The sequence below is a fragment of the Melospiza melodia genome, chromosome 18 (genome assembly GCF_035770615.1).
Source record: "Melospiza melodia melodia isolate bMelMel2 chromosome 18, bMelMel2.pri, whole genome shotgun sequence".
Taxonomy (NCBI): Eukaryota; Metazoa; Chordata; class Aves; order Passeriformes; family Passerellidae; genus Melospiza; species Melospiza melodia.
Window position 1 is genome coordinate 9,618,728 of NC_086211.1, and position 143,922 is coordinate 9,762,649.

The 143,922-nt window shown below is 39.7% G+C and overlaps 2 protein-coding genes, 1 long non-coding RNA gene and 1 other non-coding gene across 6 annotated transcripts; 3 read left to right on the forward strand and 1 right to left on the reverse strand.

The window, feature by feature from the left end:
- The first annotated feature begins 25,105 nt into the window (after nucleotides 1-25,105).
- On the forward strand, nucleotides 25,106-40,861 carry ERCC4 (ERCC excision repair 4, endonuclease catalytic subunit). The gene is made up of 11 exons (XM_063171048.1): nucleotides 25,106-25,281; nucleotides 26,791-26,971; nucleotides 29,612-29,807; nucleotides 31,146-31,353; nucleotides 32,430-32,610; nucleotides 32,959-33,093; nucleotides 33,676-33,786; nucleotides 34,922-35,513; nucleotides 36,206-36,298; nucleotides 36,950-37,062; nucleotides 38,056-40,861. The coding sequence occupies exons 1-11, from the start codon at nucleotides 25,108-25,110 to the stop codon at nucleotides 38,787-38,789; spliced, it is 2,718 nt and encodes a 905-aa protein (XP_063027118.1). The 5' UTR covers nucleotides 25,106-25,107; the 3' UTR covers nucleotides 38,790-40,861.
- LOC134426259 (uncharacterized) lies at nucleotides 32,959-53,504 on the reverse strand. The gene is made up of 3 exons (XR_010029957.1): nucleotides 53,293-53,504; nucleotides 35,460-35,543; nucleotides 32,959-33,063 (listed from the first exon to the last, which is right to left on the reverse strand). It is a non-coding gene; the product is annotated as an uncharacterized LOC134426259 (long non-coding RNA).
- A 256-nt stretch (nucleotides 53,505-53,760) lies between these two features.
- MRTFB (myocardin related transcription factor B) lies at nucleotides 53,761-120,686 on the forward strand. Of its 3 annotated transcripts, XM_063171050.1 has the most exons (17): nucleotides 53,761-53,812; nucleotides 56,808-56,852; nucleotides 70,557-70,730; nucleotides 94,260-94,325; nucleotides 95,295-95,350; nucleotides 95,914-95,989; nucleotides 96,504-96,665; nucleotides 97,181-97,365; nucleotides 101,436-101,576; nucleotides 102,652-102,899; nucleotides 104,472-104,628; nucleotides 106,766-107,788; nucleotides 109,134-109,289; nucleotides 111,582-111,740; nucleotides 112,033-112,170; nucleotides 113,541-113,601; nucleotides 115,260-120,686. In XM_063171050.1, exons 3-17 carry the CDS (start codon nucleotides 70,577-70,579, stop codon nucleotides 115,796-115,798), a joined length of 3,321 nt encoding a protein of 1,106 aa, XP_063027120.1. In that variant the 5' UTR covers nucleotides 53,761-53,812; nucleotides 56,808-56,852; nucleotides 70,557-70,576; the 3' UTR covers nucleotides 115,799-120,686. The 3 variants fall into 3 exon arrangements, with proteins under 3 accessions (XP_063027120.1, XP_063027122.1, XP_063027121.1); XM_063171052.1 differs by lacking the exon at nucleotides 109,134-109,289; XM_063171051.1 differs by lacking the exons at nucleotides 53,761-53,812; nucleotides 56,808-56,852; nucleotides 70,557-70,730 and adding an exon at nucleotides 81,470-81,675.
- A 4,154-nt stretch (nucleotides 120,687-124,840) lies between these two features.
- On the forward strand, nucleotides 124,841-124,912 carry TRNAT-CGU (transfer RNA threonine (anticodon CGU)). The gene has a single exon. It is a non-coding gene; the product is annotated as a tRNA-Thr (tRNA).
- The last annotated feature ends 19,010 nt before the right edge of the window (nucleotides 124,913-143,922 follow it).

A 143,922-nucleotide genomic window follows, 5' to 3' on the forward strand; every position in this document is an offset into this window, starting at 1 on the left:
GAAAATGAAATAACAAAGTCTTTTTGTGTTTGTATCTTGCTTTTTTTCTATATTGTAGAAGAAATTACAGAGCTGATCATTAAAAATGTTACAATTAAGTTCCTGCAGTCACCAGATGTACAGCTGAAAAGTGGGATCAATCCTGAAATTACATCACAGGTAAAGAGAAAGAAAAACTGATGAACAAACCAAGGAAACCAATAGAAAAAAAACCTTGTCACCCTTCTGTTAGATTGGAGAGTGAGGAGGGAGGAAAAGATGCAGTACCATGTGTTTTGAATAATTGCTGTTATGCCCTTTTCTATGAAGATGTAACTGCAGGTTTAACACAGACTGTGATGTAACTCATTGCAAATAATCAATTTGCAATTTATCCTGATTCTGATTAAAAACAGAATAGCATAATAGGTGATTAAGATATAATAGCACACTGGCATATAATGTGCAGAATCAGAAGAACTGATCCTGACTGGGGCACTCACAGGTTTGACAGCAGACACTATGCAAGCAACCATGGGAAATGCTGCTCAGGGAGACGTGGAGGCTCTCACATGAACAAGGAGATGAATGGAGACATCAGGTGTCTCCATGGGATGGTTTGGGGTTTTCTTGGTTTGATACAGAGCAATTAAATAAGTAGCAATTTCTAGTACCCTCCATGAAGTGGTTACCACCCAGTTACTGAGTGGCTGCAAATGCAAATACAGGCAGAGAGCACTGGCCTCTCCCCTTTCATGTGGAAAGTGAATGAGACCTTCCCCAGTCCACCACCCCTCTCCTCTTATTTATTTCTTTATGTACAATGAATTTTGGGTTGTTGTTCTGGAGTTTTGGAGTTACTGTTCTAAATTCCAGACCCTTTTAAAATACATTTGGCCAAAAAGTGCAGATAAATTTTAATTTTTTGTTATCTTTCTATACGCAAAGACATATTGTCATTGATACTTTTCCTCATGTATTTATATCATCTATTTAATTAATATTTATGAACAATTCCTCTTTGATAGGTAGAAAGACAATTTTAACCAACTGAAAGGACAGAAAGATTTTAAAATAAGAACTATGATAAAGATACAAACAGAAATCAAAATTCTCAGTAATTTAGTTCTGTAAATATTTAGAATTTTGACTTGCAAAGTAGATCAACATTAAATAAAACCATTAAAATGTTTAAAGCTTTAAAAAAAAAATCTACATAGTCTTGTTGTCACTATTTACTACCCCATCCTCCCCTGTTGTGCAGACACTAAACCTCTTTGCAGTGTATATTTGGGGACCTGATACAAAAACCTGAGCCTTCAGAAGATGCACCACAGATCAGAGCAGGGTTACCTGTCCCACCTGTGAATCACCCACAACAGCAGAGGGCTGCACATCCAGAGCCCAAAGCATTCCCTGGGACACCACTGCTTCCTCCCACCTCTGACTGGAAACTTAGATTTAGAAATAAATCTAGCCACACCAATTGCTGAAAGCAAAGAGGAGCTCCAAGGGTGGGAACATCCCATGCAGGCCTGGAGAACTCCGAAAGAATTCCACATTGACTAGGGTGGGATAGAGGAGCAGGGCACAGCAGGCACCATCATCACAAGGGAATCTTTTTGGAACCTTTCTTTAAGTAACAGCTAAACTGTAGCACACCCAACTATTCAAGCATGAGGAAGTAAATTGCACACATTTTTCCAGCAGAAGGTTTCACCAGGAAGAATTTATTCTGACTAAATACAGATCTTACAAAGTTATTAAAGAAACTACAAGCAAAACAGGCTTACTTTGGATTTTATTTAGAGGAAGGTGAGGAGAAGACACCAAACCAGGAGTCACATTTTCTTTAGCAAATACTTCTTTGGTCATTTATCTTATTCTGAACCCACTGAAGAGGCATCAGAGGGAGCAAGGAGCAGAGGGAGGGCTGGGAGCTGCAGAACAGATGGAGCGATGAACTGCCCTGGGGGAACCCAGGCAAGGCTACCAAGAACAGCCAGCAGGGAGAATGGCTTTCAAGGGCATTGGACAGCAAACTGGGCTTTTTTGGCTTTTATCTGCTTCTCTAAGTTGGCATTTTATTGTAGATTCTTTCTGTAGCCTGTTGTCTCTCAAATCAAATCCTCACCTTACTGTTGCAAATCTGGAACAAGTGGTTATTTTTGAGCTACAAGAAAATGGAAAATCCCCCAGGTTTCTGTGCAAGGGTTAAGAGTTATATTTAATATTTTAATATTGAGCCCTAAAACTTAAACTGGAAGGAAGTTCCCATGTCGCAGTCAGTCAAGACCCAGACATGTCTGACCATCTGCTTATTTTCCTGGGCTTACTGTCATCCATCCATCAAACAAACACCATGATCTTTGGAGGCACTGTCTGCAGCTCCTGCTAATTTCAGTCTACACTTATGGAGCTTATGTGCTTTGGAGAGCAGATAGAAATGTGTCCTAAACAAAGACTCACAAATAGAATATTTCATACACATATTCTGGCAATTTTTAAAAATAATACTGAAAGTAGTATACAATGCAATAATTGTAAACAATTACCTAAAATGGACTCAAATGTACCTCAACATTTTCCAGACAGAAAAATATACAAAGATGTAAAAGCTTCCCAGATACAATCATTCAGCTCCTAGAATACTAATCAAAAGTTTGGCCAGATTTTAAAGCCATGAGAAACTTCTGCAGAAGGGTATTTCATAGAACTTCTTGTGTTGTGCAGTTTTTCAGCAGACAATGTGAGCAAAATTTTGAAGTCAGGCAAGAATCCATCAAAATAGATGCTGCACTGGGAATAAGAATGCTAGGATTCTATTTCTCAGGCTAAGCCAGACCTCAGATAAATCCTGTATCCCTTCTTTCATGCTCATTATCCTTTTTGCCTACTACAATTACAATCACCATATCTGTGCAATGACAACAGACCCTCAAACTGGCCAGAGTCTGTGTTTTCTGGTTTGACATTAATTGCAGCAGTAAACCAGGTATCAAGTGCTGATGCAAAGGCAAAAATCTGTAGCTGCCTGGCCATCAAAAAACAATCTGAGGGGGGCAATAGTTTTAACTTACTGTGCTGCAAGACTTTGTGAGATAACTATGTGCACATACACAATACGCAACACAGAATAATCTTACACACTTACAGGCTCCTTAAGTCACAAATTTCCAAGTTCTCCAATTCTCTTTTTGCTATGTCAGTTTTACTGTGTGAAAAGATGAAAATTATAGTCTTACATAGAGAAGATGCCTCCTGAAGAGATAAAATATGCTTTATAGAAAAAAATCAGACTCATATGAGATTTGTCTACTCTTCTGTAATTAGATGTCAAAGCAACAGCTGAAAGACCCATCTCAAGAGACATCTGAGATCAGGAAGATGAAATGGTGAGAACAGACAATGGTTCACTACAGGTTTTGTCAGTATTTTGTTCTTCTTTGATCACATGTTGAAACAAAGTAACCCAGAGATTTATCAAGAGGGGAAATACTGTGCAAATGAACTCCCGAGTTCACAGGTTATCACATATCTGAGAAACTATGTCACATGCAAAAATCATCACACAAGGAATAGTGAACCTTGCTTTAGAAAAAGTTCTTTCTTTAAAAAAAGTACAGTAGTAAAAAGGTAAACATACTTCAATCATACCAAGCTCTAGAACTGAGGTTTCTGTGCAACTAGAGTCACAAAAGGGTACTACAATAAAGGGCAAAGTTGAAGAAAGTTGTAAAGAGCAGGAGCTGATTACAGACTGTCTTCTTGAATATGCATCACTCCTACTATAAGCTGGCAAGTGAATTTTTCTCTCACAATATGGTGCACCACGTGCATGTTTTTCATGTAGTTTCCTGGAATAGCTCAGTGTACAGCAAGATATGGGGCATTGGCAAAGGAAGAGCAGAAAGAGGACACATTCATAGGAACCCCAAAGTATCTTCATTTCTGTTCAAAATTCTTCAATCTATATTCCTGGAACTGGTCCTGCTAATTAGAAAAGGTAACATAAAATCCTCTTCTTATTTTTTAAATAACCCTTCTTTACCACAGCACAAATTATTGCTCTTTAATACAGCAGACAGTGTAAGGATTTGGTCCTTTTAGATTATTTTATCAGGGAGACATGAATTTAAGGAGATGATATAACCTCCCCATTTCTTGGCCAGCTTACTACTGAATCCTAATTTCCTAATACATAAGAAATAAGAATATCTACTGTATAGCATTCAACCACACATAACATTGGTAGTACATATTAGCAAAAGCTACCCATTGTTGTTTTTTATTTTTTGTGAAATCGTGTTTACTTTTTAAGTTAAAATAAAAAACATTATCATGACTCAAAGAATAATTTAATCTGAGCAATTTAGACCTAAATATACAATATTTTATAAATAGTGTCATGGCTATCTACAATTCAGACATTATATCAACTAGAATTTTTGTTTCTCATGTGATCATCATTTCTGTAGAGGAAACTGCACAGAGAGTAAGTGGCTCCCTAGAGGATTTCCTCATTTCTAGACAGAGATACTATCTGTCTTTGAGAATAATATTAATTAATTCATCTGAAAGAAACTTTGATACTAAGTTCACACCAATGTCTGAGAAATTGATCTCTTACACACTGTACTAAACACAACAAGGAAATTCCAGTGTGTAAAACCAGTCAAACCTGTCTCAAGGCTACTTTCTGTTTCAAGCCTATATTCTTTTTACATATGTTTTATAACTCCTGGTTTAGATTGTGAAGGTGCTAAAGCATGGCAAAGTGGTTGCAAACCGGTAACGCCAACAAAAGCTGCCAGAGCCAAGTTGGGACTGACAGGTTGTGTGAGGAATTGTACCTTTAAAGCATTCCTGTAAGGAGTCAGAACTTGACATCAGATGAAGCAGGTGCTTCCAGTATTAGCTCAGATTGGTTTAACAGGATTTTTTGGGGAAGTTGTTTGGCTAAAACTGGAAAATTTCAAGTTCTTCCAAGTTCCTTGCTGAGGGAGAAGCAGAGCACAGACACTAAACAGGAAGGGGGAACAGAACTGACAGAGGTTTGACAGAACACAGTAGGAAAAAAAATACTTGGTGCTTTGAAGGAACACTAAGAAAGAAGAAGCAGGATGATCAGAAAAGTGATCAGAAGTGATGATTAGAAAAGGAGCTCCTCTGGAGCAGTCTGATCACTGTCCATGTGAGAACTGTACTTCCAACAGTTGCCTTATTTGTAGCCTTCCCTTCACTTATGTACATCATCACACTGCTGCAATTAATGTATCCCCATTCCAACACTCAAAATACATTGAAAGCACCCTAAATAAAAATTAATAGGAACATTATAAAAAAGTCTTTTCCTAAAATAAGCTGTCAAGCACAAATACAGAATATCAATTCTAGCTGAAGTTACAATGCATCTGGATAGTGGATCAGTTTGCAAGTAAAATTTCTCAGGTAAATTGCACAAGAAATTGAATTACTAATACATAAGCACCCACACAGACATGCCTTAGAATGCACACACTGAGGACAAACATAACCAGCAAAGAAAACAATTGCTGATGTTAAATCTTGTTTCATTTTTTGCCCCTAGCAGAATAACATGAAGGTGGTGACAGTCTACATGAGGGACATCTCTTAGCAAATGTAATAGAAACAACAGGCCCAAACAGATGGAAAAGGAAAAGGTAAACACCCTGCATCATGATTTTTCAAGAATGCTGTCATTTACTTACAGAGCCATTTTCCACACACGCCCATGATAATATTCCCTAAATAGATAATGATGCAACTCTACAGGTAAAGAACTTCGAGGCACTTAGGAGACAAAATGGTTTGAGCCATTTTATATAAATGAGTAGAAGAATGTTTTGTATTAGTTTCCTTCAGTAAAGTTCCAGCCTAAAACAACAGAAAATGGTTCCTACGTGTTAAAATTATAAAAGTGAGTATTTGACAGTAGCCATTTATTAAATCATAGGGAACACTTTTCCTGATATATTATTCTCCTATTTAATGAGCCAAACATTAGCACACTAACAACACAAGATTTGATTGGCTGAGGGTTGTTGCTAGGGGGTTCCTTTCATGGTTTGTGCATTACTTTTCTCAAACCTGTCACAAATATAAGCATTTTATGAATTTCCAAATTGTTTCCATACTAACACTACAAGAACACTGATGACAAAAGGAATTTTCAAACAAAACCACATTGAGGTTTATCCTGAAGTACAAACATTTATGTGCATCTCAGCAAATCCCTGTTTTGTTCTAAAAATTTTGAGTGCAGCTTCTACAATATTGTTTCATACAAAACTGTATTCTAATGCAGAAAGGTTGAAAACCCTGCTTGTTTACCTGTTCCATCAGGTTCTATTCTGATCATCTGCAGAGACCCCAGTTACAATTCACAGTAAAGAATGGGTAAGTTAGAAACAACAGATGACATACTCCTGTAAAGAGGGGAACCTAAAACCAGGCAAGATGTTTAGGAGATTGGCTTTCAAAACTGAAAAGTACCTGGATATGAAAGTAGAAAACTTACCATTCACTCAGCTGAAATAAAAGAGCTAAAAAAAACCAACTCTGCTAGAGGGACATTTGTGGACAAAGAAGCTGAAGCAAATTTAGGAGACCAGGTCTGGTGGTAACAGGCATTGAATACAGAAGCAATGTCTGAGTGAGCTCAAGGATTTGCATTATCAGCTGCTGGTTAAAGTTTTTCCACATCATACTTTGACTGATCAATACTTAAAAGACACATACACCCAAATCAATGTGAATGCTGTTCTTTCCCATTCCTTACCTCTGGAGACACTGCTGCTGTTGCCCCAGCACACCCCCTCTGCAGAGGCCAGTGCTCAGATCTCCCTTCACCTGTGCCCACCTGCAGCAGTACCCCTGCTCTGTAAGAGAAAGGTTGCTGAAGTTAGAACATGTCACAAAAGAGATTTACCTTTCTGTTGCTGATTTTCTCCTTTTCCACCCCCTAATTTTTCACCAGGGAAAAACATTAATAGTGACCATCATTAACAGTTTCTCCATATGGATGATGAAAATGTTCTTTCTAGCACAAATAACTAATAGATGGAAATAATATTTTTATCCTATAAAATCATAAACTTTGTCCATGTCCTTTTTGAATTTTCATTTCCAAGAATTCAAAGTCACAGCAAAATGTGAGTGACTGAATCAGAAAAAAATTGAAATAGTTATATGATGTAATAAGAAACACTGTCCATGCTTATTGGTAGCTGCAAATATTTTTACTATTAATATTTCTAAAGCAGAAACAAACAGAGCTTCTAGAGGTAGCATTAAAAAAAAAAGCTCCTAACTTCAGAAAGGAAGAAACAATCAGTTATTCAATTTTTTGAAATACTGGGAATATCAAGCCAGTCTAATAGCTGGTGGTTTTAATTCTTCATGTCAGAATTTAGAACCATGTAGGAAATAATTTCATGTTTATTGACTTAGAATAATTGAGATTTCTGTCTTCTGGAATCTGTGAAGCAGGCTCTATTCACCTGCTTTGTTCCTGATCTCCATTTCCAGGTGGAACAATTTAAATAGTGTATCTTTCACGGCCAGGTTCCTTCATGCTGTCAAGGAAGAAAGTTTCAGTTTTACTTTTTATTTTTCAGGTCTCCTTATGCTTATTTAATGAAGCATAAATATGGATGGCACCATTTTCCTTACAGCAGCTAAAAACATACAAAAATACATTCAGCTGCAAAAGCACCTCCTTTTTAGCCAGCCTTTAAATCGTTCCCTTGGTTTCCATTATTTTTACAGAGACCTTTACTTCCTTCACACATGTGAGCCACACCATCTTCAAAACAGCTGTCCACAAAAACTCATCACACTGATGACAGGAAAAGAAAAAAAAAAACATATGGGACACTCAGAACAAGAAAATTCTTGCACACAGAGACACATATTACTATTAACTTCATTTTCACTTCTTTATGGAGTAAAATGTCTGTGTCATTCTTTCCTCTTTAACTGTAATTAACCCTACACAGAGTCTCTCAGGACTATTTTAAAGTACTTATTACCTAAAATATTGATCATTAAAATATGCCTAGAAGTACCAGAATTTTGTGGATGTGCTATTTTCTGTTTCTGGATTGAAATCATCAGGTTTTGTCAGAAATATCTCGTCAAGCATTCCCTGTGCCAATGCCAGAGTTCAAAAACTGAGGGCACCCCTGAAAAGTCAGAAAAGATTTTATCAAAATACACAACTGAAATGTCTGCAGGAGACAGACTGTGCATGTCTTTTATTTTTCCTTCAGTTTCCTAGACCTTTATCTCATGTTTGGTAAACATGTTGTCTGAATAAAATATTTCTTATTCTCCTTTTTCCTCATATTCCCCCTCATGTTCTATACCTCATGGCTATCATTTGTCCATATGCAAGGAGATTTTTCAGCTGGATCTCTGGGGCTCAGTTTTGCATTTCTACAAAGAGAAGGAGATAAGATGAAGCCCCAATTAATTCGTCTTGAGTGAATAGGCAAACAGGTGCAGCTGAGCAGGGATCACCCCTCCAAAATACTCATATATTCTTTGGTGACATTTAATTATACTTTTCAAAATATCTCAGCTCTAAAAATCAGACATTTCATTTCAAAGAAAAGAGAACATAGCAGCATTCTCTTATACAGAGATGAGAAAGCACATCTATGAATCATAGCAGAAAGCCAGCTAACCCTGCAGCAGATTCTTCTGCCAAGCAAACCTAGAAAGGACAGAGTTTGAAGGATTTTTGCATTTCCTCAAACTAAAACATTCATGAGCCTGCAATATTAACACAACCCCACACTGACTCCCAGGAGCCCTGCTCCTCAGCTGGGACACTCCATCCCAAGTTGACACATTTCATTATGGCTTCGTTGTGTTTCCAGACCCTTTTGGGGTCACCAAAAGGGCTCAACTACAGAGCTGAACAAGTATCCTCTGTACACAAATGGATATTTTACAGCTGGGTTTTAAGGAAGGTGACAGATTTTGTACACCACGTGGATTCTAAAGAGTTCCTATAAAGTGTGAAAGAAGAGTGAATTCTAGAACCAGAGGAACAGCTGCAGGACAGAGCTGTCCCCCAAGTCTCAGCCAGCAGAAAAGGAACACAGAATTTAAAATAAAAAATAGGGAGGAGAGATCTTAAGATGCTATTTCATCCATTAGGCTGCAAATTCCACCATTTCTGTGGGAATATAAGAAATAATTAAACCAGAGGAAATATTCCTCCTACTGAAGGACAACAGAAAAATTACAGGCTCTAGAATACAGGTAACAATTAAAAATGTCACTTGTTCTTTCTCAATGCTTCCTTCTTCCTTTAGTATTTACCCCAGCCCAGGCATTTTCATTACAGCTAATGTTAAGAATAGTTACCCAACCTCAATACCCACTGGGCAGGAAGCTGTAAATCAAGTACACTGCTTCTCAAAAAAATTTTTAAAAAAGAAAGAAACCAAAGAATAAAACAAAATAGGAATAAAATAACCAGACTTCAGGCAAAAGTTCCGTGCAAGTCCTGGAAGAAGACTTAGAAAATCACTGACTTTTTTTTGTGCCACAACATTTCCTGCAATGCTACTTTTGGAGTGAAAGAGATTTCTCTCTGCACACAAAGGGTGTTCCACACCTATCCCTGGGGAGCCTACCAAGAGCACAGCAGGCACTGCTGGTTTTATTGCAGGTGGAACCTGACTGCAGAAAAAAAAAAAAAAAAGTTGCTCCACAACACATCAGACTTGCCTTAACTTAATTAGGAATGCCTTTAATCTTGTCTTGGATAGGGAGTTATTACAGATTAGTTACAGTCAGACTAGGAGCTCCTTGCCTCTGTTCATTTCTACAGAATTTCAGGAAATCTGCATGTGAAGGAATGGAGATGGGCCAGGGAGACTGAAATATAACTCCACTTAAGAACATATCATCAGATCTCAAAGGTATAGAACCCAAAATGAACTTTCATTCACAATTGAATGAGCAAACCTCTTCATTCTACTTAGATAAATATTTGCATTCCAATACATCATTTTTAAGCCCTTTGTGTACTTATATTATACAGCCTTATAACTGCTGAGATACCTGCAAAGCACCTTATAAAATACATGAATATTTTATTTAGTGGGTGATCATAGCTGATGTTTCCTACCCATGAACTTTGACATCTTCCTACAGAAAATGCAAGTTCCAGCTTGAAGTGAGCCCATGGATAACAATTTGTTTGGGTGCCACAGTGCAAGGCAGCACAGCAGGTCTATTTTGGTGTGTGTACTGCATGTATAAATACAAGGAGGAAATACAAGCATCTTTCCAGCCTCCTCACAAAACCACCTTTCACAATTTATTATCTCTTACTAAAGCCTACTGTTGGCTTGATTGAAGTGTGTAGGTTGCACTATACTTACCCGCAAATAAAGCACCTTCTCTTGGTTCTTAAGTTACTTCAGAAGCTCTCCCTGTTATTACATGCCTCCTTTTCAAATTATGAATTTCACACCCTTTGCTGCTTTTGTGTTTCATTTAAAGCCTTGTTTATTGGTAGCACAAAAGTAAAGCTTGACTAGTAATGCCTGCCTTTTTCTTTTCATGCTTTCCCTCAAGGGATGCAATTCAACTCACATTATTGATGTGAATTATTCATTTCTGAAAGTCTTTCAAGTAATTCTGAAACAAGCAGGTTCCAACTTCTACACTCAGAAAGAGGGAAGAATCAAATTAGAGAGTCTCCATCCTTTCATACATATGATTTAATCACAGAGCATGCATAATCATCTTTCCTAACAGATAATGTTCAAGTTAAAATCTATATTTAGATGGACTACTGTATTTTGCCAAAATCAGGTTTTCTGTGACAGGACCACAGGATTGCTTCTTCTGACTTCAAATGTAAGGTTGCTTTTACAAGCAAAAGACTGCTACATCTCAAAAGGCTTAGGACAAACATGTAAAAAATAAAGTGGGTAAACCAAATTACCTCTATGGCTTATTTTATTTAATATAAAAGTAAAATGTGTTCATTTGGTATACATGCTTTATTACTATTTAAACTATTTTATATTCTTTGAAAAAGAAATCACTCATTTTTCCTGCATTCAGAAATGTATAATTAAAGATTAAGTAAAGTAAAGTAAAATTAAAGATTAAGTAAAGTAAAGCAATTCTACTAAGTTGTATAATACCTAACTCTGTAAAAGAGTTTTTATCCACAGGCTGCAAACTCAGTAACTATATGATCCCTCATATTCATGTAATGTTCAGACAAGCAATATTTTCCTTTAGTCCTATTTTCAAAATTAGATAGGTCTGCAACAGAGAGCACATTAGATGATCAGATTATATGAAAGCATAGTTGTTGTCTGCTAATTCCTTCAGCTTTTCTCTTTTGGTAAAATGCTCACCACAGGTAAAAAAAAAAAAAAAAAGCTAGAAAACCAACCCTGCTGGAACAAGGGGTGGGTTTGGGGTTTTTTTCAAAATTGGCTGGAGTTAGGAAAACAAACTGAAAAACTGCTAGACAATCTAGGTTTTATCCTCAGGTACTCCAGGAGCAAACATGGTTTATACATCAGTTTATATATATATCCATATGCACACAAACTCAAAATGATGAGGACTCTCAACATTGCAGCTCCAACACCAAGTTGTGCACACTGACTTAGTCATGTGAATTTCTGTAAGTTCAGTTAAATGCAGGTTACTGAATTCCAACTGCTTATTTTAAAAATTACAAAAATTTGCTTTCCATGCTAGTTTTGCAAGGAAATAATTGACACAGATGCACTGCCAGCTTGTTGGTTCTTATCCTTTCCCTCATAACTTTTGAATGAATTGGCTAATTTTGATCAAATTTGACAAGAGGACTCAGTCTAAAAGACTTGAAGTTCCAACAAGTTTCCATGAGAACTGACAGTTGAGTAGGAGATAAAGACTGACATGAGTCTTCCCAGTGAGGAAAATATTGCTGTGTAAGCTCAGCAATTATCTATTATGCTTGAGATACCCACCAGTTGATGATTGTGTATGCATCAGCCACACAACCCTCTTGCATGGGATTTGGAAGCAATTACAGGTCTCCCATTTCTCTGCCAGCCACAGGCTGGAAAACAGGGGAGTGGTTGGCAGAACATTTTGTAGGTTTTAGCAATGAAAAGTGAATGAAGAAGGAGCTGTGATTTGATTGGACATAACTTCATTTGAAACCAAGCTTCAGCATATGCACTGTAATCATATAAATGTGTTAAATTCCAAAGTGTTTATAATCATGACCCACCATAACCCAAAACAGTAAAAGCCAGGATCAGGTTGGAAACAGTCACTGTGGCACTTGGGTGAGTGAACAAGGCTGCACACAAGCTGCTGCTTGCATTCTCAGGGCAAGTTAAAGGAGCCTTGGCTGCCAGCCCTTGCTCCAGGAGGCCACAGGCAATCCCAGCCTGCTTGGGCTGGATGCACAGGAGCCCTGCTGGGAATTGCCCAGTTGGCACTGGGGTTGCTGGTGCCACATCTGTGATAACACCTGAGTAACTGAATCTTTTTGAATGCTTGATACAATGTGAAAGAACTCTTGTACCTTTCCAGGCCTTTGTCTGATGTTCCTTGGCTCACATCTGAGAGATTCCCAGTGATGCTGGCTCCTCACCTCTGCCCAGTTCTGCTGATGGCAGCCCCTGGCTCTGAAGGTGATGCTGTGTTTCTTTCCTGTCTCCCCAGCCAGGCTCACCAAGGCCATGGAACAAGGAAAAACAAGCTCCCATTAGTCCTTACCCCTGCTCAGCTCTGCTGCTTACTCAGGCCAAGGATTGCATTACCTTTGTATGCAAAGGCATCACACCAGGACCTTATGTTCTGTTATTTTTCTACTACTATGAATCCTTGATCTTTTCCAGTCATTGCTTCCAAAGACAGTATTGCATTCTGCTGAACAAGTACTTCACTTACATCTGCTCAGACCTAATAAACACTCCAGAACTGGAGGTCCATCACTGTTACTCAAAATACTTGTTTGAATTATCATTTAGGCAGTCATATCCCTCCCTCATTCAGATGTTGCAGAGCATAAATGATAAGAAACCGTTCCAAAGAAATCTGCATTGCAGTCATAATCAAAGTGAGTAAATAAAGAAAAGCTGACAGGCCCTCACACAATAGGCAAATTGCTGTGATCTTCACAGAGAAAGGTAATGGGCTTCTTTTTCTTCTTTTCTTTTTAATACAGATTTCCTTCTAGTTTCAGAGGCCTTCATGTTAAATTAAATATTTTTAGCACCCACAAGACTATCTAGAATTAAATTGCAGCAGTTCCTTAGCATCTAAGAAAGCAAGCAATGATAGATCCCTGTGATTCTCCTGTCCTTGTACAGAATCAAAGAATCGTTTACTAATAGACTGAATGTTTCCAAAAGCAGAAATCACACAGCTCCATCTTGTGGAAGATGAGATTCCTTGTGAAATGTCAGCTCAGTTCATCTTCTGTCTTTGGTAATGATTTAACCTTAGATGTTTTAACATTTAAGTTTTACCTACCACAGACATTTCTTTTCATATGTGCTTTACACAACTTCACCAAGAGCAGGAACAATCTGCCCTGTGTTTTTATTTATATTCTCCTGTTTTATTTTATTTACCCATAGTATTCTCCCAAACAGGTCCATACTTCAGCAGCTCACATTTTACCAAGTGGTGCAGAATCAGCTAGCTAATTTTCTTTCTATCCTCTTTCTTTGTCCTGTAAGAGCTTGAACACTTTGCAAAAGTGTCCTCAGTGAACACACCATAGATAATATTAAACATACTTGATTTTCAGCCTGGGGTACTTCTTAGCAGGAAGCATTTCCAATACAGTTTGGATGACATAAAAATACAGAGCAGCAGAGTTTTCCTCATTCATGCAACACAGAACTTGGATCTGTAATGTTTCCATAATCTAATGCCATTAAGGTAAACCAAGTCAGAATTACTTTCAGGTCAGATGAACCAAGTAACTTTTCACAACACTACAAAAACGTCCTAATGAATTCTGGAGACAACTGTGGGATTGGTCCTTATTTCCTTGTTACAGAATCTTTGTCCTTTTGAGAGCTTTGGAATGGTTTGGACATCAAAACCAAGCCCCAAAAACATGCACTCAACATAAACCTCTGTGCCACACTACCAAGAAAAACAGAATGTTTATATTTTTGACCATATATTGTACTTTGGGATAGCATATTAAACCACAAGTACCAACACAGGGCTACAAACTGAAATCCACCAAGATAAAAGTTCCTTGGGCTTTAGTATGGAGCACTTCTTAAAACCTTACAATGTATTTGGATGTTCCCAGCAAACCTTGGTGTTTGAAGAAGGCATTTCTCATAAGTCCCAGTCAAATGTAAAACTTCTCTATGAGATTGTCCCAGCCCACATTCACTGAAGTTTTCAGAAAGAGCAGAAGTAATGTGACTCATGGGACTTCTCACAGATGACTCTGGAAACTTATTTCTCATTAATTTTCAACTGAAATGCGTGAGTGGTCAAAAATGACCACAAACCTTCCCTTAAGTCTTTTAAGTTAATTAAAAGTATAAAGGATCCTAAGTATTTTCATCTTTTAAATTAGTTTTTAATTAATTTTCAGTGTGAGAGCCAGAAGTCCTAAGAGAAAAGGAATTGCTCATAGAAACTTCTATCCAAATCTGAATGATGAATGTCAGCATGATAAGCAAAAGTAGCTGCTTATTAAAATAGTGGTTTGGACTATATTAATACATATAGGCAAAAGAAAAAACTAAGTAGAGAAAATTCTCCTAAAAATCATCCCAAATATGTATTTTTAACTAGCATTCTGGGGCCCAAGGGGGAAAAAAATAGAATAGCATCATGATTGTTTCCCTACAAAGGATATTCTTTATTGTCCTATTAGAGATGATTCACCACAACTTCACTCCCCTGAACTCATCTTCCACACTGAGAAAGGTTATGGCATTCCTTCCTCCTGGTAGGAGTCAAAATAGCAACTTTTGAGATATGACTGACAAGAAAAATACCTCATCTCTTCTGCTAGCCTTTTTTATGGTATGACATTTCTGGAACTGTATCAGCTTGATTTGATTTTATTAAGTCTTGAAGTGATCTTTGTTTCTCTTAGAAGTATCCATATTACTATGAAACACTAAAAACCAGAGCCCACACAAAGTATGAAGAAAAAAAGCCAAAGGGAAAGATCTTTCAGGGTTCATACACCACCCCACTAACAGCTGCCAATCCTGACAAGACACAGCTGCCTCTGACCCAGGGCGGATACAAGAGTTCAGCTTTGTCCCAGGTTTCAGAATCTGCCAAGAAGGTTGGCAATCAGTGCCAGTCATGACAGGTTTTTCTTTGATATGGACACCTATTCAAGAGATATTTGATTTATACTATCAAACTGCTTTGCAACCTTCAGTTACTGCCAAGATTAGCCATGTAGATATTGAAACCATATTCCTCCATCATAGAAAGACTACACTGTGCAGTTACAGCTGGAAGTGCTCTTAAGCTTTTCAAGAAGGTAACAAGAGACATCAGCTAGAAAGACCAAGTAATTTGTCCAATAAAGCTGCAATTATTTCCTTCCCCAAAAGCAGAGGATTAAAAATCCTGTTAATCAGGATAAATATTGAGAAAGTGTTAAAGCATCATTACAAGGCAAACCAAACAAGAGTTGCTGACTATTACAACTGCTACAATTAATACTTTATAGTGATACAGTGTTGCCTATGTTGCTTAGAAACCACATAATTACACACACTTAATCAGCCTTAACCTATGTATTTTCATTACCTTAATACATACCATTAAAATTCAAATGTTATCAAAATACAACATTAGAAATAATTTTGCATTTCCTATTTCATACTGAAAAAATGTATGATTAAATGCTATCTTTGAGGCAGGGCATTCTAGTTAAAAAAGGGACAAAGGACAGTACAAACACCTCAATCTGCTTGTTTCCCACTCATTTATCTATTCCTTTTCTGATCCGTGAGCATTTTGAATAAGGTATTGAAAGTGTAATCCCAATTTCCCTGGTAATCTAAATGGGAGATTTGACTGCAGGAGAAATCAAACATCAGCCTTAGAGCAGAATGAAATAAAAAGCAAAAAGCTGCTAAGACTTTGCAGGTAACCAGCTTTAAAGTAAAGGCCGTTGTTTCATTATGCATTAATAGGAATAAGATTCTTTGGATTCTAAAGTACTTTAATCAATGTTCAAGGGTTTTTAAGAACCTCATTATGTACCTCTTTTACAGGATTATGAATATTTGCAAATGGGTCATGTGGTAAAGCTTCAAAGGCTAAAAAGTTAGATCAAGAGATATTTTCTAAAACTCTTCAAAATATTTCAAAATCAGAAGAGATGCCCCAATATGTATTGCCACATTCAAAGGACCAACCTTCCCTTTGAATCAATTTTTCATATATATTACTGTTCCCTTTGAATCAATTTTTCATATATATTACATATATTACTGCTCCCTTGGAATCAATTTTTCATATGCATTATATATATTACTATTCTCCTTCCTCACTGCTTTCCTGTGATGATGATGAGGTCTACACCACCTCATCCAAAAGTAGTGTTTCATTCAAATAAAAGAAAAAGGTACAAAATTAAAGCTCTATATTCTAAACTAAGTTGATTAAATTAACTTAGCTTACTTGACAATAATGTGCAAAGATTAATAAACAGACCTGGATTATAGGTGACCACCTCTATTGCAGTTTTGTGCTTCTTCTGAGGAGTTTTCTGCTCACTAGAGGAACAAGAAAAATCAAAATGTAGTAATTAGGATAGGTCAGTAAAGACAGAATGGGGTTTGAGCAGTAACACTGCTTGAAAAAAGGGACCTCCAGCTCTCTGTCCATAAGTGACACTTCTGGAGGCTCTGCAGGAAGGCAAGAGCCAGAGCTAAGCACAGGGTCTGATGTTGTTATCATATTGCAGGGGTTCCACACTGCTGTCTCCTTATCACAACAGTTCCATACTTTCTTGTTTTATCTCATGGGCAGCTCCTCAGAGCACTGACTCTTTCTCCTTCCCAAAGCAGCCACTGACTCCAGTTCCCTTCTCACCCAGCCACCCCACTCTTTCATAGCACTCTGCTTCTCATTGCTTACAGCTGTGGCCTGGTAAAGTCAGGCCTGCTCCTGGTCTTTGATAATTGGCCCAGCTGCAACTCCTTAGGGGTGAGATTACTTTCTACACTAGCTTTAGTTTCTTATATTCTATCCCTCTACAGTCTGACAGCACAGGAGGGACACATTGTAACATATTGCACCCAAAAAAGCTTTCAAAAGGGGGTACAGTGAAATCCAGAAAAAAATTAGTTCAAACTTCCCTGAAGATATTTTTGAATTGTATCCATCTGTGAGGAGTGTGAGCCCCACAGCCCCTGGAGACAGACTGGCCTCTGTCCCTCACCCCACGGGCACCACCCCCTGAGAGGAGCCCTGCCAGGGGCTGTGCTCTGAAGTGAAATGGGTTTTGTACAGGATGGAGAGGACTCATGTCTGTGAAGATCCTCCAGAGGGGAGACAGTGGTTGATAACAGCACAAAGGAAGAACAAAAGGCAGATTTGGTACACCATGAGTGTGTCAAAGGAGGCATAGCAGAAGAAATAATACCCATAATGAGTTATTAATGGTACTGAAATTGTACCATTCATTTGTTAAAATGAATATGCTTGACTGTAGATTTTCTTGTCAGTCTATATATTTTGATTTGTGCACCACACAGCTCAGCAGTAAATTACTGCAATTAACTTTGATTCCTTAGGATTCACAGCACTAGCATTTCCACATCTCGTGACTGAGGCTGGAATTCAATTGTAAATTCTTGTCTAAAGAGCCCTTACAAAGTAAGTGGCTACTCTGAAAAGTGCTGACAAACTTCAGCAGAAATTCTATACAGATCTATTTCTCATAAGAAAAATATTTTCAAAAATATCCCAAGAAAATTTAGTTTATCCATCACAGTAAAGTTTGAAAAAGAGCTGAACAGCTTGAGTTAATTCCTTAGCAAACACCTTATGTATTCAGTCACCATTTTTGGATTCCAAAGACAGACATTTCAGTGAGAATCTTCGCTTACAGATAAGATGTTTTTCATGCTGTTCCTTTTAAATTTTAGTAGCACATCCACTGTGAAAGTAGCACCGTTCCATCTGTGCCCTTCTAGAGAGTCAGACACTTTGTCTCATAACAAATCTGCCTAGCTCACTGGTTTTTGGCTGTGTGAGTACAAAAGAACTTGACACAACACAAACTGCAAATAATCAGATGCAAGGTGTAACTCTCTGGATAAAGTTAGAGCCCTGCCTTGGTTAGGAGACACCACAAATCACAAGTCAATAGAGGGGGGCAAGGGAGGAGAGATGAAATATTAGAACTAAGGGGAACCAAGAGATTACACAGTAAAAAATCTGCCAGGAAATAGCAATAACCCATCCTCTGAATGAAACTTGACAAAGTGTAAGGAGAGTCAAGACAGATATTTATTTCTGATGAAGAACTCCAGTAGTTTAGTAGTTTCTCTAGTAGTTTCATGGCTATGTATGAGACATGCTTTCCTGGTTTTGTTCCCATAACTTCACTGGGCAATTCCCAGCACTGAATTAATTTAACTTCCAAAAGAAGGGTCTCTGATTTGTAAAAGTCACTGTGTGAAACAATTGCTGCTGTATTACTAGAGTATAACCCAGAAAATGATACAGAGATAATGGAGATAATGGAGAATTTTGTCCTGACTTGGAAATCCTGTCAAGGGATCATGATCAAAGGAGCAAAAGCCAGCACAGAACTGGACCAAATCTACTTGCCAGTACTTTCTTTTTATATCACAGCAGACTTCAGGGACCACAAAGAGCATCTGATCCCCTCTTGGTAGTGCACAAGCAAAGAGGATTTTACAAGCTATAACACTACTTGCTCCATTTGACTCCACTCTGAAGAGCCAGGAAAATTAAGCATGTGCACACATCTCAACCACTTACAGCTCAAACTCTGACCTAGCTGCACGAAACCCATGCCCTGTGAAGTGGCACTCTTACATATTCCATTAGACTACAGATGTGGGGAGATAATAGAGGTAGTTTTTTAATTGCCAAATTATTCACTGTGGTTTTGACAAATAGCTAAGATGGCTGGTCCCTTTCCCAAAAGCACTCAACAAATGCCCTTTGCAGCTCTCTTATAAAGCTACCTTGCACCATTCATCTGGTAAATAAAAATCCTTGGAAAAAATGGAAACAATGAGAAAGCAGTTCCAAGCATATTGAGACAGTTGTAATTGCTATGGAAACCATATCTAGTAATAGCCTTGCTTCAGAGCATCAGAGGCAAATCATGATAAACTGACAGCAAAGCAAAGTGGAACACTGCCTAAGAATTCAAAGATCAAGATTCAAGAGAAAATTAAACCAGTGCATAGGAAAAGCTTTCATGGCCTGCCATCCTCCAGGTTCCTTTGCAGCACATCTCTGTGGATGAGCACTTTGGGATTGATTTCTGCCCAGGCTTCCCAAACTGCAGCTGGAGCAGCACTAGGGGCTGGCAGCATTGTTACACTTGTTACAAAATACAGGGATACAGTTTCTGTAGCCTAGAAGGAATCCTAATGGCTAGAAAATTTAGGAAGCCTGAAAACATGGAACTCCATTCAAGGAATGGCAATTTTTTCAAGCTCCAAGGAGACTGATAATAGGGTCAAAGAGGGTAATGGGGTCATGGATTCAGAGACCATCAATGACAGCAATTTGCTTTAAAACCTAAATTAAGGTGGGTAAAATAAGAAGCTACTAATCTTAGACTTAAAAAATCAAATTATTTTAGAATATTGTTTATTATAAGAATATTATTATTATAAGAATATTATGTCTTGCTTTCATTTCTGTATATGAAATATTCTCAATTTATTTGGCTGTGTCTGTACTACACTAACCTGTTAATGGATAGGTCAGAATATTTCCAACACTTCATTTCTTTTCCTTGCAGCAGCTTACCTGCTGATACACCAGACGTTATCTCCCTACTCTTCCTCATCAACCCCAACAGCTCTTCCTCAGTTTCACCACACCAGTTCTCAAATCTGTGTTCTGAATAAAATCAGACAATGCCAGATGCAAATATCTACCACTCCAAATTCTGTCCAAAAGTCATCACTGCTGATGTGCCAGCCTTGATTCTCCCTAGGTGCATCATTCCCAGAAAGAGAACCAGCTCAAATATTGCTGCAGAAGAGCACTGCACCTCCACCACTAACACTCCTTTTGCTTTCTTCAGGGACATCCCCTCCCAGTACAACCTCAAAAAGTAAAATTCCACAAACACTTTCATTTATAAAGGCTTACAGTAATAAATCATTATTCTTGTTGTTCATAAGCAACAACTTCTGCTTTTTAAAAAGTTACTTTGTTTGAAAATGCCACACAGCTGCCCATAAATGGTATTTGTGTAATTAGGGTTTGGGTTTATGATCATCTGAATCTTGTCTTTCCCACCTTTTTTTTTTAATTAGGGTCTTCTAAGCCATAGAAAGCAACCAACTTCCCACAAAAAAAATCTATAAACACCCATTTTCTATGCTACAATCAGTTAGATGGGAGCGAACAACTCCATTTTGTCAGGAGAAGCACGGGATGCAAATTTGTGCTAACATTATTCTGATAATCAGAAGGCAAACAAGAACTATTTCTCCTCTAATGCCATTTGTTTCAGCACTAAACCACCAACAGTTTTTACATAAATGTGGACAGGCAGGATGTGACCCTTGCAGACCATCCTGTCGTGTGGTCACAGCCTTTCCATGAAAGCTGTTGTCAGTCACAAAGGTGGATTTATCCAACCACCAAATCACACCCTGGGCTTTCAGAAAAAAGAGTGACCAAAACTTACTGCAAGTTACACAATCAGCTACACACAAACACTTGTTCACAAGCCAAAACAATGTTTGGTTCTAAAAATTAGTTAAATAAAACCCCCTTTTGTTCATAAAACATAAAGCAATGTAGCACCAATATAGCAAGAACATTAATTTGGCTTCTCTAAAATCAACCATTGGGATATCACCAGAGTTATCAAACTAATGTATTAAAAGTGGCAGGAACATTGACACTTCTAATAACATTCATAACATTCTATAGTCATCAATATTTATTTTTTCATTTGGGATCAGAAAATACAAAATTTTCAACTAAAATTGAAAAAAGCAGATTTGCATTGCCACTACCACACAACAACTCTGCACTGGCCACAATGCTGCAAGTGTTCCCCATTGCACCATCAACTGCTCCTAAGGAGGTTATTTGTAAAATTACTTCTATTAAAGAGCACCTAAACACCACTGAGTGAATGTGCCCATGGCCCTCAGAAATGTGAGAGACTTGGACACATGGAATGTATTAAAACATTTCCTCTATCTGATGTTTCTGTATATTGCTACAATAAAGAAACCTCTTTGCATTTCATGACTTTTGCATCTAGAAATTATTAAGTAGGATAGTCTGCACAGTCACCACATCTATTATTCATATAAGATGCAGAAAGGGGGGGGGAAAGTCAAAATTGAGGTTGTTCAGGATACTGAAGTACAAACTATATGTATGTATCTTTGAAGTTTTAAACTTAACTTTGTATTGTGGAGAAAAAAAACAAAAACATCCTGTGGAAAACATTGACAGCTGCTTAAGTCTAATTCAGAGTTTACTTAAATGATACTGAAGACACTTGCTGTGACTTGTGTGGCAATTACACCTAAGGGAAAAAGGGGGGGTGGTAATTCCAGGGGGTCCTGGTCTGGCAGAGCCAGGGCAGGATGAGAACTCACCCTTCCCTCACCAATGCTCCCTGTCCATCAGAGCAGAGCCCAAATATCAGCACTTTTATTGCAGTTCATTCTTTACCCAGCAAAACCATGTCACATTTCATTTTTACAATAGCCTCATTGAAAAAGAATAATTAGGTTTTCTTTTATAGGGGTAATATTTTTTAGCTTATAAAGAATGTTCTCTATGTAGACTGATGGAGAAAAATCAATTTCAGCCAATTACAGATCACAGAAAGTGCCCCCCTCTAAACTGCCTGTTCTAAGAATATGAATAAATATGAAACACAGGTCCTAATCAATTTCCAGATTATAAACCACAATTTTTTCAATTTCCAATGTATATCTAAACAAAAGACAAATACTAATATTTCTAAATCCAAACAACAAAGCAAACCATAGACACAAAAAATCCACAGAATTGACAATCTCACCATGTTTTTTATATAAGTTATTTAAATGTTGTTTTTCTTCTCACAGGGAGTCCTCTTCAGCTCTTTACATGACCAGTAATAAAAGTTTATAATTATGGCACAAAAGATCTGTTACTGTCTTCAGACAAGATTGTTGTCATTACCCAAGTGAGCAGATTAATCACTTAGGCATGATTTTAGCATTTTCCTCTTTCACAGTAATGAGAAATCACTTGTAAACATTAAAATTTAAAAACAAATTAGTTGCCAAAAGTGTAACATAAAGACTAACATTAACATTGCTGCTCCAAATAACAAGGAGTGAGCCAAACACTGATCCCCTCTGCAGGGATTTGTTCTATTGCACTAGCAGGCAATTAACCTGGCTTGCATTTAGTGTTGATATGATAAAATAAATAGATCTGTTCATGCATTTTTAAAATACACAAGTAAATGTCTTCCTTGGGATGCTGATAATGGGCTGCACTGATCATCTCACATCATCTATCAGTTTGAAAGTAACTTATCATTTGTGTGCTTACTATTTTATATGGAATGAGACTCCGAAAGTTACATTAAAAACATGTTTAAAATGAAAAGCAAACCTTGATTGTTGGATATAGAAATGTGTTCATGCACTCCCCTGAATAACATTCTCCCAGCCTATTATTCCCAAATTTAAAATTAAATGAATAATTCTTAGACAAATTTTATTTATCTTGTTATTATTCAGGTTATTTCTTGTGTTTTTATGAATTTTTTTCAATATTAATCTAGTGTTTTGCAAATAAAAACTGCACAAAAATAAATTGCAAGATTTAGGCCTAAATTCTGGTCTCCAAAGGTAAGAAATGACAGCCCTCTGCTGGCTAACAAATATGTACCCACGAGAAGGACGTCTCACAACAGCTTTACATTGATACAACATTTGGCCCAAGTAAAAGTATATAAAAATATATTGAGTAAAAATAAAATTGTGATACAGGGATGCCTGAAATATTTATCTGGACCATTAGGAAACACTCTGTCTATCCTGTAGGAAACAGTAGAGCAAGGAAATGGCTGAATCCTGAATTATATGGACAATTCTGAATACTGAAATTCCTCAAAGAAGTAACTTTATTGGGCTTCAGTTTCCCATACAGTATTCAAAACCAGCAATACATGTTAATGTCATCATTGTGTTAATGTGCCTTTGTTTTGTTCAATTAAATGACCTGCAGTCCACAAAAATAAAAAGCTGTCAAAAAAAACCCCCAAACTGTTTTTCTGACATTTTTATGGTCTTAAATAAGTTTTAAATGCAAACATCAGGGAGCTTGTTGGCAGCCAGATAAAAATGAGAATCACAGCATGGTATTTGCCACAACAGTTAGCAGTGTGAGCCAACTTGCAAAGAAAAAATTGTTTAGAAATCAGCATCAAATTTCATAAACATGAAACATGCATGAGAAAAATCAAGACCTGTCCCTATATTTTATTAATCTTTGCCGGTTTTTAAAGACTTGTTCTCTACTTTGCCCTGAGGACCTGTACTGCATTCTAAAATACAAAGACATACATTGTAAAGAATCTGCATTTTTCCTACATTAATTTAAAATGCTCTTTAGCATAATTCTGACTGTGTGGAAAATTTACAAATAATGCTTTACAAAGTGTTCCTTCATTAACTGCGCTGACTGGAACCGGTGTGCAGTGAAGGAACACATTGGCAGCATGTGCTTTGTTTTCTCTCATTAGAAAAACACAGAAACCCAAAGGAACCCCCACTGCAGCTGCCCACAGGTGACAGCGTGAAACAAAGAACTGAAAGTGTTTATTTGAATATATTTGACCGTGGGCTCAACGCCTGCTAACGGCATTTTACCCAAAGCAGGGATTATTGACAGACATAACCGGAGTAAATCGGAGTGATGGGAGCATTTAGCGCAGGTTCCCGGGATGGAAGGAGCCCCCCAGCCCTGCACACAAAGCCGGCAGCTTCTCCTTCCCTTTCCAGGGCGAGATCGTGAGCCGAGGCCACCCCGGGGGCTCTGAGCAGCCTGGGCCACGGGGAGGTGTCCGTGCCACGGCAGGCGTGGAACTGGGAGATGTGAGGGTCCTTTCCACCCCAAACCCTTCTGTGATTCCACGATGCTCGGTGAATGGCAGGGGAAGTGTGAGGAGTGCCCCGCATTTCCAGCTGTTTCTGAAAGCAGCTCTGAGGAGCGCCTTCACCCTCTGCACACAAACTGCATCGTGCGCACTGACCGGGGCGGGCACCACGGAAACGGCGAGGGGCCGATGCCTTGTGAGAGGAGCGCTCAGGAGAGTTTGGGTTTGGTGCTTAAAAGAACCCAGTAAAGAATAATGGAATCACAGAATATTCTGAGTAGGAAGGACCCACAAGAACCATCGATCCTGGCCCTGCACAGGACACTCCAACAATCCCGCCCCGTGCCTGAGAGCGGTGTCCAAATGCTCCTGAAGCACTGTCAGCCTTGGGGCCGTGCCCACTGCCCTGAGGGCCCTGTTCAGTGCCCACCCTATGGATGAAAAACCTTTTCCTCGTATCTAACCCAAACACAAAATGATTGGACAGGACCGGCTACCTCGCATTTCCACTCGGCACACACTCTCCGCACGAGAAGCGGAGGCTCATCTGGCCGCAGTGGGAGCCCGTGTGTGGGGTCCCGTCCCCGCCGGCTGTGGGATCCGTGAGGGGACGGACATTTCCCTGAGGGACCCTCCTGCCCGCGCGCCTCAGGACCCCCGCGCGCCTCGGGACCCCGTCCGTCCTGGAGGACCGCGCGCGGGGCCGGCAGGAGGCGCTGTCAGTGAGCGCGCGCACGCGCATGCGCGGGAGCGGTGCCGCGATGGCGGCGCTGCTGGAGCACGAGAGCCAGATCTTCCTGGAGCTCTTCCACCGCGACGGGCTCGTCGTGTGCGCCCGCGGGCTCGGCATCGACCGCCTGCTGCTGCGCTTCCTGCGCCTCTACTGCGAGCCCGCCAGCCTGGTGCTCGTGCTCAACACCAGCCCCGCCGAGGAGGTGAGGGCAGCTGCCAGCGCCCGCCCCTTCCCCTCCCGGCGCGGCGGGCGCGGCCCGGGGACGGCCGGCGGCTCCCCGGGCTGGCGGGAGGGTGTGCGGGCTCCGGTGAGGGCAGCGCGGGCGCGGGCCGGGCGCTGTGCACCGACCCCGGCACAGAACCACGGAACGGGTCAGGCTGGTCGGGAGGACAGCTGGTCTGGTGCCGCTTCCCTGCTCAGGCAGGGTCGTTCCAGAGCGCACAGCACAGGATTGTGTCCAGATGGGTCTGGAATATCTGCAGCGAGGGAGACTCCCCAGCCTCTCTGGACAATCTGTCCCAGGGCTCGGGCACTCTCAGGGAAGAAGTTCTTCCTGGTGCTCAGGTGGAACTGCCCGGGCATCAGCTCCTGCCCGTTCCTGCTGTGCCATTGCTGGGCCAGGGAGCAGAGCCCGGTCCCTGCTCTGAGCCCTCCCCGCTCACACTGACAGGCACTGCTGAGGGCTCCTCTGAGCCATCTCCTCTGGAGGCTGAGCAGCGCCAGCTCCTTCAGCCTTTCCTCACAAGAGAGAGGCTCCGGTCCCCTCATTCTCTTTGTCACCCTCTGCTCCCGCAGCTCCCTGTCCCTTTTGTCCTGAGGTGCCCAGAACTGGACCCAGCACTCCACTGAGCAGAGGGGCAGGGTCACCTCCCTGACCTGCTGGCAATGCTCTTCCTGATGCACCCCAGGATCTTCCAGGACTTCTTGGCCACAAGGCACTGCTGGTTCAGGGACAGCTTGTTGTCCACCCCCAGGTCCTGGGGAAGCTGTCAAACCACGCACATTCAGGATTGCAGCAGCTGGATTTCTATTCCTGCAGCACAATGAAGTCCTAGTAACACTAATGACCTAAAACAAGTGCATAACATAAGTAACCAGTAAGGAGAAAGGGATGAAACATGCTTGTCAGACTTGATGGGTTTGTCCCTAATTGTACAAAAAAAGCTGCTCTTTTTCCTCTGGAACCAGGCATCAGGAAGGGGAGGTCTTCGGGAACCTTTTATAGCAACCATAGGTGGATAAAGATCGAAGCTGTAGTTTATAAGATTGAGCTTGGTGTATATGATCTGCCTGCTGTAGTCATGACTATAGGTGATGGCACTAAAAGATGATCTCTTCCCAATTCTCTGTTCTTAAGGCAGTATTAAAATTGCATTTTCTCTGAAAATGAGATATTGAAATATAAGAAAATGTAAGCTCCTTGAAGTGTCAGTTGCTCATTTTTATGTAAGTCTTGTCCAGTTACTATTGACTGTGTAGATTTTTTTTTAATCACCTAGATGAGTTTGAAACTGAAGAAAGTATGTCACAGAAGAAAAAAATCATAATTATTCTGACTTATTCTAGTATGTTATACTGTCATGTCTTGTCTTTGACAGCTCCTCAAAATTACCAGAGTATTTAAATTACCAGAGTGAAACAAAGGTGCTTTATGGATCCCTTTCTCTGGATACCACAATAATGTCTTGTGTTTTTATTGTGTTTGGTTTAGGAGTATTTTATTGATCAGCTGAGGTCAGATGGAGTTGTTCATCTCCCTCGCCGTGTTACCAATGAAATTGCAAATAATACTCGATATGAATTTTATACACAAGGAGGAGTCATCTTTGCAACCAGTCGGATCCTTGTGGTGGATTTCCTTACTGACAGAATCCCTGCCAATCTCATTACTGGTAAGAGCTTAATGAAATAAAGGTAAGAGTGTTCTGTTTGAAAATACACAAAGCTTAAAAAAAAAATTCTATATGAAGAATTCTGCTAACAGGTATTGAGGTCGAAGTTATTCCTTTTTTTTTTCCCCCACCAAGACTGAGGTGAAAGAAGCAAATATGTAGTTGTTTTGTTCCTTTTTTTTCCCTCTCAACTAATTTGATTTATTTAATCATACGCTTTAAAAAGGCTTTCAAAGAGGAATAATTGATTGCACTTAATGAAATAGTGTCCTGGGGTCCATTGGACACTGGCCTATCATTAAAACAGATTTTAGATGTCGTGCTTTATGAGCCATGCACACTACCTATATTTTTGCATTAACAAATTACTCCTGATGACTTCTCATAAAAAAATACCTTTGTGTTGACAGCCTTGGATGCTATGCAAATACCAGTATTTTGAAGTACTGCTGTTACTGTAATTGTAAAGATTTGGAGAATAACTTGCAACCTTGTTTTGTAGTTATATAGAAGCTATACATGGAAGATGTGAGAATTACCCTTCTCTTCTCATGTTCTGTTCCCCTTCTCCCCCAGCCACTCTTGTTTTTATGTTCCTGGAAACCCTGTTACAGCCTGGAGAGCTGGAAAAAGAGAGCCAGGGATTTAAGAATATTTTACTGTTTTCTAAGTGTTAACATCTTAATGATTAAACATAGCTGAATATTATATGCTTAGAAGAATGTGATTTTCTGCTTCAGAAGCTGTACCTCCTTCCTTTTAGTGAAGCTACAGCAAGTTCTACTGTAAAACATTTTGAACACTTTTATGCTGGAATCGAAGAACACCACATTTCTAAGTTCAAAAGAAGTGAATAGATTTTATGGGCAACCTGTGGTAATTTCTCTATTTCTCTTGACTCTGTCCTCTCTACCCTACCAAAGAAGAAGAAGAAAAAAAAAAGATGAAAAGAAGAAATACTGTAAAGTTTTAAAACTGGTGCTGTCCTTTAGTACCACAGAGCTGTGACAGGTTTTGCATTGCCACCAGAGGTCGGTGTGAGAGCAGCTGCAGTCGACTGGTGGCTTCATTCCCAGCCTCCCAACACCTGGCTCTGTGTGCCTTGTCTATGTGTGAGATGGTACAGCAAAATCTTGTAGAAGTGTTTCATGAGGAGATAACAGCAAAAGCCTTTCTAGGTGTTAAAAATGTTGTTTGTAAAATCAGTGTGAATTAACATCTGATGAACTCATAAATCCAGCTAAAGAAAATAAGAAATGATCACTGCAGTGAAGCAGAATTATTCCTGGTGGTTTTAGCTTAGTAGAAATGATGTACTTGACAGCACAGTGAAACTGATGCAAGTTGCTGTAGTAAAAAGTGGCAAGTTGTTTCTCCCAAGGCTTACAGAGCAGATGTGAACTCCCTGCATAAGCAGATGTATGTTGACTAAAAGCAGGAAGGTATTACAATAAACACAGTCTTACTGACCTGTTAGAAATTCTGTCTTTCCTGTCGTGTCCATCTGCAGTCACATCTTGAAAAATTTGGAAGATGTTCAGAGATGATCATTATTATGTACTGAAAAATTTGCTTTATAGGACAGATTTAACAAATTCTAGATAGAAAAATACCTTGTAGTGGATTATTTCAGGACTTAATTATGAATGGTGAGCAGTTGTATTTTCTGGATGCTTTTTCATTTAGCAAGCAAAGGCATATTAAAACCAATGCCTGTGTGCTGAGTTGAGGAGACTTGTTACAGAAATGAAATGCTCTGTAACTTTATTAGCTTATGTAGACACAAGGTAAAACCTGTGGTGTTTGATGTCCTTTGCTTCCACTTTAGAAAGGCATTTATGATTCCCCTGGAACAGATACCACATAGGCCTGAATTCAGTAGGGGGAGAGAGAAAATAATGCAATGTGCTGTTTAACATGATTAGCATGAGGAAAAACAAGCCTTGGTTTAGCAGGTCTTGGCTGAGTGAACTGTGAACTCCGGAAATGTTTGCCTCAAACACGTAATTAAATTAAACTCTTGTGCTTGATAAGTCTTTTATTCCTACTGCACCTATAGCCATGAAGAAAACTGGTGGTGTACTCATATATTTGATACTTACTGTCCTTGAGTGTGAATATGGGAAGGTAAAGCAAAATAAATGTTTTCAGAAGTTTTTTGATTATGTAAACACTTGAACTGTTGCCAACTAAAGTTACTTGACAAGTCTGTAATTCCAGAATTTCTCTAAACAAAAGAATTCAACTATCTTCAACAGCCTCGAAGACATGAAACTTGCTTTGTTGTAACAATGTGTTATGTCATGCATCTGCTTTTCCTGCTTTTAAAGGACTCAAGTTCAGGTTGTGCCTCAGGAGTAGAGAATTTTCCTAGCTAGTAAGTCCTGCCACTAATTCACAAGCTTTTTTTTTTTTCCTGTTAAAGATGCATTATTAACCCAGTTCTGTTATTTGGCAATTCCATGGTACTGAAACTGAGGAGTCACTTGTTTCAACCCCAGAAAATTTGTTCATTTTAGAAGACTTAAATTCCTGTATTTAAACAACAGTAGAAGAATAAGACAGTTGTGAGGAAAAATCTGTACAAACTTGGACCTTTCTATATTTTTTTTTAACTTGATTATTTTTTTCTCTTGCCAGGCGTTTTGGTGTACAAAGCACACAGAATCATTGAGTCCTGTCAGGAGGCATTCATCTTGCGACTTTATCGCCAGAAGAACAAGCAAGGCTTCATTAAAGCTTTTACAGATAATGCAGTTGCCTTTAACACTGGCTTTTGTCAAGTGGAAAGAGTGATGAAGAATCTTTTTGTTGGGAAGCTTTATCTGTGGCCAAGGTGAGGCACTTTTTACTTCACTGGACAGTTACTCTTAAAGGAAAGATGAAAGATGTTACAGTGGGTTTCTAAGAAAATGAGGTGTGTGCAGTGCTAATGTGTCTTGCCTCCTCTGTTCCCAAACAAAACCTTTTCAGTTTTTGACAGAAATAGTCCTAAAGATGCTGAATTTCTGAGAGAATTTTTGAAAATGGACTTCAATTGACTGTATTATAGGAATGAACCTTATGGCAGAGCTCTCCTGTTAGTCAGCAGAAATTGCAGCAAAAAGTGACATTCTTAACAGTTTAAGAAAAACTTCTCTTACTAAACAAGAGTACTTAAGCCAGGAAATGACAGGAAAAGAGTCTCTCAGTTCTGCTATTCATGGACATGTTTGTTTCCAGCTGTTATGAAACTCCATGCATCTCTTTCTGCATGTCAAATTATTTTAATTTTTTTACACACCTATGCTGTGTATAAAGAACATTTCTTGATGACTGTTAAAAAACGAATTGCCAAAATGTAGCATGCACGGAGTCTTCCAGGAAGATCCACAAATGGAATGAACACTGATGACCCAGTCAGTGCTTTTGCCCTGGGCAAGGGCTGTGCCCATTTGTTCTGTTAGTCCAGGCTGGAATGTGTTTCACTCCTTCTTAATGACTGGCTCCTCTGCATTGTAAATTCCTGAAGAGTCTTGCAGTATCCCAGGGAAGTAAAAGTGGACATACCTGGAGTAGGAAAGGTTGAGTAGAAACTCTCTAGATTTCCTTCCTTGACTTCCATGAAAAGACCTGGGGCTGCAGGCTGCAGTAAGGGAAATGTGGAGTTGCAGAGGTCAGCAGCCATGGGGCTCTCTGAGCCTCCTCCTGTCAGGAGCAGTCAGGTGGCATCTCTGGATCTGTGCAACTGGAGTGGCTCCAAGGACAGGCTTCCAACAAGGACCTGCGGGTTGGCATTGCCAGCTGGAACATCGTAAAATCTGCTGGTGCAGCTGTGTGATTTCACAGAATGTATGAACCCCTTCCAGTTTCTCCCTTATATGATTTTTTAGGTTTGTTTTAATATTTGTTATGTGTGATGATGATGCAGAATCCACTGCAGTAATTTTCCGTGGATCATTCACCAGCACTGTAGGCTCACATGACTAGAATGACTACAGTCATAATTGTGGCACAGATGGTTTTCCAAGGCTGTTCATAAGATTGCAGTCTTCACATCAGTAGAAACTGATTTTGGAATAACTTAGTTGTTTACATTTTAAATAATTGTAATTGTAGTTTGTACAAACTTTTGAGTAATTCTAAGTCAAATAAAACTACCCATGTAAATCTTAAGAAGCTGTTTTTCTCTTAGATTTCACATAGCAGTGCACTCGTTTTTAGAGAAGCATAAACCTGAAGTGGTGGAAATCCACGTGGCAATGACTCCTGCTATGCTTGCCATCCAGACTGCAATCCTGGACATTCTGAATGCATGTCTGAAGGAACTGAAACGTTACAACCCAGCTCTTGAAGTAGAAGATCTATCTTTAGAGAATGCTATTGCTAAACCTTTTGACAAGGTAACAATTTTGATTGTTCTGCAGTGTCTAAGTAATGGGCTATAGATCTCCAAAGTGCCTGCCATGCAGACAGAAATGTTATTTGCAAAATAAATAACCAGCAGCAGCTGAGTGTTCTCCCATGACATGTTTATTACTGGGACAAGGGGATGGAGTGGTGATGTGACAGTTGTCAGTAGGGTTTTTGATGTATTGGTGTTACTGTTCTTCCTTCATTTCCAAAGTCCCAAGAGTAAGAACATCCCAGTTCGTGGTTATAATAATAATTGTTGCTGCTGTTATTAAAAAGATAGCTGCAACTTCAGCTCAGAACACTTTGTAGATAAGTATCAGTAATTGCCATACACATACTCCCTTTTTCCTTCTGAATTTCTTGCTTGTGTTTTTTTTCTCTAGTAGGAGAAGCACTGTGTGTACTAGACAATATGTACTTGCATGCATCTGCTGTATCTTTAATCATTATGTATGTCAATAACTTTGGGTTCACTGTTATTTTTGACAGATCTGCAATGTGTGGCACACATATGCTTTTGTTAGGGTGAAATCAACTGTCATAGTGCAACACAGTTATTGGTTAACTGATTTAATCTGGATGGAAGGCCTTCTGAACTTTGGATATTTGAAGGTTCTTTCTTGGGCTCTATAAGTTGCACATCTTCATGGTACCTATCTTGATTTTAGAAACTAAATGACATTATAATGTTTTTTTCTGTACCTAAGTAAAGGACATTAGATACTAAATACAACAGGCCAGTACCAGTAAAATAAGGGTGTTTTTTTATAATTTTACCAGTATTTTGTTATTAGATGGAGAGGAAGAAGTTTACTGAAAGCATTAAATTATATATGCTAATTGCTGAAATGTGTTTCATAAAGACATCTATATTATGTTAACTTTGCTAAAATATAGTAACTTATATCAAAACAAATATCTCACCAGTACATATTTATTTTGGTATCTGTAATAACTTTGGGAAACCAGAGCCTGTAAAGTTAAAATGGATTCTCAGCTTGTTAGAAGCTATAATGCAATACTGTATGTTTGACACTCCAAACTTTCCAATTTTAATTTCCAGACAATCCGCCACTATTTAGATCCTCTCTGGCATCAGCTCGGAGCTAAGACAAAGTCTTTGGTGCAGGATCTGAAGATCCTACGTACTTTGCTACTGTATCTAACCCAGTATGATTGTGTCACTTTCCTTAATCTCCTGGAGTCACTGAAAGCAAGTGAAAAAGCTTTTGGTGAGAATTCAGGTAAACATGGAATAACCATACAAGTTAATGCATGAAATGGTGCAATGTTGATGTTTTTAATTATCATTCCCAAACATATGAAGGTACCTAATTAGGTTTTACACAACCAGCCATAAGGACGTAGGTTTTTATTGACAGATAATTCTTTCATCTTCCCACTTAACTGCTGTTACTTAACAGAGTGAGATTTGCATCACATTTTTGTCATTTATTAAGCTGGTGATTACACAGCAAGCAGGTAGGGCAGGTATTCCAGCTGAAGATCTGGGGCTTTTATTGCAGAGGGTTGGAAGACATAAACATTGCAGATGTCAAACTACTACTGCTTCCTTCTCATTTCCTCCCCAGGCTGGCTGTTCCTTGACTCCAGCACTTCAATGTTTGTGAATGCTCGAGCTCGAGTTTATCGCATTGCAGATGAGAAACTGAATCAGAAAGGCAAAGGCTCAGGCTCTGAAAAACGTGATGTAAAGAAGGAAAATGGTACTGATCATTCCTAATTTCTAATTTTAAGTTTAAGAGTGTCACACGATTCCAAGTGCTTTGCATATTATTACTTGTACTCTGGTTCCCTGCATGAACTTCCACAGCTCAGGATCTCAGTCTGTTAGCTGGGATAAATTGAGATATAATCTTAGTTCCAAAAGCATATGATCAACAGCGTAAAAGAGTCACGACGTAGGGATTCTCCTCAGCTTGCTCAGCTGATCACTGGAAGAGCTTTTGTGAAATTGTTCTTGCATTACATTGATGTTTAGCTTCATCTTTATTATCTTATGTGAAAGAGTAGGAGGCTGTGGTTGCTTTTATTAAAAAAATATATTCAGGAGTTTCAGAATTGAAGAATGAGTGAATACTTCAGTGTTTTGCTTCACAAAAGCATTTATCTCCATTTTTAAATTTAAGAGTGTTCTCCACCTGATTAGCATAACAAGTTGCATATGTAGGCTGTTGAATATCATATGTGCCAACAACCATCACACTAATGACATTTAACCACTGCTTTAAAGTCTGAAGGATATTTTGCCTGCAAGAGCTGCTATGTTCAATCTTACTTTCTTTCAGAACTGAAAAGGGAATTGGTTCTAGAAAGTAACCCAAAATGGGAAGCTTTGAGAGAAGTACTGAAAGAGATTGAAAATGAGAATAAGAACAGTGACAACCTTGGCGGTCCAGGTGAGAGAATACGAAACCCTGCAAGTTTTCCATGAATTCTACTGGTTTGTACTTCTACTTGACCTTGGAGAGAAGGAACTAACCCTTTTCTGTAGTTTTATCAAAGAGCTGGTTTAAATTTAGTAATTTGTGGCCTCAAGATGAGGAATTTCTGTACATTATGTACATAAACTATGTAAAATTAAACTTTTATTAGGTCTTGCTCTAAAAGAGAAATGCTGTTCCTACAATGCAATACTTTTTAGGAAAGAACGTGCATTATTCTGAAAAAACATTTTAGGTTACATTTCAGAAGTGTACTGATACCTTAGTTCCAAGCCAAATAAAACAGATATGGAGATTTATAATGATTAAGGTGCCATTCACTCATTTCTGAAGTTTGGGTTCAGAACAAAAATAGGGGTTCTGTCTTACACCCTTTCTGACTTGCACATTCTTCTTATGCACCTGAAAATTTGTTTTGCATGGTTTGCATATAAATGAGGTAGAAATTAGGAGGCAGGGAAGAGAGTCTAACTGCTTTGCTGCCTTTCCTAATTTAGGGCTTTTCATTCCCTTAAAATTCAGCAAGTTTTATTTTAGGAAATAGTAAGGGTAAAAAAGTGCTCTTTTCTCCCACCCACAGTGTTCTGACTCTGGGTAAGAACTGGCTCTCTCTCCTAGTGTTGTAGGAGTTTATCTGAGTCAGCTTGCAGAGAATTGTTATTCACCAATGTCAATAATACTGTGTGAAACATGTGTTTTGTAGATTCTCTAACACAGCTGACAAATTAGAATGGTCTAAATTAAGTTCTCTCTTATTCCGCATCTTAAAAATGAATAGTTGTTCGAGTATGTTTCAACATGCACTGTATCTGCCTCATTTTCAGTGGTCAGAAGGAAAACTTTATGAATTTAGGTATTGTCAGAAAAAGGAATGTTGAACTTCCGTTAATCTGCTCTAATTTTATTTGGTACAAAAAGCCATGCAATTTAGATTCTCTCAAAGTTCAGAGCAACTGTGGCAGCCGAATGTGAAGGCATTTGGCAGGCACAGGGCTTGGATCAGTGCAAACCATTGGCTCGGGAGGTGCTTTAGCTGGATAAGAAGCACAGCATTACAGGCTGTAAACATGGTATTGTTTCTTGACTGCAGGGCAAGTGCTCATTTGTGCCAGTGATGACCGAGCCTGTGCACAGCTCAGGGAGTATATTATTACTGGAGCAGAAGCTTTTCTAACAAGACTTTATAACAAAACCTTTGGAAAGGACGAGAAAGCTGGAGAAGTGTGGATTAATGACAGAAAAGCCACGAAGTCCAAAGGAAATGCCAAACCAGACACAGGGCCTCAAGCCAAAAAAGCCAAGCTGACAGCTCCTTCAAAACAAAATAAACAGAAGAAGCAGCAAGACCGGACTCTAATCCAAATGATAGGGAAAACTGAAGAGGAAAAGAGAGAGGAGGTCGAGGTGGAAGACAACAAAGAATTAAGTGGTAGCCAAGAAAGCAACATTGAAGAGACCATTCCTGAAGATTTTGATTTCAGCTTGCCCTCAGATTGTTACTATGGGATTTTCAAGGACCCACTGACAATTATCCACCCGCTGCAGGGCTGTGGGGATCCCTACGCGCTCACTCGGGTGCTGCACGAAGTAGAACCCAGATATGTTGTGCTGTATGATGCAGAACTCACTTTTGTTCGGCAGCTGGAAATCTACAAGGCAAGCAGGCCTGGGAAGCCTTTGAGGCAAGTTGGCTTGGCCAGGGTAATTCTAGTCTGAAAAGAAAAAATTGGAAGTGCACTGTCAGCAGTCAATGCAGAACATGCTGCTGTTCAGTTTCATTAGCTACCTTCCAGTTCCTGTTGAGCCCTTAAGTTTAAACAAAAGCAGAATGTCTGGTGTAACCAAAAGATATTTTTTACTTTCCAGCAGGTATTTAGTCCCTTAACAGCAAAAGCCTATCTGTTAAGAAAAAAGAAACAATTCCAAGATCTCTGCTTCAATGATTTTAGTGGCAGTAGATCATTTTCAGGTGGTGTAGTCTCATTTTAAACCATCTCTGAAGATACGATTTTTAAAGAAAAGGATTCATCTTGGGTTTAATTAATTTTCACATTTCCTGATGTTCATCATGCTGAAGACCAGTAATTCAGAAATTGTAACAGAGAAGCAAGTAAAGGAAACACAGTAAAGAAAATTAGTATTTGCAGTTATAGCAACTGACAGAAAGATCACCACATTATGTATATGTATTTAATACACCTGGAAATTTCAAAACTCAGTTTTATAAATAAATGTCACATATAGAAAACTTACTATGCGATTAACTAACTTGTCAGGCATTTACTGCTGCTAACCTTAAATTTACTGGTGGTGAATTTTTTTAACTTAATACCAAGTTTTGTGACCTCTTTTTTTTTCTCTTCTATACCTACAGAGTTTATTTCCTCATATATGGGGGCTCCACAGAAGAGCAGCGCTACCTCACAGCTCTGAGGAAGGAGAAGGAGGCCTTCGAAAAACTCATTCGGTAACACAGTTTAACTGCCCTTAGAATTAGGGTTTCATGTAATTCCCCAATACTAATTCAAGTAATTCAATATTAATTCATGTCATTCCCCAACATTTTAAATAGAGTGATGTTCTTAACTGTGTGAAGGCTTTAAATAAACTTTTGATTCAATTCTTTATCAGATGTAAAGACTACTTTCCTATTGAGAATCACCAAGAAGTCAAAACTTTCCTTTTCAAAGCACCTGGTATTTTGTTCATTATTTTAGCAGGATTTAATATTAATGTAAAGGCTAATCAGCATTGCTTGAATTTTTTCCTAATTGTCTATGAAGTTCATTTGTGTAATTGTGTTTTTGCAGCTAACATTTCTTGTAAGATAATTTCTAAAGCTCTTATAACCTAAGTTAATTGGGGAAACAAAACATTTCCTTAGACTGTATAAGACAGTATTTTTACTGACAGTGCCTTCTCACGGGTTACAGTGCTATTGCTAGTCATTAGTTCCTTTGTAAAAGGAAAAACCTAGAAAGACTCAGAAAATTGCATTTCTGATCAGGCTTGCATTTAGTATTAAACTATATATAATTTTACATCTGGATGAAGGGTATTTCAATATTCTTTACTCCTGCATTTGCAGTTTTTAGTGTGTTTGTTTGTGGTCCCTTAGAGAGAAGGCCAGCATGGTTGTTCCTGAAGAAAGAGAAGGAAGAGATGAAACAAACTTAGATCTCCTCAGAGACGCCAGACCTGCCTCTGTCTCTGCTGACACACGCAAAGCAGGTGAGCAGCTCCTAGGTCAGCCTTGCAGCCCAGAGCTTCCCAAAAATCCCTGAACTATTGCACCTTAAATCTCCCTCAAACTGTCTGGGACAGAGACACATTGTACATTGGCTTCATGCTAAAGAAACATTATTTCCTAGTGACAATGAACTGTGGTTTCCTTTGAAAGTACAGGTTAATGAAGTATTGTTGGATTTGAAGTTTGGATTGTTCCTAGTCAGATTCTTGGTTATGAGGCTGTCTAGTGCTACTTGTAGGAAGAGAAATTAAAACATAGAAACTGAAGTCTACAGATGGTCAAAGGCGGTGTTGTTCTTGAGCTAGTAAATGATGGGGATTTCTTTTCATCTTGACAAAACATGCTGCCTGGGTAAACAACTGCACATTATGGGTGTGATCACTTCCTTTGTAGTCCTTTTTCTTTTGTTGCAATTCCAACCATATTTTTGTTCTTTTCCTCTGACAGGTATGCTATGCCTCTGTTTTTCTTTACTGTTGTTTCTGTAATCCTGCTCTCCTTTGCCATGTGCTCTCTAATCTTTGCTATTACATCTTTTGTGGCCTTGGTGCTGCAGTCTCTTTATGTCCTGCAGATCTGTAGAGCACAACACATAGTTTCCACAATAAAGTGCTGTATTTCTGTGGGAAAGAGCTAGAAATAAAAGGGATCAGCTTCATTACCTTTTAAAGATTTCCCTGATCCATTTAAATAATTTTCATCTACAGCTTAATCTATTTCATTGTCACCTATACAAAGCTTTCAGCAAGCAGCATGGTAGTTCTATCAAGCTGCAGAGCATGCTCCATAAACTACAGTACATGTTTAAGCAAGTAAAACAGTTAAAAATCAAATGAAGTCTGTATTTATTGTACTGCTGAATTTGAGGTATAACTTAAGATGAGAAGTCCATCCATTGCAGAAGCCTTGGCAGCACACAGGAAAACCACCAGAGCAGGATGTACGGGGATAACTGTGTTTACTTTGCCCTTCAGGTGGACAGGAACAGAAGGGTGTCCAGCAAACCATAATCGTGGATATGCGGGAATTCCGTAGCGAGCTTCCATCCCTGATCCATCGCCGTGGCATCGACATCGAGCCCGTGACTTTGGAAGTTGGGGATTATATTCTAACCCCCGACATCTGCGTGGAGCGCAAGAGCATCAGCGATCTGATCGGCTCCCTGAACAACGGCAGGCTGTACGCGCAGTGCGTGGCCATGTGCCGCTACTACAAGCGGCCAGTGCTCCTCATTGAGTTTGATCCTAGCAAACCCTTCTCCTTGATCCCGCGAGGCTCTTTACAGCCAGAAATTTCCAGCAATGATGTTACTTCTAAACTGACCCTTCTCACACTGCACTTCCCAAAGTTACGAATCCTGTGGTGTCCCTCTCCCCACGCTACTGCTGAAGTCTTTGAAGAGTTGAAACAAAACCATCCCCAACCCGACGCAGAAACGGCGATGGCCGTCACCGCAGACTCCGAAATTCTCCCCGAGTCAGACAAGTACAACCCTGGGCCTCAGGACTTCCTGCTGAAAATGCCAGGGGTTAATGCAAAGAACTGCCGTGCCTTAATGACCCACGTTAAAAGCATTGCAGAGCTGGTGACGCTGTCCAAGGACGAGCTGGCCAAGATTTTGGGTAATGCTGCCAATGCCACACAACTCTTTGACTTTATTCACTTGACCTATGCAGAGGCACTAGCCAAAGGAAAAAGCAAAAAATGACTCATGAGATTGTTCAACACACAGCACAGATAAGCTTTTCTGGCACAGTACTTTGGCAAATACATGAAATATTTTAATAAATGCCCCCCTAAGATAACCAGCTGTTTCTTGCTCATGCTATTCCATCAGTTTTAATATGTGAGTTAATTATTACTAAAGGCAAGTTTCAAGAGGAAAAAATATTTTTAATAGAGAAATATGAATTATTTTTATTCTTTTTAAAGCACTTTAACCAATTCTATAATATCACTGAATTAACTAAATTTCTAACTGAAATTAGAAATTTCAATTAGAAAACTGAAATAAATTTCTAACTGAATTAACTAACTTTCACCAAGACCATAAGAATTAAGTGCTAAGACTAACTGATAAAGGTGTTTTCTTGTGAAAGCTATGATGTCTTGTTCAAGCTAAAAATGTGCTGTGTTTTGATTAGTCTGGGTGACCTGCTGCATGATACAACACTGCTTTTGCCATTTTTAATGTCTCATTCTCTGGCAACTGCCACTTTTTGATTGACAGTGATGAAGTTATTTGAAACACATTGTGGTCTTTGCTCAGGAGTTTATTTAGACTGTACTGGGACTGAATCCTGAATTTTAGAACATGACCATAAGCCTTTGTCACAGTAAAATCCATTTGTATGCTATGCTCTGCATTTTGCTTGCTCACCCTACTACCAATTACACTTTTTACCATTACAAAGCCGGTACAGCTCTGTCCTGCTGGATTTTACAAAGTGCTTTCAAAGTGCTTACCAAGTTAGACCAAAGTTAGACCTTTGGTCTAACTGAGTAGAAATTCTGTGGTGCCACAGAGCAACTAAATTTTGAGTGTGCCTTACACTTTTAAGAGGCTTTTTTTTTTACTCAGTTTTGATAGCTCTTTCACTTGGAAGTGAAAAATCTGGGTATACCATCAGCACTGTTCCTTTATACCAAAGAATATTTCCTCTTATATAATGCAGTCATTTTCTAAGCAAGGTTTTCCAAAAGTGTTGAAAGTTCTTCCAATATTGGCTTCTTTTGTGTCCTATTGCTCTTGTATTTTTATGCTCCAAATCAACTGTCTGTCAATAACCTCAGTAAAGCCATTGTCACCTAGAAGATAATACTTTTAGTGTTTTGTGTAGCATAAAAGAAGGAAATGTTTGTGAATATGTGCATTGTTAAATTATACATTCTACATTGAACTTTGATACAACTGTGTACAAACTGCCATTGCCAAAAGGGTTGGTCCAGTGTTATTCCATGCTAATGTATTTACATTTGTTATTTACAAAACCTTTATCTATGATTTGCACATGTATTTATATGATTCTAATGGGAACAACAGACCAATATTATCTCCTTTGTGAAAGAAGAAAATATTTTTTGTGTTCAGGTTTGGTAAAAACAGTACTGTGAACTTTCAGGTTAAATGTTTATTGTGCATTTTAAGTATGAATTATGAATTGTTAACTTTAATCTGTGGTTGAGCTATGACAAATTTCCAAGGGAACATTTTTCTGCAGATGCAAATTTTAGTATTAAATACACCCATAATAAGATTAAAATTTGTTCATTATCTTGTTTTGCATTTGGCTGTATTGATACCAAAACATTTATATTTTTAGTGTGTGGTTTACAATCCAGATCTTTGGGTTTCTATTGCCCTAGATTCTAATTTATTTAATATGAGAAGAAGTCTTTCCATTTTGACTTTTGTGTATTCAAACTAATGTTGTCAGATGTGCAGAGGTTTGAGAATGCTGTAAAGTGGTGCTAAGAGAACTGGAAATCAGAGTAAGATCCAAGTGCCCTGAGTGCATGGCCTTGGAGCCTGATTGAGAAAAGGGCAGCTGAGCAGCCTTGGAGAACAAACATTGCTTGTGCAGTGGGGTCAGGGTGCTCCATGAACTGTGGCTTTGGGGTTTTTCACAGATGCTGCCTCAGCTGTCAGTGAGGTTTGGAGTTTTTGCATTGATGTGTATGGGGTGAAAATGAAGGGATAGTAATGGGAGATAAAGTTGTAGCTTTGTGTTGTGTGCTAGATCAAAGTTACATCATGCAATTAAATAATTATTTGCTGAACATTTTAATGAAATTGCCTTTTGATTATAGGTGTGGAATTTTCCTTTTTCCTTCTCTATGCAGGATTTGCCCCTTTTCTCTAGAACAGCCACAAGTAGATGTTGTTGCATGTTATTATTGCTCCTGTGCTTTGGCATTTCACTGCATTGGGTGTGATGGCCAGTGAGAGCTGTGTCCTCCTGGGGCAGGAGGTACCGACTGTGCTCCAAGGGGGGAGAGGTCCTGTGTCCTGAAACCACTTACACCTGAAATTATAGAGCCCAAGGCTCTGCCTGAATGCAGTCACACACAGGGCTGGGTGAATGAGGCAAACCCTCTCTTCGACCAACAGTCATGGAATTTGTACATCTTGTCATTGCTGATGTTTTAAATTTGTGCTTTTTTATTAAAAAAGCAAACACAAACACCCCCTGCCTTCAGTCTGGGAGTGTCTCAGCTTCTTGCTTGTCCCCAAACCAAGACTCCATGTTCCCAGGTCCTTCAGTAGGTGAAGCCTCTCTGTGAGGCGTTCACATGCTATAGAGTTGCCAAGTTGCTCCTTTCTGCAACTTCTCCTGGGCTTGGATCACTGACAGTTCTTCTGGAATAACCACACAAACTTTTAGAAGCAAATGTAGCTTGTATTAGCAAATCTATTTAGCCCAGGACCCTTTTATGTGCTTCATAAGTCTTTAATATTTTGTTAACTGTTAGGTACTTTCTTGCACTGAAAATACACATACCAATAGTATCTGCACCTTCTTAATTCCCATGTCTTGATAAGATTTTGCAAGGAAATACTCAAATGTTATGAGTTTCAGGGCCATTTATTATTTTGAGTACAAAATGTTAGGAACTCATCTCCCAGACTTTTCAATACAAAGAGGCTGATTGTTTTATTTATTTGAGTTTTGATCTGTATTTTGAAAGCTTCTCCTCAATAAATTAAAGGGAAGAAATATCCTCTGTCAAAGTCTTGAAAACCATGAAGTAGCTTGGCTGGCCAAGACTTAGCTGAGAGATGGATTCTTACTGAAGTTAGTGAGGGTAACCAGGGCTGCTGCACTGCTATGGTGATTTCTTGTCTAAACAGAAGATGCTGCTGCAATATGTCAAAATGGGCCTGTGCATGTACTAAGTTTAGCATCATTTTTTTTAAAGCATGATAAAATTACCTTAATCCACAACTTCTGTAAAGCAGACTTCCTAGGAATATTTAATCAGGGCTAAATAGGTACCAGTTTCTCAGCTTGCATTTTACCCTAGTTCTGTCTGTGAGAGCTTCCCTCTATAAATTAAAGCATAGTTTTCATTTCTAGGGTCCTCAGTTCCTCATTGTTACTTCTTTTTTCTTTCACCTTAATCATCTCCCATCAAAGAGCAGGGGCCTGGAATTATTAAACAGCTGACATTGTTTCCAAGCTGGCATTTTCAGTCAGCTGTGCAATCTTGTTCTTGCACTCTCAGCTTCTTCCTCAGCTCTCAGAATGGCACTTAGACCATTCTTATTTTTATTGGTTTTTGTTTAAGAAAACACAGTGGCTATGTGACAAAATCTTTGGAACTGACTTGCCTTTTTTAATGTAACCTTTCTCATGTAAGTTCTGATCACAATCAATAGTCAGAGTAAAACCACATATAAGTCTTCCTGTTTATGAGATGCTAAGGTGCTATTGTCCACAGAAACATGCTAACCTTCAAATTTCAGCACATAAAAACCATCTCCCAAGTGATCCAAAGCCCACGAGTTTTCCCAGTGAAATTGGCACAAGAAGCCTAAACTTGACAAGGCTGCATTTCAGCCCCCTAAAAATAGGCAGCATAATTCTAATCTGAGCTCTTTGCACAGAGCCCTGCAGTTCCATGAGGATACACAGTGGGACATGTGCATTGTCCCTCCCCTGAACATCCTGGGGTGAAGGGGATGTCCCAGCTGTGTCCCTCCTCTGAACATCCTGGGGTGAAGGGAATGTCCCAGCTGTGTCCCTCCTCTGAACATCCTGGGGTGAAGGGGATGTCCCAGCTGTGTCCCTCCTCTGAACATCCTGGGGTGAAGGGGATGTCCCAGCTGTGTCCCTCCTCTGAACATCCTGGGGTGAAGGGGATGTCCCAGCATTGTCCCTCCTCTGAACATCCTGGGGTGAAGGGAATGTCCCAGCTGTGCAGCTGCAGTGGAGATCTGTGAATCCTGTACTCATAGCACCATTTAGCACTGAATTAAGTAACATTTTACAGTTTCTTCATCACTTTTTTCTTGTGAAAATGTAAACTCTTGTGAATTTACTTTATTCTGAGATTTTCTATTCAACTTTTATCTTTCTTCTATTTTTCCTCTGGAATTTTCTGATTTATTTCTTTTTTACATCTTATCCTAACCATGACTGACTGTATTCTTGTCCTTTTGTTTCCCCTCAAATAACACTTTGCAAGACTGGCTGCATTGGAGCCTTGTCCAGTACTTATGATCAAGGGGATTACATAAAAAGAGTATTGTACTTTGCTTTCATTTTGGCCCCAGCCTTGAGGCGTGTCACATTTGGAAAGCTGACACCAGGGAAAAGAGAGCAGCAGGCTGGCAGTTCTTGCAACATTAAATTCTTGGATTTGCCTTACATTTCTTTTGAAACAGATTAAAAGCAGTCCAAATAACAGACACAATAAAATCATAATCAGTTGATTTTATAAATTTTTCCCACCCTGGAAAAATTTTGAAGTATTTTTTATAAGTCACAAAATTCTTGGAATCTCATTCATAGATAGCAAAAGTGGGAAATTTCCTTGTGGCATTTATATCCCACAACCATTTTTACATATTGCAGTACTACAATTGGCAAGTTCTCAGATCCTGCAAAAACTCTTATTCTATGCTTAAGCATTTACATTAGGGTGTGGGAGATCTGCAACAGCAAAAATATTAACTGCATGCCTTCTACTTTTGTCTAATTTTTCTTTATCCCCTTCTCTAACTCCTCCTATTGTCAAAATATGCTTTATTTCTGCATCATCTTAAATCTCTGAATGCTGAGTGTTAGGAAGAACTCCAGTCTATAAAATCAACATATATTTGTGTTAAGCTATCACAATTCTAACTTCTGGAGTCTCTGTAATGCTCTTGTTTCATTTGTTACAGAAGCATTTGGAAATCTATCAATCCATTTTCCCCACAGCCTACACAACGTCTTTCCAACACTGACAGCAAGGGGGGCAGACACTCCTAACAAAAGCTGGCCAGGATGGAAATGTTCAGGTCACCTGCAGCTGTAGCCCAACAGCAAAATCTAGAGACCCTTCAAGAAAAGTCCTGCCCATATTAAATATGAAAAAATACCTAAAATCTGAAGGTAGACACGTCCTGTGCAAATCTTGGTATACGAAACACTGCCTATACAGACAGTCCTTCAGAAAATGAAGATGTCTCAGACAAGCCTTGAACTGCAGCAATAAATCTGGTGTACTATAGTTCATATAACTATTAAAGTTGCCATTTTCTAAAATATTTGCATTATACTGCAAATAACATCACTAGCTGACAGAAACCATAACCAAGTTCTTCTTTTTCACTTTAATATTTACTTGACAGAAGGTCTGAATCACATACTAAGGTATCCAAGTTCTTTTCCACAAAGTACTATTGGTATTAAAATGAGATTTGGGGTTTTTGGTCAGCCCCACCAGCTCCTTAGGGATCTCTGACATATTTCTAGTGGCTTCAATAACTCTTGTGCTATTACCCAAGCAGGAATTTCAGCTGGGGTCCACCAGGAATGTCTGGGGCCATTCCCACCTTCAGCAGCTGCAGGGCACACCCAGAGTACCTGCAGGAGGGGACACGAGCCTCACATCTGCAGTGACCCTGAAACAGCCAGCTAAGGCCATCCCCCATTCTATATTTAAAACTGTTTGTTTAATTGGTGGAGTGCACCAAGAATAAATAATGAGCTAATTCTGAAGATCATTTCCAGAACAGTCAGCTCAGATTTTTTTTCTGCAAGTCAGAACTCTTGCCTCTCCTTTGTTTGGGTTTTCTGGATTTTGGTGTTTTTAGTGGTTTCATTATCTGAGGGTGAACAGCTTTATCTAAATGCAATTGTAGGAACAGTATGATATTTCAAGTATGAAGCATTCTGCAGATGAGTGAGGTTTTGCAGTGTTTTTTTACTGAATACAAAAATAGTTAAAAGTTCAAATTCTAAAAACTGGATCAAAGATTCTAACCAGATTGGAGATGAAGTTTCTTCCATTAACAAAAAAAAAAAAAAAAAACAACAAACTAAAACCAACCCAACAACAACAACAAAAAACCAGCAAACCAAAACAAAAGTCAGTTAAGGAATCCTGCCACCAGAGTTTTTCCAATGTATTGTACAGACCTTCTTTATCTTCCTTGATAACAGTTAAAAACAAGGAACTTAACTACAAATTTTATCCCAGAAAAGAATTTTAAAAGACTTAAACAGATATAGAAATTCCTTTTTCAAATTTTTCATTAACTTTTTAGCTGTGATGGGTTATAAAGGTTTGATAATAATTTTTTTAAAACCCTTCTCTTGTATTTTGCTTTGTTCTAATGCACCAGCAGCATCCACAGGTCTCTGTGTCTCAGGGAGAGCACAGGCAGGGAGATGAGGTACAAAGTAACATACAGAGGTCAGAGTGCAGTGAAATGACTGTCCAGTAACAGAATAGGCTTGCTCATGGGCTTGATGATTAATAATATTAATACAGCAATTAATGACTATGGACATAAGTGGGTCTCATTTAACTTGACTTACTGTGGTTGAAAGAATACAAGCTTTAGTCAAATACCAACCAGGCACTGTGAGAAGAATACTGCGTCTCTTTGCTAGGTTATAAAATAAAGAACTTGATTCTGTCATGCACTTGGTGTTGTATTCATTTTATCTCACAAACAGAGAGCCAAAAAAACTAAAGGCAAAGGGTTTACTGATAAAGCAAGTCCATGATGAAGTGTGAAATTGAAACTCACCACTGACTCATAGGTCAATTGAACCTTAAAACCTTAAAATCTCATTTCCATATGCATTTTTAGCTCTCATATGATGTTGTTTATTACCAGTTTCAGATGAAATCTTTATTTCTGTAGGAGTGTAGTGATACTCTGAGCAGCTTACACTGAAGTTTCTCTTGATTCCTAGCACTGATGCACCAATTCACTCTGTCACATGCAAAAACATTCTGCCAGCTCCAGTGTAGCTTTGGGACACCTATTCCAGGCATGAGCTCACCAAAAAGATGTCTAGAAGCCAGCTGAATCTTACCTTCTGGCTTGTGTCTAACTACCCTGTGAGACAGGAAAGCTGGGGATTAAGTGGTAGCATGGAGTCAAGAACCAAGAAGTTACTCTTTGCTGTTGGAGTTTTTCAGTTCAAATCCTTTATCTAAGAGTAGGTTTTAAATACTCAAGAATACTGAGAAATTCAAGCTGGCAGGCAGGACCCAGTTCAGACCTGGAAAATCTGGATTTCTGAGCAACTGTAATTAGCTTGACCCTTATTTTTAGGGTCACGCTGCTTAAACTGGCAGATATCAAAATAGGCTGAGGGCCAAATCAGTTATGATCTGGTTTTATTTATCCAAAAGTCTCATACGGACCTAATTTGCTATTTTGTGTTGAGAAATAATGAGTAAGTAGAAAGGATTATGAACACATGTTTGGCATAGAGAGGAAGAGAGAATGCAGCCATAACTTCAATTTGGGAATGTCTTACTTCATCATAAGCTTAAGTTTCAAAGCTGACACAGGGATTTTGGTACATAATGCCTCATTTTCAACTAATTTCATCTTAACTGAACACTGAAACCTGCAATTTGCAAGCTCAAATTAGCAGCTATATGGTGGTAGTTTTTTCCCAGGTTGTGTGTAGATACCAACTAGAGGATCAGGCATATGATCAAGTCTTTAAATGTGGTTTTATTAAGTAATAAGAATAATCAATATATGGTGACAGTTCTTACAAAACAGAACTTCTTCTAGTCTGCTGTGTTATCCCGAGTCAATATCTTGAATAATTCACCCTGAAGTTTTCTCAGCACTCTGTAGAGAAAACCAGTACCATTCCTGGAAAGTGCCTTGCTATTCAGCTAATTGAAAAAAAAACAAAACAAAACAAAAAAAAAACAAAAAAAAAAAAAAAAAAAAACCCCAAAAAAAAAAAAAAACCAAAAAAAAACCCCACCACAACAAAATAACAACAAAAAATGTAACTGCTCTAGGTAATTCCCATGCTACGTTGTGTCCAAACTGCATTTGAAAAGTTGAAGTTCCCCCAGGGAAAAGTAAAACCATCCCTGGTGGCATATATCTGTTAAATATGAATGCAAATCACTGCTTCCTTAATTATTTATGCAAATGAATCCTTCAGTTGGGTATGAGATGTTTATCCTTTAAGCCTACCAAGTTGATTAATGACTTGGTCAGCATAAGCCTTGGTTCACAGGGAAGGCATCTGCAGATAAATAAATCAAACACCACTTGCCAATTTATAATATTGTATTTATAGTTACACCCTGTGCATGCTGAATGATGGCAGTGGCACATGAATCAAATGGGTTCTTTACAGCTTCCCAAATGCCACAATCTGCCAATTTCATTAGCAATGCCATAAAATAATTTTTTTTCAATCTGGGAAATTTCCTAAGGAAATCAAACTTAGAAAAGAAAAGCTGCCCCATGCTCTTTGAAAGTATGAAAAAGACAGATGAAGTCAAACCACTGGAGAACAAGGTGTGAGAAGTTGCAGAGGAGGAGATGCACCAAGGGCTGCTGGTGAATGGCACACAGAGACAGATGTTGTGCTTAGTGAGACCATCCACAGACACTCCTCCGTCTGGGACTCCTCCCTTCCTTCCCTCCCAGCCACTCTGGCTCCCGCTCCCTGGGATCAGCAGGGATTGTGTCCAGCAGCAGCTCAGTGATGCAGAGAACTGGAGCAGCCTGAGCCAGAGCTCGGCATCCCCAGTGTCAGAGTGAGAAGGGGGGATGGCAAAGCTGGGTCACACGGCTGAGCCTTCTCACAGTCCTCATGCAAGGAGCAAGCACGACAGGGCATGAAAAGGATGGGACTCAAAAGGCAGAATGAACATGCATAACTAATTTTCAGGGACTGCAAGACAATGTGATCACCTTCAGATTTTCCCCATCTGTTGCTAAGCAGCATTCTTAAGTCACAAGCTTTGCCTTACAAAATGAACAGCAGTCTCCTCACATTTTGCTGGTTTTCCATTTTACACAGTTCTTTTGCCAAACTTGCATTTTAACTATATTTCAAAATGCTTTAAAACAAAGATGAGCACTAATCTAGCTGCAATCTTTGGGAAAAGGTTTCAGTTATTACCTGGGACTAGCAGTCCCCAAAAAGGAGTTAGAAAAGCCTCCATCTCACACATACCAAAGGAATTGCTTTCTGCCTCTCATCCCTGAGCTTCACATGAGAAATTGAACTTGCATCAGGGAAAAGGCAAGAGTATCACACATTTGGGGCTGTATATTCATTATCAGCCTCAATCTGTATAAACAAAATCTTAGAATTTTCCTGTGGTGGTAGTAAATTAATTGTATTTATTCATTTGATCTGTGCTAAGGACGTTGTTCCAATGATCAAACACCCATTCAATGCTCTGGGCATTCTGACAAAAATTAAAATTAAATCAAGGAGCTCTCTCTGTTAGAAATTCTCTCTCATTTAATTAGAAGTAAAGGGCTGGCTGCCAGTATTCCCAAAATAATACCAAATATGCCCACTGCAAACACCCTCTCCACAAATTTTTCACAGCAGAAATTTCAGAAGTCCTCATTCTTGAAGACCAAGAGAAGTAAGTGACAAAGAGTTCAGGATCTTTCAGCAACTGTGGGGAATTAATTCCTCACACTTCGATCCCATATGTCTGCAGTTTAAGTACTCTATACTGTTAGCACAGTTACACAAAATGAGCAATCATTTTAAAGTGCAAAATGACCAGCAGCTCCATTTCCAATATTCATGAAATGAACAAATCATAAAGCTGAATAGCATAGGTGATCCTGTGGAGTATGCTCAGCTCTCTAGAGCAGGTACCCTCAGCTCTCCAGAAAAACATTTCCCAAAGGGATAGCCCAGAAGTTTCCCAAGTCTCCTTGGCTAACTGCAGCAGCCTTTAGAGCCCCACAGCCAACAAATGCTTCTCACACAGCCCCTGGCGCAAACCCACACACACTGCTCTGGGACTTTGGTATCCTTCCAGATCCTCAGCACTGACCAAAGCACCAACTCGACCTGGTCACAGCCCTGGTTACAAACCCCAACTTGAAGTAGCTGCACTGTTCTGCCACTGATTAAGCCATCACAGGTTTGGCAATGAATATTGCTTACTGAAGAAGATTTTTGTTTCACATAAATTCAGATATAAACAGAATAGCTTTAATGTCCTGGGCATTTATATTCACATACTGCCCAGGAGTGGCTGGGGATCTCTACTTTGCATCTACACAAGGATATGTCCAAAGCCAAATTTGTTCCACTAGCTCCAGCTGACAGAGCATTCCTCACTCTTTTTGGTATATCTGTAGGAAAGAGATACAGAGAGTGGCTTTGGGTATTTTTTTTTCCTTTTTTTTCTTTCATCTCTTTTTGTCTCTACCAGGTGTTAAGTAAAAGGACAGGGAGCAGGTAACAAAACCTGCAGCCTAGGGGTAGGTAGATAGGTAGGCAGGCAGACTCCTGTTGCCAACTCAATCTCCTCCCTGCAAGCCTCCAATTTCTGCAAAACTGCAGGGCTGTGGCTGAGCCACGAAAGAACAGCAGTCTCTGGCATGGGTCCTGTTGCTTAAAGGAGCAGGCAAATGAGGAGAAAAGAGGCATGAGGAGGCTGCAGAGATGGAATACACACATATTCAAAGGTGAGCTTGCATCTACACGAGAGGAAAAACAGGCAGAAAGGTCTGATGCAGGCAAAATGGACTGATAGAGGGGATACAGGCACCCCACAGGGGAAAATAACAACAACAGCAATAACAAAGAAGTTATTAGGAGAATTAGAGGAAAGAAACTAATGGAAAGACCAAATAAAAATGAAAAAATAGAACTTAAATGCCATTAATAAATGTGCATTTCTTGTGACAGACTATTAAAGCTTCAGTGCAAGACTGATTTTACAGTTAGTATGAATAACCACCGTTTGGCAGTGTTAAAACCCAATGTAATAACAGCCAGTGGTGATCAGCTATATCATTTTCTCAGATGTAACCTGAAGTGTAATGCTGTTTTCTTTTATCAGAAGCCACTGATGACCTGCAGTGAGCTCCATTCAGCAGGGTCAGCAGGACCATAGCTGGCAATGGAAACCAAAACTGCAGGAAAGCTGCTCTCAGCCATCGAGTCCCTTCTGTAGAATCACTGGGTTCAGATGTTGGCAAATTTCTCCAGGGAATACCAAAAACATTATAGCAGAGATAAGGTCAGCCTGATGTTTCTGTAACATGGCTGTTTCAATATCATAATGATTTATAATGCTTATTTAACCGACTAGTTTAACTTGTAACCTGGTGAGAGGTTTTCATATTTTTTGTTTTGGTTTTAGCTATGATGTTGATAAATGCTGCCTTTTCCTCTTTCATTTCCTTGACAAATAAGAACTGGTCCTGTGGTTTACACTGAAAGTCCATTTAGTCCAGCATGTCCCCTTGAAGAGCAGCCACAACAGGATACTTCACAAAGACATTCCTGTCCTTTGATTTCTGTTGAACTCAAGGAGTTGTTCCCCCGTGAGAGAACCACCCGTTGTTAACTGTGCTGCCATTTTGTAACTGGAGTGTTAAAAGCTTTTACAAATGCAAATAACGCTGTATCAACAACTCATCCACTTCCCCCTCACTCACAGCCCTTTGGAGAAAGCTCTCCGGAGAAAGTAGTTATTTCTTCCTCGCATAACATGTTTTGTCAATCTTTTGATCTCAGGCCATTAAGGAATATATTGAAACATAATAATTACAAATTATATGACTCCAGGAGAAGCTGTAGTAGTTCTTGCCCTACTTTCAAAGTAGCTTGCTCAACTGCAAGCCAACTGCACTACTATTCTGTAATCTGCAAGTTAGGTGGCAAAATGGTGGTCTTTGCTCAATGAATTTCATCTCGAAATTTAATACCCCCATGGAATATGTAGTTGACACTAATACAGAATATATTATAGTATGCCTTAAATAATGAAGTCTCTATTAACAAATCTAACCACAGTGTTGACATCTCTAGAATAATCAATTCTTTATATAAAGCCTGTACTAGAATTGAAAAGCATAGGTTATTTCTGAATAATTTCTAAAAGATATTTGCATTGTTTCATTAAACAAACAATCCTTCCCTAAAATATGCAGCTTGCAATTGCATGATTAAATACATATTCACTATAAATCACAACAGATGTTTTTATTTGTGCCTCAATTGGAATATTAAAATGCTGATATTGTATCATTTATCTGCTTTTCATGTTCTGCATTTTCTAACAGCAGAACACTGGTCCATCCTTTCACTGCAGAGCATTGCATTGCTCTGCCAGCTTCAACCACTGTACAGTGCTTCTTATCCTTATCCTGCTATAAAAAGGGGAATCCAGCATCCATTGTTATTGTTGGAGGCATATGCCAAGGGCTCTTGTTGAACTATTCTGTAAGGAGAAGGAAGTGTTGTACATGTCCATGCCCAAGACAGGAAAGGTGGTGCTCAAAAGTCAAGAACAATTGTGTGCAGCTGGACAATTTCCAGGGAGGGATTTTATGGAAGAAATTGTTTATAAGTAGTTAATTGCCACTTTAAATGTGTCTTTTTCATTGACTCCTATTTCATAGAGCACAAATACCTTCAAGAAATGGGCACCATCTGTATTTTATGTCAAACCCTTTAACACACCTTTGTCTCAGACATTTTTTTCCAGGCTTTTCAAGTTCTATAGTATTTTTTAGCAAGGAATACTCCAAGAATGTTCTGCAATATGATCCATGTCTATTTCCTTGTAATCAATGAATGGGCAATGCCCTCTAATGCAGCCATTGGAATACCAGAATGATCTAGGCTGCATTGCAATATTAAAGAGATTTCCACCTATTGCACAATGCTCTTGTACATTGTTGTTTTTAGTTTGCTTCTGGAATTGGACAAAATCTGATTAGCTAACCATAATCTAGTGAAATATAAGAGAAATTTACACTGTTTTACAAAGCTTAACAAAAAAAAATAACCTTCCAATCCATCTAAAACAATTTGAGCAAGTAATTCTTTCAATGTCAAAGTATCCATCAGTAGTGAAGTGTATTGGAATGATGTCTTAAAATCATAAGGAATTATAACTGATTCTTTTTTTGTGCCTGTGGTATCACTGCTGAACAAGTGCACTGAAAAACTCTTTTGGAGCAGGGAACCATGTTTTGCTTGGTCAGCACATAGCATAAGCTCAATGCAGTCTCTTAGCAAGCTCCTGGACATCAGCAAATTGCAAATAATAAAAAAGCTGTATTAGACCATAGCACCAAGTGGCAGCTTAGTACTTAATTTGTGACCCAAAAAAAAAATACAACTCAAAAGCAGGGTTGCACAATACTGGGCCTGATGCAGTTTGTACTTACAGAACAGGACTGGCTCGGTATTAGTAAAAGTCAATTTGTTAGATATTTGCTGCGAGCACAGTGTTGCACAATATGTGCAATAAATTACTGCATGCATGCACGATCATATTCTGATCACAAAACAAATGCCTCTGTTCTCTATTGCACATTCTCAAGTGTAAATCATGAGGTTTCCAAAACTTCTTTGAAGAATTTTATCCTCGTGACTGGTTTGATGTTGAATCAAGTTCAGTCACCTCAGACACTGACAGCTAAGCCTGAAGGTGAAATACACGAGGTATGAGTCCCATCTTGTTTGTGAATGTTTGCACAGCCAACATTTGAAGCCATACCCAATCCATCGGCTTCGAATTTCAAATTTGTGTGACTGCAGCACCCTGAGAAGAGACGCTGGCACCCTCAGCTTCCGCCTGCCCAGGACAAAGCCCCGGGATCGGGTCGGTCCGGTCCGGGACAAAGCCCCGTGGTCGGGTCGGTCCGGCCCTCCCGCCAGGGCCCGGTGCCCCCAGGAAGCGGCCAAGGCACCGCTGTGAGGGACGGGGCGAATTGCCTGGGCCTGGGGAGAGATCACAGAGAACTTTTAAAAATACCTGCACCAGGAATAGTGTGGCCAGCAGGACCAGGGCAATGATTGTCCTGCACTGGTGAGGGCACACCTCGAGTGCTGCATCCAGTTCTGGACCCCTCAGTTCAGGAAGGCCCTTGAGGTGTTGGTGTGTGTCCAGAGAAAGGCAACAGTTTGGGAAGGGTCTGAAGCACAACTCCTATGAGGAGCTGATGAGGGGGCTCAGCCTGGAGAAAAATAGGCTCAGGGGGGACCTTATTGCTCTATAAGTACCTGAAAGGTTGGAGGGATAGGGGTCCAACTCTTCTCCAAGGCAACCAGCGACAGGACACGAGTACACCGTCTTAAACTACACCAGTGGAGGCTTAGGTGGGACGCATGAGAAATTTCTTTCCAAAAAGGGTGATTAGACATTGGAATAGGCTGCCCAGGGAGGTGGTGGAGTCACCGTCCCTGGAGGCGTTTAAGGACAGGCTGGACGTGGCCCTTAGTGCCACGGTCTGGTTGACACGGTGGTGCTCGGTCATAGGTTAGCCTCGATGATCTCAGAGTTCGTGTCCACCCTCAACGGCTCGGTAACTCCGCACCGGAGGCACCCGGGACCGGCGCCCCCCAGCCCGGCTCTCTGAGGGCGCGAGTGCCCGGATGTGCCGCCCCGCCTCCCGCACGTGCGCGGCGCCAGCGCGCGCGGCTCCCCCGCCCCCGCCCGCGGGCCAACCGCCGGGGCGCGCGCCCGGGGAGGGCGGTCCCGGGCGCAGAGCTCGCGAGAGGAACATGGCCGCGGCGGGCCGGGGTGAGCGGGCAGTGCGGGCGGGGGGCGCGGGGCGCGCGCGGCCGGGCGCTGCCTCACCGGGTCCGCGCCGCGCGGGGCGGCCGCGCTGCCGCGCGCTGGAACCGGGCCGGGCCGGGCCGCTGGGCGACAGCGGCATCGCCGGCAGCCATCGCCGCCCGGCCCCGGGGTGGGCTGCGCGCCGCCCCGCCCGCAGAGCCTTCCGAAGGAGGTTGCGGGGGGCGGGAGTGCCGAGATCGGCGGCCGCCCCCTCTCTGCCGGAGGCGGGCAGGGTCCCCGCCGGGCCGCAGCCGGGCGCACGGTGGGGCGGCCCCCCAGCCCCGCCGGGCCTCTCCGGGCCCCGAGCAGGTGGAGGTGCCGGTGTCCGCACCGCGCCCTGGGACGGCTCGCCCCGGCCCGGCCGTGGTGGATGTGCCCTGTGTTGTTCTTTGCTAGGGAGGAACACTCGCTCCCGGGGGCGGCGCGGGGCTGCGGGCTGCAGGGCGGCGCTGCGGGCCCGGCCCGAGCCCTGCGGGCGTTGAGATGGGAGCGCCTCGCCCGGGGGAGAGCGGAGCCCTCCGTGTCCCCGATCGTGGAGCTGCAGCGGAGGTCACTGGCTGTGGGGAGAGCCGCGACCCTTAGAGCAGGGGCTGGTAACGAGTTCGGCTCGTTTTCTGCGGCATGCCTGGATTTAGACGGCACTCGGTCAATCCATTTTAGCGTGGAATAGGTTGCCCAGGCAGGTGGTGGAGTCACCATCCGTACGGCGTTTCAAAGACGATGTGGCGCTGGGTGATGTGCTTTAGGGGTTTCAGTGGCAGTGCTGCTTCGGTGGTTGGACAGGGCGATATAAAAGGTCTCTTCCCAGCCTGATGATTCCATGATTCCAGAATGAGCGCTGTTAACAAGTGTATGTATCCCCAGCACCTGCATGCACAGAGCCCTTGGCTGGCACTCGCGGCTGTGACATTCTTGGGGACGCGGGCAGCCAGGTGCAGAGCTGTGCTGCCGTGCCGTGCCTTTTCTGCCAGCACATACATTTGCCTTTGTTCCATTTACGTGGGTTTTGTCTTGGTGTGCAAGTGTGCAGTGCAGAAAACTGCTGTTAGTCAGTCTCGGTGCAGTCAAGAGATACCAGGACTTCTGCCTGCTGCAGGCAATTGGCTGAAATAACGACTACAGGATTTAAAGTGAAAAAATCCTGTTTGTTTAGCTGTAAAGTAAATATCAGGAAAATTATCTTTTTATGAATGTTTCAAAAACACCTCCATAAAGTCTAGTGTGTCAATATGTCTAAAATAGTTAAAGCTTAAACATCACTCACCTTTTAAGAAAAAAAGCCAAGATTTCACTGTCCTGTGAGTACAGTATGATCTGAAGTTCTTCTTTATGCAAAGGTGTTCACATTTCTTCCTCATGCTACATCTTTTCCTTTATGAGAAAAAATGCCCAGGTTTTGAATTAATTGAGATTTTAAAGCTTTCAACAAAGGCACAGCTGGAATTTCATAAAATTCTTCTCTTAATGTGTGACATTTTATCTTGTCCCTTTCTAAAGTTTTCTGTCCTGTGTTATTGCTTAGGGCAGATGTGACTTTGTGGTCTAACTTGCATTTAAAACTTGACTAGATTGCTGCCTGGTGATGACACCAGCAAATAAAAACACCTGGAAGCTGAACATCCTTAGTACATTGTTGGGAGTACGGAATATCTTTCAGGATTTGGCAGTATTTGGAGATGTGTAGAAATCTGAACTTAAAGATGCAAATGAGTTTTTAGAAGCAGTCATACAATAACATTGAAATCACCTTTATATTTACCTTTTGTTTGTCAGATTCTGTTGAGTTATAAGGTAGTATCAAACAGCTTTAATAGTGAGGGTTAATACATAGATATTCAAACAAATTTAGTGATTTATATGCATAAAATACTTTAAAAATATTGGATAGGGAATATGCTTAGTTGAGGTTTGGGGTTTTTTAAACAGCGTTTAGATTACTGATGAAATGATGATTGGAAGGAAGAGGGAATATATTTTATCATAGGCCGTTTATTTTTGTGGGCCTTTTTGGCTCTTTTTGGCATTTCCGTCTTGTAACCTCTTCCTCTTGTGTGTTTTGCTTTGGTTTTTTACATGTGCAGCTTTTAACCTCTGTCACTGACATGTACAGAAACCATAACATCAGCTTCAGCCTTTAAAAGAATTAAAAGTAGTCTGATAGGATTCATCTCTGGGATCAAAAGTAAAATTGTGTGGCTGAGCAGTGTCAGGGACGTTCTAAGTCTGATACCTGTGGGTTCAAAGCCAAAGCTGGCAAACTCCATCAGTGTTACTGTATGAAACAGCATTTAATAAATGCCAGATTTAAAAGAACCGATTTTAAACTTTTCTAAATACAGTGAGCAGTAGGTTTCTATTGACTTAATCATATGTGCCTGTATATGTATATATGTACACACACAGTCTAAAGTATTCCAATAAATGAAATGTTGATGTTGGAACAGGTCCATTTGACATAGCAGAATGGCAAAATGTGGATGGGAACAGTTTCCTCTTTTTGTAAACATTCCATTGTATTGGAATCTATAGAAAACTAAAATGCATTTCTGTGGTATAATTGGCACTTGCAGGTGTGAAGACTTGAAGGAACTAGGGCTGAGTTTGTGTGCTGCAGTTGAGCTAAAAGGAGCAGATGATGCACCTCTGGTACTGCTGTTCTTGCCAGAGGTAATTGGAAAGACAAATATCATCTTAGAATTTGAGCAGGAGTATGAAAGGTGCTAAAAGATGCACATGAAGTATTTTAAAATCACTTTACTCTCAGGATTTTAACCTAATAACACACTCTTACATCTGAAAACTGCAGAAGCTGAGAAAGCTGAACTAGTATTCTTAAAACTTTAATTTAAGTTTTTATTTAATTTAGTTTAAATAGAACAAAATATGTAACTTTAAAAATAACGAATCCTTGACACATCTTTGTGATTTTTGTTTTTCCTTTTTACTTTCCAACAACCAGGAATGTGCTGAAACAGACACTCTACAAGGGTGCTAGAGATACAAGGTAAGTGCTGTATCTTAAAAATTTTAAACTTTTTAAATAAGTTTTTTTTTAATAAAGCTCTTACGCTATTTTTTTAGTGAGCAGTGTATTCCTTTAAGTTGTGCTTAAGGTTTTATAATCCTGTTAAAATGGAAGGTTTTCCAGGAGATCTGTTCCTATACAAACAGAAATTTGGTTATATGTAGTACTTGTATTACATAAACTGAAGAGCAAGTTATTGTGATTTTATGCTTTGGCCTTTGATGTGAGTGGGTTTTAATCACCTCTTAAGAGTATGACTTAACTACTCGTATGTTGATTAAACAATATTTTCTCTTTTTAAAGGGCTGTCATGCTTGCAAGCCTTCATAGATGTTAGCTGTTTTCCACATGTGAGTGGTTTTGGCCTGTAGAACATTTTGTTTACTTTTAACAGTTTTTCTGCAGTGACTCAGGCTTGTACCAGCACAGCACCTCCAGAGGGACTCCAGATTCTGTGTGGTTTGGTTAAATCAATCCAGTTATAGATGAGGAAAATTCTCTCTCAAAGGGAGTCACCAAGGGTGTTTGCCTTTGCTGATAGTGCTGTTTCAGGAGGTGTTAACAAGGGAAGTCAAGCAGCTCAGTAAAACAAGGAACTTGGGTTATATTGACTAAACATTCTCAGTTCTGGAACTGTGTGCTTCTGGAGTTTGGCTGATCCCTAAATGGTGAAAATTCTGATCCTGCCCTTCCCTCCTCATCTTCAGTGTGGGAAAAAGAGGGTGGGACAGGTTGCCTGATTTTCAGGATAACCAAGACTTAAAGCCTCTTGATAGTTTCCACTGAGGCCTCCTAGATGAACCAGAGCATTGGTTCCACCTCTACAGAAAATGCAGACACTGCACACGAGTGTCATGGCTAGGAGCTGCTGCAGAGACTGGAAGAACACGATGTGCAGAACTGGATATACACAGAAGGGGGATGTATTTGTACATTGATGTGTTCCAACAAACCCCAGAACTGTGGTAGGCAAAAAAGCCCAACTAGAAACACTTAAAGCCAGGGGAGCTTCCCCTAACCTGAAGGCAAGGTGTGTGTAGGGCTGTGTGCAGGCTCCATGAAGAGCAGGTTTGATTACACTTGGCAAACCAGTTCACTTTGTGATCTCCTTTAGTGAATCTACAACCTTTGGTTCTTACTGTGAATAAATCTGCTGCTTTTTTAGCTGCGTGTCAAAAAAACAAAGATGAACCACTGAAATTAAGACTATTTGCACTTGACAGCAATGAATGTTTGATGGTTGCTTCTTCAGATGAAGAAATGCTTCTTTTTCCATGCTGTGCTGTATTCCTAGCATTGTTTTGAAACATTTTTAGCACCTGAAGTTCAAGAGCCAGAATTGCCCAGTGTTAGTTACAGGATACAACTTTTTTCAAACTTTCCTTCTGTGGCAAAGATTGATGTCTACCACAAAAATCTGCCATATCCTGAAACTCCAAAGCAAATGCACATTACAGAATTTATTGAAGTGTTCAGATTACTGTTATTAAATCCAGATGTTAATGTAACAGTTTTGCACTTGGGCAATAAACTGGATCTCTCTGATTGTTGACTCAGTAGAGAGTATTTTAAGATTTCATATTTGGTACTTGGCTTAAGCATTAATTAAATGTTGGAGAAGGGGCTTTTACTTGGGCATGGTGCCAAAAGCAACAAAGTGAGAGAGAAGTCCTGGTTACACTCAGTTTTGATCTTTACACCAACTAGTGAAACACAAATTAACAAAACAAAAAATAAAGACAAAAAGGACACCCACTGGTTTTCTATCCTTCTGAGTGAATTTATGACATAGGTGGTCCTAGTTACCTACCTGAGAAGGACATGCAGTTGTGTTCATGTTTCCACATGTGTCTAATAAGCCTGCTGGAAGGCTAGGGAACAGTTGCTGAAAACTTGTTTACAAATTCTAGAGACATTAAAATTAGAATCTTAGTCATTCTTTAAATGTAAAAGACGTAGCTCATAAAAATTCATCAGAGACACTCATTTAAATGAGTTCAAATTGTTAGTGTATTAAGTTATTTCAGGAGTTTTTGAATGGACTAATAAATCACTCTGAACTATTTTTGAGTGTGTTTTTTCATTATATATCACTTGGTACACTATTTATTTTAGGATTTAATCTTTAAAAATAAAATTTTAAACATATTTTTCCATGGAAAGTACAACTAAGACAGGTACCAAAAAAGAAAAGCCTTAATGTTTGGCTAATGTTTTTCAGTATGTAATTTGTACTCTTTGCACAGTTATACTCTTTATAAGTATACTTAGTATATTTATAAGGTTTTTGTTAAAGACTTGTAACCTGTATGAGTTAGGAATGTAGAGAAACAACTGGAAACTTCACCATTTTCTACTTAATGTTTTCAACATTAATTTCATTTGCAGTGTCTGGACTGCAGAAGGTTTTTAATACCCACTTTATGAGGGTAGAGCTCACTTATGGTCTTTCTATTAAATAATTAAAGAGAAGTTACTGCTTCTTGTTTTGCAGTCTTTATTATTTCTGAATTTGTATGGGTTAATTACAGTAAAGCTTCTTTATGTTAATGTCAAATAATACAGCAGCACTCAAATACAAAGTACTGAGCAAATACTGTCAGTTTTTGCAAAATATGAACTGTCTCTATGGTTATGGAAAGTATAAGTATTCCTGTGTGAATCAAGCCCTAAATAATTCTCTCTATATCTTTCGACAGTTTTAACCAACTTTCTTTGCTTCTGTGAATAACTGAGTGTATTTTGTGATTTCTTCTGGAATCAGATCCTCCCTCCTCTGCCAGATGTTCCACCCTTCCCCTGTTCTGCCAGTTAAACCATTTGATGACTCTTTTACCAGGTCCTGCATCAGAAGCCTAATTTAAAAAACTTGTTGTGCAAAATTGGTAAAAGAGAAAAGTGGAATCTCTTGGAAGGGGTGAAATGCAGGTGGTGAGAACCTGCTGTGGCCCATAGTTCATCCTGGCTGTGCTGGGAAGGCTGTGGGCAGGAGCACAGGTGGAATGTGGAGCCAGCCCAGCCCCCAGTGTGACCTGGGGATGGGTAAAACACTGGGACTGCTCCCTGTGCTGCAGGGAAAACCACACTCCAGAGAGCCTTGGGCACTGCTCTGCACCAGCTGCTCTCCAATTCCTGGGGCAGCTGGGGCCTCAGGGTGGTGCAGGAGAGAATTCCAGGGTGTCTCCCAGCTGCCTGTGGGTTCTTGGCATAGGTGGGAGACTTTGGAAAGCCTAAGCCAAGCCTTGTGCTGGCTGCCTGAGGAACATGGTCAAGAAAAGGTTCTCAAGGAAGGATGGTATACAGAGCATTTTTGATGGGTAAAACTGAGTTCAGGTGATTTAGTGATAGATGGAGGATAGAAGAAAATAGAGAATACAGGACTAGAAATCAGGAAAGTGGGTATTGAAGTAATCTGGGGAAAAAATAACTATTGTCTGACACTAGAAAAAGAACAATGAAAATAAACCAAGGGAAAAAACTCCTTGGCTACAGTATTTATATCTGATACCAGATTACATTTAACAAATATCTTGTATTTTCCAACAGAGTTTCTAATAAAGCTTTGTAGCATCTTTTTAAAATATTTTGAGCACTGCTCAAACTACAAGAACTACACAAAGTAAATGTGTGACAGCTGCTAAGTGCAGAAATTTGTAATCTACTGTAAACAATTTTATGTTACCATCTATTTCTTACTTAGTTTTAAACAAGCAGCTTTGTATGGAATGAAATATTGGAACACAATAGTTTAACAGATAAGACTTCTTTAAAACTGGCCTTAGGCAACATGAACTCTCCTGACCCAGAGTTTCTGCCCTATTAGTCCTTAGCTACTTTCAGTAGGGAAGATGGAATTCAAGTTCATTTTAGCTTTGGAGATCGTGAGAAATTGGTTCTTCAAATACTGAGGGCATGGACTGTGGATTATAGCATTAAACTGTTTGGAACATCAGAGTTTTCAGGCACCATACTAATAACATACTTTTTCTGATTATTTTAGAATATGGGTGTTGATCTGGAGATTAGACTTCATCAGTTATGATCTTGGATCTGTATTTATAAAGAAGCAATAAGTTATATTCCTTCCTGTGGTCCCACCCTGTTCCTTGTTAGAAGAAATATGTTTGATTTGAAAAGTAAAAATTTGGCTTCTGTTAAGTGAAGAGTGTAATTTTGTCTTTATCAAATAACTTGTTATGCTGTTAGTCATAATACTTTGTGTGTGGTATATTTTCTTGCTTGATTTCCAGTGTTTAGGAGTGTCAGGGCTGGGATTTTGTTGTTTGTTGTGGGATTTTTCTTCCTGGAAGTCTGCTTAACTGTATGGAATTCAGCATTCTTCCAGTCTACATCCTTATTGTTTCTATTAAAAAAACCCCTGACTTTAATTCTTAGGAAGATGCTGTAAGGTGTAAATCTAGTAGAAGTGATACAATTGCATTCAGATTGTGACCTTTTGTCATTGCTGTATAAAAATGAGGCCATGTAACACAATGTGGGATTAGAAGTAAGAAACAGGAAAGAATATTGTAGGTGAACTCTTAAGCACTTGGTGTTAATCAGGTAAAGAATGTGCAGTAAATTGCTGCTTGAGACGTACCGCAAGTTGATTGATATATTTTTTAAATTAAACATGAATGTGTCACCTTCTAAGTTTTCCTTTTGTCCATTAGCAGATTAAATACTAAAAGTTTCATTTTCAGAAGTTGGGAGCAACAAGTTGACTGGTTTCCATGGGAGCTAATTCAGGTTACTGTTTGCATTGTTAATACCTCAAAGTAGCTGTGTTGGTCCAGTCAATATGCAGCAAAAGGTTTGTGTGAGAGAGATTTTCTTAGCTTTCCTAAACTTGTGTGTAGAGACTGCTTAATTGAGGACCTTCTGCACATGTCACTGAATTTCAGCTCAGACATAATGATTCTGATTTTTGCAAGATCCCCTAAATTGAAGTTGCTTGTAATCTCTTAATTATGCTTACATTATTTTGAATAAAAGTCTAGGTAGCACTTAGTTTCTTGCTGAATGTAAATAGTATGTTAAATTCTGTCCAATAGAAATTGATTGCATTCTTAAAGACAAATTTAACTCCGAGTATTACAATAATAAAATAATTACAATAATTAATAAAGACAAATTTCAATAATAAAACTTTGTTAATCTTTGTAAAGTGTGTAGATATAAAAATATGCAAACATAGATTTTTCAAGGAATCTCATCTACTAGAAATGATTGTCCCACTTCTGATCTGAGGTAGAAAGCAGCACATTCAATGGGAGGCAGTCCTGCAGTTCCTTCCTCTTTGGTTTGAATCCTTGTGCTTTCCTTGCTTTGTTCAATTCAAGGGCTTGGTTTGCAGGCAGTAAAATAAACAGAGCAGCACCTGCAGCTTAGTCATAAATGGGAACATCTCACAGTATCCAAGCAAACAAATGAAATCATGGAGTCATCTAACCTTTCCTGAATTGCCTTAAGAGCTTTACCCACATTCATTTTTAAGAAGGACCTCTATTTTGGTTATCAGAGGTCTCTGAACACACAGGGAAAGATCATGATCCGATTCATTGATAAAAGTTATCAAGTATTGTCTGAGCTACCAAGTGCCTTTATTATACAAAAACAAGCACTTGGGTTTTGATTTTTTTCCCATGTTGGCAACTTCAATTACATAAATAGATTCTTCTGGCTACACTTTGTGTTTGCTGGCCACAGAAAATCATGGAGCACATGGGACCTTACTAACTGCTTTCACAAAGTTCTGTCATAGACCAGTAGAACTGAACTTGCTTCTGATCAGGTTAATCTGAGTTGATGGCACAATTACTCAAATACTCCTGCAAAGCACTTCATATTAAAACTCAAATTAATAACTTCGGGATTTTTGCTAATTGGTATTCAAATAAGTGGCTTTGGAAGTCATATGTCACAATGTTTCATTGGAAAAAAAATATTATTTAAATATGTAGATATTTATGAAGGTGAGAAACTAGGAGAATCATTTGTTTGCACACCACACTAATGCAGATAGCTGTTGTTTGGTTGGTTTCTTTGTTTCTTTGCCCTGCTAAATTTAGGTATAAAACTGACCCTGTGTTGCTTTGTAAACTCAGCCTGAATGTATTTGTTGCCAGTGTTAATGTCAGCTTCTTAAACTAGAGAATTAAAGCAAATTTAGAATATTGGCAATCAACATCATCTTCACAGACTGAAAAATAGGAATGTCATATTTAGATTTTTCTGACCATTTGCATACAACTTATTTCCTTATAGAGTAACATGTAAACAACACACTACTTCATGTTTTGCCTATCTAGTTTTAAGTCTTTTTATGAAGCTCTTTATTTTAATAGAACTAGTGAGGATATGTGCTATGACAGCTTTGTATTTATTTAATCAAGTGGAACCAGCTGAACCACTTAATGTTGCCTTAAGAGGAGCATTTTTTATTAAGAATATCCACAGAAAATATGAGATTAAATCAAATTATGTCTGTTCATATGGTGATTAAAAGTAAAAAGTCGTTGAGGACTATGCCTGAAGTCCTTCACTTAAAACAAGTTATGGGTCAATGTCTTCTACACTTCAGGTATTGTGGCCAGCATTCTGCTTGCTGCTAAGTGCTCTTAGGGAAGATGGATTTAGTTGTAGAATAAATAAATCATTGTCTTCTCTTGATTCAGAGTTTTCAGCATAAATCTTTATGAACTCTGCTGCAAACACTGCAAGTTAACACAGCACAGGTTCTGTTTATGAAGTATTGTGTCAGTGGAAGGTGAGTTGAAGGCTGTCCTGGGTTACCAGGGTGGGTTAATGGATGTTTGCTTCCATGCCAGTCTTAAACAGCTCTCCAGAGATGAGCATCTCTCATGCAGGGTGGAATTGCAGAGCAGTTCAGACTTCTCCCTAAAAATGGAGCTTGTTGACTGGGTGGTACCTTTAAGAAGCAGCTAATGTTAGACTTTACTTTTTCTTTGGTCCCTCAGACCAATTTATTGGTTTTGGTGCACACTGCAGAGTTTCTCAACTGTTTCTTAAAGGAAGATGACAGAGTTGAACAGTTTTATATAATCAGTAAACAATTTAAACATCACTTCTGTCTGAAGGTATGGGTTCTGTTTCAGTGATGACTGTTGTGCATATTGAACCTTTGCTATATTAAGTTCTATTATTATCATTTTAAAGCCCTTGAAATGTGAATACAGAAGATAGTTGTAATATTTACAATTACTTTAAGCATTTGTATGAAACCTTAAAGTATTTAAACACTAAGCTTCACAACATTGCTATGAGGTAGATTCTTCCCAGTGAAGGCTGATGTGTAGCCCAGATTTCACGAACTCTTGTTTGAACAGGTTAGTTTGAGCAGGCAGTAATGTGAGAAAAGAATAGATAAATCATCTCTATGGCCCTGCACAGCGACAGGGTAGGCTTTAGTTTCCCCACACTTTAATGGAGCTGTGGGAGGCTGCCTTTATTCCTCACAGCCCCACACTGCAGGGTAATTCATTTGCACTCAGCAGGGCTCAGCTCCCATTACCAATTACTGTGATTTTTTTTCCTGCCTGGAGGTAGCAGTGGAGGGAATGAATGTATCATCAAGGATTCTCCTGACTCATCCCCAGCCTCTGTCCAGGTACAAGTAATTCTCTATACATTACCTCATGGACCATGTGCATTTGCCACTGTAGCTTATTCATTTTTCATTTTTGGATCAGTCCGAAGACTTAAGATTTAAAGACTTCCTCTGAAGAATTAGTAAAGAGAATCTCAATGTAGCATTGTCATCAAAATATGCAGAAGTGTTAAATGAGTTTCTGGAGGTCTTTTGGTGTCTGTTCAGTGGTATTAATTTAGCTAGAGCACACAGTTACAAAAATTTAATCTCAGTTATTTAATAAAAGTGGATATTTTTCTGCAGTATCAACCAGTCCAGGAGGACTCTGCTCCTGGAAGAAACACATTATTCCAGGTACTGGAACAGTGAGAAGCGTGACAGGACCTCAGTTTTGTCAGATACTTCTGCACACTGTTTTTTAAAGAAATGAATAGTAATAGTGAGTTTTTCATAATGCATAATCCAAGGTGATTACTCATGGTTAGTCAGCTGCTATTTCTCATCTTTTTCTGCTTTTGTATAATTACCTTCATAAAAATAGCTGTATGATTGGAATCCTTATTGCCCTGTATTTGACCACAAAACTTAATTAATTAGTTTTATCGACATTGTGTTTAACTGTGAGATTGCAGTTTCTCTTTCAATCTGGTGATTAAATGTCAGTTTCCATGTCCAAGTTCCCGTGCTGCAGTAAGGGGGTGTGTGTAGGAAGGCGTCAGCCCAGCAGAGGTGAGGCTGTGCTGTCCCATCAGGGTTTGTGCCCCCACAGCCCTTGCTGTGTTTCTGACTCCAGCAGCCGCTGGGGCTGAGGAGTGTCACCCTCTGGAGCACAGCCCCTCTTTGGGGTTGCTCCAGGAGCTGATGGAGATGGAGACTGCAGCCAAGGCATGATTTGTTTGTGTAATTCTCTTTACCCCTGGCTGATAGGCAGCATGCCCAGAGGAGCCATCCTTTAAAAGCCTGTGTCCCTTCCTGTCCTTGCAGTAGTGTTCCATGCCCAGGGCTCCTCTCCGGGAAGTGACTCCTGGAGCTCCCAATTCCCGCCCTCCTCAGTGAGCTCAGTGTTCCCGACTGCTTTGTTTATGTTCAGGCCTGATGTGTGCTGATCCTTGGAAGAAAGGAGACACTGAGCATTCCAAGGCTCTGACCACTGGACTGGACTCATTTGTAGCCCAGGAAGGAAGTTTGCTGTAGGCTTGTGTAGGCATGGGTAGGTCTGCTGATTCTGAAAGCACAGTCCTTGCCCTTCTTCATGAGAGGGGAAGGGGAATTGCCACGTCAGTCTCAGATTGTGACTGCTCACGTTCTCTCAGGTCATTAGTGCCCACTGCTCAAATAGAAGGAATATTTAAAACTATAACAGCCCCCAAAGTGCTTATGGGCCTCAGTGTCAGAAAGCACTGTTCCCACTGCACAGATTACCAAGTCTTTCCAGGCACTGACAGGGAGACTAAAAAGCTTAATGCAATGGCTGCCTTGGCAGCTGTTGGTTAACCTGCTGGATCTCACTCTTTTTGAGGATCTCTTTTAGTGTTTTCTGATACATTGAAGAAAAAGGTAAGAAAAACAAAACAAACCCAACTTTTGACATTTCTAGTATTCTCCCCACTGAAGATTCTGGTATATTACAAACTGCTAGAGTTTTAAATTTTGCTGAGTTTTATAAATGGAGAAACTGAGTGCTCATGTTCACACCATGATTCTGAAAATCCTGGAGCTGATATTGCTAATACCTGATGCCTATTAATTCAGTACTGTACTGGGTACAGGTTCCTTGCAGGTGTGAGTAAGTGAGCAGTGTTAATGTCAGCCAGTTGACTTGGCCAAAGCTTGAATGCATTGTCATTCTTGAACTGTTATTTTCCAACAGATTGCTAAAATAAAAGCTGGTTTACTACTGAAGTGTCATCCAGATTTCAGAGCTTGTGCCAAATAAAATACCAGTTCTGGTGTCTCAAGTAGCAGGGAGGTATAAGATGATAAGATTTTTCCAAGGAAATACATTTTGTCTTATGAAGATAAAATGTTTAAAAATAAAAGGAGCGTTTGTCTTCAGCAGTTAAGAAGATAGCAACCACCTACAATCTGTGAGAACACTTACATAAGGCTCATACATTGTACAGGAGTTCTGGTTTGCCAGTGCTGGAACTCTGTTCCTATGTACTTGTCAGGGAAATGTGAACCGAAGCCTCCTAGCAGTGCTGGTGCTGATTCTATTTTGATAATGTATTCTAAAGGCTAGGTAGGAAAATATTTTTTTAAATTTTCACTCTTCTATTAAACATTTTGCTGTTTCTATGTTAAAAAAAACAAAACAAAACAAAAAAAACCCAGCTACCTGTAATAATTTAAGACTATTGGAACAATTGAGTAATGTGATTTTTAGTTTCTGGAAAGAAGTTGGTATTATGCTTTGCAACAGTTCATAAGCAGAAATGGACCAGATGAATGGCTCACACAACTTTAACTTCAGGTGTCTTAGTTGCAAAGAAGGAAGTGGAAACCCCTTGAGTGACAACTGATTTTTGTCAGATCAGCCTGGTATAAAAGGTGCTTTCTTGGATTATGTTAAGTAGAATATTGAAACTTTAGTAGAATGGATTTTTTTTAAATTGTATTTTCCTGTACATGTTTTAGCTGTTGAGTTTCTATTATGTTATTAATATACTTTGTGTGTAGATCTACTTCTATTCAGGGGTTACATAGATAATGGTTACCATCTGTAAATGCAGATGGCAAATCTGAAATAATTCTTCAGGATTGAGGAGGCTTCAAACAAATGAGAAAGGGGAGGTAAATTGTTATCTTTAATATAAAATGTGAGAGTATTATGGGCTTTACATTCTAAATCAGAGGTTTCTCAGTTTTGCAGATGGTTGCTGGATAAGGTGTTGTACAGGGTTTGATTTTAAACAAGGTGAATAAATATTTTCTACTATTCATTTTCGTGTTTGGATTGTTGATGTACAAACAGTTGCTGTATTAGAAACATCAGAATGAAATGGCTTTTGAAGACTGGAAATAGATGGGAGATACTCTGCATATATTTAGTTGAGTTTTATGTGAAGTAAATGCTGCTGGTTGTAGCCTGCACCTGATGCTAAAGCAGCTGTGTTCATCTGGAGCTGTTAAAATGAGTGTGCTAGAAAATGGTAATGGTTTGTTATCATACATGCAGCAGTGTAAAAATACGTTTACAGAGATGTTTACAGATGTTTTTTGTCCTTTTTTTTTTTTTTTTTTTTTGTTTGATTGTTTGGAAAGATATTTATAAAAGTTATTTTTAAGTTCCTAAATTAGTTTTTTCAATCAATAAGGAAAACCTTATGCCAAAGGCAAACTATTAATTTCATGGATGCCAAGTTCAGAAAGTTGAGCAGATGAATGAATTCTTTATTAGATTCTAATAAGCCAAGAGATAAGAAACAAATTAATTGTTTATATTATTGTAAGTCTTCAATTTTCCATCTTTCTAATATTTTTTAGAAGTTCTGTTCATTGATTCAGTAAGGAGCTGTAAGAATCCTAGTGTATCTATGCCAGATGTTCATGATGTAGGTCACTGACTTTTTTTCCCCCTACAAAAAAACCCTGGAAATGTTGGGTGGGGATGTGTGTTTTCCTTTCTGGGGAAGGTTAAGAGAATTTGTTGTTCTTAGCTCAGAAATATTTCTGTAGTCTGATACAGCAGCAGTTCATAAGTAATAACAAAAAGAAATGAGAGCAAAATGTGATTTGAGATATGAGTAAAGAATTTGAGGAATTTAGACTTTCTGGGAATTCTGGAGTGTCTTTTGTTCAAAGATTATGTAGCAACATAGCAATAGGGTTGTTCTAAAGTTAAAGGATCGTTTGAGAACATACCTGGGTTTTTAGCAGCCTATCTAAAAGATTTAGGAAAAGGGAAGTGCAGTGTCTGGGACTTTACTGTGAATTGGAAAGTTTAGAATTAGGGTTAGAGTTCTGCACTGGAGAATTTAGGATTTGGAGGTTTCCTAATGATGACATTCATGTATTGTATGAAACCACAGTGAAAATAGGGCCCTGAGAGTCATGATCAGCAGAAGAAATTCTGTGTGAAGCAGGTGGGCAGAGCATTCATGCTGAGGTTACCCACAGGTAGTGAAATCACTTGCTTTGGAGGTTTTCAGAAGCTGACAAAGCAAGTTCCTGAGAGCTGGTAATGCCATGAGATGGGGGATGGACTAGGTGACCTCCAGAAGGTCCCTTCCAACCTGATCTATTAATGTTCAAACTACAGATCAAGCACAAGTCAAACTTGTTTTGAGTTGTGCTGCTGTGCTGCAGTCAACATCATTTAATTGCATGCTGTGTTCTCAGTTGGATCTGGACAATAAACCCACATTTCTGTACATTCCTGAAATAAAAATGAAGGGATGGACATGTTACCAATTCCGCAGTGCAGTGTAGATGTGGTGAAAGTCAAGCTAGTTTCATTCAAAGCATGATGTTTACTTACCTGTCATGGGGGAAAAATTTAGTCAAAGCTAGTCTGCAGCATAACAAATGCTGAGCCTTAGTACAAGAAGGTGTTTCTGTTAATTTCAACTGGTTTAAAAGTATGAATACAGCTCACGTGGCTTCATCTCTCTGAAAAGCGACTCCAAGGCAACTCATAACTAGTAAATTGTGGATAAAATGCTGTGAATATGAACAGATAAGCAGCTGAATTTTCAGTTAAATTCTGCTCTGAAGAGACCTGCTTGGTTAATAATGTACTTAATTTGTATGAGTGAGTGGGAGTTTGAGGAGAGTGTAATGTCAGGAAATCGAGTGAGAGCTGAGTAAATTATGCTTCTAGAAGCTAAGAACAAAGAAGAAAAATCTTGCATAACAGTAAGTTAATGTGTCTTCATTTAATGTGAAAGCTCCAGTTGGTAACTAGGGAAAATAATGAAAAATATGCACTTAACCATGATAATTGTTCTGTTTAGGTGTATGTCAAGCAGTACTTGCTTATATTTCTTATTTTTCAATTCACATTTTCAGAACATCATTCTCTATTCATTTGTAGTGTAGGCCATTCTTTGGTTTGTCATCTTGGTTTTTTAAATATCATGTTAACACTTGAAATATTTTGGTATTGATCATTGAAACATATTGCATTTTCAAAATTCTGAATACATGCCCCAACACATGTGGTGTTTATATTCAGAATATTTGAAGTTTAAGGCTGAGTATGGCAAGCAGTTGTGTTTCTTAAGAAAAATAATATAAGAGTAACAAAAAGTCTCACAATAATAAGACATTTCTTCATTTTTGTGGATCTGAGTTGTTAATATTTCATATCATTCAAGTTTCCAAGAGTCCAGGGATAGGACTTCATTGATGTCCATATTGATTTATTGAAATTTTAATGACTTGATAGTTCTGTGAGGTATAAAAAGCCTGCACCAGTAATTCATACTTCTGTCTCTCCTTACTGTAGATTAAGTACTACACTAATGATAGAAAGGAAGGCTATAGTAAATTGGGACTTTTCTTCAACTATTCAATAAGTAGCTAGTGTGCAGTAAAATTAATTTTAAAATATTCATGGCCAAAATTCCTCCTGACTGGGGAGAATGAGGATTAATTAGTTCTGATATACTCCTTTGGTGGTGTGAAGTCCTCTATAAATACTGACGTTGATTTGGGATCTGAAGGAGAGTTGTGCAGAGCTTGACAATATTAAAAGCCATTTGTATGTTAGCATAATATATTAATTCAGCATTCTCCAATGGAAGTTATTGGGGAAAAGGGATGTTGTGGTGATACGCGGGTGGGGACACAGGGTGGGGCACAGGAGCTCTGGTGAGGGTGAGCACGGGGTGATGTTTGTGTCAGTGTGAGCAGAGGAACTGTCCCGCTTTCTGGAAATTGCCTCGGAATCCATTCCCTGACTGTATTTTTGCCAACCCCGAGATCGGTAGGTAATGTCCATAATTCTGAAGGTGAATTTTGGGTGCAAAGGAACTGCCCACAGCCCAGGTGTGAATGCAGAGCGGTGTGCGAGGCGTTTGTGGGTGCTGCCGGAGCACAGAGTGACCAGAGCCGCGTTGTTTCCGCAGAGCGCCGAGGCCAGCCCAGGATGGAGCCCGCGGGGCCGGCGGACGCCGAGGACGAGCCCGGGCCCCCGGCGCGGCTGGCGCCCAGCCCGCACAGCGAGGCCGTGGCACACGAGCTGCGGGGGCTGTCGCTGCAGCCCAGCCCCTGCCTGCCGCCCCTCACCGAGCGCAAGAATGGTGAGTGAGGGGTGACCCGGTGCCCGGGGGGGACGGGCGGTGACGCGAGGGACCCTCCTCGCCCGCTCTTACCGCGGCCAGGTGCTGCGCCGTGCTGGGGAGGCGGTCCCGGGAGCTTCACCCGCCAGGGCAGCTCTTGGAGCAGCAGCAGCCACTCTGGAACCTGCCATGGAGTTGAGGAGATTTTTAAGTTTTAGTTTAATAACTAAGTTTTAGTTTAAAAACTGCATCTGGTGTATACTACAAGTATTGATGAAATATTTTTGAGAGTTGTATTATTATCAGACAAAAAGGGATCATTTTCTATAATGGGGGTTTTTTTCTGCATAAATAATACATCATTTATGTTATCCTGCAAATTTTAATTCAATATTAGAATACTTCTGAAAAAATTGTTTTTTCTTAGTTTCCTGTAAAACTGAAATGGATGAGGTATCTGTGTCCTGTCAAACCTCCAGAGCAGCCAAACTATTGCTCATCCATTAGTTCAGATTTAATAAATTTGGTTAATTTAGCTATAAACAGTTTTTTGTAGAAATGATGAAAGAAGCAAATTTGAACTTTGAACTTATGGATTCACATTTAAAGTAGTTTTAACAATTTAGTGTTTTAACTTTTTACCAAAAAGTGGATATTTGCAAGAGTATTTTAGCATGCCACTACTTTATAAAGTCTATAAGCGTAAGAGATTGCAGTTCACAGAAATGCAGTGGCACTTTAAAAAATTCTGAAATGTTTAAAGGTATTTTTGGTAGGATATTTTCATGCGGGAAGCATTATGCTTACTGTGAGCTGTGGTAGTGATCCTTTAAACCTTTTGTTTACTTCAATGAGTCTTTTGGCAGTAGTCCAGGAGGAGGCTGAACTGTTCTAGTGTTGTTCTGTGGTGTTGTTAAGCTGACTTGCACAAGTTAGTACAGAAACTGTGTTTCCAGCTTTTCCAATGTCACTGCAAGGGTAGGAGGCTTCTGCTCTGGTTTGGTTTTGTTTACCATGGAGGTAATCACAGCATGCCTGGGTGAGCCAGCAGTCACTGGAGCTGTTACTCCCTTCTCCTTTTTCACATTTTCCTCCTCTCCCCTGCCCTCTGCCCCAGAGATCTCAGTCACAGAGCAAAGCAGGAGTAAGAGTTCGGGTGAGCAGAGCTCAGTGGGTTTGCTGCAAATTCTCATGGTTAGCTTAAGCTCCAGTGGAATTACTGTCCCTTGAGTTTACAAAGGAACATTTATATGCTGTGCCAACTCTGTCAAAGAGGTTTTAACTTCCAGCAGAGGATCAATAACAAAACAGTTGGAGTGCATTAGCAGCTTAAGATTTTCTAGTCACTTATTACATGCAGGTATTTACTCCCTGAACAAAGACAAATGGATAATTTTGGGAGGTGGATGTTACATGTCAGTTTCCTGGACTGTCATAATTTTAAGGTTCTCCTATTTCATTTGAGCTGTTTCATTTGACACTAATTTCAGGTTCTCATTAGTCTGCATCTTTCTGGATAATTAGGCAGTACATAGAGTGCATTGATCATGTAAGCATGTGCCCTGTGTATTGCAGTGCTTTTCCATGCCTGTTCTCTGGAGACAACTCTTGCTCCACTTGCTAAAAAGCAGCAAAAAGTTCCTATTTCATTGGTTCTGCTCTTCACACTTGTCACCTCCTGAGTGATGACAAAGTGTGTCTGTGATCTTGTGACAGCCATGGGTGTACAGTCCCTCTCACGAGCAGTGGGCCTGCTCACGTACATGGAGTTTGGGAAAAGGCTCTGCCTTTGCATCCCTGCCTGAAGGACACCAGGCTGGGTCCAGGATGTGCTTTTTAGGCACAGTGCTGTGTCCTTAGGAAGGACAGCTTGGAGGAAAAGTGACATGGCTGAGGCTCTTTGGAAGCAGGAGGAGAAGACTGATGCTGGGTGTTGAGTTGGGCTCTGGTGGAGGAAGCTGACAAGAGGAGCAGCAGCGTGGCACGGCCCAAGTACCAGTCAGAACAATGTGCTGCCCACATGCTGTACCAGAGCTTCATGAGCTCCTGTCTGAGAGCCAGGAGGTGGCAAGGGAGGGAAGGATAGGCTGTCTGCTGCTGACAGCAGGAGGGTGGATGGGAATGATGCTGCCTGCAGCTTTCCAACCTGCTGTTTCAGAGCCAAATGATGGGAAAGGATTGCACATGTAGATACCATCAGAAAAAGGAAGCAGTGCATGACCAGAGGTTTTTGCATGCTGAATTAATACTTTTCCAGAGCTGGTGAGCATGCCGCTTTGGCTGGAAGAGGGAGCTGTGAAGGGCTGGGTGTGAGGAGCCATGCAATCATTATTTCCAGGTACATGTAAAATAGAAAGCTCCTTGTGTATTACAGCAGCCTCTCTTGGCTCTGCAGTGGCTTCCTTGACTATCTCATTGTGCCAAACTCTTCTTGTGACAGTGGCTACTAGTTTCTGAAAAAGAGGTATGTAAGTTGCTCTTGTGCAGTTGTCATCCACAGGTGGGAGCCTGGTTATATTTTTGTAAAATGAGTGGATAAGTGGCTGGCACCTGTCAGGGCCATTGAGGGCCCTTTGGCTCTGCATTTTGGCCATAAATCCTGTCAGAAGGAGAGTGTGTCCATTCCCTGCCCTTTGTGTGGTGTGGAGAAGCAGTTCTGTTCCAGGCAGTGGGATCTGTGAGGTGTCTGCTCCTCCAAGCTCACAGCCAGCACAGGAATGGGATTGCTTCTGCTTCCCTTTGGGGTTGTGCCGCTGTTCTCCAGTAGAATTGGGCTAACTGAGAGAAGAACCAAGAGTCTTAGATATTTTGGAGGAAAAAAGCCTTGGGACAGTGAACACTTTAAAGTAAAAGTAAGATTGGTAAAATCTCAATTAGGAGAAGACTGCCCCTGGCTGTGTAAGGACAGGGACACTCAGGATCAGAGACCCTGAGGCACCGAAGGTCAGGTGAGAATTGCAGCTTCCTGTGGGGCTGCAGAGCTTGTGGGGTACTGTGGGGAATTCAGGGCTAGGTGGAACACACACACACACAAAACCCAACACAAACCCAAACAAAAACAAATACTCCAAATGGTGTATATTGAGTCCTCCTAAGGGACCAGTCAAGTCAGCTGGGAGACACAGTTCTTAAAATAACTGAATGAAATCCACATCCCACTTAACCTAATAGTATTACTTAAATAAATTTGATGATCCAAGGGATTTTTTCTGGCATCTAAGAGTTGTGATGTATTATTTTGCCTGTTATCTCTTATCTTCCACTCTCCCAGTATGGAGCACTGGTAATGTGCATTCTTGGCATAGTTTTATGGCTTCTGAACAAATTCTCAATCCTCTGTGCAATTCATAGATTTGAACTGCAATTTTGATATTAGGGAATCAGGTGAGATTTGGGACATTCTTCTTGCATCTGTGTATGACAGGTTTTTCTCCATTCCTCTAAGATCAGTGATTAGGTGTGTTTTTCCCCCTTGTAATGATATATAGGTAGGTCACTGCGCTTAGAATTTTTCTTTAGAGAGCCGGGAGAGACACAGTGTAGAAAAGATGGCTAGTGGAAAGATAGAGAATAACAAATGGAAAACTTAGTTCTGATTAAAATAATAGCTTGGCAGGGAATGTAATTGAAAAATCATCTTAAATTCAGCTGTTTCATAATCACTAAGCTGAAAGCAGTGAGATCTGGAAAACAGTATGCAGGTATTTTCATTAACAGCACCACCACCAACAATAACATCAACAAACCAAACATAAAAGTCCCCCACAAACCAGACCTCAAAGGAAGTGTATCCTGAAAGGCCAATCTAGATAAAGAAGTGCACAATTTCTGTAAGCTTACAGTAGAAATGTGTGTGTGCATTTATAGTGTAGTCATAAATAATGTGTGTATACAGTGGTGGTCCAGAGAGGCTGTGCAATCTCCACCCATGGAAATACTAAAAATCAGCCTGGGCACTGTCCTGAGCAAGCCTGTTCCAGCTGACCCTGCTCCAGCAGGACTTGGGCCAGGGGATCTCAAGATGCTTCTGCCAGCCTCAGTGATTCTGGGATTTGTCTTTCCATTAAGGTTTAAAAAGCCCATGGAACATCCATTGCAAATATTCTAAGAAATAATCTTTGCTAAGAGCATATTGTAATTAATGTATATTTGTCTTTATGCTTTGGTTTTTTTGGTAGTGCTCTGTTTTTTGGGGGAGTTTATTTTTGGGGTTTTGTTTGGTTTTTTTACCATGTCATTAGAGAAAAGCAGAAGTCCCTTGGTCTCCCTGTAAATATCTGAATGTCATCCTATCTGTTCCGAGAGGCGAGCGCAAACCGAGTAGGTACTGATTTCCCAGTAAGTCTGTCTTTGTCACTGGTACTGCCAGTTCCCACAATCCTAGCATTCCCAGGCCATCAGTCAGTGTCTACAAGGAACAATTTTCAAATATTAAAGCATGTGAAAAGACACACAAGCCAAAACTCAGAGATCTCTAGGGACTGTGACCTCTTAAATGGAATATATTCTGACATTTTCACAGGCTACATGAAAGAATTCCAGCAGGGTCATTCCATTTGGTAAACTTCTAAACAAACATTCCATCATTTTAGTTTGATTTATAGATATTATTTTTTTTAATTATCTGCTTATTGTGAAGAGATTAACACAGGAGACATGACCTGTGACTGACTCAATTGAAGGCATCTGGTATATGTGAAATCCTGTTTGAGGGCTGGCATTTGAGTGATTACAGGAGATACAGAAAGCATGTTTTCCTTTAAAGAGATCACTTGATCAAACTGTCTTATTCTGACCTTTTTTCTTGAAATTCTTTGTGCATAACTAAATGCATAGCTAGAAAAGAATGTTGAGTTAATTTTAAATTCCATTGTATAATTGTTTTAATTTGTTAGAACTAAGTCCTAAGTGCAGATGTTGTCGCTGAAGTGTCAGTTTGTGACAGAGCCACTACGAGAAGGTAACAGGGAGCAAACAGAACTGGTGATTGGTGTGCAGCACTTACTGTAGGCAACTTGTGCAAATCAGAGGTAGCACAGTGGATGACTAAATATTGTCCTCTACAGGATATATATATGCAGTTAAATGTAGATCTGTATAGTTAAACATATACAAAAATGCACATTTTAATGTACTCTATATACACATTTTAAAAATATTTATTAATGTAGATGTGTATATGGGTAAGACCAAATGGAAGGTGGTTTTCATTTAAGCAGTGAACACTGCCAACATATGTCCTCCCTTAAAAGGAATTTGTGTGGGTTTTAGTGGGAGTAGAAGAACATGCAGACTTATAAATTTGACATCACTGTAAGTGGTTGGTATTTTTCTGGGAAGGGTGACTGAGGTAGATGGTGACCATTATTTGTGTTGTTTGGGTCTTTATTGCCACAATGGTGGAGAATTTAGGCAGAACAGAGCTCCCCCAAAACAATTCCCCTTAATTAATAATTTGAAGTAATGTTCTTAATGTTTATAGAAGTAATAGAATAAGTTATAATAGGGGTTATGTAAACTGATGCTTTAGTTTGTGTAGTCAGAGCACTATTTTCCTATGTGAAGAAACTATTACACCATGATCAAGAACTCGATTATCCTAATACAATATAAAGCACCAAGATATTCATCAAGGTGTATGTAAAGCCAAGGTGAAATAGATATTTGAGTAATTAGGCTTCTTTCCCACTTGAAAATGTTATTATGGTAGTGAAAGAGTTTAAGCACCCAAGGGCATTTGGTTTGGTTTTGTTTTTCTTTTTGATGGGATTGCAAAGGAATGAGTTCCATATGATGTGAAAGTTGGAATGTACTGTTAAAGCAATTGTTGCTTAGTTACTTGGTGTTTAATGAGGCTGTGAAGCAGCTCCCAGTCAGTGATGTCACTCAGCACTTCACTGATGCTTCACCCAGACAAGGATTTGTTGTGAGGGGCAGACAGGCAGGCACTGGGGAGGTACCTGGGGCTGCATTGCTTCCTCCTGTACTTTGGAATTTTAGTTTATATCTACTAGACACTTCCACCTTTTAAATAACACTGGTGCTGTAGGCTGAAGGTTGGCAGAACACTTGGAGTCTGTGCTGCAGAAGAATGGAAGGAACAAGTACTGATGACCTTAGATGTAAAGCAAATGTTTGTGAAAAACTTGTGCAATACATTGCTCTTAAATGAGATTCTGGCTTATGAAACTGACAGAAATGTTCCATTCTGAGGCCTTTTTTCTTCATTTCACCCACTCTTATGCAGTATATTCAACTGTAATTGAAATTCAAATGAGAGGTACTTCTGCCCTCTGAAAATAATGCAAATTCTAACATTTCATTTTCACTGAGATCAAGAGCTTGTTGTGTGTCTTTTACTTCAGCTTCTGGTTTGGATACACTGATGCAGTTTGTAACAGAGTTCAAACCTGTAACTGAAAAATACAACATGCATGACTCAAGATTTTCTTTCAGCTGGAAGAGATACTTCAGTTTTGTTGTTTGATAGAAACCAGTCTCTCAGCCACAAGTTTTGTTTCTAGGTCATTATAGGTTTTTCTGTGAAGTCTCAGTTTCATTTTGCTATTTGTAATGTTAAAACCAGCTCATTTGAAACAGGTACATGCTCAAATTGCAGAGGTTTTATGTCCAATGTTTAGTTTGGAAATGAGTAGTTCTCTCTATTACAAAACATTCTCCATTTAAATAGTCAGCAGCAGAAAGAGAAAAAGAAAAATTTGCAATTTGAAAAAGTTTTCTGCCTGTTTTTAACAATGCCATCAATTTCAAATTACAATCCAAATTCCAGCTCACTTTTAGACACTGAACACAAAATCCTTTCAAACTCTGAATGGAGTTGTAAGATCCCAAGCTCTTTCTGTCCCTGATTTATATTGTGTAATTCATGGGTTGTTCTATTAACTGTATTACTGCTAAAATAAAGAGTAGTCAAAGAACAAACAAGTTGGTATTGTTTCACTAATACTTACACTAGAGGATTTTTTGTGGTAGGCCAAAATGGGTGATTTGAGTGGGAAGGTGTTAAGTTCCCACCTGTAAAGTCACAATTTTAGAAATCATGGTCCTTTAAAACCAACAACAAAAGTAACTGAAATACAAAGCAGTTTTATCTGTCAAAACAATCTTCAAGGCAGATACTGCCCAAACACCAGCAGTGTGTTAGTGTGGTGGTAGTGGTTCATGACAGAAATTCTGCTATTTCATAAGAGCTTAAAAAATTGCCATCAAATTTGAAAGTGCATGAGTAAAGCTCAGGAGTCATTGTGGTGCTTTAGCAGTCACAGGTAAGAACATTTGTGAGCCATTCTAGAGGAGTTCCAAATCCATTTCATTTGGCAGGGAAGGAGGAGTCCTTAACTGGCAGGTGGGTGAGCACTGCCTGGGTTCCCATGGACCTGCTCATGGAACACCTGGTACTGGTAGGGAGCAGGGGAATTTGGTACAGGAACATGGTAACAGTGTTTCTGTTCCTTCTGGTACAGCTCTCAGGAATGCTGACCAAGTCCATCATAGGAACAGGCACTTTTCCCATGTTGCAGTGCTGTGGAGCTGGGAATTGTGAGATGCCTCCAGGTGCCTGTGAAGCTGTCCCAGAGTTTTAGACTTTTCCAACAGACATGATGAGATGATGATTAGTTTTGCTTTGAAGCCTCATCACTAAAAATATAACAACTATATTGTTGCACACTCAAATAACCAGTAAAACCAAGTTATCAATTGAGCTTGGATTAAGGTGTATTCAAGACTGCTGGGAAAACAAAAGGTTGTTGGAATAGGAATATTTTTTCATGATGTGGGAGACAAATGTTATTCTTCATGCAGGGATTTAAGAGAAACTTATCCCTGAGCAGAATATCCAGATATTCTCCATATTCACAGTATAACTGAATCTGGAGCAGAACTATTTCCTTCTTCAAAGGCATCTTTTCTTTGTCTTCATTTGTTATGTCTGCCCTCACCCAACTATTCCATATTGTATAGCAATATTGGCAATGGCAGTATTTGGTTACATGAAAAATGCACAGCATCATTTTGACCTTTCATCTCTCCTACTCTGTACAAGAATTTCCTCATTCTTATGTTTCATAAAATCTGTAATTCCCACTTTTCATACTAAGGATTTTGCATGTTACTATTGAGATTTTGATCAGACTTCTTAAAGGTCTTCTAAAATTTTCATCTCTGTTTTAAGCTTGTATTGAACTAAGAGATGAAATTGAAGCAAAATATGAGGTATAACTTCAAGTAGCTGAAGCAAAAGCACATTGATCTGCTGTGGGGTGGCTACCCTTGGAAAGGGGGAGGAGTGGACAGCACCAACTCCTAGCTAAGATCAACTTTCTGAACAAGAGAAACACTCCTGAAGGCTTGAACTGCTCCCACCCAGCTGCTGTTACTGTGCTCAGCTTTCACCTGAGCACTGGGTACTCTCAATTTATGTCAGGCAGTATAAAGGGATAGGAATGGATAGAACTTCCTTCAGAAATATGGTGTTTGAAGAATGTCTTTCTCTGGCACCTTTAATTACACACTTCCTCATTAGGGCATGAAATTTTTTAAATTTCAAAATACTGTTTTTGAATCAATGGGAAATCAATTCAGAGTGTGTGAAGTGCACTGTACCCTTTTCATAAAACAATTTGTGCTGTTATATATTGTTATACTGTTAGAATATAATTAATCAATCCAAACAATTAACTTCTCTCTTGGTACAAGAAAAATGTGGAGTTATAATCTGTTATATCAGTAAGTGTGTAATACTCTGTTTATTGACTGTGTCAGAGTTTAATGTGTGTTTAAGTAGTATGTGTTTGTATTCTGCTTGTCTGTTTTATTTTCTGAATGTGTGGAGTTTCTCAACAGTAGTTTTGTTTCTTATGCACAGTAAGTGTTCAGCTGCAGGCAAGTGTTCAGCTGAGGAAGTTAATTTGATTTATGAAGGAGCTTTTCCACAGTATTTTTTCCTTGTGTTCAGTAAAAATCACTGCAAAAGCAAATGTATTGGAATAGTCTGTAACTTGTCTTTAGGCAGAACATAATTTAAGCTGATAATTTTTATACAAATGATGTGCAGACAACTGATTTTTAGACTGGGAGAGTGGCCTCAAATCATTCATGCTGCAAAGAGTTTTTTGCCGTATTGTCAGCTCCTTACATGTCAAGAGGTTGCTAAAGCCTGGTGAGCTCACTCCTCCTTGGAGTGTGCAGTTCTGAGCAGATCTAGGTCTCCTTCTCCCAGCAGCAGGCAAACAGGGAGAGGCTTCCAGATCCTGCTGGCTGGGCCAGGCAGCTTCACAGCCCGTGGTGTCACTTGCCCTGGCAGTGCACTGTCAAGGTGAACAGTCAGTGCTCAGTGGCTGCCTCGTAGAAAGATCCAAAGAGGAAAAGATGGGGGTTTTTTTCTAGTTTCCATTTCTAAAATTTCTGTGTCTCAATGTATATAGGTATTTTCAAATCTGATTCTATGGAAGAGAAACATTTTATCTGAATGGAGATATCCTTTATAATTTCAGGTTGAAGGATTTAAAATACAAAGTAGAGGTGCAGAAATTGTGTGCAATGATAGCATTTTTAGGGCAAAGGGAAGGGAAAATACACCTGCCAGAGTTCCTAGCTGACATGTAGAGACTCTTAAACATTATGTATAGTTTCTTTTCTCTAAGTACAGGAAATTAAATGCAGACTTGTCTGCTGTTCCCTTATGGCCAATGCCAGGTAATTAGAGGGGATCCATTTCCCTGAAATCTTCCAGGTTGACACTGAAGTTGATGACTCATGTAAGATAAATGGGATAAGCTGCAGAGAATGGCAGATCAGAAGCTGTGGGAGGAAATACTCATGAAACTGTTGGGAATAATGAGATGTGTAACTAATGCAAAAAGGAAAATAATAAAATACTCGGGGCATAGATTTTTACAACAAGGAATAGAGGCTCTCATACTGCAGGAAAGGCATGGAAATAATCACTGGTTTTCCCAGTTACCTCTGCTAGGTACCTGTCTCTGGAACCAGTCCTGGGGTTGATGGGTGGGAAGGTTCCTGACATAACTATAACATTTCCAAATCCCGCTGTGCAGCTTTGTTTACGGGTGAAACTTAATGAGTAATGAATGTGCCGGTCAGGCAAAGATGAAATATTTCTGCTGCCTGCAGCAGTGTTCTGAGGAGTGGGGGCAGGGAAAAGGAAGGGGGGAAAGGGAGAGGGACCTCAGCAGTAGTTTGTCTTAGGTATCAGCGAATGCTCTCCAGCAACTGCTGGATTTATTTTTAACCGCTTGACTCATTCTTTGTCAGATGATTGACCACCGAGCTGCACATTGAACACCAATGTGCAGAGGAAGCGAGCGTAACTCCAGGCACAGGAGGAGTGTCTGCCTGGTAGGAGAGGCGGGCTTTGGGAGTTCGGCTTCACATGCTCGGTGCCCGCGCTGAGAGCGGGCTGCGGGCTCGGAGCGGCCACAGCCGATTGAGCCAAGCCGGGGTGGACTGAGCCGAGCCGGGCTGGGCTGAGCCGAGCCAGGGTGGGCTGAGCCGAGCCGAGCCGGGCTGGGCTGAGCCGAGCCAGGGTGGGCTGAGCCGAGCCGAGCCGGGCTGAGCCGAGCCGAACCAGGGTGGACTGAGCCGAGCTGAGCCGAGCCGAGCCGAGCCGGGCTGAGCCGAACCAGGGTGGGCTGAGCCGAGCCGAGCCGAGGCGGGGCAGCGCCATGGGCGGCGCGGCGGTGCCCGGGCTGCTGCTGCCGTAGGAGCCCGCGGCCGGCCCCGTGCGGAGCGCGCTGCGCCGCTGCCCACCGCGGCCTGCGATTTTTTCGGTGCTGGATGTTGCCATTCTAAAGGATTCCCACCATGATCGATAGCTCCAAGAAACAGCAGCAGGGCTTTTCCGAGATCTTACCTGCAGGAGATCTTAAGCCACTGAAGGAGAAGGAATGCCTTGAGGGGAACAGCCAGAAGAGTCTCAAGGAAGGTCAGTCACTTGCTGCTTGGGGGACAGAGAATGCAGAAGTCCTGGGCACGTTCAGTTCACCAGCATGCCTGATTTAATGCTGTAGGTCAGAAAGAGTTTTTGTACATTAAATGAGGTATTGTTTTCCCTCTGAAAAAAAACCTCTAAAAGCTGAATTTATATTTTACCTGGGACTAGAAAAATAATGATGATAGTTTGATAGGAATTGTAGTATGAAGAAAAATGAGCAATCAAGTAGTCTTTTCAGGTTATCACTTAGTGCTGAATTAATGAAGGACTCTGAAATTGTCCTGTAAATATTGCACAAAGCGCTTCAAAATGTCTCTATTGAAATAAATCTAATGAAATAAACATCATTAAATATGGCATGTCAAAATAAAACCCCCCACACCTTTAGTATTAGACATATTGTTACCTCATTTTCAACAGTGCTTTTCTCAGCTCTTTTCTTTCTTTGGAATTCTGTTCTCCCCCTATACTTCAAATTAGGTTTGATTCTGGTTTTGAGAAGTGTGCTTTTCAAACCACATTATGTCTTTTTAAATTATTAGATTTCAGCTGGGCATTAAACTGATAAAATGCACGGGCATTAGTTTCTAAAATAGCAGTAGTCTGAGAATATTTGGAATATCATTCAAAGCTAACAAATAGAACTAAATGAGATTCATTTGAAGTAATCTCTGTTAGGCTGAGGCAGTAATGCTGCTGAGACAGGGGAATTGTCTTACTCCTGCGGGCAGGATTCCTCCCGCTGGCCAGAGTGAAGGAGGAGAAGGCAGAGACCTCTGGAGGGCGGCTGCCACCCTGCCCGGAGCCGTGGGACACGGCAGGAGTAACACACCAGGCTCTGGCAGCTCTGGGCTCAGCTCCAGCTGCTTAATCAATAGGACACAAACTGCATTTGTAGTAGACAAAACTCCTGCTTTCCTTTTACAGCACTCTGCTTTGGCTTTTCCTCCAGATATCTCTGGATTGTCTGGTGATTCAGAGACTTCTCCCTTGGTCTGGTGGCAAGAGTTCTATGTGAGATACTGCCTTTATCAGAATTTAAATGCTGGGTTTGTTTGGGGGTTTTGTCCATTTCTTTTTCTAAATTTGGATCTTAATAGTGTTTAAATTGGCAAAAAGATAGCCCATATTCAGTACTAAATTCAGTACTTGACAGGTTAGTGTAATGCCTCCCATTACTTAGCTTTAAGTTTGAGCTAAGGAAAGCCCTGATCTTTGTGCAGGGTACTGGTACTGAAGGTGTGTTGGTGATCAGGAAGGTACTGAGAGGTTGGGAAGGTACTGTGAGGTTGGGAAGGTACTGTGAGGTTGGGAAGGTACTGTGAGGTTTGGAAGGTACTGTGAGGTTGGGAAGGTACTGAGAGGTTTGGAAGGTACTGAGAGGTTGGGAAGGAAGGTACTGTGAGGTTGATGTTGCTGCCTGTGGCAGTGGCTGAGAGCAGAACTGCTCTGCCTCCCTTGTGGCAGGGAAGTCCTGCCTGGGAGACAGGATGAAAGAAAGGGCCGGCAGTGCCTCTGGCTCGGGGTGCTTTTGCCTCCCAACTCAGAGCAGCCCAGTTAAAGCCCTGCTGCTGCTGCTGCTGCTGCTGAGGCTCTGGGGACAGCAGCGAGAGAAGGGAGCCAGGAGGGTCACAGGGGTGGGCAGTGATGTAGGAAAGAAACAAAACCTGTCTGGGGTAAGCTACCAAAAAATCAAGGGCAAAAAAACATGGCAAAGGCAGCAGGGTGGGTAGTGTAGGTGGGCTGATGAGTAACCACAGCAGTGATTATTATCTTCAGGCCTCTTCAAGCATGTCAGTTATGGAGAAAGTGGATGAAAGAATGTACATTACAGTAATGATGGTCTGTCAGAGTAGCAAAAAACCTGCAATTATGGGATACTCTGCCAGTCTAAATTCATTAATATTTGAGAGCTTAAATTATTCACTGCATACAAGAAGATATGTTTTCCATAATCACTATCTTTGCTTCCTTTTCTGTGTTTTAGTACCTGTTCTCCATTTTCACTTTCCCCAGTGAATAGATCTTATTCTTTTATCTCTCCCAAGTTTGGCAATGTAATGATTAAAATAATGAACCTCTTCTTGAGAGTTTGATTGACTACAGGATCTCCTCTTCCAGCCTTTCCTCCTTCTAAAGCTTAGAAAAACAATCATTTTCTTTCTTGTGGTATATAGAATGAATTATTGAAAACACTCCAAATCTTCTTGATTTACATCTAGAGGGACTAAAACAGAGCTTCATGTTTCCAGTTCATTATGTTATGAAATATGTAGTTCAGACACTTTATAGATTTTTAAAAATTCAGTTGCAGTTGTTAGTTTAATCCTATTTAAATAATACTACAGGTAACAGATTTTACTTTTTGAAAAACATAAATTGTAGGACAACTTATTTTACAGAACAGTATCTTCTAAATTAGCTTGTGCCATTCTGTCTCTCTTTTTTTTGCCCTCCTCTTTTCTCCTCCTTTCTTCCTCCTTAAAATGATGTGGCTGGTTTTGCCACGTGAATTATCAAACATTTCTTCCTTAGGACACAAAAATACTTAAAAATATGATATATGAATTATAAAACTTGGAAAAATTAAAAATGTAATTATGTAGAGATCCAATTCAAAAGGTGCCTTTGTTTCATAAGCTACTTTGCACAGGTTTGGTAAATGTAAAAATCCTGAGATAGTGCAGTGCTTATTTCAGCAATGAGTACCTTAAGAGAACTGCAAGGTGCAATATTTTTTACTTAGTATTTCTTTATAAGAAAAGGGATTTTTGGTGGAAGCAAAACCAATAACACTGTCTTCAGCAAATTAATATTAAGGACATTAGCAGTTTAGTTGCAAAGCTGAACTTTTTCTTTCCTTAGGCTATTGATACACATTATAGCATCCTGTAGCATGGGAGGGAATCCTACTTACTTCTTGTAAACAGCTCAGATACTGTTGTTGCATATTGCCTTTTTTGTGAAAAAAGTTCTTTTATCTGTCTGATCAAAATTACCTTTGTTATGAGCAAGGAACAAATATATTTTCTGTCTCTGAGGTGAACCACACAGTGCTAACTAAACAGCTTTTTCAGAAATTCCTGTACCATTGACTGTACCTCCTGCAGCATCTTGTAGCTCTGTCAATTAAACAACCAAAACACTTGGAAAATTCAAGTGAAAAGCCTTAAATGTGCATACAGTTACTAAGGAATATTCAGTGCCATCAAACAGTGCACCTGTTGGGACCTGGGAATATATCTGGCCTGCAGATTGAAAGGTTTCCAACAGCACTGGAGAGAGTTGAGGAGATCTTGTTTTATACCCTGAGTTGTTTCAGTACAAAGATGGATGAGCTCTATGACCATACAGAACTCCTGAAGACACAGTATTAAACTGGTGAAACAGTTCAGTCTGGTGATTAGGTGGGATTTAAAAGGAGGCTGAATCCCAGTTTGTTTGCACCATATTTTTCATATCATAATCTGAGTTTCAAAGTTACCAGTTGCCTGCAGGCTACTCTAATTTAAAAAAAACTAGCCAGGAAGGAAATTTTATTTCCACCTTGAAACACAGTTTCTTTCCGGGATTTGTAATGCATTTTCAATTTACTGGTTTGTGAGGAACTGGAGACTGGCAAGTGCTGCAAACAGGATACAGGGTGCAATGAGTGGATTTCTCAGGTGTGCACTGGAATTGTCTTTGTGCTGCCTGAGTAACAGATTACCAGGTGTAGTCAGGAAGGATTTCTTCCCCTCATCCCTTGCAATCAAATCCATGGTGCATGAGAATTGTTTATTCAACAGACTTCCTGCTATTGCTGGCGTGTTGAGTATTGATGATACTCTTGACCTCTTCTGCTCTCCTGCCCTGGCATGATAAAGATTCTGCTCTTGGTTTATTTGGTTTGGTTGGTTTTTATAAAGAAAAAGCATTAAGTTGTGTCATCTGCTGTTTAGAGGTGTTTTTATGACCCCTTATTAGTGGTAGTCCATCAGGTATGTTTCTTGAGACACAGATAATGAGAAAAATACTGGTGAAAAAAGTGTTATTCTTTTGTTAATAAAGGAAGCACTGTAAATTCTGTGTAATGATCCTGCAGGGCTGTGCTAAACTCTACCATAAACAGTCTCTTTAATGTCATGGTATAATTGTATGTCGTAAAAGTAAATCAGCATTTACTCCACAGAATTTTCTTCTTCAGTGTAGCACTTAAATTAATAATAAATATATTGTAATACCATTATAATAAACACATGCTTAACTACTTCAATAAACCAAGACTACTATGTACTAATTTGACTTTGTATGTAATATGGATACAATTAGAAGACGATAGTGGCTAACCAAGAGCTTTTAAAAAACTTGCTATGGCAACTATAAGATTTCTTGAAGTTTTTATAGAAGGATTAGGAGTGCTGCTGCCAAGGGCCAGGGGTATTCCCATCCAACCTTACCCTGCACACTGCCAGCCTCTTTCTCCTGTTGGCATTAGGAGTCACACACTGCCAGCCTCTATCTCCTGTTGGCATTAGGAGCCCAAAGTCAGTGGCTATTGCTGAAGAGCATTTCTTTCATGGTGCTGCCAGGCCAGAGCACAGACCTGGCAGGAGGCACCTCTGCCAGTGTGAAAGCAGCAGAAGCAGCTGGGAGTGGAGGGAGGCACAGACCATTGGCTTTTCATTGGTAATGCTGTGTTAGATCATATTGAGTTATGAAACCACTCTCTGAAAGCACTGTCTGCTTTGCTGCTCTGCTGGGGGATTCTTCTTTCCTGTCACATCCACCACAACACGTGGGAGCCTCAGCCTCCAGTGCAGGGTCCTCCCTAATGCAGCAACTTCTCCATGCCTGTGATCAGCTGGACTCACCCACAGAGCATCTGCAGAGTCTGGAGCTGTCTGCAGCAGAGGTGACTCAGTACCATTGCTCACAGCCCCGGCTGCAAGCAGGCTCTCAGTGCAATCCACCTTGCTCTGCTTTCAATTACTGTGTACTCTCCTGAGGTGGAGAATCTGCTTGGGTGTGCATTTTGTTTGCTGTGCCTAGGAATAGCATGGACAATGGAGGGGGCTTGGCTGGAAATCATCTGTCATCATTCTATGTAATACACTCCAAATTATCACAAAGGAAGCTGTAATAGATGTAGAATTTAAACTCAAGTTTCATGAGCCCCTTCACAGTACACTTTTTGGCTAATAGTGGTATTTGAGGAAATGCAGATTATTTTTAAAAAATCAGAGGTCTGCACTAAGCAGAGTAATACTTGCAGATTTAGAAAATGTTATTGTTAATATACTGAAGTTATGCAATTTTACAGAAAATGGTAATATAAGCTTTAGTTTGTTAAGACTTCTCACCCAACATGATGATTTTTCTCATTTTAAAGACATAAACAGAATAATGAAAGGTATAGATTTTGCTTTTTACATATCCATGCACATATATATATATATATATATATATTCATCCCAGCAGACATCCCAGTAATTTGTTTGAAGGCTTGTGTATGTTCTGGCTGGTTTCTAAGCAACATGTTCCACAGCAATAGGATACAATACAGATTGTCCTATATCCTAGTCATTTAAGCCTCTCAGCTAATGATATTGTTATAGTTCATGTGTTTGTTTGAAATGTTCAGTTTACATGCAGCTCTCTTTGCCATCTAGGTTTTCATTTTGTGCTTTCAGTGGATGCTGTTCCTGCTGGAGCACTCATCTGGGCATCAGCACTGGCTGCAGACAAAAGCTTTAAATCACAGTGGTGTCATTTGGGAGATCTGGACGTCCTGCAGGGCCCCCCTCCAGAATTCTGGAGAGATGATCTGAAATGGCCCTCAGTAGTCTCCTCTCATGTACTTTACATTTACACAGTACATTTCTAAGCTGAAATGGAAGTATGACCGAATAATTGTTTGAAATGAATATGCAAAAGAGCTGCTTCAACTTTTCTTAATTATTTTGGATATAGTCTTAGCAGAAAAATCACTTATACAATAATGGAAAAAAGAACATTGAAATTATATAACAAACCAGTAAGGTTTTTTTTTTAATGAAAGCAAGATAACTAAATAAAATAAAATAGTTCCTTTTAAAAATTATATTCTGGCATACATGGAAGTTGTGAAGGCATTCACTCATGGTTAGATGATGTCTGATACTTTTTACAAGATGAATTGGTGATAAATTATTTTTGTTTTAAAACGAAGAGTATTTAATATGCTGTTGTTACCATCTTCAGGCTGATGGGGAATGAGTACCACAATGTAAAATGCATTTTATCTTAAAATTCCATACAGCTTACTTAGAATCATTTCCAACAAATTAAAAGTAGCTATTTTCATGGTTTTCTCACCTCTCCTTTTTTGACATGCCATATAAATGAAGTTAACATTATATTAACAAATTTCTGACTTTGGACTGGTGGAATGTGTAATACCATGTGCAAACTACCATGTTCCATAACCTTCCTGAATTATGTACCTCGCATATCACCTGCTCTTTCTTTTACTTACTACATAAAATATACTTTCTACTATATTTTTTTTTATTTGCAGAACAAATATTAGTGGGAAAAAAATAACCATTTTTTAATAGATTAAGTACAATACCTCATCATAGAGCTGAGAGAGAAATCTCAGCTCAGGAGAAAGCAAAACCTATTTCTGGAGGATTAACCTAGCATAAAGTTAGGGTGTGTAGAAAATCCAGACTTTAGGATGTGAGCAGATGGGGTGTGGGGTGCAGGGCAGCAGTGCAGGATGCCCATGGGCACTGGGTGCTGTAGGATGTGAGCAGTGGGGTGTGGGGTGCAGGGCAGGATGCCCATGGGCACTCAGTGATTTAGGATGTGAGCAGTGGGGTGTGGGGTGCAGGGCAGCAGTGCAGGATGCCCATGGGCACTCGGTGCTTTAGGATGTGAGCAGTGGGGTGCAGGGCAGCAGTGCAGGATGCCCATGGGCACTCGGTGCTTTAGGATGTGAGCAGTGGGGTGTGGGGTGCAGGGCAGCAGTGCAGGATGCCCATGGGCACTCGGTGCTCAGGTTCTGCAGCTCTGGAGCTGCTGCCCTGTGAGGCTGTGTCCCAGTTCCAGGGCAGAGGTGATGCTGGGATCACTCCCGGTGGAATTCTGTGCTCTGTGCAGTGCCACACGCTGGTGACACCCTTGCCTTAAGGGTCCAGCGCTTCAGCCCAGGGGACAGTTCTGTGTCTCCCCGCGGTGCCGGTGCCACTGCAGCCTGTGCCGGGAGCCTCTGCCCGCTGTGCCCAGCCTCCAGGGGGCACGGGCTGCAGAAAAGCTGTTGGCAGCTGGCAGAGAGAAATGGAGGCTCTCAGTGTCCCAGCTTTGCACCGAGAGGAAACGGCCGCGGTTCCAGCACTGTCTGTTTCCATGGCAGCCAGCCTAGCAGCCTGCGCTGGAGTTTCTGCCGCTCTTGGAAATTTCCAAGGGGTTATGGAGGAATGTTGGACATTACATTTTCTCATTTCCACTTGCAGTTTGAAGTGTTTAAATAGGTAATATCTGTTGGATTTTAACTTCAGGAGAATAATGAGATTATTACATACAGAACATTAAAAAATCTCGATGTGTTGTGTTTCTTCCTGCTGCCATTTGAAAGGACTGTGTGGTGTCTCCTGGACCCTGTGTCCACGGTGAAATGTTTGTTTCAGCTGTGTAATTGAGAAATGGCAACAACTATTTGCTGTTTCATAGTACCTTCTATAAAAAGATTAAAATTTGATCTTAAATTAATAGGCTATGTAATGAACTATGTTAGATGTGGAATTATTAGTGCTGGAACCGCTGGAACTGTGCACAATATGTGTTCTGGTTTTTTTCAAGGCAAGAAGCAGTGGTGAAAGCTTGTCAATCGGTGTAGATAGCATTGTTCCTGCAGGACAACTATTGATTTATTTTTGGCCTCTTTACATTCCAGTGCTTGTGATTATGTAGTACTACTTTGAGACTGCTCTTCTATAGGATACACGTTACAGATTCGTAACAGGCATCACTTGCTCAGCTCTGATAAAAGCTGTTTGTTGTGGGTGATTCAATAATACACTTTATTTCACTCCTTCTGCCACTCACAGCAAGTAAAACATGCCCAGAGAGCTGTTTGCTGCCTTTCCAAGGTGTACAGAACGTGCTGTGTCTCCTCAAGTGCCTGCTTGTGGCACTTCTGCTCTCACCCCCAGAGCGCTCCAGCAGGAGATTGGGAGCTGCTGGTTCTGGTTATCCTCAGTCTCTGCCCTTTGGGGCACACTGTGTGTGAACCTGAGCAGGACTCCTGGGGTGAGAACAGGGCATTCATTGGCTTTATAAAAGTTACTGCTTTACAGAAATTCACTTCCACATAACCAAGTGCATTGGTTAATGGGTGAGCTCCCCTTTCTGCACCACCATCTCCATTCCCTGGTCAGAAGTGTTGATTCCCTGGTGTGCTGACACTGGAAGGAGCTGCAGAGTGGAGCACCAGCCTCTGGCACTCAGCTTTTGTGCTGGCTAAACACTCTCCCTCCAGTGCAGTCACAAGACTTCTGCTGACTCTGAGAGTCAGATAACCAGATGTTCTTACTGTGAGGAGGGATTATGCTTTTTTGTTTTGTCAGTAAGTATTAAATAAGCTATTCAAGCTTTAGTGATCATTTTATTGACTTAAGAAAACACATGGAAATTTTGGAATCTCTCCACCTGGTGTTCAAGTGTTAAAATCGTATGTTTAGTTGAAAACAAAAAAGAAAATCCTCCCTTCTCCCTCGGTCACAGCAGGAATTGGTCTGACCTCTCTGTGCATGGCTTTTATTCAGAAGCAGTTCACAGACAATTTTTAGAGTTGCAGTGGTGTGAAGGAGGATTCCTGCCAGATAATGTGAAGTGCAAAATATTTGTACTGTCTTTTAACAACTACATTTGCTTAATGGTGTTAACACTGCCCTTCTTTTGCACATGTACTTTAAATAGGAGGAACAGCATTAACAGCATTAATAGTTTTTCAACATATGTAAATATTTGTTAATGTTGTGCCTTCATTTTGGAAATCACTTATGATTTTAGATGTTATGTAGGTAACTTCCTGATTTTAAAAGTGTAAAAGTGAAAGGTAAACTATCTGGCAGCAAGCTGAATGGATTTACTCTGATAAGAACCATCTGTAAAACACAATGTTTGAGTAAACACCATTCCAAGGGCAACTTTGCTTTGTAGTACCTCCACCTCCTGTCTTTCGAGTTCTCCCTTCCCCACATTCCATGATGGTTTGTCTGTAAATGTTTCTTTAAAATAAAGGGGAGGGAGAAAAACAAAAGAAGGAAAAATCCAAACCCCGACCCACACTAGAACAAGAGTAAAAAATATATATGCATATATAATATATATGTGTGTGTGCATATATAGATATATAGATTTGGGTAATGCTTCAGTGGTTTTTAGATTTTTTAGTGGTTTTTTGGTGGGTTTTTTGGTTTTTTTTTAGGCTGTCTCCTTATCTCAATCCAGCTTTACTAGATATACCACTTTGTGTGTTACTGACTGTTCTAGAAATCTCTTGCTATGTGGATTTCCATATATATCATAAGTAAAGTCTGTATTAGCTTTAATTACATTAGATTTAAACCAACCTGTGTTCTGTTCTAGATAGTTTCCCACAGAAATAAATGAGCAATTCTTTGCCATAAGTGGAATTCTCATATGGCTCATCCTTGTCTCTGAAGATAATTTCATTATATTTTCCCTATTGAAAACGTGTGATTCAGTTTCCATGACTCCCATCCTCCTGTCAGGCTGGCTGTTCTTGTGAGTCCCCATTTCCTCCTGAGCTTTTCACAGACCTCACTGCTGTTCCCTCCCTTCATAGCCACAGCAGGCTCCCCTCCAGTATAGAGAGACACATCTGTGTGTACCTGCAGAGACACTGAAGGGTCACTCCTGCCTGTGCTGTGACTCCTGCTCTGACACCCTGACCTGTAACCCAGGTGTGCTCTGACTGTGTGAAGTTTTGCAACTCACAGACAGGTCCTTCTGCTTCATCCTTATAAACAGCTCTGCTTTTTACTTTGTGTCACTGTAGGGGCTGAAAGTATTTTAGATCCTTTAGATCCTTGTATCTCTTTCATAGAGATATCAATATTGGCTTTTTTCTGATGGATTTGCTTTGGAGTAGCAAAACCTTTTTAGCTTTCCAACTTTAAAAAATAATATGTTTAGGGGTTTTATTCAAGATTGCTTTCTATTTGAAAATTTTCTATTTAATAATGCATTTGACTGCTCAATATTTATCTTTTTAAAAAGTGTAGCTATGAAACGCTTTTTCAACGTTAGTTTTGGAGTTGATTGCAAAAGCAAACATCTGGTTTTCATCCAGCTTGGTTTCTGTTTAACCTTGCTCTGGTCAAGTCAAAATCTTCAGTTATTATCTTATACCATCTTTCTAACTATGAGTCATCTCTTCTTTAGCATTCCCCTGCAGTGCTTTCCTATTAGTCATGCTACAGGCTGTCCTTTCCTTATTATGTAATATATAAGTTCATGATATTTATCTAGTAAGTGAATAACTACATGTTCTATATCTTCTATATCTTCTATATCTCTGATTTTCTCACTGTTTCTATGACTTGTCCAGATACAGATGGGACAACTTCAAAATCTTCCCTTATTGCTTTGTAGTGCCCAGTGTAGATGAACAGATGATGGGCAGACAAGTAATGTTATGAGAGACAAAAAGGTTTGTTACATTTTTTCTTAAAAAATGCTAAAGCTTCACACGTGAGCACATAAGGTTTATGTGCAGGTACATTCTTACTGTTCTCTCCCTTTTGCTCTAGTTCCATGTATGTTCCCTTTTTACACTGTACATTGTTTAGGATATGGCTGTGGTTTTAGTCTTTCTGTAAAGCTTAAGCCAAATATCTGACCATAAATGAAGCCACAAATCATAGATACATTCCTAAACTACACAGCAGGGCTTCCTATCATTTATATTTAGATATAATGTTCAGTATAATATATTCAATAATAATGTTCTTTCCCACTTGTGATTACTAATATTGAAAGCACATCCCTAGCAATGCTTAGGTAGTTATAGCTGAACCAGCTCCCCCTACAAAATGGGCTTTATGAGAAAGCTTAGTGAAGAAAAAATTGTAAAAGAAAATTGTAAAGTCTGAACTGATCTGCTGTGCCACAGCCCTGAAATGTTTGTATTTGAACTCTCAATGTTTGTGTGACACAAGAAAATAATGTCCTTGTTTTCAGGACTTGCTATTCCCGGTCTTAATGCCTTAGCCAGAGGAATATCCTTCCTGTACTGCAGAACAGGAAATAAGCTGGTTCCTTTTAAATTCTGGAAACAATGAACTTTGTCCTTAGCTTAATTTTTTAGAAATTACATTCATTTTGATGTTTTGGACAATGCATTAGCTTGTTTTGCTTCCTTGTGAAATACAATAGGAACAGCATACCATAATCATACACCCATAATAAGCTCTCAAGTTGGAATTTCAGCATGTAAATATCACATCTTTAATGTGATTTATACTTTGTCTTAACTGTCCCTTGTTCAGAAGATGAAATTTCACTTTGGGGTAGTAGCTATATGTGTCAAGGAGATAATGAAGCATTATGATAATTTGATACAGAAACAAGGGGATGGGAGGGGTAGAAACAACTTTTTGCCCCCCTTGTTTTTCCCCCCAGCAACAAAAAGCCATAATCTTTAAAAGTATAAATCTTTAATGTCTACCTCTTCCCCCAGGTTTTGTGGTTTCTGGTGTAGCATTTAATATATGTCACATTGGTTGACACACAGAAATGTGTGAGAAACATTTCATTAAATGTAATGAAATGTAAGAAGTTACCTCTGAAGCTTTATAAGCTGTTTTTCCACATTTGACAGTACTGGATATATTCTGTTCTTTAAGTAATTATGATAACACATATCTCAGTCAAAAAAACCAACATTTTCTGATGTTCAGAGAGAGAATAAGGTGTGTTCCTGATTGTAACACTTTTTTGTTGTTTTTAAATAAGGCAGATAAAATTCTGCTTAGCTTCAGTTTCTTGTGTTTCAGCAAAGTTTATTTAATGTACAATCAGCCTTTATATTAAAAAAAAAACCTTAAGAAGAAACAATCAGCAAGACACACACAGACCTTTTCTTCTAAAATGCTCTGCACAGTTCATTTCTATTTCAGCCCAGTGAAGTCATGTAAGATTGGCTTAGGACATGCAGTAAGGCTCTGTAATCATTATGGGCTCCAGTTTATGGTTTAAACTCTTTCTACCTCACTTTTTCTTGATGTAAGCTCAACACTCCTCATGAGGCCTGACTGGTGGGAAAAGTGGATGCACATGGGAAATACAGTCCTGGCATCAGGGATGAGACTGAGAGCAAACTCCAGTGAAAGTGGGGATGGAAGTCATCCCTGGGAACTGTTAACAGCAGCTGTTCCTAGGATGGCTCCTGGGGGTTACTGTCAGGGCTGAATACACAGCAGAAAGAATTTCTAAGGTTGCAGTACTTGGTATCATTGGAATGGGGGTTTTGCACTGGATGAGGAGACTGTGCTCACACAGGAATCAATGTTTTCTTTTGTCAGTACTTCAGCTGAGGCTGCAACAGAGACGGACACGAGAACAGCTGGTGGACCAGGGCATCATGCCACGTAAGACTTACACCTAGTAATTTGTATTTCTGTAGTGTTAATTATGAATTGAATATATAAAATTATGAAGATAAGCATTTCTGTGAGATCATTAAAAATAACTTCAGCATTTGAAAAGACTTGTGGGATCCTTTTGATAACCTAAGTGAGCATGTAGTGAATTCACTGTGCTTCAGTGAATTCAAGTGCATCATGTTTCAGTTAAAATAGCCATTGTGACAGAAATGCAGGTAGGCCTAGTCTGATTCTGCTTTTATTTTCTCTACTTAAATAATTATGACTAAATAAACTGAATTACTTAAATGAGTTGGCATTATTAATAAAACCAGCAGTTTTTAAAGAGTAGAATGACAAAGGTTTCCAAACAAATGAGAGGTGCACAGGAAACATGGAGGATCTCTAAGTGGATAGCACTGAGATGGAGCACTCCACAATTTATGTTATTGCTAGGTTAACAGTGGTTTTTTTACTCTTTTTGGTTATTTAGTAGCTAGACATCATTCTGTTTTCTAAGATGAACATTTAACTCCTCCACATTTTTCTATATCATTTTTAAATCAACACATCGTTCTTAAGGGAAGGTCCAGTTCTCTCTAATAACAGCAAGTATGAGGTATGGACAGCCAGAAAATTCAGTGCAATAAATCAAATTAAATTGGCATTTTGGCATTCTAAACCTTACCTCACAAAATTTCCACTGTAGGACAGTTTTGATAACTAAACAAACACCTTTGTAGATGGTGAAAAAGTTAACCATTACATGGTAATAATCTGTTAAATATTCCAGGTATTCTATAAAGGAGTATTGCTCATCTCTGCTAAATATAGGTGGATACAACTAGCACAAATCAAATGTAATCCTGCAAGCACAACTCTGAGGTGGTGTTAACACTCATACACACATTCTGGTTAGCATATTTCTTTAGAAAATTATTTCCTGTCCATTTAACTCTTCCTCTCCCTTCACAGCTTTGAAAAGTCCAGCTGCATTCCATGAGCAGATAAAGAGCCTGGAGCGAGCCAGGGTAAACCACTTTGTGTAGACTTGTGATTAACATCTGGAAATGGAGAGTCAGTTTTTTGTGATACTAAATTCTCTGAGTATATGGAAAAATTCTTACCATTACAGTAAAAATGTATTATTATTTTGGGAGAATTTGTTAAAATAAAATATCAAATCTGAGAGGAACTTCTCTGACCCTTCACAGATCAGTGGGGATTAAATTTATGGGGGGTTAAAACATATGGGGGGTTAACCTCCAATTAAGGATTGGATACTTGGGGAAATTATGCTTCAGCAGTTTTTTTCTATGGCAAATCTATACTATTGTGATTATGTGGTGGTGTGGGATCAAACCAGAAACATTCCCATCTTGTCTGTAGAAGTTGGAAATCCATCAGCCCTGCTTAACTGCTAGGAAAACAGAACAAAGCAGGAGGAACCCCTCTACTGCCTGTGTTCTGACAGTGCTAACCCCCCATCTGAATGAAACTGCAACTATTCATTGATTGGACGTGGCTGATTTGTCAAACTGCTTTGAGTTTTTAAGTGAACAGTAGCTAATTGTGCTTCCTCCTCTCTTTTAAGACTGAAAATTTCTTGAAGCACAAGATCCGGAGCCGGCCGGACCGCTCGGAGCTGGTCAGAATGCACATCCTGGAGGGTACGTGCTCACAGGCTGCATCTGGAGCCTGCCCAGGCTGCTCACAGCAGGGCCTTGCTTTGCTCTGCCTTGTCTCCCTGAATGACATTGCCTGGCAATTCATTCTAAAGGTTTATCTGCTCTATTTCTCTGCTTCTGCAGTGTCTGTGATAGTCTGTATTCTAAATCTGTGTATTAACAGATACATCTATGGCAGTGAAGGTATTCCCAGCAGTGTGTTTATTTGTTTGCTCTTGCATATTGTTCTTGATCTATAATGGCAATTATAGTATCAGATGTGTACATCAGATGTACATATTTCAGTTTCTACTCCTGCTCTAAAATGACCTGACAGCCTTATGCTCTCCTCTGGCCCTAAAGAACTTTTAATAAATGTGACTGTTATGCTGTTACCTGTTATACCTGGCTGCTTTTGATACAAGTGGAATGGTTACTGCAAAGACAAGACAATGTTGTTTGTCATGAAATTGGGGAACAAGTGGAACAGAATATTTGAATCAATATATCCTTTTAGAGACCTTTGCAGAGCCTTCACTACAGGCCACTCAGATGAAACTGAAGAGAGCTCGCTTGGCAGATGATCTGAATGAGAAGATTGCTCAGAGACCTGGCCCTATGGAACTGGTAGAAAAAAATATTCTTCCTGTAGACTCCAGCGTTAAAGAAGCCATTATAGGCAAGTAGTAGTCCCACAGCTTCTGTTTGTAATCTATGTGGCATTGTGGAAAATAAATAATTTAACTCTTGAGGGTAGAGTTCACTAGAAGATAACACATGCTAAGTTTATTACTACTTACTCTTTCAGCTTCTGAGACCTAAACTTTGTTATCATTTAAATAAAATAGTCCTATTTTTACATGAAACTTTGAAAATACATTTTTTAAAATAAAAATCATTACAAATAATCAAACATCTGTAGCCATCCCTCAGCCTGTCGTAGGTGTCTGCGTGCACCCCACATCTGTTGAATGTACCTTTTAATCTCTTACTAAAACCACTTCTGCTCCACACTTGGTTTTATTGATTTAATATGACTCTCATATTAAAAACACAATAAATACTTAGGTACCATATGTTTAGACTGCTGAAAACTGATCATTTTCCAGCAATTAGCTAATTCTGCCATAAATGTCTAAATTAAATTTGTGCAATTAAAAAAAAACATTGTTTCTTTCTATGTAAACATTTTAGCAGTTGGACAAGAGAATTATCCTCAAGCTTTGGATGATTTTTCATTTGATGAAGACAGCAGTGATGCTTTATCACCAGATCAACCAGCCAGCCAAGAATCCCAGGGTTCAGCAGCTTCCCCTGGTGAGCCAAAACCAAGTGACTCACCCTCACCAATAACCCCAAACGCTGCTACATCAACACAGGTACAGTTTTTAAATGTTAAGATCTTCATAGTATGCTTTTGGTCTGGCACTGCAGAAGTGGGGCATGGTTTCAAACAGAATGAATACATCTGCTGCTACAAAGGGCTGTCTGGGACTCTCTTTTCTGCTTGGGGGTGTATAGAGTAGAACCCTGGCTTAGCTGGTGGCAGTGATGAAATTCCCATAGGCTGCAGTGAAGCCATAAATTCCCTGAAATTCATTATGACAAGATCTGCAGCTTTCCCAGAAGTTGTTTAAAAGGTCATGGCCATGGTTTACTCCAGCTGTTATTGATTACTTAATGTCTGTCTTCCTTCTGGGCAAGGTCTTGAACTCATTTAGAATGAAACTTTACTGAAAAAACAACAGTTGATGTCAGTTCTGTTACCTTCAGAAAAGTCCACAAAAAAGGTTTCCCACATAATTTAAAAATTCTTTCCTATATTATTAAAATACTGCCTAAGGAATTTACTATTTAAGAAAAATAACAGTTATGTTGATTTTTCTGAGGTTTTTAGTATTTCCTCAAGGTACTTACAAAGAAAGGAAAGTAAATGTGTCGTGGCAGATAAAATGTTATCTCTATAGCAGAGCATCTAAATGTGTGAGGATTTAGAGAGCTGAGGATTTGCTCCTTACTGCAGAAAGTAATGTAAAAGTCAACTGTTAGATAAGTAAAAAAGAGACAGCTCTTGTTAATGCTCCAAAGTCTGTAATGTCTTCATGACCATGGACACCTGATAGCTGAGTGGTTCAGGATCTGGTGTTACTCTCCTCGGTTTTCTTATTATCACAGGAGATGGAAACAGTATAGTAAATTTTATATACAGAAACAATGCTGGATGGAAAGTACAGCACATCCATTGTATTTCATTGTTCCCTAACATACAGATTAAGATATGAGTTCGGTTTCACATTGAGAGAACATAATTTGTGTTGAATAAATTGAAAAGAAACCACATGAAATTAGATTCCTGAGTAAGGAATTAGGTTCCTAATGGAGAGTTAAATAAAAATACTCAAAGCAATACATGCCAAAAGCTTTTCAAGTAGGAAGCATAAGAGAGATCTGTGATTGCAGAAACAAAAAGCAGGGCACTTGAACTTGATTGAAAAAGCGCTTCAGAAAAACCTTTAAGCCTTTGCTTATGGATTTCATATCACATTACAGCCACTTCTGTGCACACATCTAAAATGAGAAGTTGTTCTTCTGCAGAATAAAACAGATGCTCACCTTGTTGTTCCTTTTGAATTAAAGAATAACAGCACAGCAGGTCTCTACAGGAGACATGTCTGGGAATGGCTCCTTTATTCTTTTAATTTCCTCTGATAAATTTTAAATTTTATTACAACAAAGTAAATACAAAAAATACAAAGAAAGTTTTGAATAAAGCAGAGTGCAGCCAGAGTTCTTTTCAAGGCTTCCTCCTCCGCACATTTCCAGACATTAGAGGATGTAACAGAAGTTTCAGAACCTTCAGCTCTTGCTGACTGATGACCTAAAACTTGCTTTAACCCAGTGTACTTGCATCTGGTAAGGATTAGGCATTTTAGTCATACTCTAAACAGATCAAATTGAGGTATTCACAATTCAGAAGATATTAAATAGTTATCTTCAAAACAGCTGAAGAATTTTGCTTGATGGCACAGAATGACTGTTTCCCTAATACATTCTCTGTAGCTTGTTAACCTGCTAGATTCTTGTTGGCATCCAGCAGAAAAGGTACAGAAATCATATTATTTGGAATAGGGATCTGATCAAATTAAATAATGACTAGTTTATGAAGCAGTCAGGTGAAGAAGTCAAATCTAAGTTTTTGAATTTAAAAATAAATTATGTGTATGGTTCATTGCTTTATCTAACATTTGCAGGTAAAATTGGGAAGTCTGTAAAAAGCTTTGTGTGTAGGTTAGGATAATGGCTAGTGTAAGGAGAAGTAATTTACTCTCTGGCAAGAGGAAAATGTTTAACACCATGATTTTCATGCAATGTGAAAAGAGGTAATTTGGGGTTTTGGTGGTGCTTTTTTTTGTTGTGCAAGTCCAGCAAAAACAGATACTGTGTAGATATCAGATGCTTTCCAGAGCAAACACTTGGAAACTTGGAAATAAAAATAGAGACATTTGTATCTTTAGCCTGCCACCAGGCTGGATAGGACAGGCCAGGCATGTGCACAGTGTTTCAGTGACAGGGAGGGCATGGTAAATCTGCTGTCTAATAAAGCAAGCATCAGGAGTTGTTCCTCTGTGGCTGCAAGACAGGGATCAAACCCACTTTTCAGCTGACTGGGTTATGGGCTAGAGTTGCCTCTTGGCAGCTGATGGTTGGGAACACAGTGAGATGTCTAAATGAAACATGAAGACAAAATGGAAATTTCTTACAAATTAATTGTGAGCAAAAGTCAGAGAGCTTTGTTCATACAGACTGGCACCTTGGGAACTGCTATCCCAGAAACACAAAAGAACCAGGACATAGAGTTGCAAAATGTGTACTAAGTCCTTTGTAGTACAGAAAAATACAGGAAAGGTACAGGAAGAAATGAAACAGAAAGTACCTGTCAGACTTCATTATAATGCAAGTCTTGGAATTAATTTGGAAGAAAAAGGATGTTTACTGATCGGAATATAAAGAAGAGGCTTTTATAAAAGGAGCATTGTGCTAGGGGATCTAATTGCTTTCTTAAACAATGGAAGTGCAACTGATGTCATCTGGCTGGATTTATTACTGGATGATAGTAAACACTAGGAAAATGAGGATGGAGATGACCAGAAATGAGCCAGAAAGAGGGAAGTGCTGGCTGAAAGGAAGCTGGTACCAGTGCTCTGTGGGAGTTGATGTGGGACGTTCTGGTTTCATGTTACCATTAACAACCTTGACGTAAGAACAGGTCACCTAACAAAAGTAGGAAGGCACAGTCAGCACACAGTTGGATTGTTATTATGCAAAAAGAACTGGTTGATTTGGCTTTTAGGAGAGAAATGCAATTCCAATAGAATGAACAGTTCTTGGAAAGAAAAATACACAATGCCCTTCTTTCCCATGACAAAGAAATGTGGAAACCTAGGGACTCTTGACTCAAGAGAAAACGGAGGAGGAAGAGAGCTGGGGTGCAATGTTCAGCAGTGGAGTCAGGGAGCTCCTGTGGACATCCTCTGTAAAACTGCAAGCCTGTCAGAAGAGGTGATTCCAGGAGAAGTGCTAATGCCACTGTGTAAGGATGCAGTGAGACTCTATGTGGAATATCCTGAACATTTTCAGTTACTTATATCCAAGAAAGACTAATGAAAACTGTTAACACAGTTAACTGTAACAGGAAGATAATCAGAGAATGAAAAATTATTTCTGAGTAAAGATTTCTATGTATATCTAGGAACACAGGGGCTGAGATCTGTTTATGTAGAGTCTGTATTCCATCAAGAGGGATATTCACCACAGAAGTAAATAAGTAGGTTTCTTTAAGACCTAAAATCACAAACCAATTTCAGCACAATAAAAATTGGTATGACAAATTTAAGATGAGCAAAGTTCGGGTTTACACTTCTGCTGGCATAAGATATAGAAGAAATGCACCTCCTGGCACAGTCAGAGGTGGGGTTCTGTGAAAATACCACAGGAAGGGTGAAAATGCACCTTCTGTCCTGCTGCGTGATCATTCTGAAGCAAGAAGTTTGTTTGCCTGTTGAAGCTTGACCTTTATGAAAGCAATGCCTTTCAGTACTTGTTTGGGTGTTACGATTCTCTTTGTATACACAGAAATCTGACTTCACAGACAAAAAATACTGATGGTCTCAATTTTATAGTAATAAAGCAATGTTTTCTTAGCTAACTAAGAAGTCAAAGTAAGAAACCATTTTATTTTATTTGCTGTGTTTGAAGTGTGCCAAAATGTGCCCTTATAGAGTACTTGTACACATGTACAGGAGTTCTGTTTTCACCATTCCTCCGAAAAAGTATTTTGTGAATTTGATGTGACAGTCAATTGTCTTAACGTTTTCACATTATTTCCAGTCACTCAGGCGGTTGACGTTTTTAATGTTTCTCTTTTTCCTTGTATTTTTTTTAATACCAGTATCCACCTTTAACCTCTCCAGTTCCTGAATTCCTCAAAACTCCCTCTACAATTGAACAGCACGTGACTCGTTCCACTGCTGCAACCACCCTGACCACAACCTCTGTATCTGCAGCAAAGCCTGGGCCAACCTTAGTGAAGGTGGGTTTTATATGGAGGATAACTGAATAGAGAGTCACTGCATTCACAGTCTACCTGCAAGCAGTGGTGAGCAGCATTGCTCCTTTTTCACAACTGTTGTCTCGGTTGTTTTAATGTATAAGCAGAATGCATTGTGAGGGAGAAGTTCCTGTACCCTTGTTGGGGATCAGAAGAACATACTCAATTCTCTTTTCTGCACTGACTTTGCCAGCAGCATTGGAAACCTTTCAAATACAGTTAGAGAGGGATTTCTTTTAGATGTCCATAATGTTTCATTTCAGTAACTCCACTGTCTTCAGTTGTGTTAATGAATATTTGTATGTAGACTTCTACTTACCTACGTGAAATGAACTCAGTTAAATGTACCAGGATGACCTCTGGCAGTCATTTTCTAATATAAATTTGGCTATATCCTTTGAAATCACTGGATATGTACCAGCTTACTTAATGCAGGACCTTAATTCAGATGTGCCCCAAAAGAGGCTATCTGTGTAGTGAACAGGCATGGATCAACACAGCATTTCTGCTTTGATACCTTCTGTATGATTAGGTAACTGCCTTCAATTTTCCCCTCAAAATAATTTCAAAGAGCTTGTAAAGGAAGAAAGTTTTAATCACTTGAGTGTTGCTAATGAAGATGTTGCTGCCTGTAATTTACAGGAGTGTCTGTCCATGCTTTCAGTCTAGACCTCTAAGTACCTCAGATGTTTACAGATGGAATTTAGAATACTGGCTTTTACTTCCACAAACTGCTAAGTGGCTTTGAATTTAGCTGCTTAAGAAGAATGCCTCTTTGCAATGACAGGTCATGACTAGTAGAATCCCTTAGCTGTGCCAGCTTTGAGAAACCATTCAAAAACTGTGATTTGATGACCCCTACATATGCAGGGGATAAGCCAGCTGGAGTATGTTAACCTTCCAAGGATGGTTCATTTGGGGATGTTTTCAAGGACAGTTGTTTTCAGCAGCTCTCTACAGTAAAAGTGCTCTGGTGTGCTGCATCTCTGAGCCATGCATAACTGCTTGAAGTGACATTTGTTGTGGTTTTGTTTCAATCTTTTCCATCCATAAACAGCAAAGCCACCCAAAGAACCCAAATGATAAACATCGGAGCAAGAAATGTAAAGAACCTAAGCCAAGGGTGAAAAAATTGAAGTACCATCAGTATATTCCACCTGATCAGAAAGGTGAGAAAAATGAGCCACAGATGGACTCCAACTATGCTCGTCTGCTACAACAGCAGCAACTGTTTTTGCAGCTGCAGATCCTGAGCCAACAGCAACAACACTACAACTACCAGACAATTCTACCTGCACTGCTGAAGTATGTGAAGCATTGTTTGTGTCCTTTTAAGAAAAAACATATACATCAGTTATAGGCTTAGGGCTTTAGAAGTAAACATGGTTTGCAAACACTAAAGAGACAGTTGGAACCCAAGAAAACTTTAAATGGTATTTTGCATCACTGTGGGTATTATTTGCCTTATTTAACAAGGTGTGAGGTTGTTCTCTTGTTAAAATAACCCTGAGGTCTGAGAAGCCTTGAGGTGGTCCTAGTTATTTTTATGTGACATGGAAACAGAACATCCTACCTGTCAGATGTGTTTTTTCTGACTAAATGCATATTTGAAACTCAAATGCATTTATGCAAAATCAAGAAAGTTTTGACACCATTTTCACTCAAATGTGAGCTAGGTAGGCAGGAGAGAAGCTTGCAGACCATGTCTTTAACAAAGACATGCACTATTCCTGCGGGTTTATTTTTTTTACATCAAATTCACAAACCACATCCTTGCAGTTTACAAATAAGACATATCGGTCTTTTTAGATATGATAAGATTTGTCTGTTGTTTATAGCCTCATCTCTAATGCTGCTATGAGTTCCTCATTAGTACTGATCTTTAGCACTTGTACCAGTGAGAAGTACACTCACTGATTTATAGGTAGAAACAGTCAAAAAAATAAATGTTTAAAGAGTTGCCAGCATCCCATAACAAAACAAGAAGTTGACTATCTGCAGAGTTTAATTCTCATTATCTAAGACCAATCTTTTCCTAGAAGTGCTTAAAGTGTAGCATGCCACTGTCACACAAGCCTAAATTCAAATTGACTTTCAGCTATTTTTTTAAAATGAGTTTTCACTGAGTTCTTTTTCTTCAGCAAGTGAGGCTAGAAAAGTTAAAGCTACCATCTGTGGTTGTATTTATAATTACCATGTATCCTAACATTTGGACTGGCGATGTTTCTGCCTGCTTGCCCACGCTTCTTATGTTCCATTTACTGACATTTCAGAAACATTTCTTCATAAACCAGCTGAACGAAATCAAAGAGCTGACTTATGACACCTAGTGTAAATGGTGGCATTTTTAATTTTTTACAATTACTTCAGAATCCTTCTATGAGATTCTTGAGTACAGCTGATAAAAATGCATCATCTTCAAAGTGAACTGCTTTATGTCAGTCCATACTGTGTGTGAACATTGGACATCTATGGAAGGGTTGCATCACAGAGTTCAGTGATGGGAGGGTGGTTATTGATGCCAGACAAAAATCTAACTAATTGCCCTAGCTGGTGATTAATTTGTGTAAATAGAGTTTGCAGTCCATAGTGTTCTTCAGAGATACCATGACAGTAATCAAAACTATGAAGCATAAATTGGTATGCTTAACTGCAAAACCAAACCAAAATAGCAACATACTACTCTCTGTTTTCCTGTTTGTTTTGTTTTACTGAAAATACTTAACAGTAATGTGTTAGGTTAAGCATAGATTTGTAAAAAAAGTTAATTTGTTCATTAGTTTCACAGACATGAGATTCAGAATCACAGCCTCTTGACTGAAAACATAATATATTTAGCATTGACTTTCTTGTCCCTTTTTTCCCTATTACTTGAAGGCCACTGAATGACAAACAGAGCAACAATGGGAATTCACCACTGAATACTCTGAACAACAACAGTACACCAACATCAGCTGCCAGCTCACCAAGACAGACCAGTAATGTTCCTAGCAGGAAACCAGGTCCTCTGCCTTCAAGCTTGGATGACTTGAAGGTAAAAGATAAGAGGGATTTGTCCAGTCCTGTGCATTCCTGTAATTCATAACTTGTGAACTGTTACTGTTGAGAATATGCCTGGCAATTTGTACCAATGAAAACTGTCCTTTCCTCCTAACTGGTTAGAATAAGAGTGTCTAAGTTTTCACACACAACTCTCCTGGACTGAAATGTTTGATTCCTCATATGCCTATGTTCCAGAACTGGCATTTCTTTCCCAAAGAATTAGAAGAGGAGGAATTTCAGACACATTGTAATGGTCCCTCACTATGACACCTTGGGTAAGATGTGAGGTTCACTTCATGTGAAGTTTTTCAGCTCAGGCAGATTTAAACACAGGAGCAGTAATTTCCTCATGACAATTTCAGTGTATCAGTGAAGAGGTTTAGTTAAGCAATATAAATGAAAAGATGCCCTAATAAAAACATACTCTGAGAGGTCACTGCTATAAATAGAAACAGAAATAAGACTATTTATAAAGAGAGAACAGAAAAGATCTTACCAGAGTTCAACACCACATATGAAAATGAATGCTAAATTCCAAAATTTCTTTAAGTCATAAATAACTGTTTAGACTGTTCAGCTTGCACTGTGAGGGCATTGCATAGGATCTTGTTCCTTCTGAAATAAATGAGAAGGACTAAAGACAAATCTGAAGCAGCTTGTGGGGGTTTAGGATTCAGCAGCTGTAGGAATGTGCCAAACTTCAGCAGCAGCGTAGGGACATCTAGTGGGCAATTAATTCCTTTCTCTCTGCCTTTACCAACGTTTGTGAGGGGTGGGAGGGAGGATTCTTATAGATTTGAAGGGATAAAATGAAAAAATTTCTGAAGATTGGATTCTCAATGTGGTAATATATTGTCCTAAGTTAAAGCCAATCTTTTAATATGAAATAAGTCAAATGCAATTCAAACAAAAACATTTGAAATCAGTTTTCTAGTCCTTAAATTTTTAACTAAAAACTTGTGAAGATTTTTAAAGTTAATACCTGGAATTGTGCTTTGCAGTGATTAAAGCTGTTCACTTATCTATTTCTTGGCACAATTTTTTGGTATTCCTGCTGATGTGGTAACACTCACATAAGCCTTCCTTGCAGACCTGCTGGTGGTGGTTTTACCTTTGAATCAGCTAAATCAGTTCTGAGTTCAGAAATGAATTGTTGAAAAAGAGAAAAATTAGAACACACTCTCAAGTGCAGAGGGTACCAGACTGGGGGAAACAGCTGATGGTTATTGGCTAGGGAGTTATTTAACATAAAATTGCTGTGGGTTTTAGAGATGTAAAATATATTGCTGTGATCTTCTCATCATTTCCAAATCAAAAATACCTCCAACTTAAATTCTAGGCTGGCTGAGTACTGAAATACTACTGAGGTCACTACCTTTTGTTCTATTAGAGGTAGCTCTAATAGCAGCTCTAATATGTGGTGCATGTTTATGATAAACAGAAGTCATTCTTTGTGACTGCTTTTCTTTAACTGATATTTTGAAATATAGAATCAATTTACATTCAACATATTTGCACTTTACTTTGTCTGTAAGCTTATTGGAAAAAACTGAGAACATTTTTCTGTCAGAAAGCAATTTTGACTGCTTAAACTGTTTTTGTAAAGGAAACACAGATGGCACATAGGGTGACTGTTTGGTTGCTAATTAGCAAGAGAGCCTTTTGTGTTTGATGAGTCTATTAAATCATCAGCTGACCTGATAAAGTTTCTCAGAAACAGATCTGTCTGTCCTGATGGTGTAACAAAGGGGCTCAGCGTGCTGCTGCTCACTGCTTTTATCTGCACTGCTGCCATTGTCTGCTGCTTTGCTACAGAGGTTTTTAGCTCAGAACTGGAGCTGTAGGTGCATTTTTCCATGTTGAATGTTTATGAAAAAACATCATCAGTTTGCTACTATTCACTGTACAGCTGAACACTGCTAAGATTTTGGCCACTTAAATACTAAAGTAAGTAGGAGGTCATGGCAATGTGTTCATAGATAATGCATGCTGTCAGAACCCAGAGATTTAATAACTAGCAAATATGGGAATGAAAATAATTTTCATTATTAAGATGTAATAAAAATGCCTATCAGTAAGTTTTAATATTTTCCTTTTTTATTATAGTGTTTTATTTTATTTTATTTCAGGTAGCAGAGCTTAAAATGGAGTTGAAACTGAGGGGATTACCAGTGTCTGGAACAAAAACAGACCTTATTGAGCGTCTGAAAACCTATCAAGATCTTAACAACAATGGGGTTGCTACAAGTACCTCTGTCACAGTGACAACGTCTAGTGGGGCCATAGGTAACACTGGGGAAGTGACTGTGGCATTTCCTGTTGCAGCAGTAAATAAACCAGTGGCTACTACAATATCCAGCTTCCCTCCGGAAAAAACATCTACTGCACCTGGCAGCAAAGCAGTAAATACTGAAAACGTCAGCTCTCCCCTGCCTATATCTCCCTCTCCCTCTGAACAGTCCAGTCTAAGCACAGATGACACGAGTATGGCAGACACTTTCCCAGAAATGACCATGATGTCACCATCCCAGTTCCTGAGTACTTCACCCCTGAGGGCAAGTACAAACGAGGATAATCAGAATCGCAGCAGTGGCAGCATCTCAACCATGGAGTTTGATGTAGCAGAAAAGGACCGCAAGCTTCAAGAAAAAGAAAAACAAATTGAAGAGCTCAAAAGAAAACTGGAACAAGAGCAAAAACTTGTGGAAGTATTGAAAATGCAGCTTGAGGTTGAAAAAAGGGGACAACAGCAACAGTCTCAGACTTTTGGTAACTCAGCTGCTTTGGAACAGAAGCAGTTCAGTGGTGCTGTCAAAGATGAAAGTGCCCCTGCTGACTGCTCAAGTACCAGTCAGTCTGTCCCTGTGGCCAGCCATTCCTTAGGACAGCCCGTGTACACCGCTGGCCACAATCCAGTTGCCAAAAAGGCAGTTGTTATCAAGCAGGAGATACCTGTGGCCAAAGCTGAACCTCACAATGCCATTTCTCAGTTTTATGTTAGTCCACAGAGGCAGCCACAAACTGCAGTTGTTGCCCAGCCTCAAGCTTTATTAACTACCCAAGGAACTGCCCAGCTGCTCCTCCCACTGTCCATCCAGGGACCCAATGCTGCTACTGCAGTGCAGTTACCAGTTGGAAATATCAAGTTGCAGGTAAGGGTGTTTCTATTTTTTTTATCATGTAACCTGCATGGCAGTATTTCATAACTTAGTGTAAATAGGTAAATGTGCTGCTTGTAAGATTAACTTAAGCTTAGCCTGTTTCTGCTTAAGGGAAACAGTACAAAAGCTTGAGTTGATCTTGTAATACCTGCTTCTAATACTTATTTCTTTGCAACTTTGTTCCTACTCTTTCCTGATAAGCAATTGCCTTACCATGTACTGCCTCCATGCACAATTTGATTTAAGGTAGCATATACCATCATTTTGTTAACTGCAAATTGTAATAGATGGCTACAATCTCAGTACTTTGAGATAGCCCTGTTTGCAAAACATATGTGAACTACCTACTATGTGGTGATGCTTCAATATATTTAAAAATGTGAATGCCAGATTGTACAACTCTCCTGTGGACTTAGAAAAAGAAACCATGGTTGTGCAAATATTATTTCTAGGCTGATTATGGGTAGTGAATAAATACAGCATAGACCACGACAGGCTATAAATACAGATGTACAGGAGTAATCTGACCAAGCTGAATCAGTGTAACCTGTTGGTCTGAACTAGGAATGGTAGAATTAAGCAGTAATGCACTTCCCACTGGCATTGTTGGAACATCCCCTGCCACCTATCATGGCAGCTAAGTATTCTTCCAGCTGCAGTGAGTCCCTGGCTGTTGTGCATGCTGTGGGCCCAGGCTTGCTGCAAGCCTGTGCAGCAGCACATCCACCAACCTTTATGAGGGGTGGAAGATTCTGGTGAGAATGGGCCCCAGTCTGCAGTGCAAGAACTCTTCCTAGGAGCCATACACCCAGATCTCCACATGAATTGTTCTAAAATCCTACTAGAATTCTGTCACAACCTTAAGCAGCTTGTCCTGGTATTTTACTTCATTTATACTCCAGAAAGTTTTCCACTATCACTTAAAATTGTTTTTAATGAGTTGGACATACTTCTTGCCTTTCACTGGCCATGAAAAATTACCATGGTCTTAAAAGCAGCCTTTTTCTTGCATTATCAGTTTTGTCTTCTAATTACTCAAGCCAGTTCTTACAGTCCTTTCTTACTGATATCTGCTCTCTCTGTGCCCTGTTATTTTTAGCATTTCCGCTGGGCTCTCTCCAGTTTGTCTTTGTCTTAAACTCTGTTGGCAAAATAAACATCACCTTTTAGCTGGGAACTCCCCAGTACCAAACACAGTAACAGTTTGGTTTCCTGTACAGTTCCCACTCATCCCTCCCAGAATACATGTTACTGCTATTCTGCATAAGGTGTGCAATAGATTATGTAACTTAGTGTAAGATACAAATAATTCAAATATTTTATCTTCATCCTTTAGGCTCAATCACAAGCTGGAATACAGACCCCATCACAAATACCTGCTCCTATTTCTTCCTCTGGCCTGGTGCAGACAGCACCTCAGATGCATGCTCCACAATCAAAACAAAATACCATCACGCAGCACGCACTTGGTCAGAGCCAGCAAGTCAGAAAGGTTTGTGGATAGCAATAAACATGAAGATAAATAGTTGTATGATCTAGTTCTAGGCAGTGCTTTGAGAATCTTTTTTGTGTTATATACAAATGATCAAGTCACCTAACATCTGTACCATATTTTTCTGTGTGATACAATGGGCTTGTAACTCCTTCTTTTCCCAAATTTTAGTCTGTGCAGGACTTTATTTTTCAGTTGCAGATATATACATAGTCTAAAGACTTTTTATCTTAATGGTACACTTAGGCCATGACTCCTACTGCATCCTTCCTCACACTTGGCACAAGTGGTGCGTGCCAGGTATATTCCAGTCAGTTTCTCTTATTTGCCACTGGCTCTAAATAGGAGATTCTCATAGGGAGTTCTTAAGAGAAAGCTTTTACTTAGGACTTCAAAGATTTATTCTTTTATAGAAGTTAATTCTGGTGTTCTGACTTTCCTTGTTGATTTCATCCCTCCTTATGAAGAAAGCTATGGACTCAGATCCTGAGGATGGTAATTCCAGTGAGTCCAAACCCTACCATACCTCTTCCTAAGGAATGCAGGGGATGGTTCAGAGAGATCTTTCTCTTCCTTCTACCAAAAACAATCAGCTCTGTAATGTCCCATTCCAACACATGTTCTCAGCACTGGATGTACAGTTGTGACTGCCCCTCCAGTCATGTTCATGTGGGAACTGATACAAACCCATCAGCACCAGTCATCACAAAAGAAAGGCTTTCTCCTCCTCTGAGCCTCTTCTAGACTGACCCCTGTTATCAGGAATGTGGACATTAGTTTTGGACCTTTATTGCATCCTTATCAGTGGACAGCAAGGATTTTCAGCCTGCCCCTAGGGACAAATAATTCAGAAACAACTCAAATTCCAAGATGAAGAGGGTCATTTTTACAGTATATTATGTAACTGTTACATCTCAGCCTTCAAAGTTCTTATTTCAGTTTACAAAAGTGCATCATGAACCCCATGTTCTGCTGTGATTTGGGGATTGTCCCTGAGTAACCTTATCTGCCTGTGCTTGGGCTCTTGTTGCAGATAAGAACTTAACTTAGAGGATGTACAATTGTGCATTGCCATTCTCCAGAGAGCTGGGTAATAAAGGGGGACACAGCTGAAAGAGCATCAGTACTCTTCACACTGCTTGTTCAATCTGTGTAATTTCATGGACATTGAGGACATTGAGGAGTCAAAACTGACATACATCCAAAAAAGCAGATTTAATGCAAGTTTTCTGGACTTTGGTGAGGGGCTAATCTTAGCATGTTAATGTAACAGGTCCTATAGAGAAATTTTCCAGTCATCCTGAGGCATGTACTTGTAACAGAGACTGGCAGCTTGCTGCCATTGCTGCCTCCAAGTTCCTTGAAATGTCTGTAGGACATTTTCTCCAGTCCTCCCCACTATTCAGATCAGTTGTCATGAAGACCACAGTTCCCAGCAGAGTTTGCAGCCTGCTGTTGCATTGGTTTTAACATCAAAATGAAAAATATTGATGAGGTACAACAGATCAGGACACCCCTCATGCATGCAGCATTAGATCTACATCCATGACCTTAGGTTTGTCACCTTTGTTATAAAGGTATTTGGGAGTATTTGCGAGTATTTGGGCTGAATTTACAACAGCCTTACATGCTGATGCATTCATAGCTTCTCTTTATCTCCCTTTAACTCAAAAGTATGAGAAACAGGATTCTGCTGGGAATCATTTGCAATGAGTATGTGGACTACCAGTTGAAGAAATAAAAAGTTTCATATACCAGTAACCAAACTTATAGTTGATACCCATGTTCATCAGTTTTATCTTTTGCCTTTCCCTCAATCCTCATAGATACCTGTAGTTACTTTCCAAAAAAAATTAGAATTATATGACAGACAAACCATTCTGCCTTAAAACTGGCAGGAGAGGGCAAATTGTGTACAGTTTGTGTCAGGCCAGAAATAAGCTCATGTTATTGACTGTCCACTAGATGGGGAAATCATGGATATTCTATTGAACTGTTCCATACACTTTCCTCATGCTTCCTGGAAAATTGCAGGAAAGTGTTTTTAGTAATGAGTGATGAAAGAAAGTATGTCAGAGCACAAAGTTTTTTTCAGAAGCTAACTGTTCTGAATTTAAAAATTATTCCACTTAAAGGAAAAATCAGTATAAATAACATTCACTTAATAGGGAATTTAAGCAAGCAAGTATTTTTAAAACAAAGGTCTATTTCATTAATGTAATATATCCAATATTACCTTTCTTTAAAAATAAAAAACCCACAATCTGAGACTGATCTGTTAATTGTTTTCAGGTTTTTCCACCTGCCACATCAAATGCAGTATTTTCCTATCAGACTGCACCAGTTTCAACACCTTCACAATCTTTTATTAATAAAACGTCAAACTCTAACATTCACCCTGGTGGTAATCAGGTCCCTTCTGTGCAGAATGGACCTGCTGCTCCCAACAAGGTAAGGATATCCTAACAATCTTCCATAAAGTTCATGTTTACGTTATTATTATTCTTATATAACATGTGACTGTTTACATATGGCAGTTCACTCAAGGAAGAATGTTTTGTAGATTAAAATAATGCTGATATGTGCATATGTATTAAGAGGGAGAAATAAACTTATTTTATTTTATCCTCTGATTACATTAATAAGGGGACTGATGTGACAAAATAGAATAATCTGTAGAGCTTGATACATCCTCAATTCACTAAATCACATTATTTGGTCATTATTTTGTTATTTCATGCAGCCTGGGTCTCCATCTCAAGCCCAGCCTTACATTGTTCAGCAGCCCCTCTTCAACAACACAGTGTCCAAGACAAAAGATCCTCCTCGTTACGAAGAGGCCATAAAACAGACCCGCAGTGTTCAGCCGTCGCAGCGTGAGGTACTTGCCTTCTTCAGGCTCTTAAACACAAAGCTTTTCTCTGTAATTACCAAAACCATTGCTTGGTTTAGGTTTTGATTTTTTTTGTTTGGTGTCAAGATTTTCTAACATACCGTGTCACTAGTTTCATAACTGTGTTTAACTACAGGACTCCTGTTTCCTTATTCTATTATTAAAGCAGCATATATGTAAATAAGTCTTACAGTTCCCAGTGTGTGATACATCTAGTTGGGATAATGCTGCTGGTACTAACAGTAACTAGCCTTCAGATGACTTGTTTTGAGAATGTGGGATACCCAAACCTCACACTTAAGAGAGAAAATATGTTTGTATTTTCCAAAGTGAGTAAACGTGAGGAGAATGTGTGTGAATGTGTTTGTACACACAGGCAAACACGAGCATAGGTGCTTGCTGGAAAAGTCTGTACTGAGTGATCTTGGTGAATAGTCCTGGGTAGTGCTCTGCCAGTATGAGTAATAATGAGTATTCCTAATGTTGTGCGTTTCAGAATGCAAAAAAGAATTCCAAAAGATAAAACCTTGTAGCCCCTTGTGTTGGTTGGGTTTTTGTGGTGGCAGATCTGAGGCACAGCAGTGGGTGCCTAATGCCCTTTCCTGTGTCCTTGGCACATGTGGGACATCCCCACAGGGAGGGCACACAGGTTGTCTTAGGTCACTCTGTCACTACCAGTCAGCCAGGAACTCCCCAGTGGATCTCCTGATGACAAATCACTTCCATCCCTGGAGTACAAGCAATGGTTTAAAACACTTCTTCAGACCTTCATCAAAGTCTCCACTTTTTCTAGACTTTTTGAATGAGTGGGTTTGTGGGGGGTTTTCTTACCTTTTGGTTAAGGTTCAGTTATTTAGGGGATGGCTGTTTAAAACAAAGATGAGCAGTTCCTGAAAGCTTACCCCCTCCCCCTTAAAAAATAAAAGAATATAAATCTACAAATTGGGAAGAAATCCCAAAGACACCTAATAAAATGCATCTTACATGACTGACATTTACAGGCTATCTCTGAGAGACAGCAGAGCAGGGTTTGCAAGCCCAAAGTGCTGCAGTTGTTACCATCCTGGTACAAAATGGGGTTAGTAACTCTCCTGATCCCTGGCTTCCTGCACCTCTCTCCTAGGTTGCCTTCATGAAGTCTTTGTCATGCTTTTTCCCTATTGCTTTGTACTGAAACCAACTACAGAGATTGCAAATGTCTCTCCAAAGTATCTGTTTTCTAGCTAGACAATTTCCTATTAAGGATTTTAGTCTTTATTATAGGTTAGTACTTACATACTGTTGATGAAAACTAGGAAAAATAAGCATAGGAAAAAATCCCACATGAAAGAGAATAACCCTGTTTTCCTGCACTACAGATTTCCAGTGCACACAGTCAGCAGATGGATGATCTTTTTGATATTCTCATCAAGAGTGGAGGTAAGCTTATTGACAGCTGTGTGATGGAAAGATTTAAAACCTGATAGTAAAAACTCACTGCTATCATCAAATGAGGATTCTTTTAGGAACAGGAGTTAGAATCTAGCAAGCCTGAATGAAGCTAAATTTTTGAAAGTTTGCTTGGTTCCTTATTAAAAAAAACATTTACCAAAACACAGTCAACCTGCTGTGGAACTTCATGGTTGCAAATTAGCTCAGGCAGACCTGTACAATAATCTCTACAGCATTCAAATGATTAAAATAACACCTTAGGTTAGCACATACATACCTTATCAAAATCGGAAAGGTTGAGCAAGTCCATAACATGTTTATTGAAATTATACAAAGAATAGAGTAAGGTAAGAGTTCAAGCATGTTGATAGTAAAATTTCATTAAATATAACCCTGTGTTATCAACTATAAACATCAAAGATACATTACTGGGAAAAGTGTGCATGAACTACATGGAGACATTAATGAATAACAACTTTATGTCAGTTAAAATAAGGGAGCTATCAGCAAGGCACTGATAAAACTAAAGTAATAAACAGAGTAGCTCAGCAGTAAAAGGAAGAGGCTTTCAGCCATAATTAGGCTTAGGAGCCCAAGAAGGCATTACAGCAGTGGGAGATGTTGTGCCAAGTGATTCCGTTAAGGGAATGGATTATAACTGCTGTCATGTAAGGATCCTGACAGGAGGGAATGCCAGGGCAGAGGGACTGGTTCTGGGCTACTGGAACACTTCAGCCATATTCTAAATATCAGAGTATTTTTTTTCTTTTTCAATGCAAATTGCAAGGTCACCTGCAGAAAATATGAGTAGACTGAGAAAAGTAACTTGAGTATTCAACAACTCAAGCTAAATTAATGATCATCTTTATGAAAAAAACAAAGTAAAGCATTCAGGGCTGTTGCAATTAAAGTAAGTAAGCTCTGCCCTGAAAAATGTTTCATTTACTAATGTACTTCAGGAGAGTGCGAAGGCTGTGGGTTTTTGCTTGGAAAACCAGCACAAAATATATTTTCAGGTATATTTTTTCTGCTAGGAACATCACTTGTGCTAGAGGATTTATTTGCATATTTGTCTGTCTTGTTTTTGGGCTTCATTCATGCCTAAGAATAAATTGGAATTTAGGCTTTATTTCCCCTTATTGTTACTGCCACTGTCTTATATGGAACTTCTTGACAGAAGTGTAGTTTTAGATTCTAGAATTGAGAATAAATGCTGCTTAATCACATCATTTCATCTCATGGGTTCTTAATTAACCAACGTGGACAGTACTAAACAGGGATGAAACTGAAAATTGGTTCTATACAAGGAAATGTGTTAGTTCCATAATTATTCCAGTTAATGAGAAGAACTATAAACATGAAGGAGGTTAAGGTAACATCTAGAGATACATTCCTTTTTTCATCAATACTCATGCTAATTTGCTGAGCTGTCACTGAAAGCAGAACTTTGGGACTTGTTTAAAATACTCTGTGGTTCTTGGAGGCCATGCCAGAGTCTGATGTATGTGAATATGAGTGGAGCAGCACAGTGACTGTTACTGCACTTAATTCACTATGGATGCATCCCAAAATGGGCTGGAATTTCTCTGTAGGAGGCTATTATGTCATTATCTGTTTGAATTCAATAGTGGGCTTTTTTATTGCAGAGATTTCCCTTCCAATAAAAGAAGAACCATCTCCCATATCTAAAATGAGACCAGTAACAGCCAACATCACTACAATGCCAGTGAACACAGTGGTATCCCGTCCACCTCCGCAGATCCAAATGGCCCCTCCTCCTGTGTCCTTAGAACCAACAACCAGCTTGTCTATCAGTTTGGAAAACCAACTTGAAGCCCTCTTGGATGGAACTTTACCATCAGGTAATGAAATTCCTCAACTGACAAGCAGTAATGAGGACAGAGAGTCATTTTCTTTAATTGAAGACCTTCAGAATGATCTGCTTAACCACTCCAGCATTTTAGATCACTCTCATTCACCCATGGAAACATCTGACCCACAGTTTACTACTAATAATTCTTGTCTGTCTCTTGACCTTCCCGATACAAATTTGGACAATATGGAATGGCTGGACATTCCAATGCCCAGCTCCTCATCTGGACTCACCCCTCTCAGTTCTGCTGCCCCGAGCGTGTTTTCCACTGACTTTCTAGATCCACAAGATCTACAGTTGCACTGGGATTAAGCTATAGCCAATGAGAACACAACCTGCAAGTCTCTCTACACAGAGGTCCATTATTAAACCATTCTGATTGCAGTTAACATAAACTAAGACAGTAATGTTGGGAAGAACAAATGCTTGAAGCTAATTCCTTATTGATTTTCAAGTTTACAACAGTGAATCACTTTATGCACCTATCAGTAATGCAGATCAGGGCCCTCTGGAAGCTGTATTTCACAAGTCAAGAAAGGATGATTGTACTTTGTGATTAAAAGTACCCCAAGGTAAATGTATCACAAATATTTAAGAGAGAAGTTACATCTCTGACTTTGTAATGCTTAAATGAGCAACACAACATGACTAAACTGAGAGTGAGATGTCAGTTCTCTGTATTGACCCAGTGAGCAAATGGCTGGGGGAGGGGAGGTATCACTGCACTTCATTGTTCCTGTGGAAAGCCTGAGCCAGGTTCAGAACTAATTGTGAGGGCAAAGGCAAATAGAAGCACTGGCTGGTTCAGTGAAATTTCATATCTCTAGTCTCTTAATTTGTTCAAATTGTTTTTATATTTTGCTTTTGTGGATTTTAAAACACTTCCCCCATTATTTAATCATGAGGGAGGAATTTACCTGCATCCAAAGGGATATTAAGTGTAACTGCAAGAAATCCACTGTAGCTAATGCCAGGTAATATTGAGAACACTGAATTTTCTATAGCAATGCTCTGGATTTAATAGCTAGGTTTTAATGTGTATATCAGACAGTTATTTGTATACTCTTTTAACTTTATATAGCTTATTTTTGTGAACAGAGGGGAACACAGTGGTCTTCAAACAAGAGATTATTATAATGGAAGTAAATATCCTATTTTGCTTTGTGTTTGAGGATATTTGTTAGATCATTGAATCCAGTATCTCAGCATACTAGAAAAGTTTGAGGAAGTAGAAAAGTTTAATTAATAGTGTTGTATACTACAGTCCTGCAAGCATCTATGCATAATAGTCCCAATGCCCTCAATAAAAGATGTTTGTAGGATGAGATCAAGTTGCAGGGGACAGTGCTGACAGGACAACCATAATTTCTCAGTGAACACTTTGTCTGTTGAACAGCTTTGTCTGCCACTACATAACATCAGGGAAACCTACAGAGAAGCTGCTCAGTGCAAATCCTAAACACCAGGATCAGAATGTACTGTTTGTGATAAGAAGGCATACTGCATATCTGAAACAGAGAATAGCAAAAATTAAGCTCTTACCTCACAGCACAGCACATGAATATTTTTTTGTTGTTTTAAAGCCCATAGTTGTTGTTTTCAGAGTCTATTTTGAAAGGAGTAAGAAAAACAAAAAAATCAAGTAGAACTAATATACTTTGACATTCTATGGTTGTCTCTCAGGTAATAGCTGTTAAATGTTGCCATAGATGATGGAGGCTTATAATCAAACACAAAATTGGAATTTCCTATTAGGGAATTCCTAAATTAAGATAAAAGGAAACACTCCCTGTTTCCTGAAATACAGAAATATTGCATGTTTTTCTAGTCTGAAAACTGATCTCATTGCATGGTTAATTCCTCACCAACAAGTTTCAAAAATAAAGTTTTGTAGGATTGAATGAAAAAATGCCCCAAAGCTTTTGCCTACTTCTTAGAATAATGCTATGTATCAAAGAAATACTGAAAACAGTAAGTAGCTGTTAGCCACTTAGCAACCTTCACCACATTTTTCAAAAATTAAAACACAACACAATCATGTTAACATCAAACAAATACTTTTGTCAGAAAATGTTACGGAATTAACTGAAAATTTGCATCTCCAGATATAATGCAGTCTGGTTCACTGATATGACAGAGTTCCATTGGCTTCAGATAAAATAATGGATTCCATCAGTGATTCAGGGTTTGAACTGGTACCATATGTTTGCATCATATCAATTACAGCACTTTAAATCATTATGTACCTTCACTGGTTTTACTGGCCAAGAATTACTGTAATATGAAAGTAATACAAGAAACAATCTTTGGAGATTTTCACTACACACAGTTGAAAGACAGAATTCCTTATTCCTTCTTGCTGTGCCTACAATACTTGAGTACAATATTACATGGGGACTGTCTGCCTTAAGTTTTGATGGTATAGGACTTTTCAGTAACAGTGAACACTTCACATTCAACTTTTTGCATTCCTGTTCATCATCCAATATTGGGAGCTGACACTCTGAGATATGAAGTGCCCTCGGCTGTTACGAGAATAAGAATTAAGGACTCTTGGTCTGATAGGAACAACTCTGAATGAAATTTAGTGTTCTGCAGTACTGTCAGTTTATTATGTGTGATACACCAGACATCATACAATATATGTGTGGTTAGAGTTATCCCTTTTTGACCCTGCCTCCTGATTAAATGAGAGGCAAGTAAATTAATTTTTAGAAGACAAATTAACCTAGAGCAACTGTACTGTCGTTTTGGATGTGCATGTAAATACAGCTTGAAACTGGCAAAGTCATCTTGCTACAAAATTACCCTTATTGGCAGTGTAGAATGTTAATTAATCCATAGGAATCTTTGTGCAGAAATAAACCCAAACAGTTGGGATGTCTTGTTATCAGTACGGTATAGCTTTCTGCTCTGAACGTCTATTTGAAAAAAAAATAAAAATTAAGGGATCATTTTAGTTTCTGAAGTACAAATATTCTAGTGTAGGGAATGTGTGATTACTTTTCTGTACATTTCAGAATTGTGTATTAAACCTTATATAAAATGGTTTGCTTTAGACTTTGTTCTGAAATGTGATATGTTTGCCATAGTTGTATATGCCTGTTTATGGCAGAAATAGGTTTTGCTTAGACTTTTGTGTGTGCATGTTTTACATGAAAATTTTTGTAGCACAAATACATCTTAGAAATTTAATTGTGCCTGTGCAGTTTGACTGCACAGAACTGAATCTTTCTCATTAAGAGAACAGTTGCAAAGGAATGCACTGGCACTAAATTTGCCATTTAATGGCTGCAGTATACTAACAGAATGCATCCTATCAAATGTGGTGTTAGTGGGTTCTTCAAAGTAATTAAGAATACCTTTTAATCAGTATGAAAATCAAAAGTTGGTTGTTTACACATCTAGACAGAGAGAGCTCAGACAATGTTTCCCTAGGCTGGTGTTACTCAGGAGGAGTCACATCCTGTGTTCAGTAGAGAAATGGAATTTGCTGCACACTTGTAGTGCCCTTCAGCATCAGTTACAGCAAGGAAGTTTACAGGCAAAATTTTGTTTAACCTTAGAAATAGTTTAAAAAGCACTGTCATACTCTCTCTGACAATAAAATTAATTTTTGGCAGTTGTTCTCTACAGAAATTTAAAGTGTAATCCAGCAACGTGGGCTTGCAGACCTGCAGAATTAGAACTTCAGAAAGCTGAGGCCACAGCTTTTAGAAATGATCACTACTTAATACTGACATTTATTTCCCAGGTTTTTCTAAATTCACCAACAAGAGTCATGTTCAGAGAAGATGGTGATCCAAAGAGAAGTGTCAATATTAAACTTTTTCTGTTACATAATCTCAAGCATTCAGGTGCCTCAAAAGTGTAGGCACTGTAATCAGAAGACAAGTACAAGCTGCTGAACTATTTTCAAGGCAGAGAAACTGCAATTACAGGATACATTGAACTGGAAGGGCATTATGTAATCAAAACCCAGGAAAGTTCACCAATGTAAACAGTTATTATTTGGATGGCATCTTAAGTGTATTGTAAACTTAAAGCAAACTCTATTAAAACTGGAAAAATTCTTCCACTTATCTCTAATAAATGTTCTGTTGAAACTCTTTGTATTGTGGTCTGTGAAGTCACCTTTCAGTGACTTCTAGACCATACCCCAGGAGGTGTTTTATGTGAGATCTGTGGAACTGAGTTACACATAGTATATACATGGCCAATAAAGAGCATCCATTAAAACCTGAAATAATCTCAAATATTCCTTTGATACCAGTTTGCTAGGAATAAAGTGCAAAAAAGAGACACCTACATCATTCTGTAGTGTCCAATACTGAATAGAAAGTGTTTTTAAGTTAAAAGTTCATAAATGTATTTGTAGAAATCTAGCCAAAAAAAGCCATTCTAGCTATGAGAGCAAATTCTCAAAAAGAAAGCAGGGAATGGTTAATAACTATATAATCATACTATTTTTATAAAATTATACAGCTCAGATATTCAAAAGACAGCCTAAAATAAATTATAATAATATAAAAATTTAAATAGGAACCAAAGCATTGCCATTTATATTGCCAAAGGAGGCACTTTGTATTTTAAAACATAGGAAATTAAGTCCCCAAAAGTGTTATCCGTACTTTTTTAAAATTAAGGATGTAGATATTTTCAAAGCTGTTTTTGATGTTTAACAGTACAGATTTGTTTTTGTTGTTTGAGGAATTTGTAGTAACTAATAGCACAGGCTTTTTTTCCTGATAGGATTTTCTTCACAGTACTGCTTGCAGTAGAAATAACGCTAACCCGAGTAGGTGTTTCTCTTCTTATTTTCATAGTCATAATTATGTCTTAGCATCTCATTTTGTGAAAAGAAGCAGATAAACACCTGTCTCTGGGGCCCTCTTCATTTAAGCACTACTTTAATAAATGCAAATTATGGCAATCAGGGCGTCAGTTTATGTATTGCCTTTCTAGAACCATGATGCCTTTGTATTTGCTGTTTGCACCCCTAAAATCAATTCCATATGTTTGAATGCCATATGTTTTGCACATTGTACTGTATATATGTAATGCATACTGTATTTTTATATGTGTACTACATTTATCAAATATTTTGTACATAGTGGCAATATTGTAGCTACTGAGGAAATGTTTGATATTTCAGCATTTTTGCTAAGTGTCTCAAAATAAAAAAGGAAAATTGTGTTCATTTGTCCATGGTTACTACTTAAAATGAAAATATCATTCTGAATTTTATGGGTCTGATACATTTGGCCTATGTTCTAAGTACCTTTCTCACAAAAAGGAGTAAGAATGAATCTGCACTTCAACAAGCTCCAACATAATTATGGTTTGTCTTTAAAATCAGAGCCAAAATCTGTAAGAACAGAGACTTCCTGAACCCTTGAAGTTTAGGTTTGGATTTCCATTTTTTTTCCAGCAATTTTTAATATAGCATCATTTACTCATAGAATGGCCTGGGTTGCAATGGACCTTCAAGTTCATCTCATTCCCTGCCCTGGGCTGGGACACCTCCCACTGTCCCAGGCTGCTGCAAGCCCTGCCCAGCCTGGCCTTGGGCACTGCCAGGGATGGGGCAGCCCCAGCTGCTCTGGGTGACCCACTCCAGTATCTCAGCACCCTCACAGTAAAGGATTTCCTCCTCATACCCAATCCAAACCTACTCTCTTTCAGTTTGAATCTGTTCCCCCTTGTCCTCTCACTACAAACCTCTTGGAATAAACTTTAATACATGATTTTCCCAAATTCTTCCAAGGTTTTCAAGATGTGTTGGGTTGTGAGATTTTGTATTTTTGATTTGCATTCTGCTTAGCTTCTGGAACATTCTGAATGCATTTTTTCAGGAGTATGAGCTATGAGCTGTTTGCACAAGCTTCTTTTAAAGGTGAAGCTGTTTCATTTAAATATTTAGTGTTACACTTCCCCTTGGGAAGGCAGTCCTGTACTAATCACCCACCCTTTCCTCATTAAAGTCTGTTCTACACTGATAACATCAGAAATTTTGATATTTGGCCAAATATTAAAAACTCCATAAAGTAGTAAGCAGTAATTAAGTCAGTAAAACTGAAAAAATTAAAACCTACTAATAAGCACTGTAAATTTCATATAATACCTTTTCTCTTTGAACTTTAACCATTGTAAAAGCTTGTGGGCTGTATGGGCCACAAACTTACCTTTGATATCACACACCAAGCACAAATATTGCAAAACAAGTGCAGCACTTTTTGACCATGTATTTGTGCATTAAAGAAATTACAGCTGGAGTATAACAGAGATAAAGCACTTGTTTGGTGCCAGCTGACAGTCTGGGGGCTTGATTGTTTTACAGTGACAAAATATAAACACATAACCTTCTTTCACAAGTTGTGTTCATATTACTATTTGATGTAAACACAAAACAAGGCTTGATAAAACTTGAGATTATGCTGAGTGAATCTCTTCCACAGGCTAAATCTTGATTTTCAGTTAAAACTCAGTTTATTCAAACATGCTCTACAGATGGCCATCAGCACATTTGTCTTGATTCTGTTGCACATTTAATGCCTTTTACTACTGCCTATTGGTTTCTTGTTTATTGTACAGATGTTGCTAGAGGAACATATTCCTTAGAGTAATTTGGAGTGTCTCAAGTAGGAGATGTTTCTTTGATGGCAAAGAAGTCACATGGATTTCCCCACACCTCAAAGTATAGTGCAACTTTACCAAGACATTCTTAATGCAAAATCAAACTAACAAATTAGAGCTGCTGAGAGCCAACAGCCAGGGCCTGGGGTTTTTTCTTCAAGTGTTCATCCATAAATGAAATGAGAAACTCTAAGATAAATACTTCACTTCTTGTAAAAATATTACCTGTGAGTCTCCAGTCTTCTGTGCAGAAAAAGGACTGCAGGGCCATTCTGCCATCTACTGCATCATTCTTGAGCCCCTTCCAAGACAAGTGCTGTGGATTAGAAAGTAAAATAGTGAACAGAAACATTCTTCATACAGCTAAGACAAAGCTCAAGTAGCTGCAACAGCTCCTCAGCATCCCATAGCAAGTCTTTATAAAACTCAATTGCACCACATCTACATAAACAGGATTGTTCCCCTGAGTGTCTCTCAGAAGAGTCAGGGGATGTGCTGAAAGGCCTCGTTTTGCACATGGAAACAGACACCAAATCAGCAATAGAGCCCTCTAACACTTCCCTTTTGAAAAGCCACGTGGTGTTTCAAAGAAGCTTGTGTCAGAGGAGAACAGCCCTTAATGCACAAGGAGGATTCAGCATGGAGGAAAGGCTTTAACACCCAGCTCTACCAAGGGTAAGGGCCAGCATGAAAGACACTTCCAAACAAAAATATCCAGACACTGAAAGGGCAATTACAGTTTTTTTTAAATCAAGTTAACCTTTTTAATTATAAAAACTATTGTGACAAATCAGCTCACCATTAAACAACACTTTGTTTAGATAGAAACAGTTTCTCGAGGCACACTAAGGAAGTTAGGCCCAGAGAGTAGACAAATTTTTTAAACTTTAATAAGCATTTCCTCTTAATCTAGTTAGAAGATCTATATAAATTCAAATTGAAGTTTCCATCTCGCCATACAGTTATGGAAGAACTTGATCAATGGAAGTTGATTTACCATTAAATACTGTTCCCAATGCCAAGCAAATACATTTATTACAATGTAGTGTATTTGAAGACATAAAACCCACCAACAATTCAAATATTCCTTCCACTCACCACAAAATTACCTCTCAGCTCGTAAGGATCAAAAACCATTAATAAACACAGATGTGAGCTGCACAGGAAGTGTGATGACAAGTTACAACTGGCAAGTATGGCACATAAAAGAGCAAATTTTGTAATAAGCAAGTAGGCCAGAAATGGTGTATCATCAGTCAAACATGAATGGTTAAAACAACTCCTTTCTGCTGCCAGCTTAATACTAAGAGTAACTCCTTCAGCCAGGGGAGATAAGTGGCTCTCTGAGGTCACCCGTTCATAAACTCACAGGTGTGAGAGTTGAGGGAGGCAGCTTCCACTCCTACACACCATCACACTTTGAAATGCTGCAGTGATTACACTAAGACAAAAGCAGAATACAACAGTGCCATTCTCATTTCCTAGCTTTCCATAGTCCAGATGAGGGCATGTGATGAACAAGACTAGCAGAAAAATTCCAGCAAGCATTCAGACTGCCAGGCCATCAGTTCTGCCTATAGGAACTGAAAAACCAGGTGACTTTCAGGGCAGCTTTACAAGGGCTGACTATCCAGTAAGGTAATTTAAATTAAACACCTTTCACTGCAGGGCAAGCTCATTCAAATCACTCGGTTTAAATACAGGCAGGCCTAGAATTATCACAGACAACCTAACAAATCATAAGTTTTAAAGAACTGAAATATTTTCATACATTCAAGGCATCAAGCATAACTTTCCATGATGTCAGTTCAAAGAACATCCCAAAAGGATACATAAACATTCCCCTCCTCACTGCAGGGTGGTTCAACTAGAGGACCTTTGAAGGTCTCTTCCATGTGAAGTTATTTTGGTTCTATATCAGCCTTGCAAGGCACCTGCATTACAGCACTACCAAATCAGTGCTCTGATCCAAACCTTTACAATGGCACCTCTGCAATATGTTCACACGCTTCTTCCACAGGAAACCAAAACCACACCAAAAGGAATATAAAGCTTGGGATATCAAGCAACAGTTTCATGGAGAATTTAAACAGACCTCCACAACACATTAAATGAAAACTAAAACCTTTGTTTTCATGTCACACTTGTAAAAATCTAGGAGATCCTGTCTAGAAAATATCTAGTATCTTTTCTGCAATTCACAACACTGAGTTTTTTAAGGGAACAGCTACTGGGCAGCAAGTGTGTTTAATTCAGTATTTACCATTTAGTTATCCCAACGTTTTGCATTCCTGCTTCTCTTCTTGGAAGAGGACAACTTTAATCCCGCTTTTTTCCCCTCTCTAAGCCGTGCCGGCCGATGTGAGGCTTCAAGTGCCGCCTCCGGGTTCCGCGCCCTCACAGCTCCGGGGCGGACGCTGCAGAGGGCGCTGCCCTCAGAACGCCTCCACAGGCGGAGGGAGGCTCCGGGCAGCTCCAAGAGCGAGAGCCAGAGGCAGACGAAGGGAAAGCGAGGGCCAGAACGAGACCGGGAGCGGGGGCAACCCGGATCGGTCCTTCCCTCCCGTTCCGCCCCCTCAGCCGCCGCCGCGCCCTCAGCGCCTCAGGGCCGCGCGCCCCCGGCAGGTGGCAGCCCAGGCACGCGCGAGGGCGGCCCGGGGGCGGGCGTGCGGGAGTGGCGCCAGCGATAGAAAGGCGTCAGGAAGGGCTCTTAACGCAGGCGCGGTGGCCAAGTGGTAAGGCGTCGGTCTCGTAAACCGAAGATCACGGGTTCGAACCCCGTCCGTGCCTTGGCGGGTCCGCGCAGGCGGGAGCTCGTCCCTCATTTTTAGGGGAAGGCGGAGCCCCGGCCCCGCGACCCTCCAGGGAGCGCCCGCGACCCGCCCGGCACCAGGCGTGGCAGCTCCACAGAGCCGCGGCCGCCGGAGCGCGCTCAGCAGCAGTAGCGCCACGCCCCCGGGCGGGTCCCCGCTCTCCCCGAGCGCAGGTACCCAGCCACGGCTCTCGTACCGGCGGCAGCGGCTCCTGCGGCTCCTCCGGCCCCAGGAAAAGGTTCTGGTCCGTTCTGGTGGATGTCGTGCCAGCTCTGCCTCCACCTCGGTCATTCCTGCCCATCCCTCAGTGGCTGCATGACCGCCCTTCTCACATCTGCAAGAGCACAACAGTGTTCCTTCGTTTTTCGTTGGATTCTAAGCCTGCTTTCAAGAGACCCTCAGCTCAGCCTGAAGAAACAAAAAATAGTTTGAAACGCGAAAGGCCAAGATGAGTGATGAGGTCTGGTGGAAGTTATGTCAAACGCTTTTTCCAAACAACACTATTGAGGCAAGTGCTGGTGCCTACCTTATCACGCAGTCATTCCTGGGAGAAACAAGTGGAGCCTCTGCAGGATCTTGTTTGAAGAGATCCTCCAGCTCCTTTAAACTCTTGTTTGAAGAGAGCCTTCTCCAGAGGCTGCAGCTATCAAGATCATCCTGTAATCCCCCAGGTCCCTTTCATTGGTTCACCCCACCCTACCACCATGAAATTAAGTATTTATTAATTTGGTTCTTTCTTCTGATTGATAAACCATGAGGTTTCTTCATCTCTATCACTAACCACTTAGAAGGATTATTTGCAATCTGATTAGTCTGTACTTTACATTTCCTATTTTCTAATAGAAAAACCTCCCTGAGACACTGAAAATGGGTAAGGAAAGGGTGCAGTGGTTATCTCACAGGAGCCCAGCAGTGTTCCCCTCCTCCAGTGAAACAAACACTGAGTGCTTTGGACACAGCTGATCCAGCAGCACCACAAGTGCCCAGGAGGTCCAACTCAGTGACACTGATGGGACCAGGCACCAAAGCTTAACACACAGTTAAGGGTTGACAGCACATAAATGCATCCTAACAGTGTAAATAAGAAAAGAATTAATAATTGAAGGAAATCTTTATTGATTCATGTTTGATATTTACTTACCATTTGAAATTTTACTGATCACTGTGTCTACACAATCAATTTTGTTCTCTGCCTGACAAATCTTCCTCTCATATTCTGCACCATTATTGTTAGGAGTATAAACTGTATATTTGTTGTATGAACAGAAATAAATGTCCTTAACTATTTACACTGGATTTTGTAAATATTCTTACATATTTTTACTTAGGAATACAAAGGACAGTGAGGTACATCCATGTCCCTGAAACTACTTTCACAGGAGGGTTGTGAAAACTCAATGAAAAAATCAAACTCAAGGACAAAACACATATCTGATAAATACTGCTTTCTGTTTACTACAGTGTCAAGGATAAGCCTCTCAGGGAGGGTGGAGATGAGCCACCTTGCCACTTTTTGATGAGTAAAGCTTTCATAAATTTGTGCTTGATTTTTGGAAATAATATAGGACAAAGCCAGGTATGCACAAGAGCTGTGGCTGTGTCCGACCCTCTTAACGATGGTTTGAGGCCTGTGAGTCTGTGTTAGATGACACAGAAATCAGGTAACACAGCCTGTTTTCCAGTTTGCACACAGAACTTACATTCTGTTGAGCAACACTGCTGAACTATTAGCATGATAACAATGTTGCTAAGTAACATTTTAAGACATGTCTTGTGGTTATCTACTTGAAATTAATTTTGTAATTAGAAAACTATCTGTGCACTCAAAGCCTAGGAGAAACTTGTGCAGCCCAGAAACAGTAACTCCAGCAAGAGTTAAGAGGTAGAAATAATTAACACATCACACGGGTCTACTGCCACAGTGGATTCATTTACTTGATGTTAGATCTTTTTTCAGTGTTGCGCTATTTTCCTTCAACTTTCTTCTTTTTAGATGACACAATGCCCAAATTTAAAAATCTCTCCTTTTAGGCCAGGTTTTCTACACCTCTAATCATCCTTGCTACAATCCCCCCAATCCTCTGCAGATGCTACATGTTACTGTTGAAGTGAGCAGCCAGCAAGGCTTAGCAGCAGAGCTCAGAGAGGGCATTTCCACCCAGCAGGGCTCCCAGGCAGAGGCTGAGCAGGAATTGCATCACATGGCCCAGCAAAGGCCGGGCTGCCATCGCCACCGTGCCCAGAGGGGCTGCCCGGCTGCCAGGGCACCACAGCACACGGGTCACACACTGAGCGGCACACGGGTCACACTGAGCACTGAGGGGCCACAGCACACGGGTCACACACTGAGCACTGAGGCACCACAGCACACAGATCACTCACTGACCAGCACACGGGTCACACTGAGCACTGAGGGGCCACGGCACACAGGTCACACTGAGCAGCACACGGGTCACACTGAGCACTGAGGGGCCACAGCACACAGGTCACACACTGACCAGCACACGGGTCACACTGAGCACTGAGGGGCCACGGCACACAGGTCACACTGAGCAGCACACGGGTCACACTGAGCACTGAGGCACCAGAGCACACGGATCACACACTGACCAGCACATGGGTCACACTGAGCACTGAGGGGCACACAGGTCACACACTGAGCGCAGACCAGCACACAGGTCACACACTGAGCACTGACCAGCACACAGGTCACACACTGAGCACTGACCAGCACACGGGTCACACACTGAGCGCAGACCGGCACACAGGTCACACACTGAGCACTGACCAGCACACAGGTCACACACTGAGCACTGAGGGGCACACAGGTCACACACTGAGCACTGACCAGCACACAGGTCACACACTGAGCACTGACCAGCACACGGGTCACACACTGAGCACTGGGGGGCACACAGGTCACACACTGAGCACTGACCAGCACACAGGTCACACACTGAGCACTGAGGGGCACACAGGTCACACACTGAGCACTGACCAGCACACGGGTCACACACTGAGCGCAGACTGGCACACACGGCCCTGTCCCCAGACCAGAGCAGGGGATATGAAATTTAAACTCCAAATCTCTGTGGCCACGTGCTTGCCAGCACCTCGCCCCCTGCAGCCTTGGCTCCCAAGGGCACCTGCAGCTCACTGTGGCACCCACACGCCGGGCACAGAGGGTGACCCAGCAGCAGGGGACCAGGGAATGCCAGGGCAGAATTTGTACTACAGTCATGTGAAATGAGTTCTCTCCATAATCCAGTTTCTATCATTGCATAATTAAAAAAAAAAAATCCCTTACACTGTGCAGTGTTATAGTGTTATTGGTGAATGCAGAAGGTGAAGAAATTTTGAAAATTTAATTTAGTTTCATTTTTTTTTTTTTTTTGTCACTCTAACAGCCTCTTGCCTGCCTTTTAAATTCAATTTTACTTGTGACAACCAGTATGACCAACAGAGGACAGCACATCCATTTCTTTTAATGATTAAAAGATCCTGAGCTTGAAGCTGCCATTCACCTTTTCACTCAGGAAATGAGAGTGACAGGCAGAGTGGAGCAGTGTGCCGTTAAGTAAGCCAGCCAGATTAAAAAGGCCTTTTTGCAATTAACTAGAGCTGTTTTGAATTCCAGGAGATTACTTAAAAGTAAATCTACTTCTAACCAGGCATTACTGCTAACGAAACACTGTGGGTGCATGTTGGTGAAACCTGGGTCTGTATTTTGCCGCAATTGTTTACTGAGCACTGCAATAACAGTTAGAACACACTTAGGAGTAAAAGCACACTCAGGAGTGTCAGGTAAACTCAGCTAATTCCCCTTCAAAGCTGCTGAAAGACAAGGTGTCTGTAACCAGGTTTTGATTAAATGTGAGTGTTCATAAAACACTGAAGTGAAGCCAACTCCCGTGTTTTTATTGCATTTGATTTGGGGGCAGAGAAGACTCTGCAAGTCATAATGAAATTCAAAGAACAAACTCAAGGATTTCATGTGGCTGAGGGGAATTTCATTAAGGAAATCCAATTAACCTGCAAGAGTTGCACACATTGAAATCTATTATCTTCTCCCAAAAGCTGGCTTTGTGGTTTTTATAGCAACCTTTGCTATTCCTGGATAAATAATGCTTTATTACAAAAGCACTGACATCTTTATATAATTAAGATTATAATAACATCTTCATTTGTCTCTGCTTTGCAAACATTCAATTCTGCTTCCTATGAAACATATGAAATAGTGTTTTTAAAGAAGATATGAGTCAGGATTGGGTGTTAGACACTAGCACAAAGCAAACAGAGATGTAGGAGACACACGAGGAATAATGTGGCTCCTGACAACGTGCAGGTCTGCGTTTGTCGGTCAGGGCCTGATCCTGTCAATTGCTGAGCTGAATTAATTAAGAGCCTAAGATACCATTAGGTCCATGGGGACTGACAGTGCTCAGCAGTACTCGGTGTTAAAGCCCTTAAATAAAAGCCAAGCTACAAATTCCGATTCATGCGAGTAACAATATTGCACACATCTACAGTGGGGACATGAATTATTCACATCAGTGTAGCATGAAAGATGCAAACGGCAAAGCCTGTTTAAAATAACACACAAACACTCCGTGTTTCTGTGATATGTGGGAGATTTATCATTTGGCCCATTTTTCACTCATATGCACATTCCTTTTATTTGTTGCGTGCGTAGGTCTGACATGAGGATGTGGAGAAAATAAATACAGGAGATAGACATCTAATAAATATTATTAGAAAATGAGGAAAGGAGGTTACTGATTAGCATTCTTCCCATATAAAACTATTAGATTGTATCAGAGAAATGTGAGTTAAGTGTTTTACCGTTCTTTATTTTTAACCATTATCTGATCAGAGAAGCATGAAAAGCACTTTATTGCCTTTTTTTTATCCCTGTGCTAGGAGCCCTCTGCAGGAAGTGAAGCTGAATTTCACAAATCTTCCCTTTCTGACGTCTCCCGAATTTCTAGGAATACCCCTTCCCTGTTACTATATTTGGTGGTAGTTTCTAGGAAAAAAAATAATTTTCGGACGGTCTTGGACTCACCACACCTCCTCGCAGAGGACTGTGCGCCCCGGGTCTCCTGGCACGGCCCCCGCGGAGTTGAGGAGCTCACGGCTCGGGCTCACAACTCCCGGCGCAGACTGCACGTCTTTGTAGCACTGTTGGAGGAATGAGCATGGAGAAGGAGTGGGAAGGGGAGAGGTGTCTTTGTGGCAACAATGAGTGAATCTTCTCTAGTTTTTTTTTTTTCCCGGCTGCTGCTCTTTGTTTTTTTGTTTTTTTTTTTTTTTCCTGCACTTTTTTTTTCTTTTTTTTCAAGGAAAAGGATCTTAATGAAAGAAAAAAACCCTCAGGATTTTTTTTTGCTCTCCGCTTCCCCCCTCTCCCCCTCCCCTTGATGTGGCCTCTTGTTTAGCTTGTGGCGTGACCGTGATGAAGAAATGTTTCAGGGCGCCTGGCAGGGTGATCTTTTTATGTAATGAGTCAGGATTTTGCCAACGGAAGGAGCCGGCTCGGAGCGAGGACCGGAGGGCTGTCTCCTTTCAAGAACAGGGACCTGCCCGGCGAGCGGCTCCCTGCGCGCGGGATCCCCGCTCGCTGCGGGCGCCGATCCGTTTCCGTTCCCGGCTCTCCGGGGCACCGCCGCGGGCACTGACAAGCGGTGAGTTGCGCTCTCCCTCCGCGCCCCCGCTCCGCGCCGCCCGCGGGGAGCAGCGCGGCCCCGCGACGTCCCCGCCGAGGCCGCAGGTGCGGCCGCCGCCCCGCGCCCCCTTCCGCGGGCAGCCGGGGCCGCGCCCTGCGCGGGGATGGGGCGGCTCCGCGGCGGGCGGGCACGGGGGCGTGCGGGCGCGGCCGAGGCGGCGCGGGCGCGGAAAGGCGCCCCGGGAGCGGCGGCGGCGGCGCCGCGGGGCCGCGCATCGGCGGGCGCGCGGCCCCGGGCAGCTCCCGGCGCGGCCCCGCGCCCACCTGCCGCAGGCCGCGCAGGGTGCGCGCCGGGCGGGGCGCCGGGCCCGCGGGGAAGGGGCGGCTCGCCGCCGCGCCGGCACCCGCGGGAGCTACAGGTGTGCGCTCCCCGCGGTGTCCACCCGCTCCCCGCGGTGTGCGCTCCCCGCGGTGTCCACCCGCTCCCCGCGGTGTCCGGCCGCCGCTCCCGTCCCGCTGCCTCCGCGTGGCTGCTGCGGCGACTTTCGCCAGGCACAAATAACTCCAAACGCGCGTGCGGAGGGGGTCGATACGCACCGTCTGATCAGGTCGTGTGAAAGCCAGAAAAACCTCCTAAATCATCAGAGCCGTAAACAAGTCGGTTAAAATGTAGAGTCTGTAGAAAGAGGAATTATTTAAACATTTTTACTTCGCCAGAATTTCCATCAACTTCTCTGCGTTTTCCTTTCAGCATGTATTATAAAGGTGTTTATAAAGCAGTCCAGCTAGGACAGCATTCTTCAGCTCCGCATTTTGATTATCAAATGTAGAATGAATGTAATAGTGGCTTTTCAAGGACAGTAATTAGTTTCTTTTAAAGTAACTGACAGCATTAGCCTACTTCAGCCATCCAAGTGTAAACTATAATGCTTTTAAACATGGATTTTATATAGAAGCTCTGTTGGAATTATAAAGTGAAGATTTAGACTATATGTTCCTTTTGTCTGTGAATTTCCACTATTCCTCTCAACTTTGAATGATCTTATGAAACAATATTGAGGGTAGTAAGATGATGATGTAGAGCTGAATACTTGAGACTATCATTGTTAGTAGGAAGAGACCTGTTTTCAATTAAAGTGAAAATAATTTCTAGTTGATTGTACAAATAACAAATTTTGAATAATGACAGCTATTTCTCTATAATGTGTCAACTTTAATCTGAAATACAGTGAAACATAAATAATAACTTGTAACACACTTTGAGAAGAAGTCTTAATAGATATATTGAGTGCTGGGTCTAATAACTGTTATTCTGTGTCATTTTATAGACACTTAGAAAAGGTACTTCTTACCTGCTTGATAAATAATTCATAAAATATTAATAAAATCAATTAGTATCTGTTAGCAATTCCTGCTGTCCAGAAACAGAAGGAGGATGTATTGCGACTGGGCTGTAACGTTCTCTCTTGATTAGTGTGAAAATTACTGCTTACTCTATAAGCAGTGACTCAGTTGATTGGGCATATCTCACAAAGATACTTTACTTACAAATTGAGTCTTGGAAGGCTGTGGTTCCAGAGTCGGGGTTTTGGGGGCGAGATGAGCTTATGTTTTATCCAACTGGCCCACAAAGTCCCGCTTTTGGTGGTCACTTTGTTCTGCAAAAGAAAACAGCACATTATGGCTCTTACATTGGACAGTAAACTTAGTAGTAAACTACTGCTGCACTTAGTAAAGGGCTATTATACACTTTAAATAAATAATCATGTTTTTGCTTTAAAATTGTCTTCAGCAATAAAAAAGTAGATAGAAAATAAAATAATTCTGAAAGTTAAACATAAAAGTTTTCTAACTATTGGTGGTGTTTTTCTCTTAAAAAGACAGCAAAAGCTGAAGCAGAAGTCACCTTTCAAAGGGTGCAATACAGGTGAATTGGGAGAAAAGATGGTCCCTAGAAAAGAGAGACAGTTTAAACCTTGAAAAAAATCTTTTAAACACTGGTAGCATTTGTATTGTCAATGCCCACCTCATTTTTTTTTTTTTTTTGCTCACAAGTATTTAGTTGTAACGTATCCTTTCTGTGTGTCTGTGTGTGTCCACATGTGTACAGTCTTTACCTATTATTCAATTTAAAGACTGCTGATTTTTGTACTGTTAAAAGTTGTGAAATATATTATTGTGAGTAAGGCAGTGTAAACCTGAGCTTGGTAGAGCTGTTTAAGTTCATGTTACTATTTACATTTTGGTATCAATATTGCAAAGAATTGAAGTATTATTTTACTTAAAAGTTACATAACTGTACTTTCTTCATGGGATTCTAGAAAATGCTGAAAACATTTCTCATGGTTCCAAATACACTGCACAGATATTTAACACTGAATGAACACATGATACACAATGTAATTTATACAGGGTTTCATATATGCAGCATATTCACACAAAATACATGCAGGAGCTCAGCTAGTGTAAATGTGTCTGTCATAGTTTTGACATTTAATGCAGCTAATCACCTGCTTGAGCTGCACATAAACATCCAGACATTCACATTGTGATCACATTGTCACTGCAGTCAGGTTAATTTTAAGAGTTGACCTATACAGACTGAATCAATTTGAGTATTTCAAGAAGGCCTGGAAATTCAGCTGAAGTGAGAGAGTGACACGCTGTTAAAGCAAAGTTGTTGGCATGTGATTTATCTGATGACTATGTGCAGGATCAGTGCATTTATGCAAATGAATATCAGGATGAGTTATCCAGTTTTTCTGTAGAATTCTCACATTTTACATTTTACAGCAAAATAATTGCAACAAAAGTGGAATAGGATGTGGCCAAACCTCAGTGCAACAAATTCCTCACTTGTTTAAGACTGAAATCTGATTTGGAGGAGCTTAGGTCAGAACTGTGGTGCTAATATGCTTTTTAGCTACTATTTTCCATGAAAATAATACTGTTCAGAAGCAGCATTTATGAAAGGTTAAATTTTCATAAGCCAATTAAGTTAAAAATGTAACTGTAGAAATTTTTTATTTTTGACTTATACTAGAGTATATTGGTACTTATTTTGTGAATACATTCCAGCCTTGTCCAGTCTTCCTAGTTGTCAGATTTGGATTGGTTTAATTCCTGTGGTCTCTTCTCTAGTATTCTGAGAATGTAAGAGCAGAGAATCAGAGATGAGAAAGTGGATCAATGTGAGGATCTTGCTTTAAGGGAAAAGAGAAACATCCAAACATCAGCAAAGATCAGCTCTGCTCTGCTGAAATACCACAGTTACTTCTCACCAACTGTTACTTAAAAGCTCTTAAATTAAAATGTAATTTTGTGCAGCTACTTCCAGTAAGATGTAAAATTCACACTTTGTTAATCAGCTATTTTTAGATTATTTTTTAAAATAGATTCTATCTGCTATATGGCTCTCTACTGAGGATATATAAAATTCACTTGCATTGCTTCTAGCACCAATAACCTAGCTATAGAATTAATACACTATTTAAATGATTGATGAGCAGTGTTAAAGAACACAGTTATGCTTCTGTAGGCCTTCCTCATACAATATTTTTATTCACATTTTTTCCCATCAATAACTTACGGAAAGAGCTCCTGTTTGTCTCTGGTGTGCAGTAGAACAGACAATTTTCTGCTGCTATAGATATCATGCATATATTTTAAACTTTGAATGTATGTTCATTTTGTATGTGTTACTTAAATTAATGATAATTAGAGAAAACATTGATAGATTTCCTAAACATCTGTGTTATAAAAATTTGATCTCTTTCCCTCACACTGGTTTTCTCAGCAGCTTTGCGTGCAGCTTGGGGTGCTGGCCTCAGAGCTGAGACTCCTGAAGTGCACTGTGTATCCACAGTATTAATAATTAAATATTTGGGATCAGTCTATCTTGCCATTTGATATGAAAAAAGAAATTTACAGAAGATAAAAAGTAGGTGGTATGTTTGTAGTAAAAATTAAATTTTCTTCAGATAAAAATGTCATTAATTATTGAAAAAAAATTAGAAATATCAACCCAAATTATTTATTGCATTTATAATTTACAAAATTGAAAGTCCTACTAGCTGTCTTTCTATTTAGAATAAATTTTAAACTACATTTTTGGAATTACTTTTCTGCATTTTTAAGCAAACCTTTAAAAAACCAGCTCACAAACACACTGAATCAGCAGAGGATTACCAAATGGCCTAATCTGTTTACTTTTGAAATTTTATTGAAAGCAGTGAAAAGATCAGGATCTCCCCTGGAATCCTGTGGCATGGTTTGGAGCTTGCTCTGGGGTCTGTATTTTCTGCAGCAAGGCCTCAACCTTTGACACCTCCTGATCCCGTGTTGCAACAGAAAAGTTTTGTGACTCCCCTCTGATCCAGCCACAGAGAAAGAGACAGAGAGCTACTGACCCCAAGTTTGGAAACTCATGACCTGGAACAATTAAAATTTTGCCTTAATAAAGGCTGCAGAATCAGTTGTCCTTTCCTAGGAAATTATCCAGAGTTTTATCAGGGCAAGAGCACAGACCCCCGAGGTCTGAATTTTAAACTGTGCCTTGTTCTTTGCTCCCTGTTGCAATGTTACACAGCAGCCCTGCTGCCCTGGGGAGAACCTGGAGCTCATGCCACAGGAAAGGTCTATGCAAACACAAACCACTCTGTTCAGGCATGTTTTTTAAGGACATTACTCAAAAGATAATTTTACCTGCCTTGGAAATCATATTAGAAGCCTATGAAGCAAAAACAAAACAAAGAAGTGGATTTTTGTAAACGGGTTTAAGAGATGTGGGGAACACCACTGCTGTCACCTGGAAGCTGCAGCTGTAGTGGAAGACATGGTAGAAAAGTGGTTCAGACCCTTGGCTTGAGCTTTTGGTGGAATCAATGAATTTAAAGCATCATTTGCCCAATACACAGTGCACATCAGGTATTAACTACACTGATCCCTTGCTGCAATGCCATATGCTGTTCTCAGTCAAACAGTGCAAACATGTAGGGAATTTGGTAAAGGTGTCAACATGGAAAAAGGAAACAAAAAATCAGGGGGGTTTGCCTGTTGTCAAAATGCCCAAATAGTTCTTGTTTCCAAGGTTTGGGGGCAAGGGCAATAATTCTGTATTCAAGTGTGAATGGATAGGCCTTTTTCAGCTTGGGAATTTTTTTCAGGACCTTTCCTAAAACACCTACAGAGTAAATAAAGATAATATCAACAGAAATAAAGCCCCATGCATTAGTGAGGTAACTGGCTTTGTGAGGTAGCTGACAGGGCTACACATTAGCAGTTGGTTCCAGGTTACCCCTGATCTCTGACTCCCTGTTGGATACAAGGCTCTTTAATTACCAACATTTTTTCTTTTAATATTGGAATTGTAATTCTCTACAGATAGGCTCCAGAGTTTTGTTGTTTTTTTTTTTTTTTTCCTGTTTGGAGTATACCTGCTCCTAGCTCAGCTCAAAAGAAGTCTCAAAAATTTGAGTCCTATCTGATTTCCTAGAATGCCAAATACTTACATTGTTGATATAAATGAAAAACTTCTAAGCAAAACTATTTTGATATTTTCAGTTAATACTCTTAAATGTAATTTAGCTGTTAATGGGAGAGACTACAATTCAACAGTATAAAGTAGTATTTTTGCTATTTGAAATATCTCAGCTTCAGTCAGTCCAAATCTTTTACTGCAATCATGGCCTTTCTATATGAACCAATATAAAATAGTATCTGGACACTAATTTTTTAAGTAGAGATTTTCATTTGTAGTTCAGGACAAGAATTAAAAAAGAACACACACACACCCCCAAAAATATAAAATGCGTTGTGTCATCTACAACAAGGCATGTATTGGCAAGGCAAGGTTGTAGGACAAGGTGAGAAAAATAATTCCAGGATGTTTCAGGACTGGCCCACATGCATCAGGAAAAATAAGTGAATGCAGTAATTGTACTGAAAGGGCATTTCTAGATGTTACACATTGCTGCTGTTAAAAATTTCTGTTTTATGGTCAGCAAAATCTGGCTTTCTGCTTTGATGCTGCTGCTGTTTGTATTAAAGCTTTTTTTTTTTATTAAAAGGCCTATTTCAAAGCACACAAAGTACACACACCTCTACCAGTAGGTGCCTGGATGCTGCTCTAAGTCAGAAGTATCTCCACTGAATTCAATGGATTTACATCCATAAAAATGCAAGTGAGATCATGTTAAAGTTTCTGGAACCTGAGAAAAGAATTTAGTTAATTTTTCATATTTTAACATGAACAAAGGACAAATGTATTACAACATAGTACTAAATAACATGAAGAATTGAGCATTGCTTTTTTCAACAATATTGTTATATTTTATGCTTTGTACTAGAAGAATCTGTGAAGGATATGCCTGTTAGGTGCTATTCAATGGGGGTTGTTTTAAAATAATAACTTTTCACTGGGCAAGCCAATTGAATGGGCATAACTTAAAGTTCAAATGTGTTACCTGTTTTACTAGTGATATTTATAAATATGGATAATTCAGCCTACTAAATTGGGATTCCCCTTTGTATTTTCACTCTGACTGGTCCTTCTGTATGTATGGAAAACTGCCCAAACAGTTCATTGGAAAATATCTTGAAGTTCTTTAAAATTAAAGATGTTCTATAATTCTATTATGTATAACTTTCTTCTATAAACTAATGTTCACTCTGTCAATGAAGTATCCTTAAAAATGAGAAATGCAGGTCAACAGTTAATGATGATTATCCTGGGGTTTTGTTTTGGTGGTTTTTTTGGGTTTTTTGGGGTTTTTTGGAGAGCTGAAAGAAGAAATCTTGTCCTGTCTTCTCTTCATGCAAAATGTATTTTGCTTCTCAAAAATAGTATTTCTAAGATATCTGCCTCAAAATTCACTTTATTGCGTGGACAGAACCATTTTCTCCATCCAGAGCTGATGAATTTGAGGATCCTTGAAAAACTACAGTTTTACTGTCCAGTGCACTAACAGAAAATGATGAAATCCTGAGGTATTGTTGGAAAGTTGTTCTAACTTAAAAATCTTTTCTTTATAGTTTCACTCTTGATGTTCCACAGCATTCACCACTTCCTGCATGGCTTTTAACCGCAGGGAAAATGAGGGACTTTTGGGGGCAGATGTGTTTCCATTACACTATCATAATGCCCCTAAAAATCCTTATTGCTCTTGCAGTATTCTTCTGTATTGCTGGGCCTGGTGAGAACTACTTGAAGACCTAGCTTATAAATACAACTTTTCTCTAAAAACACTTTAAAAACACCACTGAGTTTTATTTTGCTTGTCTTATATTATTTTTAGTTGTGTTTACTGTTGCTTAAAATATAAATGGCAAGATATGCAACCACCTGTTGGTAAATAAATGTCATAAGTCATAAATCCAAGGGACATGCTGATAACTGCATGGGATTATGAAGAGGGGTCTGTTTTGGCTTGAGAGTGAGAGCTTCATTTTTTTGGTACAACTAACTTGTTTTTTACGTAAGAATTTAGCATTTATGTATCTGAAAATATGACAGATGTTTTGCAAGCTAACTCAAATGACTGCTGTGAGCCTCAGAATATTTACTGCTTTTGGAAACACACATCAGGTCATTTATCAAATGCATAGATCTGTTCAGTACATTTATTTAAATGCACCAAAATATTAAAATCATGTTTTAATACAGTCTCAAAATAAAATTATGATTATACCTGCAGAAGACATTGTGGTTTGTCAGGTGTTCTATGCTTACTCAGCTCAGAAGGTCTTTGTGTGGCCGTACCTCTTGCTGAGGCTTCTGAGGAAGGCCCAGTCATTGGGAATGCAGTCCTGCCCTGTGGCTCCTCCCAGGAAGGGAGAGATGCCCAGGGGTGTCCCAGGCACAGTTTATTCCTGCTGGGTGGCAGGTTCCCCTGGAGCCTGCAGTGTCTCAGTTCTGGAAGGAGAAGGCAGAACATACACATGTAAACATGGTCTGTTGTTGTCTTGGTCTTGCAGAGCAATACATCATCAGTTTGACATGTGCAGTGCTGGTAACATTTATTTCTGTAGCTTAGTGTGGGGCACACACAGTGCTGTCACTGCTTTGTGTTAAATGTACTCTTCACTTCCCTGACTCATTTAACAGACATTATAGATGGTGTGCCATGGTCCCTCTGACAGGATCTGCTCCTGTCTTTAAATACCCTTCAAAATATTTGGTGGCATAGGAAAGAAACTAACTGGGTGGATTCACCATACCACTTTAATTTAAAAGTTTAATCTCCAGGGAGATGCTCTTCTTCATTCTGCTGTAGGAATGTGTCTCATTTTTCATGCAGCAAAGTCTTACAGGTCATGTCCTCCAGGTCACAAAGCAGGCTTGCTGCTATGACTGAGGCTCAGAACTTTTCCTGCCCAGAGAAATACTACAGTTACAAGAAAAGTCCTTTCTAGAAGGATGGAATGAGCAGTGTCGAACAATTTTATATTCACAGGTCAAAACATGCTGGAATATGTCCTTCAAATAAAACACTGCAAGATGCAACAGCATTTCAAATTAATGTATAGACAGAGAATAGGAAATGGTCATTACATTAATTTGAAATCTTCATATCAATATTTCAGCACTCCTGTTGGACTACTGATCACAAGATGATCCCTAGCACCTTCTGACATAAATGGAAGGTGTAACACAGACTGGCTTGAGGTTTACCCAGCCTTTATAATTACAGTTACTTATAAGGTATGAAACTAATTGAACTATTAATATTAGTCGTTAGTAAAAAACTCATTAGAGTTTTTTGCATTTTTCTATTCTAAACATACCAAGGTGTATGTTCAGCATTCTTTTTATTTCCAAATGACACTCCTAGGTAAAGACTCTGCATCTAATAGAAAATGTTTTTTTAAAAAAAGCACACAACAGCAAATAATATATAACTTTAATTTAGTTTTACGCACTTTTATCGCTGAAGAATAAGCATTAGAAAATGAGAGTATAGCATAAGGTTTGAGATGTGTACTTAAATTTCTGAATTCAAATACTTGCTTCAAATAATTTATTTTAAATATTCAAATCATTTGAAACAGTATGTCACAAAAATCTTTGGATCTGATATAGCCTCAGAGGAATGACTGCAAAACTCATCTGTAAAACTGTCCACTGCAGCTAACAGCACATTAGGAATAGGCTGTGAGTAGGGTTCAGTGTCAAACACTTTGTAAAAGATAATATTCTTTCTCTGCTTGTTTTCTTAAATATTAGCAAAGCACAGATTTCTATTAGCCTCTTCTTAGAGAGTTTAGTTTCTTTTAATTATAGGGCCAAGAGACATTAAGAAGAACAAGCAAATTGCTCTAAAAGTTAGAACAGTAGCAAGTAGGTAATTTTTCAAGTAGAATTTTGAGTGGAAAAGACATTAAGTATTTGTTATGTGCCAAGAAATTAGTAATACGAGAATATTTAGATTCTTTTACAAAATGGAAGAGCATTAACAACATTTTAGTTTTTTATTATATATAAAATAAACATAGAATGTAGAATAATATATGAAATACAGAATAAAGCAGAAGAATGTGGCCAGAAGTAAAGGGGAAGGAAGGATTCATCACAGCCTGCAATGGAGCTTTTTTCACTGAATGCTTAGTTATGGAAGCAGAAGTGCATACAAAAATAAGCTCCATGAATAAATGGTCACTACTACATTTGTCAATTATATTAAATTGTTTCAGACTTTCTAATTTGTTGCCATTTACGGCTGATTAAAGATGGCTAAATGGTTTTATTTTTCCTTAACTTTTGAATGTATACAATTTTATTCCCATATTTAAATAATTAGTGCCAAGATTCTGACTAAAGTGGATCTTTATCATTGTATTATCAACAAGTGCAAATGTCAGTTATGAAGTCCATGGCTGACATAATTTCAGCTATAGTTGGGAGAAAACTGTGTACATACACTTTAGCAACACAAGGAATCAATGAAATTGAATATAAATCATTGAAAGAAACAAGATATTTTATAACCAGACTTTTATCAAGATATGACCTATTTTATACTTAAGAAATTAAAGTAGAAGCTGAAATGTTTTGAGATTATTAATTTCTTCAGTAGTTAGATTTAACGGGTGAGATTACCCAATAATTTACTGAAAAACTGGAATTCTTAACCAAAATTAATTTTGTTGACTACCGGGGCTTGGTTTTTTTTAAGGAAAAGCCGCTTCAAAATTTTCCTTACTTTTCCAATGACAGATTGTATTTTTATATTCCTTTAAAAGCAAAATCTACAGCCTTGCTGTGACTACTGTTTGAGGCTTTTGGAGATCTCAGCTGTGAGAACAGCGTAAATACCAAACAAGATTGCAGCAGGTTAATTTTGCTTCAGAGGAAGCAATAAGATATTCCTATATGAATCCAGGGAATCTGTGCTAGTCATTTTTGGAGTGCTGAACTAATCCATAACAAAATTATCCCATGACTGCAGTTGGCAATATGGAGAACTGAGGGAGCCCACAAGATCCCCAGACTGTAGTTTGGATCAAATGTGGACTTTGTGATATAATCTGGGCTCATACTCAAATAGTCTAGCTTTAGTATTTTGATAATTCACATAAAATCTTGTTTTATGGATTTATTCTAACTTGTACCAGAACGTCACCTTTTTATTCTTTTAAGACTCTGGATGTGTCTAAAACAAAAAAGGAAACAAATCCCTTCTTCAAACATATCTGAAATGAAAACATCTCCAGAGTTCTGGTTCCAGTCTGAGCATCAGGATGTGGATGTTTCAGCAGGAGTTCTGTAGTCAAGGCCTAGGCCCTGATTTGCCCTCTGGACAGTGACAGGGAGGTGCCAAATGCCTGAGTGGAACCCAGGTGAGGTCAGGTGGCATGTGCCAGCCTGTGCCAGCACTTTACCTGTCAGAGGGAGCAATACAGCTGCCACCCAGTTCCAGAATGTGTTTTGATCTGGAACAGTCAGCTCTGGCCTTAAACACCATATCTTTCTGTACCAGCTTCATTCCTACCTCGTCCTTTCCAGATTAGCTAGTTCATAAACAGAAAGTTCCAAGAAGTCAAAAAACCCACCCAAAACCAGAGGTAAGTAAAGATGGAGCCACAGCTGCAATTTCCTGATAACAGCCCTTGCAAACATCCCAGAGGGGGCTGTGAGTGAAAAAGTGACACCAGTTAGGCTGCTCAAGGCTTTGGATTTTCGTGTAAAACAGGACACGGCCATGCCTGCAGTGTCCCAAAGGCCACCTTTGCCAGGCTGTCACAGCACACTGCAGTGTCCTGGAGGCAGTGTCCCAAAGGCCACCTTTACCTATCACAGCACACTGCAGTGTCCTGGAGGCAGTGTCCCAAAGGCCACCTTTGCCCCCCAGACCCGGGGCTGGGGCCGTGCCCGGCAGCCCCCGGAGCCGGGACACCCCGGTCCCTCGCCCTGTGCCTCTGTCCTTTGTGCTGCAGCTGCGGCTGCTCGGCAGGCACAGCACACGGCACTTCTGTCACTGCTATTTTATTCACTTTCATTTATAGTCAGTTTCACTGACTTTTTCTCAGATGTCACCCACAAGATAGCAGAGATGGTGAACTGTTGCATCTTGAGTTTCATCTCAACCAACTCCCAAAGAGAATTTCCTTTATCACTGTTAATAATGGAACTGGAAAACTGCCTTCAACTCTGGTTGGGAAACAAAGCAGTCATGCTTTAATGACACAGTTTTAACTGATTTCTCTAGGAGTTCATACCAGCAGAGTATTATATATTATATATTATATATTATATATTATATATTATATATTATATATTATATATTATATATTATATATTATATATTATATATTATATATTATATATTATATATTATATATTATATATATCCTTGAACAGCAATTCCACAGAGTATATTACAATTCCTGCAATAGCAAGTTTTATCTCATTGCACAAAAAACCCCAAAACATTTCTGATGAAGCATGATATTGGGTGGTATTGACATTATTATAAATTTTCATTTTTTTATGGAGAACATAAAAATGTATTTTCCTATTCTGCCTACAGAACACTTGAAAATAATTAAGTATTTTATGCTAAGGCACCAGACTATTGCAGTATTACAGCAGAAACATGGAGTTTTAGATATATTGGGAGACAGGGACTTTGTTTCTGTTCTGTGTGATGATTCTGCATCTCCCAGTCCTGATATATGGATTTAACACTCAGGTGTTAAAAAGTTGGAAAGAACAAATAATAAATTCAAGGTGCTGTACCTGATTTTGGAATATTTTTTAGGCTGTAAATTATTGCTGCCAATCTTTAGCATCAGGAATACAGAACAATTTAAGCTGAGAAAAGGCATGAGAACTAAAAAATAGAAGAGCAAAGCAAAGTTTCTAGACTTGCCAGCTGCTCCTTACATCAACTTTCAATTCTACTGCTTGCTTTGACTGTAGCAAAAAGATAAACATGTTCTTGTTGCAAGTTAACAAACACTGCCATGCGTGACAATTTGATAAGGGGTATTAAGAGTTGTATCAGGAGTTTATTAGTTCATTTGAGCAAAAGATAAACACGGTAGAAAGTTCTGATGTGCTGCTGAAAAATGAAAAATGACTGGTCAATGCCAAAAACAGTTCTGCTGAAAAAAGGGTTTCTATTCTTAGTGACTGGAGCTTTCATTGCTATAGACAATTTTTCTTTCTGTTTGTAGTAAATTCCTCAATGTGTCTGCCTGCTTTGTAAACTTACACCACTGCTCTGTGGGTCTGTATTTTCAGATGGTACAGATATAGCAGACTGAATTCTACACTCACAAGGAACTCTGTTAAAGTCATTGCACAACAGGCAGAATTTGGTTTAGTGACATTTTCTGCTTGGTGTCTTTTCACATTAACAGTAGGTGTTGAGATCTTGTCTCCATGCTTTTGTCTGTTGTAGCTATTGAAAACTAGATACAATGTATTTAAGTATCCTTTAATTTAGCACTTGCCTAATTAAATTCTTGCCTGATTATTTTTATGATGTAGGCATACATGCCTTGCAACAAATTGATAGTGTTTGACTCTTGATATTGTCACCAAATCTGTATTTGAACTAAGACCTGCCAAAACAAATATTAAAAATCCTGCCATACATCCCCAATGGCACTTTTAGTTTGGCAATGCAGTATAATATAAACAAGGAGAAACAAAGACATAACACAGTGATGTAGGATCAGAGTTTACTAGCAAAACCTGCATGTGGTATATTAATCACAGATGATAAAACAAAAGCAAAAAGTCTTCCTAGATTGAAGGAAGAAACCTGTATCCTACACTGTAATGACTTTTTTGTATAATTTGTTTTATTGAACAGTTA

Excerpts from the sequence above, each read along its gene's own strand:
- ERCC4 (XM_063171048.1), top strand. The coding sequence starts at position 25,108 with ATGGCGGCGCTGCTGGAGCACGAGAGCCAGATCTTCCTGGAGCTCTTC. Across the intron at positions 29,808-31,145 it reads AAGCTTTATCTGTGGCCAAG|ATTTCACATAGCAGTGCACT; the intron begins GTGAGGCACTTT and ends TTTTTCTCTTAG. Across the intron at positions 36,299-36,949 it reads GCCTTCGAAAAACTCATTCG|AGAGAAGGCCAGCATGGTTG; the intron begins GTAACACAGTTT and ends GTGGTCCCTTAG.
- MRTFB (XM_063171050.1), top strand. The coding sequence starts at position 70,577 with ATGGAGCCCGCGGGGCCGGCGGACGCCGAGGACGAGCCCGGGCCCCCG. Across the intron at positions 96,666-97,180 it reads CGTTAAAGAAGCCATTATAG|CAGTTGGACAAGAGAATTAT; the intron begins GCAAGTAGTAGT and ends TAAACATTTTAG. Across the intron at positions 112,171-113,540 it reads TTCAGCCGTCGCAGCGTGAG|ATTTCCAGTGCACACAGTCA; the intron begins GTACTTGCCTTC and ends CCTGCACTACAG.